The 144,179-nt window shown below is 40.8% G+C and overlaps 1 protein-coding gene across 3 annotated transcripts; it reads left to right on the plus strand.

The window, feature by feature from the left end:
* Window positions 1-1,151: 1,151 nt before the first annotated feature.
* Window positions 1,152-121,473, plus strand: ZNF608 (zinc finger protein 608). Of its 3 annotated transcripts, XM_068246872.1 has the most exons (10): window positions 1,152-1,795; window positions 2,261-3,363; window positions 39,974-40,235; window positions 106,316-106,403; window positions 107,922-110,361; window positions 112,448-112,850; window positions 114,379-114,554; window positions 117,610-117,763; window positions 118,764-118,845; window positions 120,426-121,473. In XM_068246872.1, the coding sequence occupies exons 2-10, from the start codon at window positions 2,503-2,505 to the stop codon at window positions 120,430-120,432; spliced, it is 4,473 nt and encodes a 1,490-aa protein (XP_068102973.1). In that variant the 5' UTR covers window positions 1,152-1,795; window positions 2,261-2,502; the 3' UTR covers window positions 120,433-121,473. The 3 variants fall into 3 exon arrangements, with proteins under 3 accessions (XP_068102973.1, XP_068102990.1, XP_068102982.1); XM_068246889.1 differs by lacking the exon at window positions 118,764-118,845; XM_068246881.1 differs by lacking the exon at window positions 120,426-121,473 and having other exon boundaries at window positions 118,764-118,849.
* Window positions 121,474-144,179: the final 22,706 nt, after the last annotated feature.

The following is a 144,179-nucleotide window of genomic DNA, read 5'->3' on the forward strand; positions in this document are numbered from 1 at the left end:
ACTGCCTAAAGCCAGATTCTTACATTTTTCTTTTTATTATCATCAACCCCCCCCCCCCCCCCCCTCCCCCCAATCACTGCTCTCATTGCCAAAACTCTTAAACACCCCAGTGCTGTTAGTATAATCCATGCCTAGAAATTAGCAGCAATTAACATTTCAAAAGGTGATTTTTTTTGTTTCTCCCCTTCCCCTTATAGTACATTTAGCAAGACCTCGAATCTCCTGTTTATCTTTCTCTTTTCTTTCCTAAAGAAAGCTCTATTAACACCTTTGAGATGGAGTAAATGTTTGGCTTTGAGATATGCTATGTATATATTACCCTGAGACACACACCTCCTATATGAATTCATAGCACGTTCCTTCATATTTTCTCCTCTCTCTCTCTCTCTGAGACACAGATGTACAGCTGCAGAGAGGACTGCTTCACATTCATGAGTAATAGTTTTATAGCAGTGGAGTGAGAGAGCGAGCTGGAGCTGCATAACCTAAAGAGGCTTGTGTAAGGGGGGGGGGGAGGTTGAGATGAGCATTTTGCTGATATTCCCTGTCACCCATTTTTGTGTTTTCACATCACGACAAGCAATTGAGCTCTTGATCCTGCTGCAGCTTATACAGAGCAGGGCTTGCTTGTTGCAGGCTGTCCCATCCCCCCACCGCCCTCTCTCATCTTCCTTCTCTAACCAACCACGCTAGGGCTTCCAATCCATCAGCAATTCATTACAGCTTTTTAACCGAGAATGTCAGCTAATTAAAAATACTAAGCGTGCACACAGATCATTTCACTGGCGCAGATAAAGGGGGAAATTGAAAATACAGGGAAATCTAGCCATAGTGACTAAAGCAGAATACATTCCCCACACTGTGTCATACATTTTACTCCTTCCAGTGTGATCGCTGTAGTTTGCAGAGAAGCAGTTAAGTCCAAGCATGACTTGCTGAAGCAGCACAAACAAATTACAGTGTGCAGGGGATAAGGTTCATCTCCCTCTGAAGACTGAGCATCACACTTAAAAATGTTTTGATAATAGGTTTATCAGATCTCAGATCCATCACTGTTCCTGGCAGCACACTAACACCCCCCCCCCCCCCCCCCCACGCTTTTTTCATGTGTTGTTGAAGAAAGCAGATTTGTCAGGAAAACTGGTGGTTGGGGGGAGGGTGTGGGAAATGCCACTTCCTGAGTAAGCAGAGAGCTGAATCCAGACCGGAGTTTCAGTCCCTCTTTTTTTCTCTCTCTCTCATTTTCTTCAAACCCCCCCTCTCTCTGTCTCCCTTTCACTAATTTATCCCTATGTTAGCACATTCTGTCTTGTTACAAGCGGACGCCTGTAGGTTTGTTCATAGGGATCATTACTTAAGTGATCAGGATGGCTGTGAAATCTCTGTTTAAAGGAAAGACGTGATTGAAGTGATGGCAAGGAAATAAAAAACACAACTTTTTTTCCTTCTTCTTCCCTGTGCATTTTTGGCATATCATTTTTTTCCCCCTTTTCCATGGTTGATGTTTTGAAACCATCCCTGGTTGTGTTTTTTGTCTTCAGATGTAAAACTGAAAGGAGACAAGACTGACGAGAGAGGAGTATAGTATAAAAACAAAAATCAGATGTTTTCCTTTAGAAGGGATCTCGTGAATTTACATGCTTGCCCTCTGGTTGGGATGTGTGACTCGCTTCTCCTCTGGATCGTCACTGGTATTTAAGTAAAATGAGAGCTGCTGGGACTGATGGTGTCCTTTGTCGGATTCTATCCTGGTGGCCTTATTAAGGGGGAAAAATGACAAAACGGGAGTAAAAAGGTAAGTAATTTGTCTCTATTTGCTACAATCACTCTGACGTTGGCATGCTTGTTTGTCCCTGTAAAAAAATCCCTTTAACTCATCTTTGTCAAAAGCTGCCTTGTTTGCGGTCACTGAGGCCACCTTGGTGCAGATCTGTTAAATTGTATGTCTTAATCAGTTTCCTGTGCAGTCAGTAATACTATATTTAACACACTTAGCGATTCTCTGCTTCTCTTTCCTCTACAATCTTATCCCCTTCCCCTCCTTTTCTTTAGGCATTTAAGCAGTTTTGCTCGAAGGCTCTCTTAGGTCGTGTTATCATTTTTGTTTTTTTTATATGTTTCTATTACGTCACTGCGAGAGCCATGTTTTGTACTTTGTGAACGTACATCTAATGTCTTGTAAAACACAACACAAGTCGCTGTCTTCATTATATCTCACTTATGTGAATGTGTAACCCAGATTCTCTCCCCTCCCCCACAGGAGGCATAAGCCAACTGCAGAAAGTCACATTTGGACAGTTATTGGAGTACGCAGGACAAAAGACTTAACTATTCCTTGGAATGAATTGGAATATCGTGTTTTTATTATTTTTTTTACTCTTTATTTATTGAACACTAAGAAAACTGCCACAGAACTCCATGGAAATCAAGATATGTTCACTGTTCTTTGAAAGCAAGTACTTCATAGGAATGTAATATTTCCCCCCCAATCTCATCTTCAGGATGTCAGTTAGCACTTCTACTATAGGTAAAGGTGTGGATCCAAATGCAGTTGATGCCTATGACAGTGGTGATGACTGGGAAATCGGTGTGGGAAATTTGATTATTGATCTGGATGCTGATTTGGAGAAGGACAGACAGAAATTTGAAATGAGCAACTCAACTGGCAGTGGCTGTTCGTCCAAGGACAGTGGGCATTGCCTGGCATCTAGTGGACCTGTTAATTCTACCTCTACTTTAGTTGACAGTCTGAAATTTGTTTCTGTCCAGCAGCCCTCTGGCCCCCAAGGGAACGGCCACAAAGAGACAAGCAAATCAAAAGTGAGAAGGAGTAAAACTTCCAAGGATGTTAAGTCATTGCCTTCTGCTTCTTTGTATGGGATTCCTGAAATTAGTAGTGGTACTGGTAAACGACAGCAGGAGGCAGGGCACCTTGGGGAGGTGGCATCTCCAGTTGGCATGAGTGTGGCACTGGGCCACAACACCAATGGCGTTGGCCTTGCAGCTACTACTACTTGTGGAAAAACTGTCAAAGAGGAAAGGACTGGAGGAAAAAGCCAAAGCACTAGGGGCTCAAAAAGGGACAAGGATTCTGGAAAATCTAGAAAGGACAATGTCAGTAAATTGTATGACCTTGGGCATCCGAACAGTGGAGTGACTAGCCAGGCGGTTGTGCACTTATATGGATTTGGAAGTGGCAAGGCCCCTGGGAATGGTAGCCCTTTCCACTGTAGCAGCAGCCTTCAGGGGGAATTGACTAAGAATTCACTTGATTCAGGAATTATGGGTACCTCTGTGCTTGCTAAAAAAGAAGAGGATGAAGAAGAAAGTCACAGGCGGAGCAAAAAGCTAAAAACAGAAAAGGTAAGAAGCCTAAGTCCTTTTTTTTGTTGATCTCAGGTTGCAATACAAAATATTTCCATACTTATTGTCATCTCAATTTGATATGCTTGAACTATGTTTAACTTTTGCCTCATTGACTCCCATGCTGGCAGAGGTGAGGCATGCATGGGCAAGGCATATGCTGAGGTTGGATAATTGTTGGCATGCCATTAATAAGCTGGTGTCAATTATTGCTGTTATGAGCAAAACTGTAATTGTTTTTGTTTTTAAACACTGAGCAGATTGTGCCATTTCATTATTCCCACCAATCAGTTCTTGTTTGTACTTTTCCCCTTTAAATGTATTTAGGGTCAGCAGTTAATTTCTTCTGCATTGTTTCCTGTGTTTATCTTGTGTTAATGTAGCTACTAGGCTGCCCATCCCCCTCCCATAATCCGAATTGCCTGTAGCAGTCAGCTCTATTTGCACAACAGGCTTGAGTATAAACAACCAGTGAGAGATGACATGGTTACAATAATCTGCTCTGTTTGCCATAGGGTGGGGGAGGTGTCTCATGTATCCTCTTGCATTGGCAGAGCTGTACAAGATAGTATTGCACTGTGAAAAAAATGCCTTTTTTTTCTTCTCCTAAGGATGTAACTAGAGAGCTATTTCAAGAAATGCAAGACAGCACTGTTTCAGGCACTCCTGTGATTTCAACCAGTCTGTCTTGAACTGTGTGAATGCTAAGCAGCTTGAAAGCACATGAGCAAATCAAATGTTAGGACTGGTTATAGAGAATGGCTATTCTTGCTGCTCATTGAGGCAGGTTATTTACTAGCAGTTATCCAGAGGGCGTAAGGTTTCTCTGGGGAACTAGTGCTTTTGTTGATTGATAATTAAGGGTCAAATGCATTCTACAGGCTGTGAACCCTGTGTCTTTTTCCCCCTTCCTTCATGAATTGAAGTACTGTGGTGATTATGTATTCTGTGTTCATCTTTTAATTCACCTTTTAACTCTTGAGTAGCAAATAAAAAACGCTTCACATAACATTTCTCATGGTATTTACTGTACACTGTAATACCATTTTAATATATATGTTTTGTTTTGGTTTTTTTATGAGGGTGGATTTTTTTTCTATTTTTATTTATTTTTTGGGTTAATTAGAACCTTTCACCTCCTGTAAGTGCTGTAGAAACAACTCACAATAATTGTCATATCCCCCCACTTGATGTACTAACCAAAATAGTACATGGCTGAATGCTTTCCACAATTAATGTTTCTGGGAAGATTCAGAAAAATAATCACATTTTACTGCAGCAGGCTCCACTCTGAATACATTTTTAGCCCTTTTCTGTTTATACGTTAGCTCTTTTACTGTAGGTATTCTGCCTGTCAATATTCTTTAATGTGCAGTTTCTTAATCAGCCTTAACAGTCCAGATAAATTGCCCTAATCCAGTGATTATAATAGCACTGGTTAAGGAGTCAGGTCTTTTCGATTGGATTTAGTGGCTTCCTGGAATGTGGGAGGTACTGCCCTTTTATATCCCCTTTAGCCTTTTAATCTTCCAGCCAAATGTTCACAATCAACAATTTTGTTTAGCTGGCAATCTGTACATTTCAGTATCTGAAAGGCTGCTGTCATGGCAACAAAGATTAGCATGCTGTGGTTATTCGGCTCCTCTTAATAATTCCTTTCGCAACACTCCTTCAAAGATAAAATGTGTGTGAGAATTATATTTTACCTATTGTGGTGTTTTATGGTTGCAGCAGTTATTAACTCACAAGAGAATTCAATTACAAATCAGCTGTTGTGTCTGTTTGTGGCTTTGTAAGAGTGAAGTTGTTCTTTACATCATGTATAAGTGTTTTTTTTTTCTTTTTGTGTGTGTGTTTTTTTCCTTCCCTGCCTCAAGCAAATATTTCCTTTTGAACCAGTCAGATTCTTGTGATAACTTATCTTGGCTGTTTGACTCTTCAGAATCATTAGGAACTGAGTAACCAAGGATAATGGGAAATCCTAGCTAGGCTTTAGAAAATAAAATCTTTTTTTGTGTTTTGCATATATTAAACCTTGTTTCTTTTGCCATGAAGAATCTATGGCATCTGTAAATATATTTTAAATTTAATTATTTCTAAAGGGTTGCTTTATTCATGGTGACTCAGAATCAGTGAATATTTATCTAAAACATTTTGTTGGTATTTTATCTGACTACTTTTTTATTTTTTTAAAAACACTGGAACTCTTTGTAAGAATTCCATTATGGGTTTCCAACTGAAAGTCGATTAAAATGGTAATATATATCTTTTTGGGTGTTTCTTGCTTACCATATTCCTGCTTGCCTCTGTAATCAAATATTAATTTATTCGTTATGTAGGACAATTCTGTGAGGTAAGGGAGTACATTTTGAACTCCAGTTTGCCTCTCACATAAGCATGATTCAGAGGAATGATTAAAGAAACATTTAGTTGCCTTGAGCTAGAAGATAAAGGAGAGAATTTATCAAAAATGTCATCTAAATAATGTTATGCAGAATAGATGACATTTTTTTTCCTCTTAGACGTTTAAAATCTAACGCCCTTATAGGCATTAGATGAAAGTCACACTATCTAGCTATTTTCAGTTTGATCACGTACTGGTCTAGTGTCTTTAGTATCAGAGGGAGAAAGAATGGATTGGGCATGTTTAAAAACAATGCCCAGTTCCTGTTGGTCTTCCTTCAGGTCAAGGCTGTCCAATTCCAGTCCAGGAGGACCATATCCATGCAAGAATTTAGGATGGAAAGAGAAATGGAGAATGTGTACTACTTAAATGAACCACACCTTTCTGGATTCAGTCCTATCAGTTAATTTTGAGCTGTGCCAAAAATGTGTGAGGACTTCAGCCCTGGAGGACTGGATTTGGATTGCACTGCTTTACTTCATCAGTGTCCACTATTCACTTACTACATCACCTCATTCTAACCCAACTGAACTCCAAGCTGAGCTGTTTAGTAGCTTTAACCACCCAATCGGACTAAGGAGTCTTGGTTTGGCTTTTATAACTATAAGGCCAATGCACACTAAGAATAGTGTTTAAAGTAAAGGTGTATACACATGCACAATTTACTGATGCTTGCAGGCATTGGGACGTGATTGACAGTTTGGGGTTGAGTCTTGTGCAGATGCGTTGCTAGCCTGTAAGCTAGCTATGTTCTCTTGTATTGGGGGGGGGGGGGTGTTTGGAGGGATAGCATGCAATTCACAACAAAGTGGGAGGGGTAAGGTGGGAGAATAATGGACTTGTTTGACACTCAGACTAAATGATCTGGCAGTCAAGATCTCTTGTCAATAAATTGGGGCTACCACACATATGGTAGCCCTAACCATCTAGAATGTGTATAACACTTTAGTTGGGTTAGGATTATAATAGGGGTTACAATCAGTTAGGCTTAAGAAAGGATGAAGATGATTGATAATCCATATTTGAGAAATTTAGTGAAAAAGGTCTGCACACATGTTGAGTGCACACATGTTGAGTGTGTATTGCACTTACAGATTGTGCATGGATTGTTAGGGTGATGCTGCATGTATCGATCACTGTACTGGCAAGTGGCAAGTGACTCCGCTATAGCTATGCTGCATGCACTTTTTGATGGAAGGGAGTGGAACAATGACAGGGCAGCCTATGAGCAAGTAACTTTCAGCTATAATTTGCTTGTCCCTCTCTTGATAGGTGTTGTTTGGAGATCAAGCAGTCTGAAAAGTGTATAAAGGATATGATATGATATCTGATGATGCTAAACCAAAAGGGACTCAAAAAGGTATTGCAATTTTAGAAACTTTCTTGTATGAGTGAAGCGAACATTCTGGCCACTGAGAAGTAGGCCACTGGAATTGCAATGCCAAAAACAAACTCATCACAGCCAAGTGTACATATTAATGTACTAGTCTAGAGTAGTTGGAATCTATCTGCATGTAAATGTCTATGGGGGGATGACAGGTAAAGTAAAGCTACATACTCATTTAGCAATGTTCTTCCAAGCACTGTTGCCCAAGGGATCACATACCCATCCCTGCCAGGCAACAGAGTAGCCACAACACTGTACATAATGGCCCATACTCACGGGCAACTTTTTGGCCTGTCGCCAGCACACGTGAGCATGTGTGCGACAAGCCGGCGACAGCTCGTCGCCAGGTCCCTTCGCATACACACGGCGGAGGGACCTGGCAACTGATGCGGCGGAAGCTGTCGCTGTTGCTCCTCCCCCCGCCGGAAGCCCAATGTATCACTTATCTTGTTGCTGTCGCTAGTCCGCGTACTCACGCGGACTAGCGACAGTTGCGGCGGAGTTGCGGCGGCGACTGTCGCCAGGCAATTGAGCGGTTCAATTGCCCGGCAACATCAGCGACGAGCGACAGTTCAGGGTGCGCGCCCGTGCAACGCCGCATACTCACGGGCGACCTGTTGCTGCAACACGCGCGCGCCGCATGTTGCGGCGACATTTGTGGCCCGTGGGTATGGGCCATAAAAGAGTCATAAGCATCTGGCTGGTGACCTTTCTCTGTTGCTATGTGGGTGGGGTAGTGGGAAGATGAGCATGGGCCACAAAGTGGTTTCAAGGGGGTGGGGAAGCAGCAAAAACAATGATGCCATGCAATGCTCGTACACTGGACATCGCTAACGTTCCAAATAGGGATGATCAATGAGACTCAAATAATTTTTCCTTACATTCAAAGCTCATTTAAATTATATGCCGCTTGAAAAGAGACCAAGTGGCATAGCTTCCGGTCTGTTTTTATTAGTCCAAGTTAAAGCTACATATCATTGACATGAATTTTGGATGCAAGGAGAAATTGTTTGCATCTCATTGATAGATCCAACATGACAGACCTTTAGCGATCCTTTTGTGGTGACTGTACACACCTATCCTTATCCATTGTTTAGCGGGAGCTTTCTGCGCAGGCACAGTACAAAGTTTTCCTGTACTGTGCCTGCGCAATAAGCTCCCGCTGACGCGCGCGGCCATGGCCACGCAGCCGCACTTCTATTCGTCTAGTTAGATGAATAATTACACCGGTGCCAGCAGCGGGTAATGGCGCATCAGAAGAGGACGGCGCGGGACATTCCGGCGGCAGGGGGCTGATAGAAGCCCCAAGTCAGTGGCAGTTTTTGTTTTTAAAAAGGTAAACGGAACCCCTTTAAGGTGGCCATACACTGGCTCGATTTGCGCCCGTTTCGACAGCAGATTCGATCACTGGGATCGAATCTGCTGCCAATCGTTCACGCTACACGCCGAATTTCGATCCATTCCGTCCGATCCCGTTGATCGCGCCGTGCGGAAAATAACCGTCGATCGCCCGCGGGTAAAGAGCGCATCGCTAGCGGCGTTCGAGTGAGCGACGACCGACGCAATAGAGCCGCATACATTACCTGCTCCGCTGGCGCGACTCCCGGGTCTCCGCTCTTCTCCGTATCGGCTCTGGTCTGGTCTCCTCCGGCATGCTTCCCTTCTTCCTGTCCCGGCAGGAAGTTTAAACAGTAGAGGGCGCTCTACTGTTTAAACTTCCCCCAGACAGGAAGAAGGGAAGCATGCCGGAGACCAGAGCAGACCAGAGCAGAGACGGAGAAGAAGAAGAAGAGCGGTGACCGGGGGCAGTCGCACCAGCGGAGCAGGTAATGTATGCGGGGTGGGGGAGCGGCGGCAGCACCACCACCACAACAGATTGTGATCGGTTTCAGTCTGAAATCGGTTCACAATCTGTTTGCAGTAAAGGTAGCCATACGATCCCTCTCTGATCAGATTCGATCAGATAGGGATCTGTCTGTTGGTCGAATCTGATGGCAAATCGACCAGTGTATGGCTACCTTTAAGCTTTGTTCATTTATGATGTGCATAATAAAGTTACTTATAGTAGTAGACTTCAGTGTGTTGCAGTCAGATTGGGAAAAAAAATGCTACTGGTTTCACTCTTTGACTGGTTGCATAACACGTTATCTTTTAACACTGTTAAAGCACACACGATCATCATATTTACTACAATTAATCAGTAACTGTTTCCAAGCTGCTTCAATTTATTTTTAAATAATGTGTAATATTCCAGGCAGTATTAATTGGCTAAGGGTAGGAGTATAATGTCTTTGTAAGCATGAGAAAGAATTTCTTTGTCTCAGGTCTGAAATCTGCATAGTGTGTGTTCCTTGATTTATAATGTCCAAGGAATTAACAATGAAGCTTAACTTTGGACCCTGTGATTTTGTATATCCGATTGATCAAAGCAGCGATTGATCAAAGCAGCGTTTCTCAAGAGCTAGGTTACAAAGTTCAGTAGGTAACCTTATATCTTGAGCAGTCATTGTGAATTTACTGGCTTCCAACATTTTATCACTTAAGATAAAGAGCGGACTTGACTGCCAATCCTTTTTTTTTTGTGTCAAAGTCTGATATTTTATTGGGTTATTTATTTATCCAAGCAAACTACTCATTTTGCATTTGCAGAGAGAGTTTAGTTTTATCTTGTTTGATGAATTGATAGTTTTTATTATAGTGTGTATTTTGTTTCTTTGTAAGTAAGGTGTAGTTTAGTCAGACTAAAGTGATGGGTCAGAAAGGTCACTGGCCATAATTGAAGGACAAAGTCTGCTGAGTCTTCACAGCAGCTAGTTCATAAATTTGCACAAGTGATTTAGCTTTTGCCAAATATGGGCTTTTAAAGTGTTGTTTCCACATACATATTAGGAGGAAATCAGGCATCCAAGCACCCCGTGCTGCCTCACCCCCCACTGGCCTTTACGTCACTGTCAATGGCACAATCATTCATCCAACCACACAAGCCCGCTGCCTGGGTGTCACCCTGGACTCCTCCCTCTCCTTCACCTCCCACATTCAAACCGTAGCTAGGGCCTGCTATTTCCACCTACGCAACATCTCCAAGATCCGGCCTTTCCTGACCCCAGACACTGCCAAACTCCTTGTCCATGCCCTCATCATCTCCCGCCTGGACTACTGCAACTCCCTCCTGTCAGGCCTCCCTCAAAACCGCATAGCCCCCCTACAATCCATCATGAACGCAGCAGCCAGACTCATCTACTCCTCCCACCGCTCTGTCTCCACGACTCCCCTACGCAAATCCCTTCATTGGCTTCCAATTCACTTCAGAATTAGCTTCAAGGTCCTATGTTTGGCCTACAAATCCATACACAAGTCCTGCCCAAGCTACATCTCTGACCTGGTCAGCAAATATACACCTGGCCGCCCACTTCGCTCCTCCAACAACCTCCTCTTAACCACCCCACGCATCTCACACTCCCATGCACGACTGCAGGACTTCACTAGAGCTGCCCCCATCCTGTGGAACTCTCTCCCACTGCCCATCAGGCTCGCTCCCACCTTCAACACCTTCAAAAAAGCACTCAAAACTCACTTCTTCAAGGAGGCCTACATCAACTCAACACTGCCCTAATCCTTTCTGCCAATAACTTCTTGCTGCACCCCCTCCTTTTGTGTCACCAACCCCTCCCTCTAGATTGTAAGCCTTTGGCAGGGCCCTCTTCCCTTGTGTATCATACTTGACTGTGTGCACTTTACCCAGAATTTGGAACTGGTAATTTTTACCACTACCACTCCAGTTTATGATCTGGCATTGTACTACTGTCTGCATTGTGTTGTGTATCTTTTTGCTATTACCTGTATTGTATCTATGGTCTGTTACCTGTATTGTGCTGTCACCCCTGTTATCATTGTCTGTAACCTTATTTATTGTACAGCGCTGCGTAATATGTTGGCGCTATATAAATCTAATAAATAATAATAATAATAATAAGCAAGATTTGATCATGCCTTGAGCCATCTGCCAACCAAATCACATATAAACACAGACCCTTGACTGAAAGGAGCATTTGAGTGTGGTAGAGAACTTAAATAAATTAACTTTGAACATTTGCTCAGTTAAAACATTTTTCTCTCAAAGTGCTACATAGAAAGAGTTGTGTAAGCAAATGTAAAGTAAATGTATACAATATGAGGGAGATCGGACTAAAGGTGAGAAGGGAGCACTGGAGCAGTTCTTACTGCACAGTTTTATCTGAGAAAAAGTGATTCTGATTCCAAATATAAAGATCAGATGATTCCATAGACATTAAATAACTGCTTGATCTACCTAACAACCAGTTAAACTACGTCACGAGTCCTTCTGGACCTTGATTACATGTCAAGATTTTAGTGGGGGCTAAAAATAAATCCATATATATATATATATATATATATATATATATATATAAATACTTTATGCTCCCCACTTTCCATAGGGTGAGGGGGGGGTGGCCTCCTTCCCTCTTATGCTGGGAATACACGATGCGTTTTTGCGTTCGTTTTTGCCGTCGTTTTCGCTTTCGATCGATTCTACTCTCGATTCACTGCTCGATTCCCCTCTCGATTCCTTATCTTTTCTTATCAATTACATTCACTTGAATGAGGAGAATCGAAACGAAAGTAGAATCGACCAGATCCAACAGGTTGGAATTTATCTATCGAACCCATCTATCTAAAGTAAAAACTTAACGTGTATTCCCAGCATTATGCTTGGTGCACCCACACATTGAGATTTTTTGGCAGATTTTCTGCCAGATTGATTATTTCCAACATGTCCAATCTGATTTCCGATCGATTTTCTCCTATGGAAAAGAGATCGGAAATCTGATCAGACATGTTGGAAATAATCAATCTGGAAGTTAATCTGCCAAAAAATCTCATCTTGTATACCAGGCATAAGGTTACTGTCTAAATGATTGAAGTTAGCACCACGTTGCCCCTATTAGCTGTGGCTGATCCAATTGGAAATAGGAGAGGCAAATAAATCCTAGTTCCACACATGGGTGAGCTTGGGAGTTTAAAATGTCACACTAAAGTATGGAAGATGTGGACAGGAAAAATTCAGGAGAGCAATAGTCCATTTTAGGGAGGGGGAAGATAGGCTTTAACAAAGAGTAGTGGGCGTCTTGAGTCTATCCCTCTACTTTCCCAATTAAAGTGTGTGTGTGTGTATAGATTTTTGCTATTGTTGTTGTGGTCTGATATACAGTCACCAACTTAAGCCTTATTTGATTTGGCTTTAGTGTTTTGTTTTTGTAACTGCTCAGAATTTACTATTTATTGTTATCATCTAATTATTAAATGCAACTGTTGCGCAGAGTCGGTCAGAATATTGTTTAATTGAACTTGTGTTGCAGTTCTAGAATGATTGCAGGAGATAGGTGATATCCTTAATCTGATTCTCTACCACAACATATAACTTAACTGTAATTAAAGTTATGAAATCCTTGAATTAACCTGGAAATAGATTTACAAGATTTAGCATAATCTTTCCTAACCAATCTCAATGTAGCCCTACAGATGTGGACAGGAATGCTTAAAAGCACAGAACTATAATCTAGTCTAACCACCAGTGATTATACCTGATGATATTTTATTATTGAATGCCCTGGTCCTATAAATTGAAGAACCAAAATATTTGTGTCGCTAGTGGGAAGCTTCGGGATGCTCAGATCCTTCTGGACTGCACCGATGCTGACCCTCTTCACATTAAAGCAGTGCTAGATAAATCCCAGCAACCAAGTAGACAAAGCTTCTTAAAAGTTACAGCCAGTGCCAGACTTTTGAATTTTCTCTAATCGTTGTCAGTTGAGCAGGCTCTTAAAAATATTCTTCTGGTTCCTAGATTGAATAGACTGACTGGATTGTTAAATGAGCTTGTGGGGCATCTGTATCTACGCTAAATTCTGACCAAGATGGCCTGACCTGATTCCTCAGCTAAGAACAGTCTAGGATTAGTATTAGCATTAAGGCACCATGTCACTTAATTCCGTGGATTGTTGACGACACCGCTGAAAACGTTGAGGAACATCTCTGACAGTACAAAAGGAGTAAGAGGCACCTAAATGATGATAAAACTGTTAAAAACATATAAAATAACAGATAAAATTAAGATAAAAAACAGAACTCTGGTACATCTATTGGCCTGAGGAAGTGGACTCCAGCCCACAAAACGCAGTGTCATCTATAGAGCTAAGCCACATTTTTTTCCTTATTTCATTTGTTTTTAACACAGTTTTAGCACCTTTTACCCCCTTTGTGCTTTATACCCTCCTTTGAAGGGAACCTAGTTCTCAGTTTACTAGCTTTTGGATAGATCTAGTAAAAAATAACCTCTTCAGAGAGTGACTGCACCAGCATATTCTGGGATCACTCGAGTGGAGAGTTTTTTTGTCGGTTGCACTTGCTGCAACCTATTTTTGTGAGTATCATTCAATTTTCACAGTTTCCCCTGGAGTAAGGTATTGCACAATTTAGGCTAGCTTCTGTGTTTTTTTCTAAGGTCGTCATGTTACCCAAATCTCTAATGCCTAGAATACATGAGTCGATCCGGCGGCCGATTAGCCACCGGATCGACTCCCGCCGCGTCCCTGTTCATCCGCACGGATCGATCCCCGCTTGTCCCCGCCGGCACTTCCTTATCAGCGCTCTATTCCCTGCCATTGTCCACCGACGGGGATCGAGTGGGCAAGAGTCGAGCGGCTTGATTGGGCCAGCTGAATATTATCAGCTGGCCGATACGCGGTACAGAAACGTACCGTGTATTCCCCAGCATAACAGTAGTCCACAGCAGTTATCCATAAATTATAATTTCAGGTTAAAAGGAGTTAATACCTTGGTCACCCCCAGAGTCCACCTCAAATCCTTTGGAGACAGAGCCTTCTGTCATACTGCCCCTACACTTTTAAAACTCCCTGCCACACCCAATCAGGACAGCTCCATCCCTGGAAGCATTTATGTCCGAACTGAAAATCCACCTCTTGGCATTTTTGAACACCTGACTATTTCCTCTGTAACACAGCCCAGCCTGCAATCTTGTATTGATCTGAGACATAACTATGCACTTTGAGTCCTATGAGAGAAATGCACTTTACAAATGTTATTGTTTTTAAATATTGTACTAAATGTCTGTTGTAGGTCATCTCTAGAATTAGATTCTATACGCAGCAGTGTTTTCCTCTACACTGAGCAATGTGGTTCTCTTAATTTCCACACGATCCTGTGTTCAATAACTTCACTTGTGTGTGTTTGTATAATTTAAAAGATAAGGGATTACGGTGCATGGATTAATAATTTAATAAACGGAGATATTTCTCAATCCCTTTTTTTCCTGGTGTGTTGGAGGAGGGGCACATCAGCTTTTGCATACATTCTGCTTCTGGCCAGTATCCCAGCATGGTTCAATTGCCAACACAATCTGTGCTCTCCCCAGTTTGCCCATCCCCCACTGAGCAGTATGTAAGACCACACTGCGACTGAGCGATTTGACATGAATGGCTAGTGCATTCATTCTCCCAATGTACTGATATAGTGGAATAAATCCACATTATCTGGAATTGTGCTACAATTGTTATTAAATGTCTTGGCCATATGTATATCCTAACTGCATACAGAGATGGTAAATGTTATTCTACTACAAAAGGCCCATCTGCTTTTCATTTTCACCGCCCTATACTAAGCCACACAAGGCTTTTATTATGTCCTGTGCTATTCTGCTCTTGTCCATGCTTTTACAATTACAAACCGTGCACCACATCAATGGGTGAATTTCCTTGATTTGGCTAATTACCAGTTTAATTGATTTCTGAATAGCATAAACTGCCCATGATCTTTCTCAACAAAATAACAGCGAATATGAGCTATGCATCCTGTCAAATGTTCATTGGGGAAAATGAATGTTTAACCACTTCACAACGGAGGGGTTTTACCCCTGAAACACCAGCGCGATTTTTACCTTGCAGTGCTGCTTCCATTCATTTTTTTCTGTCTTATGATTGGTTATTGGGGACTGGGATCAATGGACTGCAGAGCGGGTGTGTGTGTGTGCGCGCGCACGGGACGCGCGATCGCGTGCTGCACGTTTGTTTACTTTAGGTTGTTATGAATTAAGACTGCTTCTGTTTGAAGCAGACTTCATTCTGTTCGCAATCGGCGAGTCTAATTGGATTTAGGAACGCTTGTTCCTAACGTCCAATTAGTCACCTGCTGTGCTGGCTGGCTGGAGTGTGCGGGCGAGTTCCCCGCCCACTCCCAGCCAGTAAACAAACAAGTGCGCCTTTCTCCGTCCCTGGGGGTGAAGCGGTGCGCAGAGGGACGGAGAAATTTAGCACTGGGGGGTGAAGTGGTTAAGTTTGTGGTCTGGTAAGTGGCAAATCACCTAATAAAAATGTTATGTGTCTCCACACTTTTTTTCCATGTCGGGGAAAGGTTTTCAGGCAAACTTAAATTTTAGTCATTCATCCATTACAACCGTGACCTGCCAGCACACATGCCTTGAAAAGGAAAACATCATCTGGCCTTTGTTTGAGGCCTTTTATTGAGGCTAATGACTGGTCTTGTGCCACCCTCAGATAAATGACATTATCTTTGAGTGGTCTGACAGGCAACAGACATGTTAATGGTGAAGCTGCAGGGAGGGTTTGTCATAGCTATAACAAAAGGGAAAACAGATCTTTTGACATAGCTTTTAGTAGGGAAGCAGTTGCTGTTTAACAAATGGAAGCAGTTTGTGTACAGGGCTTGATCAGGGTGCAGTCATAGTTATAACCAGCCATGTTTGCTACAACAATGTGTAAAATGGTTTACAGCCATAATGATACTGTATATTTCAGAAGGTTTTCAGTATTGCCTTAGTGTTCCTATACCTTTTGGTAGTTGTTGTTTATGTGCTTTTCCTTCAATGTATTATAGAGAACATTGAACACTCAATAGTTCTAAAACAGTCTTGACTAGTGACTCATCCAGGGTAAAGTCATATAAACGGCTGGATAGTGTAATGGTCAATGGCTCTGCCTCTGACACAGGTAACCTGGGTTCGAATCTCGGCTCTGCCTGTTCAGTAAGCCAGCACTTAACGCTAGCTGCTTAGCTAATGTACCACTGACTTTTTCCTTATAATAATGTTGTTTTACTTTGCAGTGTTATCATTAATTTTCTTGTGTCTTGGGCTTTTTTTTTGTCTTGGGCATTTTTGCTATATACTCTTTGAAAAGCCAACAATGATGTGCAGAAATATGGGTTAAAAGTTGGCAGGGGTCAGCTCATTCATGGGTCAAGAGGCAAGTTATGTTTTCCCTAGCCACCTATGTAGATGGTTTGAGTTATAGCTAACTCTCCTGGTATTGGCAGCAGGACTGTCATCTCCTTTAGAGTTTTTAACGTCATGAGGGCTTCAAGGCTCACTGTCATTTGACCACAGTGAAGATTTTGGTAAGGAAGGATTTAAAGTTTACAGTGGTGGTGTGAGAACTGCTGTTAGCACTAGGAGGTGCAAGAACTGCTGTTAGCACTGGGAGAGGCAGCTGCTACTTATCATTTGTACACATGTACAAAGACTGTCACCTGGCAGGGAGGAAACTGATCACTGGGTGACAGTTCTTAGCTGTGACTTTACAGGCCTGCAGCTAGTCTGAGTTCAGTTGCTATGGAGAGAGGAGGAGGACCAACACTGCAGATCATGATGGAGCACAGAGCGGGCAGTGGTAAGTAGTAGAACAATGTCCTCAGCCTGCACTAGGCTGAGATGATCCATCAGGAAGATCATATACAGACATACCATGGTGGATCAGGGCCACTGTAGTTTCTTGGCAGAGGCAGTCCCGACTGGCCATCTTGGCAGAGAACCATCTAGCATGAGTACAAGGCTTTAGACACACTTCTGTCTTATGAAAAGGGGAGGAGGGAAAACAAGTAAGAGGTGCCCTGCTGCCAAGACTACAATAGATGAATGATAGGTGTTAATTGTTGTTAATCATTCAAAATGACGAATCACTAACAATGTCATGCATGCTGTTAAAGGACACCTGTATTCACACTACATTTTTGAAAAAGGATGTTTTAGGTAACCTAAAATCTAATGTGTGTTCATGGTTTTAGAAAACCACCCAACTGAAGTGCTGATGGACATGAATGGTGAAATGTCTGAGAATTTCTCCCAAGTTCATACACCTAAAGGTCCAATCCGCCGGATCGCTCAGAAACAGCCGTATCAGTCTGCAGACATACTGTACACACGCCGGACTGTCGTTGGAACGCCCACCCAGCGGGAGGTGACGACGGACCCATCGTTGCCTCCAGTCCGGCGTGTGTACGGACCTTAAGGATTATCATTAGAACCAGATCTGTCAGGATAAACCTGTTTATAGAAGAACTTTTATCAGGGATTGAACTTCATTGCAATCATTAGCTGATACCCCTTTTCCAATTAGAAATCTTTAACTTTTCTCAAATAGATCATTCGGGGGATCTGTGTGGCTGATATTGTGGTGAAACCTCTCCTACAATGTGATGTCATGTCTATGGTCCTGACAGTTTGCTGTCTGTGGTTCTGAACCTCATTACATCGTGGGCAATAACAGCTTTTCCAACTACCAAGCAACGTGTATCTCCCTTTGTGCCTAGAACACAACTAAAGATGCCACCACCATCGATACATTTCAGAATTTAAATCGGGGAGAGGAACCATTTTACAACTTGCAAACACTGACTAAATAATTTAAATTAATTAAATTAATGTTGTAAAAAGAATAAGTAATGTTATTCTTTATGATATTTTCACTACAGTTCCTCTTTAAGGATGGCTTTAGATGTGCAATTCTCACAGGTTTTCTTTAGAGGATTTTGTTTTACAACTTTTCTTCAGAAAGCAATAATCTTATTTTATTAGTCTATTAGGTAAAGTAATGTGAAATGCTTAGGTTAAACTGAAGCACAAGGCCCCATGAAAGAAAAAAAATGTAAAGGGCTGCTGTGATCTTCTTATTTAGATTGTGGGAAAATCCGTGGAAATATGTTCCATGCATTCATGTGACCTGTAGACTTGGTATTTCATATCACTTATTTTCCTACAGAATAAACGGAGTGTACTTGTGAAATTCAAGCAGCCTTGACAATTGTTTTTGGCTGTTCAGTGAAGTGTTTGGTTTTGTCATTAATGTGAAGGTTGAGAAAGCAAGTACATTCCACTGCTGGGTAGTAGATCTGTCTTGTTATGCAGAGATTTTTTTTTTTTTACCACCAGCAGTGTTATTTACATTGCTCTATTTTGAACTACTTGGGAAAGAGAAATGCTGATAGCACCTTAGTTCTCACTTACCAGCCATTGTAACTGAAATAGTGCATTTTGCATTTGAATACAGGATCATTGTTCCATTCAGGTACTAATACTCACACACACATATAATGTGAACTCAGCAGCATAGTGAGAGGGTGAGAACCTTGGTGTTTACTAAAACTGGACCCTACATAGAAATCCACTAGACTGAAACAAATCCCTGCTGAAAAAAAGAAATAATGTTCTAGTCTAGCTATTAAAGTAGAATAAACTGTAAGATATATCTCCCAACATGTTTCAAACACAATTTGAATGTGTAACAACAGAAAAGTAGAGTAAGGAGCATGTGTTGTGTAGATAAATTCTCAGGGGCTATGTTGAGGCCCATACCCACCACGTGATTTTCCAGACAACCGGCGATTTTTTTGAGAGACGAGCGATCGTTTCCACAATCTCGCCACATGGGTACACATTTGAGATTTTTATATTGCTGCTTCATTTTAATTTTCTTTTTGTATGTCATTTTGGTCATTGCAAAAATCCATTGTTCGTATGCAGAAATTCACATAAGTAGTAAATTTAAGGCCTAACAGAACAGTTTTGGCTATTAAGTTTGTCACATGACCCGCCAAATTCAACAGCTGTAAATAACCAAAACAGTGATGCCTGGAAAAAGCCATTATTTGCCGCATCCTCCATTACGCCTTGATTTTCATAACAGCCAACAGGTAAAGCAACAATGTGTTTAAAGAGACACTGAAGCGAAAAAAAAAAAATATGATATGATTTGTATGTGTAGTACAGCTAAGAAATAAAACATTAGGAGCAGAGACATAAGTCTAATATTGTTTCCAGTACAGGAAGAGTTAAGAAACTCCAGTTGTGTAAAAGAGCCATTGAGCTCCATGACTTTCAAAGTCGCAGAGAGCTCTGTCTTCTGAAGCTTATTATCTCAAGTGTCTGTCAATGTATTTTCTTTTTCTCTGCAAAGAAGGGTTCAAAAGTTCACTAGCCTGCTCTGTAAAATCATTTAGAATGCTGAGTAGTGTGTAAACTGCAAATATTAGCGAATGATGCAATGTTATTAAAAAAAACCGATATAACTGAAAATAAAAATATGAGAATATTTTCTTTGCTACTAATGTTCTAGTAATTATCTGTTCTACAGAACCAATTCATTATATAATATATTTTTTTTCACTTCAGTGTCTCTTTAATGGACTGTATGCTGTCTTCCCCCATATTAAAGTAATTTCCACTTTGGGAGCTATATTCATTGTATAATTTTGAACAGCTACAGCCTGAACTTGTGTATGTTAAATGCAGTATCAGAAATAAAGAGGTTACATATTAGGAGCTTTATAGGACTCTTTAGCATTGGTGGTTCTGTTTACTATCCCCTTGTCAAACCCACGCAGTTGTCATATCTGTCGAGGGTCCTAGATAATGCACTGGTTAATTGCATTACATTTGACAAAAGAGACCATGGTTCAAATACTGACTGGGTCCCAAAACTGGTGAGGGGTCTTTAGGCAAGGCTCCCTAATGTCCCAAATACCAGGGTGCTCAGAGTATGCCCTAAGTGGGTGCAGTTTTTCCTTTCCTACCCATGTGCCCACTTTACACGTGTTAGCATTTCATTTTGTGATTGCGCACAATTTATAAAATGCAAAAAATAAGGCACACAAAACAGTAGCTGTAATAGTAATATGCCAGTGTAATGGAAGAGTAGTTTCTTTTACTGAACACATTGAAAAAGGCTTTAACCAATGTCATACAATACATGAATGCTGCACACTTTAACCTTTCATAATGCTCTACAGGTCTCTGTCTCAGAAAAATACCCTTTCAACCATAAAATAGCTCTCGTTCAAAGAAAATAATTTCAGAGTCCCTTGAAAGCGCTTTCCCTTAAAGTCTGAACTCACAATGTAATTGTTATATTTATACTCTCAAAAGAGGACAGGCTAGGCTCATATTAAAATATCACATTTTGCCCTTGGAAAATGGAGATTCTTGTAAATATTATGACTTGATCCAGGTCTTTTACTATTACAGCCATAGAAGTGAATTGTAGGAAGGAATTCATGCTGTACAGGAACTATGAACTCTTACCCGCGATCACTTTTTAAGAGTGAATTATAAACATGTTAAAGGAGTGTTTTTATTTTGCAGCCTGAAAGTTTCATTTTACAAAATAACCTGCCAGACCAAATTATTTTTGGATTTCCCTTTACCTCTGTTTGGCTGGCTAATTTTGGATAGGTCACGTTAAACAGCAGTAATGATGTTTGAATTGGAAGGGTTTGGTCTTTCTATTCTCATTCTTTATACAAAGATGTTTGTTTGTGTGTGGTTCACCGCACTACATGGATAATGCTATCAAATCTGAGCTTTATTATAGACTTATAGTTTCAATGTAGCAGCGCTTTTCTTGTTGGGTGTTCTGCCTGGGATTATTTCTTTGCCAGTGCAATCTGTGATGTCAAATTAAATAAGCACTTAAGGTGGCCATACACTGGCCCGATTCGCGGCCGTTTCGACAGCAGATTCGATCCTGGGATCGAATCTGCTGCCAATCGTTCGCGGTAAACGCACCCGCCGATCCGATTTCCTCCCAAAATCGGATCGGTCCGTCGATCGCACCGTGCGGGAAATTACCCTCGATCGCCTGTGGGTAGGGAGCGCGTCGCTAGCGGCGGCCAATCCGATCAGGTATACATTACCTGACGCTGGCTCCCGAGCATCTTCTCCGCTTCTTCTCCGCATCTTCTCCGCGCTGCACCCGCTCCATCCCGGCGCTTCCTGTGTCACTGCAGTGACCAGGAAGTTCAAATAGAGGGCGGAGTGACACAGGAAGCGCCGGGATGGAGCGGGTGCAGCGCGGAGAAGATGCGGAGAAGATGCCTGGGAGCCAGCGTCAGATAATGTATGCGGGGGGGGGGGATGGGACAGGCGGCAGCAGCGGCTCCACAGATTGTGATCGGTTTCAGGCTGAAATCGATTCACAATCTGTTTGCAGTAAAGGCAGCCATATGATCCCTCTCTGATCAGATTCGATCAGATAGGGATCTGTCAGCTGGTCAATCTAATGGCAAATCGACCAGTGTATGGCTACCTTTACAGAAGTTTCTTTATTTTAATGGCTAAAAGTGGAGACCATAATAAAAGATTTTCATAGGGTAATAATCACTAATTAAATATGAGGTTACTGAGGTTATGATTTAGTCTCAAAAAGAAGAAAGCTAAACAGACCATGTATAACAATGTTAATTTTTTAACATGTGTTTTTAACATGCATTACAAAACTATAACAATTACACACACATTGTGTAAAAATTGTGTCCTTTCTTTAATCCTCCAGAGATTTGTAGCTAAAAGTTGTAGTTTCCATATTGAGTGCTCCAGGTTCCAGGGCCCAACAAACCCTGGCTACTTCCTACTGTCCATTGCGGTGCCAGGGTTAAGTTCAAAGTAGACTCCCTACAGCTAAATACCTACCACCCAATGGAGATCCATCTTCGAGCCAGCAAGTATGCATGACATCACATGGCAGCACACGACGGGAAGTCAAGCAAACGCTATAATTTGCACAGAGTCATCGGGGATTAACGATCCAATCTGCAGTGATGGTCGTCATTGCCCTAAATGACACACATGATTGCGTGATTGTACCCATGTCGTGGATAGTAGAAAAGCTTGCTCAGTGCTCAAATTATTGGTGGTCATCGGAAAGGTCATCTTGAAAATCGTGTAATGGGTACGGGCCTTACAATTGGAAAAGAGTTAAGACTGTACTACACACTTTGAATGTTCAGTAACTATCAAGATTATGAGGATTGTGTAGGAGCGACCCAAGCCTTTTTTTTTTTTTTTCTTTTCTTTTTGGGGCCAAAGACAACAGTTCACTTCTAAGGAACTGTTTTACTACTTGCATATAAGAGCAATATAATTGTATTAGAAAAATGAATCAATTCCATTAGATGCTAGCTTTGTACTACATTGATAATGTTTACAAACTAACAGCATGTATCAAACATGCACTTGAGTACACATGTTGCTGACATACAGTACACACAGACTCAAAGAATCCAATTTACAAACCCAAATGAGATCTACCAATGCAGGTTCCCAATGCAACCACTAATTACATTGTACCCGTCTCCACATTGTGCATCCACCTACACACAGTTCTCTCACTGTTCTCACACTTCTCTCTACACTACATCCCTCTACGCACAGTGTGACCACAAGCAAACACTGTACCTACCCTCAATGCACACATCCACAGGCTCTGAACTCATCCACACAACGTGGCAACCGCCACATTGCACAATGCACACATACAATTCACCTTTACACTCTTAAGGGGCCCATACACTCAGCCGATTTTCTGGCCGACCAATCGATCCCGATCGATCGATTGCAAATCGGTTGGCCAATCGACCGATCGATGGCCGATTTCGATTGATTTCGATGGATTTCCATCGAACTGGCAGGGTGGAAAATTTAGGTCGATCTGATGAGATTGCTTATCATTTTGCATTGGCCTTAATGGAAATCTGATGGCAAAAAAATGCCATCAGATCGAATTTCAATAGCTTTAAAACTGAAATCTATTGGAATTCTATCCTGGTAAAAAAATGTTCTAAAAACGCATCAGATAGATCATCAGATGCATTTCTTATCTATCTGCTGCCAATCTGACGAGTGTATGGGCACCTTAAAGGCAATCAATTGATCAATCGATCGATTTGGATCGATTGGTCGGCCCCAAAATCGGCTGAGTGTATGGGCCCCTTAACTCCCTCTGTTATATTTATATTTCACCTGCACCGCTCTCATTGTACTACTGCTACATGCTACTTGCAGATGACAGCTCTGTTCTCAATTGTGCAAGACCACTTGCAGCATAAGGGAAGGGACAGTGTAGTGTCCACTCTGATGGTCTGCCATGGATCACAGAAGATGCATTAACCCCATAAGCTATATGGGGGAATGCATCTACCTGCCCATAATTATCATGGACTGCACAGAAGTGCAGTCCTCTTACTGCAGCGTATCCCACACAGCCATTGCAGAGTGACAAGTGTGAATGGTTCCTAGTTATAAAATACTGTCCATTTATCAATGAGCTGAGAATGGGCAAAAAATTGTCGTTCTCATCTCAAGTAGGAACACAGCCGAAATATCCTGGAGAAGGAGGTAGTAGGGGGTGGGGCTGCTGCTGATCTCCGTCTGCTCTCCTCATCCACCACCTCAGCTCAGGGCTCAAAACTGCACCAGGGAGTATGGGAAAACGCCACCTGGCTGAGCGGCCTCTGTAAGGGCCTTTTTCCACTAGCCTGCGATTTGCGATTTGCTTCTGATCGCAAATCGCAAGGTACATTAAACTAATGGAAACTGCAGCAGCAATTTCCATTAGTGCGATCCGATTGCGATGCGATTTTGGTCAAAGCGCAATCGTTGTCCTGCCGCGTTTTGTATGCGATTAAACTGGACTATAATGAGTATAGTAGCTCAATCGCAATCGCATGGTGGAAATTGAAACGCGATTGCGATCGGAATCACGATCGCAATCGCGATCGCATTTCATAGTGGAAAAGAGCCTTAAAAGTGTGAGGCAGCTACCTGGAGCTGAGGTTCAGCAGAAGGGCAGCTACTGGTAACTTCTTGCCTTGGTGGTTGGAAACCTGCTCTGCCTTTCACTTGGCCCAGTCAAACTCGCACCACTCAATTTTCATTGTATTTAAGCAATCTGATCATAGCTCAAATGGAAAACCACCACCACAACTATCTTTGTACGTTTTCATGCAATACAAGGCTACACATGCATTGATCGCTAGCCTTTTCCTAATCAACATTTAATTGATTTTTTTTTCAGTCAAAATCTATGGAGAAAGTTTTTTTTGTTTCTAATTCATTTTTTTTTTCATTTCACTGTTTTCATCACATTGAATGTGTAACTGGTTTTTTTTTCCTTGCTCGGGCAGTGTTATCGTCTCAATTTTGTCCGAAGTTAAAAGTCATTGTTTCCTGGTCGCATGCTGCTAGTGCTCAGATGTGACTGACAGACCTGCATGCATTACAGTAAAGCATATTCATTTTCATCCAGTACCCGTTTATTGCCTTGAGCACTGTAAATCTGTCAGCTCTTCACAATACTTTCACCTCTTTCTTCATTTGCTCTAGCTCCTAGTTTGACAACATTCCCCCGAGGCAGAATCCTAATCTGCTTCCAATTAGTTGCAAAATGTGACTGAAGTTTCCACATTTCTAACTGCTGTTATTTTTTCTGGTGTACATCTAGGATGAAAATTCTTAGGAATATTTATATTATTGAGTTTGGAGACTACAGTTTTATTTTCCATGAAAGCCAACATCTGCTTTCAAGTGACTTCCATGGCCTCCAATCCTGCTGTTGCATCCGTTTGCAGATGTCGATAAGAATTAAAAAATGCTCTTGAGCCAACAAAACCTTCCTTCCTATCACTAACTTGATTACATTGTTTCATATGTGCGTAATCCAAGTGCAAACCATGCGGCATGTATGAGGAGTCTTAGCAGAGATATTACAGAGAACAATTTGATTTATTGTTCAGATAGTCTGTCAGAGCAGCATATTATGAGTATATATGCTCAAGGAACATAATCCTTCAAGGGCATGCTTCACATATCTGACCTTTTGCAGGGATGACCAAACAGGTAACTGCTGGTAGCCAATATAAGTTATATCTAAGTGTTAAACTGACATATTTTAAAGCATACTAAATTGAAACTGTTATTATCTCTTAATTAGTATCTTGCTAATGCTGTATATGCATAATTGTGCTTCACTCATTTTACGAACTTGGAAAATTTTCAGCTAATCCCCCCTTTGTCTTCAATGTCCACAGAAAGAATAACATTATACTGGCTATATGATGCAATTAGTAACAATAATATTTGTATTATTATGTGCATTGTGGTTTTATAGTGTTCTACAGGTACCTGACACATCTTAAAAGGCCATGTGGATGCTTAATTACTTTCACCCAGAAAAATAATTGGCTATGGTTTTGGGAGACAATTTTAGGAACAGTTGCTGTATAGACTCACTGATTCAATGCTTTCCACAAGTCTAGTCTGGAGAAGAAAGAGAAAGGGAGAACTATGAGTGGAGAATAAAAGGGACAGGCTGGACAATAGCTTACATTTACATTGGATGTTTAGTACATATAGTGATCGGAGCTGCACATAGGTGATTAGCTTTCAAGATTTGCATTTATGGCCAGGACACTTTCATCTTAGAATTTGTATGTTCTTGCTGTGTGTGTGTATGCATTCTCCCTCATCCTAAAAACCTACTGGTAGGCTAATTGGATTCCCTACTGGATTCCCTCAAAATGACTCTAGTGTGTAATGAAGATATTGGAATTTTCTCTGAGGGTCAGCTCTTTAAAACTCACTTATTATTGGTAGTGTTGTCTAGAAAACATAGCCTCCCTAATTTAATAATGTCTTGTGTTACTATGTCACTAGTTATATGATGAATATTCAAAAAAAAACTATTGAATTGATCCATTAATTATAGATATGTTAGTTATTATTTCTTTAGAATTGTATGTGATGTATGTTTCAAACTCTGGTCTCAAAGGTAGTGCTCTTAACATATACAGTATCCAGCTTCTGATATAAAGAACTATTAAGGTAGCCATACACTGGTCGATTTGCCATTAGATCGACCAGCTGACAGATCCCTATCTGATCGAATCTGATCAGAGAGGGATCGTATGGCTGCCTTTACTGCAAACAGATTGTGAATCGATTTCAGCCTGAAACCGATCACAATCTGTGGAGCCGCCGCTGCCGCATGTCCCATCCCCCCCCCCGCATACATTACCTGACGCTGGCTCCCGGGCATCTTCTCCACGCTGCACCCGCTCCATCCCGGCGCTTCCTGTGTCACTCCGTGACCAGGAAGTTCAAATAGAGCGCCCTCTATTTGAACTTCCTGGTCACTGCAGTGACAGGAAGCGCCGGGATGGAGCGGGTGCATCGCGGAGAAGATGCGGAGAAGACACCCGGGAGCCAGCGTCAGGTAATGTATACCTGATCGGATCGGCCGCCGCTAGCGACGCGCACCCTACCCGCGGACGATCGAGGGTAATTTCCCGCACGGCGCGATCGACGGACCGATCCGATTTCGGGAGGAAATCGGATCGGCGGGTGCGTTTACCGCGAACGATTGGCAGCAGATTCGATCCCAGGATCGAATCTGCTGTCGAAACGGCCGCGAATTGGGCCAGTATATGGCCACCTTAAGATTCAGTTCACACTATTTTCACTGTCATGCATTTGGATTGACCAGGGATAAACTGAAAACAGATGGATCAACTACGGCAATGTTCTTCTGTGGGCCACTGGGCCAGTTTATTCTGACCTCCTCCATTTGAATATGTTGTGGGCTGCACACATTTTCCTGGACTCAGACTGCATTGGCATGTATTTGAAAACTGTTGTGGTTGCAGAACCGGCAACAGACCTCGTCAACGATGACACGCATCTGTCAAAATAGACCCAATTTCATTTAACATTATTAATTTCCATGAACTGAGTGAATTTAATCATTCTTGGCAAGTTTGGCTATTGGCAATCTAATCAAACTGAGAGGATCTAGTTAACTGTTATGCTGGGAATTCATGGTTCGTTTTTTAGGTGATTAGATGGTTAGATAATTTTTGACATGTCTAATCTCCCTTTCCATTCTCTTGCCACTCGATTTCTGAGAGGTGAATGGAAAAATATAAGAAAAACAAGCAGAAGATAAGAGAATCGACTGCAGAATTGAGTGGCAAAAACGATCAAGAGGAGAAATGCACAGCAGCAACGAACCATGTATTTCCAGCATAAAGGCCCATACCCACCACACGATGTTCCTGATAATTTTTACGGAAATTTTTTGAGTGACAAGCGACCATTTCCATGATCTGGTGACTTGGGTACAAGCATGTGATCACTCGCACTACGTTCAGCGATGCGTACTGATAATGACCATCATGGTAGATAAGATCTTTAAGATCCTTGATGACTCCGCACACAGTACGGCAATTGCTTGACTTTCCATTCACATCCATTGTGTGCCGTCGTGTGACGACGCATGTACCCCCGGCTGGAAGATAGATCGTGGAACGCTCATCGACAGGGGTAAGTCCCAGGATCCATATTCCTCCATCGGATGGTGAATATTTATTATTATTATTATTATTATTATTATTTTTTAGTATTTATATAGCACAGACATATTACACAGCGCTGTACAATGTGTATGTATGTATGTATATATATATATATATATATATATATATATATATATATATCTTGTCACTAACTGTCCCTCAAAGGAGCTCACAATCTAATCCCTACCATTGCCATATGTCTATATTATGTAGTGTAAGTACTGTAGTCTAGGGCCAATTTTAGGGGGAGCCAATTAACTTATCTGTATGTTTTGGAATGTGGGAGGAAACCGGAGTGCCCGGAGGAAACCCACGCAGACACGGACAGAACATACAAACTCTTTGCAGATAGTGCCCTGGCTGGGATTCGAACCAGGGACCCAGCGCTGCAAGGCGAGAGAGCTAACCACTACACCACCGTGCTGCCCATATTTATCTTAACAGATTTCCACTTCACTCTGTGATTATATTACGCTAGCTATTGCCTTTTGTACACCTTTTAACATTATGATTGATGAAGCAAAAAACAAACTGTTTTGTAATTCTTTTGTAAAACCCTATAAATATCATGCCTTTCCAAGAAAACCTCTTCTTTTCTTGGTATGGGTGTGTTTGCAAGGGTGCATATGTTTATGCACTAACATATACCGGTAGTTCAGACCTGCATATAGAAATTCAATAATTGTGCATAACTTCTAAAGCTGGTAATAGCAAGTCAGGGAAAAGATCAATATCACCTTGAATTTCAAGCTTTGAGTAATACAAGGTTAGTGGTGGAGGCATTTGATTGAAATTTGATCAGCTTTTGTTTCAATCTGGATTAACATATCTAGTAGTACCATATGGTAAACTAGGTAGGTGATCAATATCAGAGATGTCCATCACTTACCTGATCTACCAGAACCGCAGTGTATGCATCTTAAAAACCTCTATTAAAGTTTGAGTATTCCTGCTAAGTAACATTTTTTAACATTTCCAGTGTTAATGTCCCCAAGGGAATGTTTAAAGGCACAAGTAAATGAGTTTCAAAAAGGATAAATATAACACAGAGCCTGCTAAACCTAAAATCTTTACTGCAGATTCTGTCTGACATCAAATAGGACAGACTGTGAAAACACTAATCCACTACCATTGTCACTGTAGTGTGTAGATCTATTGTACTTTGTACAATAAGCTATAATGTAAAGGCCCGTACAGGTGCTCAACCAACTCATCTGATTGACATCCAACAGACCAAAATCAGACGACAATCAGGCGTATGTCCTCATGGCAAAAGACTAGATGATTGACTGATAACAGGTGGTTTTCCCAATCCATCCAGTGGATCAACTCACACGACTGTTGGGCTGATATTGTGCAGTTGGCCATGTTTGAATGTGGCCATGTCGTGCAGCAAATAAATGCTTTGGTCATTTAGTTGGGTGGTGCACCGAAAATTCAAGTCATGTCAACAATTTGTTGAGTCGGTCATGTCATGGTGTTGGTCGTGCACTTTTTTGAATGAATCTACAAGCCTTAACCACTGACGGTTCATGTATCATAATTTGAGAGGGACTTAAATAGTAATCATCAGGTTAAAGTTCATTAGATAATGACCTTTTTATTGTTATAGGACGCAGCTAAACGCAGCTTTTTATTGTTATAGGACGCAGCTAAATGCTTCAGTGTCTACTGTTACCATGTAACATGGGATTATTGTGTTTTTAACTGTTTTTGTATGAAAAAGTGGTGTGCTCAATTACAGCATCTAAAGCTTTCATACAAACACAAGAAAAAACTCCATTGAGTAGGCCACTTGGCAGTGTTTCAGCCAAAAATCTATTGCATGTACAGGTGTCCTCCAATCTCTAAGCAACACAAAGAAATGAGTAACGGATGAGCATATTGATCTTGTGCTTACCACACCCATTACTGCATCTACTTACATCTAGGTACACACTATACAATTTTCTGTTAGATTTACTGTTATGCTAGGTACATGCCATGCTATTTTCTGTTAAGCCTAATACACACCATACAATTTCCCGTCAGATAGATGGATGGAATAGTACATTTCCAACAGGTCCAATCTGATTTCTGAACGTTTTTCTGATCAATTTACATAGAAGTGATCAGAAAAACTATCAGAAATCCAATTGGATCTGTCGGAAATTATCTATCGACCCATCTATCTGTTGGGAAATTGCATGGTGTTTACCAGGCATAAAGGATCTTGAATGCCCATCTGATACCTCATGGTGGGCTTTATGCTAGGTACACACAATACAATTTTCTGGCAGATTCTGTTAGATCGTTTTTTTCCAAAATGTCTGATCTGAATTTTGATCTATTTTCCAATCAATTTTCCGATCGATTTCGGTTCACGTCCATGGAAATCGATCGGAATTCAGATTGGACATGTTGGATAAAAACGATCTGGCAGGTAAATCTGCCAGAAAATTGTATTGTGTGTATCTAGCACAACATAACAACATAGCCAAACACTTTGTATAATTTAAAAAGGGGATAAAAACAAAGGTGGCAACACCAATATCTTTCTCAGGTCAGGTTTCCATTAAGGCAGAGACATATTTACATGACAAAGAGGGGAAAAAATTACACAAATAGATCAAAGACTAAAGTGAAATATGGCATCTGGCAGATCTTATGAAATGAGAGAGATCTTTTTAATAACTATCTTTTTGAAAAGTAGTATCTATTTTAGAATGTATGCTACTTTAATACAGCAAGACAAAGGTAAGGTTTGTTTGATTGTCATTTTTGAGAGGTCAGACAGGTGCATCATAATGAATGTGTTCACATGTGTCCTGTGTGAGCTTTGCATAATGAAATGGATTTGACATTCAAAATGATTTTTGCTTATTGGCTGCCATCCTCCCACTTGTAAGGTGTAAAACTTCCCTCTTCCTTTTGATCAGTAATAAAATGTAACAAAGGGATGCTTTACAGTTCAAGCAGATTATGTCTATTTTGCTGTTTGCAGTAATTGACAGAGTGACTCCAAGCACTTGAGCAGAGCAAGTACATTTTTTACATTATTAATTCTGCAGGCAGAAGGCACAGCGCTTCTGAGAAGCATTAAATGCTTTTGTTGACGACTTACAGTTTTATAAACTCTAAATGAGCTTATTGCCTTTTAACTGTCATGAGTACTAAATAATAGAAAAAAAAACTATGAGCCTTTGGGTTGGAGAGCTGCCAACCACCTCCAAGAAGGGAGAAAAGAAAAGAACTGAATAGTTTAATTGTAGAGCAAATCATTTGTTTACAGATTAAGACCTGGTTGGTAGCCGCCAACAGCTACACACAATGGTGCTGAGAGTAAAAGCACCAAGGTACAGGAAATGAATGTCTGGCTTTAGGTTTTTGCCACTGTGGTGGTGTTTCACAAGAGAGCCAGACTAATAAATTGTGAAGAATCTACTTCTAGCTTTGGGTGTCTCTTAAAATAACAAAAGCATTGGGGGTTGGGAAATGTGTTGATTTGTTTTTACTGTCTGACTAGAAGCAGATAAGCCTGGCTACACCCAGCAACTGCACTTCACTTATTGGCAGGGTGGCTTGCTTCTTTTGTTTAACTGTCTGAGTTAAAACAAAGAAGACTCAAGAAAAAGGAATGTTTTGTGAATGTGAGCTAACACAATAGTGTTTCAGTGTACTTAAAACTTGTTTATCTACAAAGGCAAGGCCAGAAAATCGGCTGAGTGTATGGGCTGCTTAACTGTGCAAAGTTACTGTAAGCCATGGTGGACTGGTGTTGATTCTGCTATTGACACTGCAGTGTAAGTACTTTATGCAGACGCATCCTGCTGCTACAACCAAACAGTGCATCTGTTTCTATGGAGGAGGGACAATGGTGCTGTCTCCAATGGATCAGTTTCTAACAGGCAAGGTAATGGGGGAACAAGCCAGGTCTTTAGGGGACCTCAGGGAACATCTGTGCACAGGGTGGATTCTTGGTTGAGATGGCCCTGAGTGAACTCCCATTTCTCAGCACTGTTCCCCCTTTATCTCTCCACGGAGACCCACTGCTTAGCAGATAACTGGATAACCTGTCTGAATGGTAAAAAGCCACATGAATTGATTTAGAATTATCTTAAACTAAGTAAGGTCCGTACACACGCCGGACTGGAGGCAACGACCGGTCCGTCGCTGCCTCCCGCTGGGTCAGCGTGCCAACGACAGTCCAGCATGTGTACGCACTGTCGGCGGACTGATACGGCTGTTTCTGAGCGATCCGCCTGGACAGTGCGTACACACGCCGGACTGTCGTTGGCACGCCCACCCAGCGGGAGGCAACGACGGACCCGTCGTTGCCTCCAGTCCGGTGTGTGTGCGGACCTGTACCCATGTGAAGACTGAATCAATGGAAACTTCTGATGAATTAAGTGTTCATGATCTTTACACAAAAGATCTTTACCAATGGGATGTGGACAACAGCAATAGACTGCAAGTAGATAGCCAACAATAGGCATGTTAAATAAAGAAGGATGCAGGGGGAAGTTACATAGACTTTAGCGAAAAGTTGTTTAAAGATCTGTACTCATGGGGACATTGAATGATTTGACCTATACTGTATATGACCTTTGCAAAAATGAAACTTTACTCTAGAAGATCTGCAATCCTAGTTCACAATTTTATCACATCATAGCTGGGCTATTGCAAGGACCCCTACACAAGCCTTCAAAATAAGGTTGTTGTGCACAGCTGCACTTAGTATAGAACACCACTGCCAGACTGGTAACAAACCATCTCCTCCATTACCACACAACTGTGATTTCAGTTGCCACTGCAATGGACAATCCTCTTCAAGTCTGGCCTGCAATCATTCAAATCTTTGCTTAGGTTTAGGCCCTTGATATAAAAAAGAGAACTTGTTGCGCCTGCACCATACTTCACACAATACCACATGAATAGGATCTAATTATTTGTTCATCCCCATAGTCCTTCTCAAAACCTTTGTAACTAGAGCATTCTGCTTTACTTTTAGTATTTTGGAACTCCATACCACACTCAGTCAGAATAGCTCTATCCCTTGAGGTGTTTAAATCCAGATTGAAAGCCCACCTGTTTAGTCTGGCAATTACAGGCATATATAGCCTTTTTCATTTTGTCCTAATCCACTCACCCCCTACTTACTGAACTAAGACACACAATGAAGTTTCCATCCCATGGGAGAAAAGTGGTGTTGTAATGCATGTGAATGGGATCCAAACTGCTCTTCAGCTTGATGGAAGCCACTTCACATGCAGCAGACTGCTGCTCTGCATAGATGCTTCTGCTGCCTACATCTCTGCATCCTGCTTCCAGTAATTGGGCTTTGTACACATGTACAAGACCTGTTGTCCAGCAGGGATTAGGACTTGCGCTCTGGGGTAAGGTTCAGGGTGAGGCTGCAAAGTTGTGTCGCTAGCTTGTACACTACATATAGATGGTATCCTGGCTGGGGACTGAAACTGGAACTCTAGCAAAGTAAGGCCAGAGTGCTAATAACTAAATTTAAAATGTTTTTGTGAAATTAACATAAATGACTTTGCTTTAAATGGTGCTTCAATAAGAGAGGCTTTTCAGAAAATATTGTAGTTTCCTTTTCTTCTCATGTAGAGGTTTGGTCATGCAGGCATCACTTTGGGATTGAGCATTTTACAGACATGACATGCACTGTCTCTATGAAGATGGAGCCATGGGGGGAGGAAGCACAGTGCACAATGGAGTGGCTTGTGGCAGGCAGTATAAAGATGGGAGCAATGTACTTGCAAAAGATGATCTTTTGGCAACGTATCGTGTATATGAGACTTTCATTTCTGTCCAGTTTTCAAAGGTTCATGATGGTTATTGCAATATTATTATTTTGTAGGCAGCTGAAGTTTTAAGTTTTTATGTAGTATTCTGTAGACTCTGGTATGTCTGTAAAGCCAAAGACAGCATGCAGTCAGCAAGGTTTTATATAGATGACGTTTTAACTTTTGTGCTCTACTTAATGCATGATCTAAGTATAATTAAGATCAAGTTTCTTACATTAGCATGACAGCACAAGGATTAGTGCGCTTTCGTGTCAAATGCATCAGTTTCCATATGTAAAGGCCCTACAGGCATTGAATGAAGTGACAGCTGTCTGTTCCTATAAGAACAATATTCCTATATATACATAATAGCATACGATATTCATAAGCAGTCAAGTTAGGCAAGTTATGATGTAGTACTCATAACAGATATATTAAGATTGTTTTCCTTTTTGTAGAAAAATGTGCATATTGTTCCCTAAACTCTTGCAAGTAGTATTCTGCAGAGCTGAAGCATACATTATGAAGGTGCTCAAGAAGAAAAGGCCTAAAGAACAACTAAAATTCTAAATGCCACATATATTTCTAGTAATTACTAGCAAATGTCAATACAAAGGCCTTTTTTCATCTTTTCATCTTTTTTTATTTTGAAGAAAAAATGACATTTACAGAGAATAGTTTTCACTGTGGGCATTACTATGGAGGACTGTGTATAGCACATCTAGCATACAGAAACAATCTTCACTGGCTGTAATAATGTGACTGGAATCTCTTCAGAATAATAGAAAGCAGAAAAATAGCCTCAATTATGTGTAAACAACTCATCAACTGCAGCTCAGTATGTTTCTCTCTCTCTCTCTCTCCCCCCCTCCCTCCCTCCCTCTCTCCCCCTCCCTCCCTCCCCCTCCCTCTCTTGAAGTCTAAAGTAAACAGTTTACAGCCAGGAACAGCTCATTATGAAGGGGAGGGGAGCATCCAAGAATGTAAATAAGTACAGGTCCTTCTCTTCAGATCCTTTCTCTGTGTCTAAAAAAATCCCTCAGCTGTTCTCATGTTAACTGTGAAAAAGCAGTGTGTGTGTGGGCAGTACAGAAACAAACCGTAAACCATTCCTCTGTGAATAGTGACAGAGGAGTGGAACCTTTCTACAAGGTACTGTTCCAGTCTGCTATACAGACGCATTGCTCTGGTATGTCAGAGTAACTCATTTTTTTCCTATGAGGCAGAGAGGATGGACAAAGGTGAAGTGCACAATGGAGGGGCTCTAGTACTCATGCTAGATGGTTGCCAGTTAATGCAGCTGGTCGAGGCTGCCCAAAAATATTGCATATGTGCACCAGCCCCCAACCATCCCCGATGTGTCAGGAGGAGGTGTGATCATCTCATCTGAGCTCCAGCTAAATCTGTTGATCATCTCCAGGCCCCAACTACTGCATCATATATTGCAACAGTGTTCCCCTGCTCCTTCCCATAGCAACATCCACTAGTGACATGTCTGTATGGAACTGGTCCAAACTGTTGCCCTAGGGGATCGAATCCTGATACGTGTGTGTGTGTGTGTGTGTGTGTGTGTGTGTGTGTGTGTGTGTGTGTATGTGTGTGTGTTCACACACATTAAAGCTTTTACAGTGTTGTAGCATTTTGAAGGCTGAAAATGCTGGGCTTTACATGCAGGATGGTCCTTGTTTTAGATATTGCTCCTCTGCTTTCAGAGCTAGAGCAGCAAAGCATTAGAATGTTCTATGCATTAGTGACTGAATTGCTGTATCAAGTCCTTACTGGTCAAGACTTCCTCATAATAATATTTGATGCAAGCTTGTAAAACAAAGGTGTGAATGCTAATATCTTAGATCTCAAGAGATTTTGGCAACAGCCTGTAATTGATGCATTCATGTAGCCATTTTCCAACTACTCATAATTAGACAGCGGTGTTATCCTGCAGCTAAATCAGCGCTGCTTATAAATCATACTTGATAAACTGTACTATCATGCCTTCCACAGTGTATCATTTTCTTCTTTTAATACTTGAAGAAGAAATATATAAAGGGAAAAATAAATGCCAGAGGCTGTTCATAATGCTGTCACCTTGGATCAGCTCCATTTTTATCCTCTTCTGGAAAGCAATATGATTTACTATACATTTTCTCCTTGCAACTTGTAAAATAAAATAATTAGCATATCCCTTGACAAATATGTGGCTTAGAAACAGTTTGTTCCACATGGCTTTTGAAACCATAATTCCTTCATTGGCTTGTAATGTTTCTGACATTTAATTACCAGATCTTTCTTGTTTCTTGAAGTGTGTGTTTTATATTGCACCTTTTTTATTTCAATTTTTTCTTTTATTCTGAGTTGTACTTGGCCTACAAAATTACGTACCAAACCTGTATTTTTTTTCTTTTTTTTTCATTCTATAATGTACATGGTTTATTGTAAATCCCAACTCTAGTAAACATTTTATTTTTATTTTGATTAGTGTGAACATAGGTTAATGGCAGTAGTATGACGTTTGACCGATCATTTATACCAGAGTGGGAGGCAGCTGTCTATTAGATGAAATACACAGCATTTCTCCACACTGCAGTAACCTCACGGTGTGTCAATTGCTGACACCATTCAGCATCATTACACAGCGACTGATTGGTTCTTGTTCCCTGGCAGATTGGTGTCTAAATAGCGCACTTCATCTATCTGTAGGAAGCTCATCTTTTTGGATTTATAGCACTTTGTGTGCATGCATGAAACAGGGGCACAAGGAAAAATGGGCGCTGGGTGAAGCCAATATAAGTCTAAATGATAAATACCATTGTGAATTAGGTGAAATATTTACAGTGGTAATGACGATAGTAAAACTTTGGTAAATATTACCAATATTTAACTACAACTAAATCTAACCCTACTCTTACACAGAAACCTTCCCCCTCCAATGCCTACCATAGAATCCCCCTTGTTAATGCCTAACCCTGGAACCGCCCTTCCTAATGCCTAACCCTAAAATCCCCCCTTCCTGATGCCTAACCCTAAAAAGAAAAAAAATGTTTAATGCAAAAGACAAAAACATTTCAATATCTATAACTTTCTTATTAAATTTGAAAACAATAATCTTCAAATAATAAGTTAAATAAAAAAGACCAAAATTTTAAATAACTAACTATACCTTTCCAATTTTCAAAACGATAAACTTCAAAGAGCATTCCCCTATCCATCTTCCTGCCCTCTGGAACACGTAATGTCACACAATGGCACATGACGGTCAAGAATGATTGGTTAAGCGATCATGGTACTTTGCCTGTGAGTTTTTGGATTGGATCTTAAAGATCCAATCCATCATGACAGTTGTAATCACTGCATATTGCAAAACGTTATTCGTGTAATTACATGCATGTACCCACATCAAGGAATTGAGGAAACCGTCGCTCAAAAAATCGCCGGTCGTTGGAAAAACCTTGCAAAAAATTGCTTCATGGATACGAGCCTTTAGTGGGGACACAGACTACAGTTAAAAACAAAAATATCTTTAAATTCATCCTACACTATCCAAAATGACATTACTTTTCTCCCAGTGGTGAGCTTTAAGGTGTTGTCTTTCCTAAGAAGAGGGAAAGGGGAAGGCAAAGCAGGAGGCATCATGCAGTGGGACACATAGTAGCAAGGACTGAAGAGCTGAAACTTAGCTGATGGCTAAAGATGGTGTCTTCAACATGAAGGGTTATTTGTACACACAGTACATGGTCACATTGGCCAATGGCCAACTATCCAGGGACATATTTTTTTCTGTCTTGTTTAGGCATTCAGTGGCAAAGCTTCATTTTCTTTGTGCATGAGTTCCTTGATCAATTGATGTGAAGTAGATTACTTGTATAGTATATGGAAATTCATTATTTACAAGCTTCATTTGGCACAGAAATCTGGATGCTTGTTTGAACATAAAAAGGTAATATCTGGCCACCTTGAAGATAATATATTTAGAACCAGAAGTGTTGCTTTAAGACAGTAAAATGTGTCATTTTTTATCTAACGCTTACCTGCATATGATATATGAACACTCATCAAAGTGTTGAAGAAATTCTATATACTGCAGCAGATTTGTTTTATTTGCCCAGGGGAAAACCAATTTGAATTCAGTCCATGAACACCAATATCCAACTAGGCAAGAGTGTATAAGCTATGTTGTTCTATAAGTGTGCACTGAGCTCTTATACTGTATGTGTTTTCTGCTGACAACTGTGTGATAAATGTTTCTTCTGCTGCCATGCGTGTATCAACACCTGGCAGCCAACAATGGCAGGCTATAGAGAGATTTCATTTCTTACTTTTGCTAGGTTTGTCACTTAGCTACAGACAACAGCTGTGTGATGCGTATATCTAAATCTGCCTTTTTAGTTATACAGTATCTACCTATAGAGACCTATAACAACACCCATTTTAAATATGCTGATATGCTATTTCAAACAATATTTGCTGTATGTATTTCTTAAGCTGCAAAACATTGCAACACATTAGCAAAATATCTATAATATATAATGCTTTGTCATCATATGCATATGATGTGTATTGTACCATAACACAAGGACATTTTTATATATTTTATATATTTTATATCCATCATGACCCCATTCTACTACATTGAATTGGGCAGCACTGCACTTTGCATAATGCTTGCACAGCACAATACCACATTCCACAGTAGTATGATTGGGGAATAGAGGCTCCCAAGTAGATATAAAACTAGGTTAAAACCAATCAAACAGAAAATGAAGAGGTGGCTTACCTCAAAAGATGACACTATTTGTAATGTAAAAAAAAAAAAAAGTTTTTATTTTTGACAGTGGTGACACATTTTGTGGGCTCAACCCATTTCCTCGGGCCAAATTTTTGTGCCAGCACAATATTGCAGCCAAGCTTAGAGCACCTCTACACAGAAATGCAGTGCTTTGGGATGAGCATGATGAAAAAGGCCATGTAGGTTTTACACAATATGTGGCTCGCTATAATGGAAGCTTGGTGTGCACAAGCCTTTCATGTAATTTTATGTCTCTTATTTCTTGTATTTTATGTTTTCTTCATTATAATATTGTTAGAAATGCATCTGCAATTTAAAGGGAACCTGAAAAGATAAAAAGCGCCCGCGGGGACGAGCGGGAATCGATCCGGGCGCCCGCGGGGACGAGCGTGGACGCGCTGGGATCGAGCCAGCGGCTCGATTACACGGGCAAAAACATACAGTGTATGCCCAGCATAAAGGAAATGAGTAAGAGGAAAGGGATATGCTAATTAACAATATAGCATGGACATAAAGAATTGATTTGCATATTCCCTCTCTGTCCTAAGGTGAGGTATTACATTGCTGGTGTGTGGTTTTGCTTATGTGAAAATGAACTTGCAAATAAGTTTTGGTTAAATTAATATTACTATTTAGTATTTATATAGTGCTGAAATCCTCTGCAGAGCTTTACAAAGTATATAAGCACCTTTTACATTTAGCTGACATTCTAAATAAATAAAGGTCATATTTAAGGTCGTATTTTTTTTCCATATCGTATGTATGAGGTGACAGAGATTAACTTAAAATAGATGTCAGTGTAACTTTTTCAAAGGTCTAATTTACCAGTTATCATTTCAAGCATGTCAATCGTGTTCCAGTATGTGTATTCTACTTGTGTTGTGTTTGTAATTACTGTTTTGAAGAGTGAATGACTTCTACAGGATTAAGTGACTTGTTTTCAGAAATCCGCATGGGGTTGATAAGAATATGTTTGTTTTGCTGAAGCTGAGGGAAATATTTGACCAGTCTATCATGTTGCGTATATCCTTTTCTATTGCTGTCCATTGTTTTTGTCTGTAGGCTTATTAATGGGAAGAGAGTTTACAAGAATAGCTGAAATTCTATGTTAGCAATTTCCTTATTAGGGAGTATTTCCTGTCCATCTGCAGGGTTCTCTACTGTATATCTCGACTTCCACATAGCTGAAATTCTGTTCATTCAATCATGTCTTAAGTTTCATTTACAAGACAGTTATTTTTTATTATTATTTTTTGTTGTGTGAGTGCCACTCAAAGAAACATGAAAGGTGCAAATAAAGAAATTGAAGAAAATTGAAGCAAAAGCTTTGCAGTTTTGTTCAGTGCAAACAAAATACTTCTTATACTTACCAGCTGAAACCTGATTGGTTTGCTTCGGGCAACTGCACTTATGTTATTTGCCCTTGCATTGTTACATGTGTGTGTATGCATAAACAGATGATACTGCATGATATATGTGCACCAGTGGCTTTCATGTTTAGGAATGAGAAATAGGACAACTGAAATTTAGTTGCTAGGTGCAAAATGTTCATGATTTTATTATTTTTTTGTTTAGTATTCACTCAAGACTTTCCAGTTTTTCTAGAACACAAAAATGTATTATTTGCAGATGAACAGAGTCAAATGTCATGGCTATAAGTATGCATCATGATATTTTATAATATAGTGCCTTCACAATAACAGGGTCATTCTTAACTGTAAAACAATATTTTATTTTATCAGGTTGATCCCCTGTTTACAGTGCCTGCCCCACCACCACCACCACCACCCGTTTCCAGCAGCATCTCACCTCAGATTCTGCCATCTTACTTTTCACCATCTTCAACCATCGCTGCACCAGTGGAGCAGCTCTTAGTACGGACTCGATCAGTTGGCATAAACACTTGTGATGTAGGAGTAGTAACGGAACCAGAATGTCTTGGACCTTGTGAGCCTGGAACCAGTGTCAACTTGGAAGGGATTGTTTGGCATGAAACGGAAGAAGGTATGTGTCCAGCTTTGTCATCAATTATGTCATCTGCTCAATAATTTGTTATTGTAATTTAAAAACATGTTTATTTAAGGATTATAGTTCATCTCTAGAGTTTTCAGGTTCTCGAGGATGTGTTTTTTGGTCTTTGATTTTGTTCTTTAAGTTCCTTAGATGTGGGTTTTCTTTTAGAAATGACTGCACTAATTTATGTAAAGATGTCTTGTTGTGTGTAGTTTAGGCATAATTTAAATTTTTACTGAATGAGAAAAGCTTTTAAATATTGATTTTTATATCCCATTACTTCTCAATTCCCTGGATGGGCAGGTATTGCCTTACTGTAAGTTTGGTTAGGAATATATTGATGTTTGTATGGATATTTTTAAGATTCTGTCAGTGAAATTAGAGGAGGCTTTTTCAGTTGTTAGAACAGTAAGTTTTTTTTGCTGTGCAATACAACACACTTAATGCACTGTATACATGTTGATGATATAGTAGGGAGTCTTGTTTTGGTTTTAACCTATTATATAAGGATTTTTTTTGTTTGTTTGATTTTTTTCTGCATGCTGATTTTATGAATTAAAGCTTTGTATGCAACATGCACATCTATAATAGATCGATTTGCATAGAAGTGATCAGAAAAATGATCGGAAATCCAATCGGATCTGTCGGAAAATTTTCTATCGACCCATCTATCTGATGAGAAATTGCATAAGCCCTGTGAACAGTGTAGATGGAAATAGGTGAAAAATGAACAGTGGACTGTGAAGGATGGCAAATATAGCAATAAATGACAGTTCTCAGGCATTTCGACTGATCCACCCAGTGGATTTCTTTGGCCAATAATCATCAATGCATAAATCTTTAGTTCCTTAATGATGCACCTGCAGAGTGTGACTGCATGAAAATAAGGCAGTATGCAGCATAATGGAATGCAGGTTGTACAGGTGTAGATCTCTGAAATGCCACTTGTAGCAGTAGGTGCTAAGTGGGGGCAAATTAATTTAGCAGGCACACATTTCTATGAAAAGAGCGAGTTGACAATAAATAGACAGCAAGGAAATGTGGGAATTCTGTCTGCAAATAGTAAACAGTTTTTATTGATGTTAGACATAAACCATGCAGCTCTGGGTCCCTGGTTCAGATTCCAGCCAGGGCATTATCTGCATGGAGCTTTTCTGTTCTCCCCGTATCTGCATGGGTTGCCTCCAGGCACACCTGTTTCCTCCCACATCCAGAAAACCTATAGTACATAAGAATGTTTATTGGCTTTCCCTTAAATTGGCTCTAGACTACAATGGAAATATGATTATGGAAGGGATTCAATTCTGAGCTCCTTTGGGGACAGTGAAAAGACTGAATACTCTGTAAAGTACTGCGGAAGAGACCATTGCTATTAAATACCAGTGGTGGTCAGCAAGATTTCAGATAGCCGAACTACCCAGATACTCTGAACTTTTTCCACTATCCGAACTTTGAATACCAATTCGGATATTTTTTTTAAATCCGAATTGACTATCTGAGCAAACTCGGATTTCCCATCTGAAATCCGAGCGGATAGTTAGTTCAGATATCTGAATCACCTTCAATGGCAAAAGAGAGAGAGAGAAAGAGACACCTCCGAAAGGGACTTTGGCCATTTGAAGAGGCTTTTGAAGGCATTTTCAGGTCAATTCCGGTTTTCTATCCAGATATCCGAATCCGGCCAGAGAGTGAGGTCGGATCCGGATTGGAAAATTTTAAATTGGGAAATCCGACCCGGATCGGATATCTGGGTATCCGGATCCGAATTACATCCAGATAGAGAAAAGTGGTATCCGAGCAGCACTGTTAAATACTAAAGATCAATGACAGTAGCAGTTTAAATCAATCTACATTCACCACATCATTTCCATGATACTTCTGTCATCAAGTATGCTACTGCCTGCTGCACCCACATCAACATCTGATGTGTGCTATAGCTTACTTAATTTGTTGGTCCCAATTATTGGTCATCGTTGGACTTTGTTCACTTCCACCTATTTCCAGCTATCTTGTGTAAAAGGCTTTAATGTCTGAGTGCAGACATACACAACTGTAAAGGCAAACACTTGAGCGTTAATTCCGCCCAACTATCATCCAAACTTGGTCTGTTGGACAGTAGTTAGGCATGTGTACGCGTGGCAAATGATTAGACGAGCGACTAATAACAGGTGGTTTGCCCGATCCAACTGGTGTATCAAATTACACGTCTGGCTGATATTGTGCAGTTAACCACATATGTACAAGTAATTTGATCGAATTGTACTTGTTTTGAATGTGGCCATATCGTGCAATTCGTTGTTCTGCTTGCCTGCACAGTATGTAAATGAGTTGGTCATTTAGTTGGTTTGGCTGTGTGGAAATACAGGTTATGTCAATGAGTTGCCGTGTGGTTGTTCATGTTGTCAGGTTGGTTGTGTGCTTTGTTGGACATGTGTACAAGCCTTAAAACACTCAGATTGTTAAGTATTCTAAGTTGCTTTTCCTATTTTATACAATGCCTTATGTCTCAGAGCACTGTGCAATGTAAGATACAGATAATACAGAGGTGATAAAAAAGAAAAATAAATGTGATCATAACTAATTTAGTTATTTAACAGAGCATATAGCAGTGAAAGAAATAGTAATATAGAGCTGTGCCATTGGACCTTACAATTTCAAGGCGTCACAAACTATTCATGAATTATAGAATCTGGAGAATAGCTGCAAACAAACACTGTAGAGCTCTGCACTTTTGACTTTGCCGGGTTATTTTTCACAATATACAGTGGATATGCAGTGGCATAAATGTTTATAAATAATAGTAGAAAAAAACCCTGGTAGATTTAACCTTTCATCTTATTTGCCAATGCTGAGATAAGCAGTTGTTTACTATGGTGAACTAAAAGGTTAGCTATTGGGGGAGTTGTTCCACTTGAATAAACTAAACTTCTGACCTTCACCGAATTAAATAGAGCTTCATGTGTGCTGGACCATTTCTATTTACAGATGTGCCAGAAGCAAATACTCTTCTACTTTGTAGTCTGCAGTGCAATAATGTTGAAACATCTGAGACAGCAAAAGAATTTCCCATGTTGCTGCAATTATAGCACTTCACTTCGTAATGGGATAAAGCCAGACTTATTATTGGTACGCCTAATAGTTTTGGGGCAGAAATGCTTAACCTAGTGGTTAGGATGTATTTTCCAAGACATTTAGGGTGGCTCTAGCAAATTAAAACTGCTATTGTTCCTTCACCTCAATACCACATGCTTTAGATTCTGTAAATTGTACTTCTGATCACTGCATTTTTTTTTAACAACCCTCTCACTCTGAATTTTTGCCAAGAATATAATATTTATACTTCTTTAATTAAATATACAACATGCCCTCTAGAGCATTTTAGGTGAAATCTTATAATATTATACTTTTGTGCAAGAATAGATGTCTACTATATTCTCCTTCATTTATTGTGTAGTTCCAGGCAATGCACATAATTAAGTCTATATGCTTTTAGGTGTTTTCTTTTTCATTACACTTTGTCCATGTATTCATTTTTCATCCTAGGGTGAATATGATGACAGGTTATTTCCTTTTTTTTATCGAGAAACAGGTTATTTATTTTTATTTATTGTGAGAACTTAATTGTCAAATGATTTATGTCAAATTGTAGATCAATATTGTTTTCGCTATTAGAGCAGGAATGGATAGCCCTAGTCATATTCCTGTGTGAATCAGGTCAAATGTGTAATGTAAACATGCTGAGATGGTATTTGTGGTAATGTCGGCTCAGATACTATTATTTTTGGTTTGTGAAACCCTAACGCGTTAATAGGGGTTTGATTAAAATAATAAAATTCAAATTACAAATGCCAAATAAAATCCCTTTAATGGCATTTCAGGGGTGGGGGGGTGGAGGGGGGTCTGGGGGCAGTTGTACAGTATGTGTCTGGTGTTAGTCATGGAGAAAATCTGAAATCATAACAACAAAGGTTGATTAGGTCATACCTTTAATGACTAAAGGTGGCCATACATCAGGTGACGTGGTGGCTGATCGACCATTCGATAATTATAATCAGATGGGATGGAAGTTGGTGCCGCCAAGAGCATGCCCGATTTGCTGCATCTATTGATCGGAAATGCTTCAAGATGTCAGGCTGACATGCTCAATTGGGTGTGTGGCAGTTATGGCACGCTATATCGAGATGAGTGACAAAGGTCTGTCCCCCCAGTGTAAAATGTGCCTCCCCCCCTCAGTGCCCTGTGAGGTTAAAAGGATCCATCCATTCTGAGATATTAATTAACATTAAACCAATGCTCTTTGGTTTTATATAAGGGTACTACAGCCACAGAGAGCAATGATTGCAAACTTTTTGACACCACCCCCTTCTCTTAATGGTGTAGTGGAAATACTGAACCTAGAATTCCCTCTCCCCCCATGAAAAGTTGGTAGTAATAGTATGGGTGGGGGGTGATTGGGGTGCTTGTGCCATTTGATAAAGCATTCTCAAGATAACCATGGTAATCCGTAACAGGTGCCAGATAGCTACATGTAAATAAAACCCCAGGCACTGTACAGATGTACTTTAATAAAACAAAGACATATACCAGAAAACAAGAAGGTTATTTACAGAGCTTAATATCGTAAGTAAAGAAATACATGCTGCGCCACACTCTGTAATCTCCTGCAGTCTTCACTAAGTGTTAAGTAAAGTCGTCCCTCCTCCATACCTATCCACACTAATAAAACACCAAACTGGATTGGAGCCTCAACAAACTATTTTCCCATTCTTCCACTAATCTAGGCAAGTGAGGATTGCTGAAGATTAGCAGATGAGGTAGCTTTCACAGGGCATCATTTTTACAATCAAAGAATGCAAGTAAACATTCACACACTCGCTATCATTAAAGGGCCCATACACTCAGCCGATTTTCTGGCCGACCGATCGATCAAAATCGATCGATTGATCGATCAATTGCAAATCGGTTGGCCAATCGACTGCCGATTTCGATTGATTTCGATGGATTTCCATCGAACTGGCAGGGTGGAAAATCTAGGTCGATGTGATGAGATTGCTTATCATTTTGCATTGGCCCTAATTGAAATCTGATGGCAAAAAATGCCATCAGATCGAATTTCAATAGATTTCAAACTGAAATCTATTGGAATTCTATCCTGGTAAAAAATGTTCTAAAAACACATCAGATACAGTAGATCATCAGATGCATTTCTTATCTATCTGCTGCTAATCTGAGGAGTGTATGGGCACCTTTAGCATTTAATGCTAACAACAGTTGCAATTGAATCAGGCCCCAGAGAGTTGAGCAAATTGTACCAAATCATTGTACATGGAGATAAGCATGCTAGCTAGCTATTTATTTATTTAGCACTGGAATATCACACAGCACTTTACCCGCTGTTTCTCAAAGTGGCTTGACATTTAATGGCCTTTCCACATTAACATACCGGGATCTTTTTAAAGATTCTGGTAGGATGTCTTTAAATATTCAAAACATGCTTTTCTTTGCAGATTAGTTTGTTGAGAATGCATTAAAGAGACTCAGTTAATAATTATCCTTTATTGATAAAGCTCTGTTATATTATTATACTGAGACCATGTAATTGCAGAGGGAATTAAAAACTAAATAAAAGAAACAATGTAACTATTTCGTTCAAATTATGAACGCCAAACAAAATAAACACTTTAGAAGTGTATGATCCCATCAAAACTAATTTTCAGAGTACGACAAACACTGTACACAATACAATTGGTTTATTCGATAAGATGCCCGACAAAGAGCAATAAGTGAAGTTCAAATGAACTGACTGAGGTCATCGTAGCTGCACTTTTTTTGCTCCTCCAAAGTAAGCACAGCTCTTTTACAAATTGCTTTATTTCGTCTTTAAAGGTAAAAACATACAAGCTGCATAGTGGCAGCAGTTTTATGCTCTACTCCACACAATTTATGGAGTGAATCATCCCCAGTAGGTACAGAATACCCAGATAGCTCATGGTGACCTAGAACCACTAGGAAGGTATAAGGGGTTAAAAGAGATCAAAAAGCCCTCCTAGTAAAAATCAACAATAAGTATAATCTGTCCTCTTAAGACAGAAGGTATTTGCAAAAATTTGACTTTAAAGAGCATGCAACGAAACTTGTCAGATGTGACAGTAATCTCAGAAGCATCTGATCTGCTCAGGGGTGTATCTGGGTAATATAGAGCCTATGGCAAGCACTGAAATTGCCCCCCCCCCCCTGAGCCCCCATCCTCTCTAAAAAAAATAGCATCCTTTCTCGTGTACATGGGTTATGGTTGCCTGTGTTGTTTGGCCCTGGATATTGCTGAAGTTACTTTTTTGTCAAATATCTATTATTCACTCTCTGTACTCTATTCTACACTAAGACAAATGCTCCCTACATACATAAATTAAGTAGCCACGTTCCCCAGATAACAGGGTTAATCTGATCTGAGGTGCGAGAAATGGGGAGGCACAGGGCAGGCATGGGGGCACAGCACAGGAGCAGGAATGGTGCCCCTGGTGCTGTGGTGCTCATGGCACAAGCCATGCTCGCACCCCTCTAGATACGCCTCTGGATCTGCTGCATGCTTATTTATGGTCTATGGCTAAAAGTATTAGAGGCAGAGGATCAGCAGGACAGCAAGGCAATTAGTATTGCTTAAAAGGAAATTAATATGGAAGCCTCCATATCCCTCTGACTTCAGTTGTACTTTAATCTACTGAGCGCGCCCAAGCTGGGCTGCAGCTCTCTCAAGCTGCTCCACATCTTGTCTCAGAAATTTGACTATTTAAATACATTTGGGCATGGACAGGACCAAAAATACAGAGGAATCCTATGCATCACCTCTCTGGCAACAACTACAGCTCATCAGAAATTATGGATCACTTTGGATGGCTGAGATTTAAACTGGATTAAAATTGGACTTGGACTGAAAATGCCTAGCCTGCTAGGAGCTGACCTCAAACTTTGAAATTCTTCAACTTTCTTCAACCCTCAGCTCCTGATCCTTCTGTAAGTAACGGAAATGGCAAAGCACACCTTGTGAGCTTTCTATGTTATGACTATCCTATTTCTACATTTATTCCAAACTTTTTAAATTGAAACAAGGAACTGTCTTAATTTGTTTTAATCTGGAGCATCTCCTTTTTTTCTGAGAAGTACAGCTTGCAAAAGACCCCTTCCCTTTGATCTCAGCAGGGTGTCTATCAGCTGTCCAAATGCCACCATTAAAATACTCAGCTGAGATGCTTATCTATATTGCAACCTCTGTTCCCAAGAAACTCTTAAGGCAGCCATACACTGGTCGATGTGCCATCAGATCGACCAGCTGACAGATCCCTATCTGATCGAATCTGATCAGAGAGGGATCGTATGGCTGCCTTTCCTGCAAACAGATTGTGAATCGATTTCAGCCTGAAACCGATCACAATCTGTTGTGGTGGTGCTGCCGCCGCTCCCCCCGCCGGTATACATTACCTGAGGCTGGCTCCCGGGCGTGATGTCCCCGTCATGTGGCACCTCCGGCTCCGGCATCCGCATAGAACTTAAGCTATCACACCAGTGACAGCGGAAGTTCAAATAGAGCGCCCTCTAGTTGTACTTCCGCTGTCACTGGCATGACAGCGGAAGTTATACGAGGATGCCGGAGGTGCCATGACGGGAGCAGTGACGGACGGGATGCCCGGGAGCCAGCCTCAGGTAATGTATACCTGATCGGATCGGCCGCCGCTAGCGACGCGCTCCCTACCCGCGGGCGATCGAGGGTAATTTCCCGCACGGCGCGATCGACGGACCGATCCGATTTCGGGAGGAAATCGGATCGGCGGGTGCGTGTTGCGCGAACGATTGGCAGCAGATTCGATCCCAGTGATCGAATCTGCTGTCGAAACTGCCGCAAATCGGGCCAGTGTATGGCCACCTTTACAAATAGATTCTGCTTTGATTACCCCTCTAAAATCCTTTGGGATTCTCAAGAAAACAAGGCGCGGGAAGAGGGGAGGAGGTGCAGGCACCCATAAATCAAAGCCAAAGCAATCATCACATATCTATAAATCAGCTGTATCAGTAAAGGACCCAGATAACAGAGACAGCTGCCACACTCCTGATTACAACCCCCAGCCAGGAGCTAGGAACACAGACCTCAAAGTTAAGGGAAACAACATTAAAGCAGTACTCTGCAATGCCAGGTCCATAAACAACAAAACAGCAGTTATTCATGATCTAATAGAGGCTTCAGATCTAGCTTTAATTACAGAGACCTGGTTGGATCAGAACTCAGGACCCACTCTCGCAGCTGTGGTACCAGACAATTACTCAGTTTTACACTGTGAAAGGCAAAACCGCAAGGGCGGAGGATTAGCTCTGTGCTTCAAATCCAGTTTGAATATTAAACCCCTTGCTGTAGCCCCCACCCACTCTTTTGAATGTCTAGCAGCCCAGCTCTCAGCTGGAAAAAAATAAACATACTGCTTGTCTACCGACCCCCTGACGCTGGCTCAGCTTTTCTCAAGGAAATAGCAGAACTTGTATCTTGCATAACACTGAAACACCCTAGGTGGATAATTCTTGGAGACTTTAACGCACGGGTCGATACACACTCTTCCCAATTTGGAACTAAGCTACTTCTCTCCATGAATGAACTGGGCTTCTCTCAAGCCGTCAACCTCCCTACCCACAAAAAAGGACACACTTTGGACCTCATTTTCCATTCAGAACTCCTAATATCCAATGTGGAAATTGATCCAGTAGTTTGGTCAGACCACCACACTGTCCACTTCTCCTTTACAGCACCGGCTACAAAACACCAAGTGAAAGAACTAATAAAATATCGTTCCTTGAAAGGTTTGACACCCCAACACCTTCAGAACAGCCTCAATCTAGGTGGACTGACAGATCACAACTTAGGCCTTGAATCCATGGTCCTTAAATATAACCACGATGTCTCAGCTGCTTTTGACGCCATAGCTCCCTTAAAGATTAAACGTTCCGCACCATTACATCACGCTCGCTGGTTTGACAACTCTATAAAGGAACTAAAGAAACAGGGACGCAGACTGGAACGAAGGTGGCGCAAACATCAGTCTCCTGATGACAAACTTTCCCTAATTGCTCACCTGAAAAAATATCAAACGATGATTAACAAAAAGAAGTCCTTATTCCTGTCTCACGAAATTGCAAATGCAGCCAACAGACCTGCCCAACTCTTCCGCACGGTTGACAGTCTCTGCAATCCATCTTGCAGGAAATCCAGCATCAGACCTTCACAGGAACTGTGCGAGAAATTTGCCCACTTCTTCTCAGACAAAGTCTCCTCCATACGATCTGCCATTCAATTCACAGCCCCAGAAACTCATGCAGAGCCATATAACAGGTGCAAAAATAGCCTACCACCATGGTCTGATTTTAAGGTAATCACTGAAGAAGACATCTTGGATATCCTCTCAAACCTTCGCCAGACTACCTGCGATCTGGACCCTGGCCCCACTAAGTTCATGTTGAAATGCCCTGAACTATTTACACCGGCATTCCACAAAATAGTCAACGGCTCCTTACAAGAAGGGTGGTTTCCCTCTACTCTGAAAGAAGCAATCGTCAGGCCTCTACTCAAGAAACCATCCTTAGACCCAGATGCTCTAAACAGCTACAGACCTGTCTCTAACCTTCCCTTTCTGGGAAAAGTTATTGAAAAGGCTGTCTACCTCCAACTTGAAGCCAGGCTCTCCAGAAACAACATCCTTGACCCTCTTCAATCTGGTTTCAGGAAATATCACAGCTGTGAAACAGCCCTCACCCAGATTTGCAATGATCTGCTCATTGCAAGAGACAAGGGTCAATGTTCCATCCTGATTTTGCTCGACCTCTCAGCGGCTTTTGACACAGTCGATCATGAAATCTTACTCAACAGGCTACAAGAGTACTGTGGCATAGATGGCATTGTTCTCCGGTGGTTCAACTCCTTCCTGGCTGGCAGAACACAAAGGGTAGCCTTAGGGCCCTTCCTCTCCAACCCTGTACCACTAAAATACGGTGTACCTCAGGGCGCAATATTATCCCCTTTACTGTTCACCATATACATGCTGCCACTTGGAGAAATCATACAAAAACATGGCCTGACATATCATTGCTATGCTGATGACACCCAGCTATATTTGTCATTCAAACCCGATGTCACAGACCCTACTCCACAAATAAACGCATGCTTAGCTGAACTTCAGGAGTGGATGAATAATAATTGGCTAAAACTTAATGCTGACAAAACTGAGGCTCTTGTTATCGAGGGCAAGGGCTCAACAGCAAAGCAGCCCCAGTCTCAACCAACACCGCTAAGGATAGGGAGCTCAGACCTGAACAACTCAGACTGTGTGCGCAGCCTGGGAGTACTGATTGATGGGAAATTAAGCTTCAGGAATCAAATCTCAGCTGTTGTGAAACATTCCTTCTTTCACCTAAGGAATATTGCAAGGATTAAACACCTAATTCCTTCAGAGGATCTTCCAACCCTAGTTCATGCCTTCGTCACATCAAGGTCAAGGTTACTGCAACGTCCTCTACACAGGCCTGCATAAGAAAGACTTACGCCGCCTGCAATTAGTACAGAATGCCGCCGCAAGGCTGTTAACGAGCCAACCCCGCCATTGCCACATAACACCAACCCTGAGCTCACTCCACTGGCTACCGATAAAATGGAGAATTCTGTTTAAGATTGGCTTACTGACATTCAAATCCTTGCACAATCTTGGCCCTGGATACCTGAAGGACCTGTTGCAACTACATCACCCCCCCCACAATCTTAGATCAAAAGGACGTAACACCTTGGTCACACCCAGAGTCCACCTCAAAACCTTTGGAGACAGAGCCTTTTGTCATGCTGCCCCTACACTTTGGAACTCCCTGCCACACCCAATCAGGACAGCCCCATCCCTGGAAGCATTTAAGTCTAAACTGAAAACCTACCTTTTCAGTCTGGCATTCATGAACATCTGACTATCTCCTCTGTAACACAACCCAGCCTGAAACCCTGTATTAATCTGAGACACAGCTATGCGCTTTGAGTCCTATGGGAGAAAAGCGCTTTACAAATGTTATTGTATTGTATTGTATTGTATTGTAAGTGAGCAACTGTGGCTTACCATGGTGCATTACTCCTATATATGTTAGGGTGAGAATGAGTGAGGTAAAGAAGTCCATGTAGATGTAGTCTTGAGGAAATTATCTTTTTGGAATAGATTAAACCAAAACTGAGAGGACATTCAATAACCTAAATTTTAAGGCATATCGCCTCTTGCCTTAAAAGTACAACATTTCTCTGATTATATCAGCCCACAGATTGATCTACACCTAACTATTCATAGGCAGGCTGAGATGAAAACAATGACAGCTGTACTGGATGCTTGGTGTTTTAAAAATCTCTTGTGTGGGAAATAGTATCACTGTTTTGTAATGCACTTCCTCTAATGGCTAGCCTTCCATTTGACACAGAGATCAATGACAGCATTTTCAAGTCCTGTCTGTACTGTGTTTACCATTCGCTTAGAAAGTTTCAATCACTTTCCGGCCCACCACAATCTACTTAAATGCTTTCAGCTTTTTGCTGCAAAGAATGATTACAGGGATCTAAGCAGAAGTGGTTGTTAGATGACAAATAAGTTGTTGCTGTGTCAAACTGTAGCTAGTTGTTTCAGACATCTCTGTAATTCAAGTGACTTGCTATTGCTCTTCGGGGCATTTAAAAAAAAATGAGGCACTGCTGCTCTGAAGAGAAAAGTAAAGGTCTGAAATTTAAATTCTTTCGCTCATATACAAAATTGTCTGAGGATGTTTGGGGTTTTCTTTCCTTTTTGATCTGCCCGGTTTTAAGCATTCATTGGCACAAGAAAAAAAAAATGTGTAAAATTGGTTGCAGATGCACTGAAGAGTTTCCATAGTATTTGTGCTGTAACATTTGGGGTGCACATGGCACTGTGACAATACATTTAGTTGGATTTTCTGAGAATGGTACTCTTTACTTCTTTTTTTTTTCTTCTTTGTTACTATTCTGAAATGGATTTTATTTTGGTCTTGTTAATGTTAATGTTTTTTTTTTAGCTCATTGATTTTCTATCCGATCTAAATTTAAGCCCAGTTCAGATGGAGAGTAGTCCTGTTATTAGCAAATGTGTCTGCTTTATTTCTTCTTTCTGCAAGCCTTTGAGGGTTGAATCGGTTATATGAGCTCTGATCAGCATAGATGTTAACTGCTGTTGTGCCTATTCTACTTCATCTGTGCAAAACCAATTGCACTGTTTGAAGTTATGTAAATGAGTTGTTTACTGCTAATTAAAACGTGTCTGTATTTGGGCCAAGGGGATCCTAAACCATATGATTGCTCTAAGCTGTGCTTCAATTGCCTGGTTACAGTTACTGGGAACACAACATTGTGTTCAGCTTCAGGGGCTGTGTTCTAAAGTCTTGTATTTTAAGGGTTCTCTGACCTCCATTAAATCCTGTACTTGCTTTTTTCAGACATGAGCTTGAAAAAACTCCAGAGGTGCTTCCAATTGAATTAGACCTGTTGTGCAACTTGTAACATAGTGCTGTAATTCTCATGTTCCTGAAAAGTGGGAGAAAAGTGTATGTCTAAAGTTGTGCCTGCCTATATTTCAAGAGGCAGTGCCTACACAGTGGCTGGATGGTGTAATGGTTAAGGGCTCTGCATCTGACACAGGAGACCAGGGTTCGAATCTTGGCTCTGCCTGTTCAGTAAGCCAGCACCTATTCAGTAGGAGATCTCCCTAACACTGCTACTGCCTATAGAGCGCGCCCTAGTGGCTGCTGCTTTGGCGCTTTGAGTCTGCCAGGAGAAAAGCGCAATATAAATGTTATTTGTCTTGTCTTGTCACAGTGGGCACCGTATGCCTTAGTATGCCTTAGCATGGTGTCTGCATGTTCATCAGTTTGCTTGTTTTTTTGCCTGTTTTTTTTCCCTTACCATATTTTTCTATGCTGGATCAGACTTTTTTCATGTGTTCAAGCCTGTAGTAATAGTAGTAGTAGTAGGAGTGTGTGTGTGTGTTTATCAAACTCAAATTACTGTATGCGTGTGCCCTTACACCTTGCCTCACACAGCTTCTTTCCACTGTGGCCTTTTTGGAGCTATCCACAGTAATGGATATCTAGTCTAGATTTACCTGTAAGTGTGTCTTGTTTCCCACCTGTATATAATTAAAGCAGAGCTATAGTAAACCTTTCCTTTCTGCTCCAACAGATAAGCTATACTGTAAGAACTTTTGAGGAAAAACAATTTTTGATTGAAAAGTTACTGAAAAGGTTAATATACTGTGTTTCACTTTTATTTAGATGTTCATCAGTTACATTGTTGCTTCCCATATGTAGTTTGATCACTAATTGTGCTTGATAAAGTTGCTGAGCGAACATAAGAGAAGGTTGTATTTTCACTCTACAGGATTCACTGATTGTTAAAAGCTTCATAATCAGAGAAAAGAGAATTTTCCTCACTGAAAAGGTTTTTCAGTGAGCTTGATAAAATAACATTCATGCAATGACAGATCTCAGAACTGCTGTACTCTGAGCCGGGGGACTTGTTATTTTTACACAGGAGATATTACAAAGAGTAACAAGCAAGTAGGATAACCACTTTACTGACTTGTAGAGGTGGACATCTGTGCCTATGACAGAATTTAACTTAAGACAATTTAGCACAATTAGCTTTGGTAATTACAATCTAAGGTGTTCATTTGGTGGAATTATTTTAATAACTATCTACATAGGGACACTAAAAAAAATAGATGAAAATGGAATATTAATTGGTTTAAATCCCAAATGTTGTTCTAATGCAATACCCAATGCATAAGAACATTTCTACATTTCTCACTCTCTTAAGCATTACAATTCATCTTTAATGTGAGGCTATAGGACCAATGGTGGAATAGTATAGACTATGCTTGTTACAGGCTTGGGGCGGGGGCAAGATTGATAGAGGAAAAGACTGGGGTACCAAAGTTTTGTAGGAAGCACCAGTAGGTGAGGAAAGGCCCCTTTTGAGTTATAATAGAATTTTTAAGTAACATCTCAGGTCGGAATGGGGAACTCATTCAAGTATGCAGTATATAGTAGATATTTTGAGGGCCTACAGGATATCTAATGCCTGGCACACCCCATGCAATTTCCTGTCAGATAAGACAGGTCAAAACGATTATTTCCGAAATGTTCAATCTGATTTTTGATCTTTTTTTTAATCGATTTTGTATAGAAGTGATCAGAAAATCGATCAGAAAAACTGGGAATTCAGATTGGACCTATTGGAAAAAAAAATATTCGACCCATCTATCTGATGGGAAATTGCATGTGTACCAAGCATTATTGGGATGAGTAACAAGGTCTGCCCTGCTGACATAAAATCTATTATATTGTTGATTTGAATTTTTTTTCTTTACAGTTTTTGCTTTGTTATAAAGTATCTAACTTGGGTATCAGAGCAGTAAATTATCCACTTGGAATATAGTTTTTTTGGTTTTAACAGTTTTTCAAATAAAATTAAAATTCTCTAAAGGTTAATTCATCTTGTATGGAGACCCTTTTTTGTAAATCTGTCCATTTGTTCTTTATTGCTATGCTTCTGTTGTAACTAATGGTTGAGATTTAATGCTTATGAAATCTCAACTGAAGACCATTAAGCGTGCATTGAGTACTTACACTGTGAGTACATTATTTTGAAACATTTAAAATCAATAGCAGCTAGGAAGCTTTGACTCCTATTTTTCCTTTATCCTAACTGCAAAAATTGATTTGATATGTTTTATGTCTGCTGATATATACATATTGCTCGGTAGCGATTAGTGATTAAATATATTGGAAAACTAAGACCTCTTCTGTAAGTAAATTACAAGTCTGTCCTGCACTGTGCAAGTGAGTAATGTTTTTACTTGATATACTTTTTCTAGAACTGGTTCAAATTCTTGGTTTTATTCATTAAAGCAATGGTGAAAAGTGCAAAATGAATAAATGGCAGCAATCAGTCAGAGGTAATCTTGTAATGTAATTCTGAAAGTGGCTCTTCAATGTTTTTCTGCATTGTTTATTTTTTTTAAATATTCCTTTTTGAAGTATTATGCACTGTAGAAGGCCCTTTTACCCTTGTGTACATCATTTATCAGTGAAGTACACACTGCTGTCTGAGCATTGATTGACAGCTAATACAGAGTACTGGGTAAGCGATGTTTAAAGGGAATGCATCTTTTTTTCAGCTTACACATTTTTCCTTCTTATTGTAGCTACCATTAAAATGACTTTATTAGAAAGATGAAGTACTTATAATAACATTTTATTGTTTTGAACGCATTGCCACAGGAAGTAGTTATGGCAAATTCTATACCTGCATTTAAAGGGGGCTTAGATGCTTTCCTTGCGTTGAAAGATATCCATGGCTACAATTACTAGGTAATACCCAGTGATGTTGATCCAGGGATTTTATCTGATTGCCATCTAGACTCGGGAAGGATTTTTTTCCCTTTTGGGGCTGATTGGACCATGCCTTGTAAGGGTTTTTTGCCATCCTCTGGATCAACAGGGATATGTGAGGGAGCAGACTGGTGTTGTACTTTGTTTTCTGGTTGAACTCAATGGACGTCTGTCTTTTTTCAACCCAAATAACTATGTAACTTTGTAACCTGCTGTTTTGACAGGTAATTTTTTGAACAGAAGATAATGTTATTTTATTGCTGCAGTAATATCTTACATTACAAAAAATAAAGTAAACCCATGGTTTTAACTTGCGAACCTATGCCCAACTCAATGTAGTACAGTGACTGTACTCAGTTAGGTCTATCTATATTATGTGTGTTAGTATAGTGGACTATCTCCCAGGTACAAGCTTTGTGCAAATCTGAACATAAACAAAGTCACTCGACCTGAATGTAATGTCAACATTTAAACATCTCCTCCCACTATGGGCATCGCCCATCGCCCCCCTAACCCCGTTCCCCACCCTTTTCCCCTTGTTAGGCAACCCATTTGCATTAATCAATGGCAGATGAGTTGTCAGTGTTCTCATAATGTGGGTGGAGATGAGTGGAAGTGGCTGTCACATCCAGGTCAAACTCTGGAGACCTTGCTGATGGTTGATTTTGTTTTGAGTATGACACTGTGGTCACTCCACTATTTTACCATCTTGAATGGAAACCTAGATGGCACTGACTGACTTGTGTGTGACATGCAGCTTGGCTTAAACCTTGTTCATCCACTGGACAGAATTCTGCTGAGAATCTAGCAGTCGAACCTTTGGGTATGAAGACATATATTTACCTAAAAAGGAGGAAGCCCCTGCCAGCTGGATGCTGCTCCATTGTGCACTACACCATCACCTGTTCCCAACCCCATAGAGACAATACATGTTGCTTGGGTATGCTTGAGCACAATGTTTGCATTGTTCTCACTTGAGCTCGGGTGGTACTAATAATGGTTGTGTACTCACATTCAGTTTAGTAGGTTTAAAATCACAGCCCCCTGCAATCAACTAATGTTTGACTCAATAACCCCAACATGAAGATAAGACTCTGGGGAATTCTGGTATACATTTAACAAATTTACCAGTATTAGAGCAGTAACTGCAGAAGGAAATGGAAATGACGTTTTTTAATTGCACTCAATTCCATTAAAATATGGTTAAGTGTTCATCTAATACTTATATCTGTTTACCTAAAGTGGAGGTACCCTTTAAGGAGACTTCTAGACCACTTTAGAGGTCCATATTAAAACCAAACATTACTGATTTTACTAAGTAAATAATATCACTGATGTCAAAGTAAAATGAATGGACTTGATCAGCAAAGATATTCTTGTATAGTGGAACTTTGAACTCTTATAAATAACCTGCCCCATTTGACAGAAGTTGATTGCAAACACGTTAAATCTGATTCCAGCTAAGTGCACATTTTAGTGTAACAATATAAGCTCCTACATAAATTGTTTGAAACAGGGGTTGGACAAATAAATATGCAATACAGGACCTTGTCTGTTGTATCTAAGAGCCAGATGGAAAATATTAGGAGCCAGCTCCATGGACAACCATTATAGAAAACCTGAAACATTACAATCCAGCTATCACTTTTAAGCAGTCCTGGTTCCTTGGATTTGTCCATCTGTGGTTTAAAAGCTGTGTTAAAGACTACCCAGCAAGCTCATGGTGAACCATGCATTTCAGCAGTTCTGGAGGTGTGGTTACTTTACAGGGACAACAACAAATGGATGATTTGCATATTTCAGCAGGGATGTACTGGGAGACATATCAAGCTCACTTAAACCTGAATGCTCTCAAATACTTTCTGTTTTAAGAAGGCAAACTTTTTGTTTTGCTCAAAAGCTTGGCAGTGTGTAAATCCGTCATTGAAAAGGCAGAACTGCACTGTGCTATTTATTGATCATAAAATAGGCTGCTCTTTGTTGAAGTAGTGAGTATTTAACTTTACAGTTCTAAGGTATTGATGCAGTCTTTCTTTAAACTCTGCTTTTTTTGCCAGTTTTATGTTCTCTTTTACATCGTTATAATAGTGTTTTTGTTGCTTTTAAATATGTCAGTTTAAAATACCACTGAGCATTTAAAAAGAAAGAATTTCTTTTCCAAAGCAAAAATTGTGTTGCAACACATTTCTCAGTTCAGTTTTTAATGCTCCTTTTAGAGCTTATATGAATGACTTGAGTGGGGGGTTTTTTCTAGCTGAAAGCAAAATAATAGAAAGCAGAATGACTGCAGTTATCCAACCAATGGTTTGAGCTGTTCCTTGGCTTAGATTGATTTATAGCATGTCTGATAATTTGTGCGTTTGAAAACTGTTCAGCAGGCAGCCATTTTTCACTTTGCGGCTTTTGTGTGCTGAACAAGCTGTCAGCATGCCACACACTTCTCACATCCACAAACTGACAGTCTTTTCTCTCAGCACAACCTGTTACTGTTATTGTAGTTGGAGGAAGGGGAACTTTAGGGGAAAAAAAAAAAGTCAATGCTGTTTTCATGTCAATTTTGCAACCAGCTGGGACAGTGTTACGCTATCAGGGGTCAGAAGGGTAAAATAACAAAACTGCATTGCTTTCAAACTAAGTTCTTACAGTGAAATTTAAGAGTTGGTATGACAAGCTCTAATGGACTGAAAAACATTAGCAGGAGAAGTTTAACAATTAGTGATTTGCATTCTAGCCCTATATATAGTAACACTTAAAAGTGTCTTTATTATTTTCTCACGTCTTAATTTTTGGTGCCTTTTAGTATGCAATTTCATACTAATTTATAAATTAACAATATTTTTTTGTATTTTTTTTAATTGTGACTTATTATTGATTTTTATGGAACTGACATCTACCAGGGTGTCATACAAATATTAAAAAAAAAAGAGTATAAAGGTGACAACAGTAGAATGGTTACAGGTAAGGGGTTAATGGGTTATTTCGACTTACTGTGCAAACTTCTGCTGGCTCTTCGTGTTATAAATTACTTAGTACTGTACTTTGGTTTACTACTCCCTTGAACTCAGTTTCATGGAGACACAAACTTCCATCCTTTGATAGATGATGGTCAGTTAGGTGTAATGCAGAACTGTAACTGAGGGGGGAGTTAAGTGGTCAGCCCCAAATACTTGCAATTTCTGCAGTACAAGAGTCCACCCTATCCAGAGTTGGCTTGATGGTCTTCCTTTTTGTGGGTGGGTGCTTCATAGTGGCCATACTTGTTATATGAGTCTGATAGATCAGTCTGCAGGCTGTGTGTTTCATCAAAGGCAGACAGGGTAAGGGGTGGCCCCAAGGATTTTAGGTTATGCCCCTTCTTTAATGATATGGGCAAAATGGAATCCATAGATCTGTACGTTGTAAGTTTGTTGTATACTTGTGGAGGCTAACGACTGTAAATGGCCAGATCGGACCACTTTAATGTGTTGTCAGTATACTGGCTAAGGTTGTAGGAGTGATATAAATCAGTGAGTTGAGATGTACAGTTGACTACATGGATAGAAAGGAATGGCAGGGCTCCACTGAATTTCCATAAATTAGTTTTACATCCGAGAAGCAGAGCTGTGTGAGGAAGGAAGTTGCTCCTAATACTTGTGGTAATGTTTACCCTAACATAAACATAACATAAAAAAATATGCTTAAGCAAACATTCTGTACCTAGTTCTAACATCCTTGTAGGTAGAGAGTTTGTCCTGTGTTGTGTTGTTTCTATTTAGTAATTTATGACATCATTTTTTTCTTTTAGTAAGCTGAATTACCCTTCCTGGCTGCAAACCTGCTAGAGAAGAGCATCATTATTTTACACATGCAGTTGCATAGTATGAATGTGTCATCTACTTTTCATGAAGTGCTCCTTAGTGAGATCATCACGCTCTTTCATTTATATCCATGCAGGAGGCAGCACCATTTTAGAACTGCGGAGCACTTATGTACATCTGTGACCATAATGTGCTTCTTAAATACATTTCTATTAAAAATGTTGGAAGCTATAGTCCTTTTTCTGCGATGTGACATGAAAATGTAAGTCTGTTATCTGCAGGAATTCCAGACTGTGCCATAAAGCACAGAGCTCCTGACGCACCAGTCAATGCTGTGTACTGGCTTGCTTGTGCCTATGAATGTAATTCTTTAAAAATAATAAGACATTAAATCTTAATCCGTAATCTTAACAAAAATACATTTCTGTGATGTGGATTACATAGCAGTTAAAGTGTAGCTGTAGCGGAAAAAAGTGCTCCAAATGGGTGCTCACCTCTAACACTGGGCCATTTCAGTGCGGTGTCCTCCTGAAAACCATTGACAAGCCCGTGTCGATAGTTCGACATTATCAGGATGCAAAGCTCCATAAGACCAAGATCCCCCCTATTCCCCTCAATGCCCTCTATTGTCCTTAACACACAAAGCTGAGCACACTCATGAGCTACGTACACACGCTGGGGTAAACTTAACCGATAAGGATTTCCTTGGATGAGAATCTAGAGCGAATCCAGTACATTACAGCGGCCACTCGGCATGTCCTAAAAATCCGACATGCCAGATCTTCTGTGATCTCTAACGCTCGAGTGACCCCCCCAAGTGCTTTGTTCTCCCCACTCACCAAGCCAAGGGAAGCCACTCCATTCTGCGTCACTCGTTGTCCCTTAGCCCCCTCCATAGCAACAGACACATCGCTGGCCTGCTGGCTAGTTATGTGTCTGTATAGCATCAGGACCGAACTGTCGCCCAAGGGATCAAGTCCAGATTCCTTGATGATGGTATTCCACAGTGTGTACATAACTTAACTTTTAGTCTTGGCTGATTTTGTGGCTTGATTCTTCCACCCCCAGATATAGGTTATGAGTTCTGATAAATTTCAAGTAGCAATCATCTGAGGTGAACGTTTTTATGCAAAAACTGCCTCTTGAACATTTAATGCTGTTTTTTTTCTTTGCTTATTGAAATTTTAAGTTTGAATAACTTATAAAATATTGCTAACCCGAGATCCACACTTAATGCCAGCATAATAGAGATTTAAGGAGCTACTGACATTACTTTGTAACATGGACGGCTTGCCAAAGTTATACTAGACTTGAATTTACTTATTATTTTCATGTTTATAAATTAACAGTCTGCGCTCATTTACAATATATATATAGACCACAGGACTGGAGAGTGGGGTTGGGCTTGCTAACAGAATGATGAAAATATAATACTTGTTGCCTGATCTGTAAGACTTTCTTGGCTTTCTGCCATAGGAATTGTCAAAGCATTTTTTTTGTTCTGTTGCTGAGGAGCTTTGGTGCTTTTAAGAACCCTAGTAAGTGCTGAAATGCTGTTCTCTATGGATCACAAGCTATGCAGTCATAATAAACAGAACACCAAGACTTTTATGAGTCCCAGTGAGTATTTGTTTCTAAAGTAGATATTAGCATGTATATTCCAATGACTTACAAGCCAACCAGATGGGATAACAGATCAGAAATAGTTTTGCTGGCTGCCTGCCATGCTTTAGTGTGTTTTCATTTGTACGGATAAGTAACCATTCTCCTTTTTCCCTGTTTGCAAGAGCTTTCCTGTAAGGTTGTGCAGGAAAGCTAATCCTTGGTTTCCTGTAAAATGTGTGCTTGTTAAATAGATGTTACTGCAATATGCCATGCTGACCCTGAAATGTGGAAGTATATGACATCAACATGCTTAATGGCCTGCAGAGATCTGGAGTTTATTCCATTTAATTCTAGCAAATGGAAGACATCAAGTCAAAACAAGATCAAGTTAAAATATGCTTTACAGCATAATCTAAATAGGGAGGTTGTTTATTGGCTGCCTAAGGACGTGATAAAGTGCAGATATAATATTTACCAGTATATATACATTTCTGAATTTATTATTCTTAGATTTTGATTTTTTTTCCTTTTTATTATTTTTTTCATGCAAGGTTTCAAAGAAAAAAATAAGTATTTTTTAATAGTCCGCTCATGATGAAGACAGACACACAAAACCAATGCCTAGAGAATACTAGGGATGGAGTCATGGCACCGAAGTCCTGTTACGCAAAGGTTAGCCATGGCTCAATGTAAACCTTGTGGTTCTCAGACAAAGTGAATTGAGCTCAGACCTGTGAGACAGTATTTTTGTTTAGAACAGCTGTCATGTCAAAGCACTCTGCCATTCTGTAGATAAAGTGCCTGCTGATAGGTAGAGACAAAGCTTACTCCACAGTTGTACTTGAGTGGGAAAGCACTCCTTTCTGCTTTGATCAGTTGAATGTAGACAGGGAGTGCAGGGATGCCCACTTGCATTTACTGTGATCAACATGACCATCTACCTCTACTTCCCATGTTTGACATGGAAACTGGAAGTATTATGGAGAAAATAAAACACTATGCTAAATGTGAATTTGCCTTATGAAAACAGATAGTGTTTGCAATTATGCAGCATGCATAATTCCTGAATATGCAAATCAGCTCTTTTTGTCTTTGAAAGCTTGAACCAGAACCAGAAGATTTTCCAAGCCATGCTAATCCAACTTGCATACAATGTTTTTTTTTATTTATCAGTGCAAGGTATGGATTAATATGGCTCTATGAGGTGGGACTTGGACTGAGTAGCACAGAGTAAAGACAAAAAAGACAAAGACAAACACTTATATCGCGCTTTTCTCCTGGCGGACTCAAAGCGCCAGAGCTGCAGCCACTAGAACGCGCTCTATAGGCAGTAGAAGTGTTAGGGAGACTTGCTCAAGGTATCCTGCTGAATAGGTGCTGGCTTACTAAACAGGCAGAGCCCAGATTCGAACCCAGGTCTCAGGCAGAGGCCTTAACCATTACACTATCCAGCCACGCTGGATAGTGTACCCAGGCAGCTATGGTATCCCTAAGCCACTAAGTTGGATGTAACTTTTCTACTCATGTTTTAATACTTTTTCAATGTATTTATTATTTATTTATTTATTGTATTTATAAAGCGCCAACATATTATGCAGCGCTGGACAGTAGTTTAGGTTACAGACAATATTTAGGGGTGACATACAGTAAAATGACAATACAGGAATACAAGAAAACTAGTAAAACTAGATCACACAGCACAGTATGAGTACAAGGTAATGCTTAGTTAGTCACTAGATGGGCGCATGAAGATTAGGCAAGTTAGGTTCACTCAAATGCATAGCATGGGTTCACAGTAATGGAGGTGCATGATCAGGTAGGACTCAAAAGGAGGAGGACCCTGCTCAAAGGCTTACAATCTAGAGGGAGAGGTAAGGACACGAAAGGTAGTTTTTCAATTGCTAAGTGCTGAGAAGCTATTAATAAGCGGCAACATATTCCATGGCATTGTACAAAGTAAGAAACAAACATGGGGTATATAATAAAACAGACAATGATATACACTAATTTACAAAATACAGAATTGGTAATTGCAGTAGCAAACGTAGCATGGAAAAATATGTAACAAATTCAAAAGGGTGAGAGATAATATGAAAAATTATCTCCAAAGAGAAAAAAGTGAAATAATCAATTGGGCAAGGGCCTAGAGGTTAAGTTTAAAGACTATAAAGGTCTATTATTATACTGCAATACTGGGGCAAATACCACCCTGATACTGCTATATAGGGGGTGAGGTAAAGGTCACCCAATACTGGTTTATTAAAGGAGGGAGGGGCACCTTTATTTTGCCCAGGGCCCCACTTCACCTAAAACCATAAAATGTTTAGCTGGTCGGTTTGATCTTCATTTTTTTAACCACCATTAGGCCAGAAACCCAGCAGGAACGATTTTCTAAGTGCTTTGAGATGTGAAAACTCTTGCTAGTGTAATGCTATGGGTGTGATCCCACTTGAGCAATGTGATTTTATAAAAATCCCCCATAGCATTGCATTAGCAAGAGCTTTTTCAAATCACTAGTGCTTAAACCGCATCTACACGAGTAGATGCGGCCGCGATGCTCCTTATCAATCGAGCCGCTGATGCGGCTCGATTGATAAGATCCGATAGGATGGATCTCCGCACCGCCGATTCCCTGCTCGCTCCCCACGAGGGGACAATGGCAGGGATTCGAGTGGAAGATAAGCGGCGCCGGCAGGGACGAGCGGGCACGAGCGGGGAATCGAATGCGGCGCACGCGCGGTGAGCGGGGACGCGGCGGGCACGCGGAAGAGGCGATCCGGCGGCTAATCGAGCCGCCAGATCGCTACAACCTCTCCCCATGTAGATGGGGCTTTAGAAATCAATCCTAGTGCATTTCTGGCCTTAAATAAGAAAAGAGAGAGAGGGAGAGAGAGATCATCTTCCAACTTGTGAATATCTCACAGTCTATCTCTCTATATAAAGCAGATGGAATGATTCTGTATGCTTGGTTGGGAAATCATCACACACAGAGGCATAAAACCAGCAGTCAACATGTTTTCTAATAATACTGCAGGGTTTTTTGGCAGTTGCTGAAAATATACGGTATATGCAGCTTGCTACTAATGAGCTGAAATGTGGAGCTGAAAAGTGGCCATGGCTAGATTTATATGATGGAATTGTCATGCCTATGCTTGAATCAAGCTATTGCACCTATTTTTTTCCACAGTTTAAAAATAACCAAGAAGGGGTTTTTTTCAGTTGGTAGATGTGATTCACAAGCAATTAAACCAGGGTAATATACTTAATCTTGAGTTAATCTAGAACAGCGTTTTTTGCTTTCAGTCCATATTTCCCTAGTTATGGAATCAGCCACCCGACAAAAGCAGGTTGATGCCTTTTGTAACCTTCAGAGCATGTGTATTCATGTATTCCCTCTCCATTCACAGATCTCTCCAGCTGGGAAAATATAGCGTGTACAATTCTCTGTGTCTTCAACAGACATTTCTCATAAATTGCAACAGAAACACTGTTATCAGCAGCTTAATAGCAGCTCTACAGATCAAGCCTCAGCATGACACAGAAACTATGGTAACCACATTTTCCCGGCAGATAAAGAAGGAGGAAGTTTTAAGTAGAAAAGTAGCTGAAGTGAAATTGTAAATAGATTCCAAATTACTTTAGGGCTGATAAGAGTTTGATGGATTAATAGTATTATTCTGTAAAGCCTCTGGTATGCATCTGAGCTATTAAGTTAAGCTATTATTGCTATTCATCTTTATTCGTCAGAGTATATAGGTGGTTATATTCAATAGACTGTGTGCTGTATATTGGAAACAATTGATGCAACCTGAATGCCGTCCCATATCTGGAAGGTGCCTTTAAAAAGGAACCATAAAAACATACTGTAAAATGCAATTCATTATTCAGGATACCCACTTTTTTATGTTAAATAACCTGATTTCAGCAGCAGAAACACTTTCTATGTATAGCTGTATTTTGGCGTGTAGCCCTGCCCTACATCTGAGGCTTAGCCTAGGCTGTTTATTATGCAAAATCCGGTCTTCATCAAGAATTCCTGGCTTTAGAACTCTCACTAAACCAACATTCCACAGTGATCACCTGCCAGTGCCTGCCTTCAGGAAGGAACCACCGTATTTAAAATAGCTCTTTTATTGAAAAGTCCTTAAAATGACATCAAGTCAAATAGAAAGATGGCTTCAGTGACAGCCCCACTGTTTCAAGCCTCCTGGCTGTTTTTCAAACTGTTAAAGCAAGTGCCTTATTTTCCCTGCAGTTTCTCTTAGTTTCTAATAGCTATAGGAGCTGCCATGCCCCCCTTCCCCTCTAGCTGCATTTATTTACTCAGGGGCAAGTGTGAAGATAGCTCTTTGAAGGACACATCTGTGACTTCTCTAAACTCTTTGAAGCACAGTGTCCTATCTCCCCACCCCCTGCTGATGAAAGCTTTTGTTTGCTCATGTGTGCAGTAAAATGATACATCAGCTTTTCTCTGCCTGGAATATCTGACGGACAGGCGTCAGAAGTAGGAAAATAAAACCCTCTGCTATACTTTTAAATGTAAAAAGAAGAGGTAAAATTGAAGTTTTTTTTTAAATAATGAGCCCCATTATTAGCATGCCTTTTTAATATGCTATTGAGATGCCCTGGGTGCTAAAAATGGTGCTTGATTCACTTTAAGCCATAAGTCACAAATTTGTGCTCCCCCATACTTATTGTTGATATCACTAAAGTGAACATCTGTGGTGACCCTCGAAACACAGCTACTGAATATGCAAATTATCTCTTTATGCCCCTGAGGCAAGACTTATGGCCCATACTCACGAGGGACTTTTGTCGCCTCAACACGCGGCGCGCGCATGTTGCGGCGACAGGTCGCCCGTGAGTATGGGCCGCGCGCACCCCGAACTGTCGCCCGGAACGGGCGCGCAACCCGAACTGTCGCCCGTCGCTGATGTCGCCAGGCGATTGAAATGTTCAATCGCCTGGCGACAGTCGCCGCCGCAACTCCACCGCAGCTGTCGCTAGTCCGCGTGAGTACACGGACTAGCGACAGCAACCTCCATTGGGATACGCATAGCTTCCGGCGGGGGGAGGAGGAACGTCGGCGACAGCTTCCGTCGCGGCCGCTGGTCCCTCTTCCGCGTGTGTACGCGGAGGGAAGTGGCGACGAGCTGTCGCCGGCCTGTCGCCCACACGCTCACCTGTGCTGGCGACAGGCTACTTTTGCTGCCCGTGAGTATGGGCCATTACATCCAGAACCGCTGGTGTATAGCAAGAAAGTAAATCAGGGTGAAGAAAGATTTTGCATGGGGCAGAAAAACTGACTAAATAATTTATAAAGTAATATTTTATGTTATTCATTATGTTATATTCAGTAAAGTTCTTCTTTAGAGATATTTAATTTACCCTATATAAACGCTCCCAGAAATATTTTCACTTGGCTGTATTTAATTTTAAATGCCCTGCCAGGTTCAAGAGAATATAAAAATAGACATTTCCATGAATTTGATTAGGTATTTGACATGAAAGCAGGCACAAAGAGAATCTCTTTGTGACAAGGAGCCCACTGATGTTCTCCAAAGGTGGAGAACAGAGAAGGACCTCAGTGATCCATAAACGTGGCCTGGAATTAATAATCCTTGTCTAGTCTGCAAACATTTACAGCCCTTATCTAAATCCATTGCAAGGAACATCCGCTAATGATTATCTTATGCTGTGAACACACGATGCAATTTCCTGCCCACTCGGCCGGAATCGGGCAATTATTTCCAACATGTCCAATCTGTTTCCGATCGAGAAAGGGATTAATTTTGCAAAGTTGTCACCAGAAAATCGATCCCTTTAATGATTGGAGCAGTTTGGACATCTACACACGGTACAACTTCCTGTCCGATCACCCGTCAATCGGACGGGAAATTACATTGTGTGTTGCCAGCAAAACTCTTGTGAAACAATATTTCTACGGTTAATTGCGTTTCACCCAAGGGCTGAAAACCTTTTCCACCTAATACCAGAAGGATGATGCCCCACTGTGAGAACTAAGAACAGCAGTCTGTCTTGCAGAATGGTGCTGAGGAGAATGGCAAGGATGTTACAGAGAACCCTGTACACACGTTTATATTTCAGCACAGAAAATATTATTTTGGCTGATGAAAATCTAAAAATGTTAGTGAAAAATGTATCCAGACCACTTTTTTTGTGTATTTGTTATAGGGCACCTGGTAAAATGGGTACTATATACTATTGCCGAGTACCTTAAGTACAGTTATGAAAACCCGGTGCTAAGCTAATTCCCTGCTTATTATTGCTATTCCACTGATTAGCCAGAGTTTGCCTATACATTTACACACTGTTCACCGCTATGGCTCCTAACTGCATAGCAACCTATAGCGACACCCAAATTACCAGGCTCACTTCAGATTCATCTTAACTGCTTCATATTTTTCTATGCCTGGTTTTAATGCAGAGTAATTCCCCTGGTATTATAATTCTGATTGAGAGTTGATTATCTTTTGTGTTTGGTTACAAAAAATGTGAATGTATTCCATGACACATTTTGGTCACCGCATGTAATATATCCTTGGCTTGCCATGACATAAAGGATAGATTTGCATATTCCACTTACTGCCCTGACATGATACATCATATTGGAACTCAGTCATATGAAGACTGAATTTGTAAATACTTTTTCAAGTAGGTAAAATTGAACTTGGCATATTTGGTCATCACAAGACAGGATCTGACAACTATTTGCAGCTTAAAGAGGAACTCCAGTGAAAATAATTTAATATAAAAAGGTGCTTAATTTTTACAATAATTATGTATACATGATTTAGTCAGAGTTTGCTCATTGTAAAATCTTTTCTCTCCCAGATTCACATTCTGACATGTATTACATGGTGACATTGTTACTGTGGGCAGATTATGTAGCTGTTCTGGCTTTAACAGACAGCTATAAACAGCCATTTCCTGTGTGTGTCATTGTTACATTGTGGCAGTTTGCCCAGAGTACCGTACGGTACCAGAGCCTCTTGTGGGAGGGGTTTCAGCACAAAATCAGTCATACAGCGCCCCCTGATGGTCTGTTTGTGAAAATCATTATATTTTTCATGTAAAAGTGGGTATCAGCTACTGATTGGGATAAAGTTCAATTCTTGGTCGGAGTTTCTCTTTAAGTGGGTATTTGTCAGTTACAAAATCTGTTGTTTGTACCAGAATCATTACACAGTTGTCATTAAACAAGTTCTAAAACTTCTATTATTTTTCTCTTAATTGAATCCTCTATGGGAAGCTTGTCAAGAAGACGAGACATTTAAAATGCCTGCTTGCTGAAGTGTTTTTCTATGTGAGATTTGGAAATGGGAACTTGTGTTGATGTATGAATATTCTTCGCGTAAGGGACGTTTTGTAGCTCAAGATTTAATGAATTCAGGAAAATGCAGATATTTTTCAGTTAAGGCTTTGTGGTTGTAATCTGTACCTTCAGCCATCCCTGGTGAAGAGAACAGCAAACTGTCCTGGTAAACTGCCACTTCACATCCATGTGTGAAGCATTGAGATTACATCTACAAACCGACAAAATTATAGCTTGTAATGAAATATATCTCAGACATGAGTGCCTGTGTGTGTTTCCTGCTGTATTATGCCAGCTTTCACATTCGTGGCTCGAAAATATATTTTAATGTAACTCTGAAAAGGAAGCTAGTCTGTTTCTTTCTTCTTCTTTTTTTCCCTTATGCAGTGTTAGCATTGTAAAAAAAATAGCTGAATTTTCATTTATGAAGGTTACATTTTATTACTTGTGAAATCTGGTTTTTACAACATTTTTAATGTTGCAGATCTTCTAACAAAAAAAAAATTGGAACCCTGATTTACAGCAGAATTCTTGGGGTGATTTCTTTTGTTTGGCTAGAGTGGTATGTGGTTGGCACCCATTTTGGATTTTTACTGCAATGATGTGTCCCCATCTATGAGAATTTTTGTCAATTCCTGTCCACACAGGATAATCTTTGTTGAGACTAAGAAATAAAAAAAAAATAGTTTCCAGTGGAGAAGAGTTAAGCCTCACACACAACTGACCTTATGTCAGCCGCCTCGGAAGATAATCAGGGTTGTGTATGGCATCCTGCACTCCCTGACCCCCAACCTGCGAGAGATCTACCGGATGGATCTGCTCAACTCCAGTGATGCTGATCCCCCACTGGTCCTATTGTTTGTGCATATCCGCAGATGAATTAATACTCACTATAGCCCCCCCAAAATCCCTGGGCAAAAATTCATGACTTTCTTGGTCGTGGATTTTGCCTTCCTAAGGAGGCAGAGCTTTGGGCTGTTGCTCTGCCTCCATTCGCATCCATCAGCGCTGATCGCTGCCTCTCCCCGCCCCTCTCAGTAAAAGAAGACTGAGAGGGGCGGGGAGAGGCGGCGATCAGCGCTGATGGACGTTAGTAGAGGCAGAGCAACAGCTCAAAACTCTGCCTCTACTAGGAAGCACCACACAAATCTTCCCCGGGGGATTTCGGGGGGTTATAGTGAGCATTCAGCCGTGGGTATGCAGCGTTTTAGGTGGCACATTAATACCATAGAGTAGTGTTGGGCGAACATCTAGATGTTCGGGTTCGGGCCGAACAGGCCGAACATGGCCGCGATGTTCGGGTGTTCGACCCGAACTCCGAACATAATGGAAGTCAATGGGGACCCGAACTTTTGTGGTTTGTAAAGCCTCCTTACATGCTACATACCCCAAATTTACAGGGTATGTGCACCTTGGGAGTGGGTACAAGAGGAAAAAAAAATTTAGCAAAAAGAGCTTATAGTTTTTGAGAAAATCGATTTTAAAGTTTCAAAGGGAAAACTGTCTTTTAAATGCGGGAAATGTCTGTTTTCTTTGCACAGGTAACATGCTTTTTGTCGGCATGCAGTCATAAATGTAATACATATAAGAGGTTCCAGGAAAAGGGACCGGTAATGCTAACCCAGCAGCAGCACACGTGATGGAACAGGAGGAGGGTGGCGCAGGAGGAGAAGGCCACGCTTTGAGACACAACAACCCAGGCCTTGCATGAGGACAAGAAGCGTGCGGATAGCATGCTTTGTACCACCATGCAGTCATAAATGTAATAAAGATAAGTGGTTCAATAAACAGGGACCACGCGGCAACGCTAACCCAGCAGCAGCACACGTGATGGAACAGGAGGAGGCGCAGGAGGAGAAGGCCACGCTTTGTGAGACACAACAACCCAGGCCTTGCATGAGGACAAAAAGCGTGCGGATAGCATGCTTTGTACCGCCATGTAGTCATAAATGTAATAAAGATAAGAGGTTCAATAAACAGGGACCACGCGGCAACGCTAACCCAGCAGCAGCAGCAGCAGCAGCACACGTGATGGAACAGGAGGAGGCGCAGGAGGAGAAGGCCACGCTTTGTGAGACACAACAACCCAGGCCTTGCATGAGGACAAAAAGCGTGCGGATAGCATGCTTTGTACCGCCATGTAGTCATAAATGTAATAAAGATAAGAGGTTCCATAAACAGGGACCGGCAACGGTAACCCAGCAGCAGCAGCAGCAGCAGCAGCAGCACACGTGATGGAACAGGAGGAGGCGCAGGAGGAGAAGGCCACGCTTTGTGAGACACAACAACCGAGGCCTTGCATGAGGACAAAAAGCGTGCGGATAGCATGCTTTGTACCGCCATGTAGTCATAAATGTAATAAAGATAAGAGGTTCCATAAACAGGGACCGGCAACGGTAACCCAGCAGCAGCAGCAGCAGCAGCAGCACACGTGATGGAACAGGAGGAGGCGCAGGAGGAGAAGGCCACGCTTTGTGAGACACAACAACCCAGGCCTTGCATGAGGACAAAAAGCGTGCGGATAGCATGCTTTGTACCGCCATGTAGTCATAAATGTAATAAAGATAAGAGGTTCCATAAACAGGGACCGGCAACGGTAACCCAGCAGCAGCAGCAGCAGCAGCAGCACACGTGATGGAACAGGAGGAGGCGCAGGAGGAGAAGGCCACGCTTTGTGAGACACAACAACCCAGGCCTTGCATGAGGACAAAAAGCGTGCGGATATAGCAGCAATGCTTTTTGCCGCCATGCAGTCATAAATGTAATACAGATGAGAGGTTCAATAAACAGGGACCGGAAACGCTAAACCATCCCAGATGTTCATCGGTCATGTTACTTGGTTGGGGTCCAGGAGTGTTGCGTAGTCGTTTCCAATCCAGGATTGATTCATTTTAATTTGAGTCAGACGGTCTGCATTTTCTGTGGAGAGGCGGATACGCCGATCTGTGATGATGCCTCCGGCAGCACTGAAACAGCGTTCCGACATAACGCTGGCTGCCGGGCAAGCCAGCACCTCCATTGCGTACATTGCCAGTTCGTGCCAGGTGTCTAGCTTCATGCCCGGTTTCAGGTCCAGCGGTGCCAGCCACAAATCCGTCTGTTCCTTTATTCCCCTCCAAATTTCCTCCCCTGTGTGCTGCTTATCCCCAAGGCAGATCAGCTTCAGCAACGCTTGCTGACGCATGCCAACAGCTGTGCTGCACTGCTTCCACGATCCTACTGCTGCTGGTGCTGGGTTAGCGTTTCCAGATGAGGTACAGCTTTGAGATGCGTTGGAGGAGAAGGAGTCAGAGAGGTAGGTGCTGCTGTTGTTATCCAGTGGGAGGGACGGCGGTGCAGCTGTTTGCGGCGTGGGCAACACCCGCGCCGTAGCAGGTGAGGAATCGCTGCCAGGCTCCACAAGGTTCACCCAGTGCGCGGTAAGGGAGATGTATCGACCCTGGCCGAACGCACTCGTCCAGGTGTCAGTGGTGAGGTGAACCTTGCAGGCAACGGCATTCTTCAAGCTTCGGGTTATTTAGCTGACCACGTGCTCATGCAACTCAGGCACTGCAGAGCGCGCAAAGTGGTAGCGGCTGGGAACCACGTAACGTGGGATGGCCACTGACATCATGCCCTTGAAGCTGTTTGTCTCCACCACTCGATATGGCAGCATTTCGCAGGCCAGAAGCTTGGCTATGCTGGCTGGCTGTTACTGCCACGGCCCGGGGGTCATTTGCTGGCAATTTCCTCTTGTGCTCAAACATCTCAGAGACAGACAACTCAACCGTAGCGCTGCACACCGAAGGGCTGTTGGTTGTTGTGTTTGATGAACACTGGGAGACCTCAAGAGCACTAGTCCGGAAAGTGACAGTGTCAGCATCGTCTGATGTTTGTGAATGTTGTGAACCACGCAATGGCTGGGCTACTGCTGCTGCTGAGGCGGGTCTGGTGGTGAGTCTGGTGAACCCAAGGGAGGCAGTGTTGCTGGTGGTACCCTGTCCTGCCGCGTTTGCCCACAGAGTGGGATGTTTGGATAGAATGTGGCGGCTCATGCTGGTGGTGGAGAGGTTGTTAATACTTTTCCCCCTGCTCAGGCGGGTCTTGCACACCTTGCAAATCGCCATGGTAACATCCTCAGTGCAGTCTTCAAAGAAAGCCCAGACTTTAACTGGCTGAGGACTCGGACCTCGTGCGTGATGTGCTGGTGCTGCTTAACCCACTGCTGGACGCTTGAGAGGTCATCCAAGTAATTATCTGGTCCTGTTCTTTTGGATCTGTGAGGGTTGTTGTCCTGGACAACATGGGCAGTATTGAGTGGGTTTTCTTGGGTGCTCCCCTGTGGCCTGTACGTGAACCGTCAGGGGAAACACCTCTTCCCTTGCCCCTCCCTCTTTCACCGGATTTCTTCCTCATTTCACTTATCCTTAAAGTACACGCTGACTGGCAGCAGTACAGTGGCAGTACAGAAATGCTATACAGTGGTGGGTGAGCGGTGTACCACTATTGTCAGCAGTGACACAGAGCACAATGCTATACAGTGGCGGGTGAGCGGTGTACTACTGTTCCCAGCAGACACAGAGTGGAAGTAAACACAATGCTATATAGTGTGGCTGAGCCGTGTACACAGAGTGGCATTAAACACAATGCTATATAGTCTGCTATATAGTCACCCCGAACAGGGTGATGTTCTGCAGAACCCGAACAGTGGCAAACACTGTTCGCCCAACACTACTGGGAGGGAACGCAGATTTTAGTACCTAAACACACGATACAACATGTTTTCCGGGGTCGGACTCTGAGGCACATACAGATGGTCCCGATCATCATCCTCATCATACAACTCTTCTCCTGAGTCTGACCCACCCACCACCTCTGCCACCCCAACATCCCCAGACACAGACCCCTCATCGTCCTCAACATTAACTTGGGATGCTGGCCTGAGCCAGACCTCCTCCTCCACATCAGGCCCCATCATCTCCTCAATGGCAGCCCTCATTAATCGCTCTGGCGACGGACTGATGGACACAACGTTCTCCTCCGGGGAGGGCTGCTGCTGACCACTGGCTGCTGGGGTGGATGTTATAGCTTGTGTGGGGCGTTGGCTGTTGCTGTTGTTGGGAGTGCTGCTCACAGCGGAGGTCTCTGGGGAACTCATGTTGAGCTCAAATAGTGGTTGACGGTGAGTGGAGTATTACTGATCCCAGCAATATACACACTGACTGGCAGAGTACGCAATGCTATATAGTGTGGCTGAGCGGTGTACACAGAGTGGCAGTAAACACAATGCTATATAGTCTGGCTGAGCGAGCGGTGTACTACTGTTCCCAGCAGAATCAGAGTGGCAGTAAACAATGGTATATAGTCTGGCTGAGCGGTGTACACAGAGTGTCAGTAAACAATGGTATATAGTCTGGCTGAGCGAGCGGTGTACTACTGTTCCCAGCAGAATCAGAGTGGCAGTAAACAATGGTATATAGTCTGGCTGAGCGGTGTACACAGAGTGTCAGTAAACAATGGTATATAGTCTGGCTGAGCGAGCGGTGTACTACTGTTCCCAGCAGAATCAGAGTGGCAGTAAACAATGGTATATAGTCTGGCTGAGCGGTGTACCCAGAGTGTCAGTAAACAATGGTATATAGTCTGGCTGAGCGGTGTACACACAATGCTATATAGTCTGCTATATAGTGTCAGTAAACAATGGTATATAGTCTGGCTGAGCGAGCGGTGTACTACTGTTCCCAGCAGAATCAGAGTGGCAGTAAACAATGGTATATAGTCTGGCTGAGCGGTGTACACAGAGTGTCAGTAAACAATGGTATATAGTCTGGCTGAGCGGTGTACACACAATGCTATATAGTCTGCTATATAGTGTCAGTAAACAATGGTATATAGTCTGGCTGAGCGAGCGGTGTACTACTGTTCCCAGCAGAATCAGAGTGGCAGTAAACAATGGTATATAGTCTGGCTGAGCGGTGTACACAGAGTGTCAGTAAACAATGGTATATAGTCTGGCTGAGCGGTGTACACACAATGCTATATAGTCTGCTATATAGTGTCAGTAAACAATGCTATATAGTCTGGCTGAGCGAGCGGTGTACTACTGTTCCCAGCAGAATCAGAGTGGCAGTAAACAATGGTATATAGTCTGGCTGAGCGGTGTACACAGAGTGTCAGTAAACAATGGTATATAGTCTGGCTGAGCGGTGTACACACAATGCTATATAGTCTGCTATATAGTGTCAGTAAACAATGGTATATAGTCTGGCTGAGCGAGCGGTGTACTACTGTTCCCAGCAGAATCAGAGTGGCAGTAAACAATGGTATATAGTCTGGCTGAGCGGTGTACACAGAGTGTCAGTAAACAATGGTATATAGTCTGGCTGAGCGGTGTACACACAATGCTATATAGTCTGCTATATAGTGTCAGTAAACAATGGTATATAGTCTGGCTGAGCGAGCGGTGTACTACTGTTCCCAGCAGAATCAGAGTGGCAGTAAACAATGGTATATAGTCTGGCTGAGCGGTGTACACAGAGTGTCAGTAAACAATGGTATATAGTCTGGCTGAGCGGTGTACACATAATGCTATATAGTCTGCTATATAGTGTCAGTAAACAATGGTATATAGTCTGGCTGAGCGAGCGGTGTACTACTGTTCCCAGCAGAATCAGAGTGGCAGTAAACAATGGTATATAGTCTGGCTGAGCGGTGTACACAGAGTGTCAGTAAACAATGGTATATAGTCTGGCTGAGCGAGCGGTGTACTACTGTTCCCAGCAGAATCAGAGTGGCAGTAAACAATGGTATATAGTCTGGCTGAGCGGTGTACACAGAGTGTCAGTAAACAATGGTATATAGTCTGGCTGAGCGAGCGGTGTACTACTGTTCCCAGCAGAATCAGAGTGGCAGTAAACAATGGTATATAGTCTGGCTGAGCGGTGTACACAGAGTGTCAGTAAACAATGGTATATAGTCTGGCTGAGCGGTGTACACACAATGCTATATAGTCTGCTATATAGTGTCAGTAAACAATGCTATATAGTGTGGCTGAACGAGCGGTGTACTACTGTTCCCAGCAGACACAGAACAGTACACAGAATGCTATATAGTGTGGCTGAACGAGCGGTGTACTACTGTTCCCAGCAGACACAGAACAGTACACAGAATGCTATATAGTGTGGCTGAACGAGCGGTGTACCACTGTTCCCAGCAGACACAGAACAGTACACAGAATGCTATATAGTGTGGCTGAACGAGCGGTGTACTACTGTTCCCAGCAGACACAGAACAGTACACAGAATGCTATATAGTGTGGCTGAACGAGCGGTGTACTACTGTTCCCAGCAGACACAGAACAGTACACAGAATGCTATATAGTGTGGCTGAACGAGCGGTGTACTACTGTTCCCAGCAGACACAGAACAGTACACAGAATGCTATATAGTGTGGCTGAACGAGCGGTGTACTACTGTTCCCAGCAGACACAGAACAGTACACAGAATGCTATATAGTGTGGCTGAACGAGCGGTGTACTACTGTTCCCAGCAGACACAGAACAGTACACAGAATGCTATATAGTGTGGCTGAACGAGCGGTGTACTACTGTTCCCAGCAGACACAGAACAGTACACAGAATGCTATATAGTGTGGCTGAACGAGCGGTGTACTACTGTTCCCAGCAGTGACACACAATGACTGGGGGGGACCCTGGCTAGCGTGGCTGGAGCGCGAACTACCCTGCCTGCCTACCCAAAGCTAAACCCACAGACAAATGGCGGAGATATGACGTGGTTCGGGTATTTATTTACCCGAACCACGTGACAGTTCGGCCAATCAGAGCGCGTTCGGGTCCGAACCACGTGACCCGTTCGGCCAATCACAGCGCTAGCCGAACGTTCGGGGAACGTTCGGCCATGCGCTCTTAGTTCGGCCATATGGCCGAACGGTTTGGCCGAGCACCGTCAGGTGTTCGGCCGAACTCGAACATCACCCGAACAGGGTGATGTTCTGCAGAACCCGAACAGTGGCGAACACTGTTCGCCCAACACTACCATAGAGCAATGTGAAATAAAAAGTGGGTTTTTTTGAGACTTCAGAGTCTATTTAAGAATCCAAAATTAGCTTATGCTGCTTTTTATCACTTCTTTCTCCAAGACTACCAGTTTTTTTATAATGAAAACTACCTAAATTGACAAAACTCCATGACATCATCGATCAGCATTCACAGTATACAGAATTACCTACCTGTATTCTCCATTTTGTAAACTTATTAACTGAAAGTATGATGAATTGCCCTGCAAACCTGACATTTATGTATCATTATATTATTAGGAAATACACAATTAAATTACCTATGCTGATTCTCTGGAAACCAAAAACCATACTACATAATATGGTGCACATAGGAAAAGTGCAAATCATATTTGTGTTCTTTAATACCACCATCTAACTATATAGCATGGGGTGGAATGCAATTACATGAAAGTGTAGCATTCAGTGCATTTGCCCACCATATTGTGTAAGGCCTCTTTTCCTGGCTGCCAGTCACAGCTCCCATTCAGCTGCAGTTACATGCAGCCAAATGGCAGCTTTTGGTAACACTATGAGCATCACCCATGGGCTCAGGAGTGTCACCCATGGGCTCAGGTGCAACTCCATGGGGGGAAAGAGAGGGGGGCCCCTGGCCACTGCCCATGCCAAGTGTTAGCAAGCACTAAATTGATGAATAGGAGTAGCTAACAAGTGGTGAATTTACAGCCTTCAGCTGCCCATGGAAAAGAGGCCCCACAATATGGGAAGCTAATGTCATTGTGATTTGTCAGCCTTCTGAAAAGTGTATTGGAACATGCACAGTGTAATGTAGGCCTTACGTTTGCTTGGATTGATTCATCATTTTTGAATGAGCCAAATTTGTTAGAAATAGCGATGAAGACTTTAAAATCAGAATACAAATTATGAAGGATGGTGGGTGGATCAATCATTTGATTTGTTAAAAAAACATGTGCTATATATATCTTTTATGAAGCATCAAAATGTAGAAGCTCAAAATGATATTCCTTGATAAATATACTATGCATGCGTATGCTTTAATGAATGATTCTTGAAAGCATGTGTATATATAGACCATGTTTTGAAACCCTGTGTTGTTCTGAAACAGCCACTGTGTAATGTTCAAACACAGCAGATCATGAGAACACAAGTAGTAAAATAACATTAGACAAGGTCAGGAAAAATACACAACCAGGAACACTATTTCTAGAAGGATTAAACAGAGGTTGTTAAACAAGTAACTCACGTTATCATTGCACTTGTCAATCATCCTAAATAAATCTCATGCATGATTGTTGTGTTGTTTTCTCCTTAATATGTTTGCTGAAGTGTTGGTTATACTAGGCGCTGGCAACAACAGGTGCGTTGCTAAAAAACAGTTTCGAAACTGATGTCATAATAATAGTAAGCATTTTAAAGAGCTTTTTTTGCCTTTATATTTGCTTTTTTGTTTCTTGGTGCATTGTAAAGAATCTCACTAATAATTTTAAATAATGTTTAGAAAATAGAAATGGCTTGCACGGCTGTTTACCTAAAGACCTTCTTCATACTGTGAACATTTCCTTACGAAATTTGTCTTGTCCAGAGCCATACACAAGAGAAAGTGAAGTATTTTTTTAGACTTTCCTCTCTAATAGCTGCCTGGGTTTCCCACGCAGAGTCTTTTAGTAATGTTAATGTTGTAGACCCTATCTTATGATAACACCCAGTAGAGCAGAACATCTGTTTGCAAGTGGATTTTTCCAGGAGTGCCCTTCTAACCCAGTCTCTGCAACAGAAGTTTGATTTAAAAATGTATGGATACATAAATAGTGCCCAGCAAGTGGTCCACCTTAGCATGTCACTCACAGCTCCATATGCCTGAGATATATCTTCAATATGTTTTTCAGTGGAAAAATGTTAACTCTGTATATCCTGTTCATTTTTTGATTCATATATCAGCTTTATATTTGAATGTTTGTATTGGTATTATGCCAACTTGCCTAAACAAGTAATGTGTGCATTTCTGTGCACATGCATACTCTAAAAAATGGTTGTGATTTTAATTTATTTCACCCTCAACAGTGCTGCGTAATATGTGTAATGTAACAACAGAGAGAGAGAGAGCAAAGCCAGCACTGCAATTGGGGTTGTTTATTGTGCAAATAAAAGACACTTACAGTCAGGTTGCAGCCAGATGCTAAGGCAAGTTAAGTGGGCGCCAGGTCTGTGTCCCCGTGCGGATGTCCGTTCCGCGCTAACAGCGCTTGTTCACCGCAATGGGGAGAGTTGGGGGCCGGCCGCAGTAGCGTGAGTTACATACCCACGTCACGGCGGCACTTCCGCCTACGTCTGCTGGCCACGCCCCCAGGTTTCTATGTCAACCCGGGACGCCCACTCATCTTGCAAGGAGGACGGGGAGCATCCATGTGACTTAGCAACAGTGGGTCCGCCACTGTAATGTGTAATATGTTGGCGCTTTTATAAATCCAATGAATAAAATAAATAAATAACAAGTATATCGGTGCTCTATAAATTACTAATAATAATAATTGCACAAACTTTAAGTTTACCCAGCTGAAGGGCTTGTCAGTAATACGATCAGGCCCATGATCTTCAAGCTTGAGAGCAGCCATACTTTGTCTGCACAAGTACAGGCATGCTGGGGAATTCAGCCATAGCCTTGCTACTGTGCAGGCGTGGACAAGCTCATATGGCTGCAGCACAGCCACACTGATGTTAGAAGAGGAGAGTGGTCCCGATCAGCTGGATGGTTCTGCAAACATCAACCAATGGGAGGACAGCGAGGGAAGCCTCATTATGATCCAGAGGCTTCTCTCTTCTTAGGTAAGTATGTGTTTCCTAGCTCAAGTCTCGGGTTCTCTTCAAACAACATGAACATTTTCCCATTGGCCCATTAAATGTGGCCACACTCAGTTGACCTGGCTTACTAAGGGCCCATACTCAATTCTCACTAGGGCGATTAGTGCAATTATAACTATATGGCAGTGATCTCACTGCTGTGATTGCCGTCGATTGGGAGCATTCCGCGATTAACAGCAATCGCGAAATGTGTTGCATGCAGCATTTTGCCTTGTGCTGATCTTTATTATCTGGAATCGCAAGACTGTCCAGTGATTTTACTGTGCTAATCACGGTAAAATCGCCCGGGAAAAATGGTAGCACTAAGTGGTACCGTCTTGCAGTTTTCTAGTGTGAATGGACCCTGAGGGTCACTCACGTGTTAGTAAACGTTTGTTTTGTTCATCTATGTAAAATTGCACCATAGAAAACATAACAGATGGTACTTGGTGTTTGCAGTACTGTATGAATTCCTACTAAGACAATTTGTTTTCAATAAATCCACAGGTGTCTTGCTCTATTAAATATGTTTTGCTTTGAGAGCATTCATGTGACTGCATTGACACAGAAGCCAGTTTACCAGTGGTTCAACCCTACCCATGGTTTGGGTTGACTCAAATAAGGGTAGCAAAAATGTTGCCACATATTGGGTCTAGTCTGCTGGTTTAAATATATTTACAGCTAGCGATCACTGTGGAGGGGTAAATTGGTTGTAAATTGTGTGTCAAAGACCACTTTTCTTGTTACTTGATAATTTATCTAAGAGCTATATCTATTTAAGTAAATACATCTATACATTGCAGTTAACTATTCACCTTCACTGGAGCATCCTTAACACCCTGAATCCGCTAGGTAATACAAATGAGCATACTGTCAGTCCATCCATTTAATATCTGTTTGGTTTGGAAAGCAACAGCTTTCTTATGTTTTAAGCCCTTTTCCATTTATTTTACAAAGAACCCATTTAGATGGGATGAATGCTGGCATGCATGCAGCTGCACTAATCCTCAGTTGATTGAATAAGAAAGGATATTGTTCTTAAATTCACATCTTATTTTATTCATTTAGAAGGGAAAGCAGAGCAATGAGACAAGATTTACGGTGGGAAGATTATTGAAAAGGCTCTAGATTGTGGGATACTATATGAAATTGTATAGGCACTGCTTATTGGTGTATAATCTTTATCTGCTTTTGTTGCCATGGTGTGTTCAGATTCTGAAGGACACACTCAGGTTTAAGGTCTTAGTGGATCCACTTTTTAGTGAGATCACGTGCTGACTGTTAGCTGAAAGAAGAAGCTTTTGGTTTCCAGAAACATTAAAGAAGACTTTATCTCTCTTGGCACTTTCCAGTAGAAAAGCCCTTTGAGATGCAGCCAATTTCTGTACTAGAAAGAGCTCCGTTAATGCTATATCTTTAGAAGCAGAAGATGAAATAAAGTGGCTAGAAGCACGTCTTTGTACAGTATATTTAAAGAATGATTAATAATATCTTAAATCCATAAAGCATTATCATGCACATCTACTTTTCATCACATATCTAAAGGATTATTATCCCTTGTAGTTTAATTTTATCTACAGATATGATTTGGTTTGGTGAAGCTATATTTGTCTAAATAGGAGTTATTGTGGCATCTGCTTATTCATATGTCACGCCCCCATCTGAGCAAGATTTATTTTCCCATGATGCCATGTTTGTTGGCCAATGATCTCAAAGTTAAAGTGGAATATAACCCAGCATTTCATCTTTGCTCTAAAACATTATTTACAGCATTTTATATGCAACCAGCATTTTTTTTTTACTAGACCAGCATTCGAAGGATTACACACAGAGCTTTAAAGTTCAGTGCAGTGAAATGCAGACGCATCCGAACTTTAGATAATGTTATCTTGTGTTTACTTAAATGTATCAAGTGAGGAATGTGACACATTCTTTGACTGCAGAGAAGCTGCTGGAGACAGAGAGACACTGAAAACATGTCTGCCTGCAAAACAGCAATGAATAAAACTAGTTATTAATAAAATGCAAAGTCAGCTCACACAGCAAAAAATTGTACGTTTGGGAACCTATAACTTCGAAATGAATAATAATACTTATGCACAAATGCAAACATGATAACCGTATGGCATATAAAAAGAGGTAAACACCTGCTGCTGCTGCTGCATTGCCCTGATCCTGCTACCTGTGCAGCTCCCACCACCAGGCCAGGGTGCCAGAGGCTACTGATACCACCTATATCTAACTCAAAACACAATTGCTGCGTAATTTTTTGGAGGTGTCTTGGCTGAAAACTGCCATGTCCCAGTTGTGTGGTTGGACTTTGGACACAATGTGGGCTGCACGACCGCTGTCTGGAACCTAGGCCTAATGTTAATTTACAGCCATTTTGGGGGGGGGGGGGGATTTTAAGTCCCCAAATCATCAATTAGTGTTCCCCTTTAAAAAATAATGATGCTACATGCCTCATTTACCCTAAAAACATTTTCAAGCAATTTAAAGGGCACTTCCGGTTTTTCTATCTGGATATCCGAATCCACCCGGAGAGCTCGGATAATGCGTTCGGATATCCGCATGAATGCGGATATCTGAACGATCAGATTTGGATATTTGATCCGGATATCTGGGTATCCGGATCCAGATCAATTCGGATTTTAAAAAGGGGTATCCGAGCACCCCTGCTTGTCATGGCCCTCTCTATATGTTGATTGGAAGGGGTGGTGCATGGCAGATTTACCATTCCTTCTCTCCTTCAGTGGACTCATGAAGGAAAACTCAGCACAGCAACAGCAGTCATATGATCATGCTGCAAGTACTAAACTTGATATATTTATGTAAACAATGCTAATTCCTTACCCTTTCAGCCGATGCTCTAACTTCAATGCGTTAAGCCACAGACTCAGAATAAGCGTGCAGATTAAGTATTGTGATATTTTGACCGAAGCTTGACCACACTAGCCACATGTTTGGGTCAGTTGTAGGATTCACTAGGCACACTAATTGCATTAGCCTTTGCTAGTTCTGATAGATTACCAGGCTGAGCTATCTGCAACTTATTTCTTTCTTTTAGTAATGGTTGTGTTTCTGTATTATGGTGATATCATCATATTTACATCTCAGATTTAATATATATCACTATCATAAGGTTACGAAAATGTACAAATAGTTTCTCAGAAATCTGCTATATGTTGGATGCCTTGCATTTATTACACTTTATTTCCTCCCTTGACCTACATAACCCATTTCCATGAAAATCAATGCAACAGAGACTTTACATTTCTAGATTTGATACTCACCAAATGAAAGCTATAAGGTCTAGTCTTGCCAGTTAGCTATTATATTTTCCATTGACATTCTGTGCACATGCAGAAAAGTTCAATGCTTTTTCACAATGGAATACGTTGATTCCAATTCTATATTTCTCTCCTTATTGATTCTTTGGATCTTCCTCCTAAAAACTGGCAAATAGGCTGAATAGAAACCCTGCAGTTTGAGTTAGGCCTAATGGGGCAAAGCTGTGCAAACTGTCAAAGGTCTTGATTGATTGGCGTCTACATTGCAGTCTCAAGAACAAAGCAATAATGCTCTTGTTCTCTTTCCAAGAGGATTTCATGTGCCACTCAGGGTTACAGATTATCTGCTGGAAAAACCGATATTGTAGATAACAGTGCATTATGGGTAGTCATTTAGACTGCAATAAGTGCTCAGAGTGCATCTGTCAGAAAAGTATTGCTTGCACACATACTAGAGAAACCACAGGATGACATGGTTTGCACTCTGGTGCCAGAAATTTTACTGCACTGATTTTACTAGGCCTTGTTGCAGCTAATCAGTTTTCCCTGTCACTTTCCTCTCTATTAACCATGTGCCTTGGGATTCATAAAACCCCTTTTCTCAGAAACATCCCAAAATTTGTATTGTGTACTTTATAAACCCTTCTAAGTGTCTCTCCATGTTAGTTTTCCACACATACTGCAGATATTTTTTTCCATTTTTGTTTTATTTATCAGATGGTTTAATACTATAAAGAAAATGGAAAATATTAGATGGTTCCCTTTTAACTGCTGTGCTACCTAGCTGTTTTTTTTTTGTTTGTTTTTTTGTCTTTAGTTAGTTGAAACCCCTTGAACCAACATGTAGTGACAGGAGTCAGAGAACCTGATATGTATATATGTTACATGCTTCTGGGCCTGTGTCTACGACGTGAGCAGCATGACACAAAGGAAGCAGTACTGTCAATAAAGAATCAGTAGTGAGTCATGCTGTATTCCTATCTGTTCAGGTTTCCTTAAAGTGTCAGCTGCCATATCTGACATTTGGTGTCTGTAAAGTTAGAAACCTAAACCGCAAAACATGGCATTTTTCTGTTTACAGAATGTGTTCGTCATACCAGCAGGGGGGGAACATTCCAAAATGAAATACCCATTTTTAGCTGTCGATCTATAAAACACTTTATAGAGATTTTTAACAGAGTATAGTCCTAAAATATTGCTTGACAAAATAAGAAATATAAGGAATACCCATTTATATTTTTGTTTTATTACAGTATAGAGCTTTGTGTGTGTATGTATGAAGAGTTATGATTTTAGTACCTGCTGTTATCATGAATTTGTTTTCCATCTCTACGTATTTTTAGGGTGTATGCCCTCTTTTATAATGAATCTGAGAGGATAGAAAACATGGATATTTCCATTTCAAGATGTGTCTGCTATATTTCAGCTATTAGGCCAAAACAGAAATATCTGGTGGTAGATTTTGTGGATGCCATATTATTTTGGGTGTTGAAAGTATTGTGTCTATGGACATAGATAAATACTAAAAGTTACAAGGGACAATAGGGTCAGAGGAAGGTAGGTGACCTTAATGTGCATCTTTCAGAGACCCTTTTAGGTAAAGGATAGTAGAAGCAGTAGAGTGTTGTACCGTGTTAGCCATCAGTAAAAGCAAGAAGTTTTGAATCAGAATGATACCATTTATTAGCTAACTTAGAGATGAAAAACAGTGAGCTTTTGGCTTATAAAAAGCCTTTGTCGGACTGGTTCCTGACCAAAACTGAAAAACACAGCTTTTTAATCTTTTAATCTTTCTATCTTTTCATTCATTTTTGTGCCATATGCTGTGAAAGATGGTGTTCACTGTCACTATTCATTTTATTTGCTTTCATGTGCTGGTTTCAAATGCCACAATTCTCTCTAGCTTAGAATTAATGGTGCATGTAACCTGCCCAGTTACAATTTGAACTCGGAATGTACGATGTCTCCCCGTCACCAAAGTTTACTTTATGTTATGTTGAGGGAACTGTTGATCTTATCAATTTAGCCAGGATGCCTGGGAAAGCCTCCTTACAGTTAAGGCATCTAATTACATTTATGTCTGCTAAAGAATGTTTCTCCTCTGTATGTTAGTGTATATATGCTGTGTTTTTCAGTTTTTGTCAGGAACCAGTCCGATTTAGGCTTTTTATAAGCCGAAAGCTCACTGTTTTTTCATCTCTAAGTTAGCCAATAAATGGTATCATCCTGATTCAAAACTTCAGGTAAAGGTTAGGAAAGACTAGCTAGAACAGCCTCATATTTAGCAATTGCAGTTCCAGTGTAGTTATCATAACTAGTTTAGGCTATTTCATGGGGAAGGTCGAAACAGCCCTTTTACAAAACATTTCTATTGCTGAAAAACTGCTATCTGTTATCCTGTTTAATGAAACTGAATGAATGTTTACACCTAGATGGTCAAGGTTAGGTCAGTGGTTGTTCAGTGTTCAACAGTATTGTGTTTACTACATATTTTAAAACTATTGATGCAATACCTGACAGGCCAGGGACTTGGCTCATCTGCGTGTCTCTCTAGACAGAAATCAAATGGTTTGGTACAGTGTAAGCAAAGTACAAATCCTATAACCAAGCATGGACTAAACAAAGCAAAAGCTGAGAGGTGGCAAAGAGACAGTGTCATTTTCTCTGATAAGATTTCTCTGACTACTAGCTTCCAGGTGCCCTTATGCCTCACTTTCATACTCACCGACATATTTGTGAATATTTGTGAACAAACCGATATGACTATGACATTTAAAATGTGAAGTCATCATTAATGGCCTCCTTACATACATTAAATAGTCAATTTTTCCCCCTGATTTGTATTTTGCCTTCTACTATCACCCTTTAATGTAATTAGCCTCTCCCCCAAGCTATCTACCATCAGTGCTCTCCTGGTTCCAAGATTACAAGTGCTGCTGGGAGCACTTCTCCCAGAATTGAAAATGCACAAAAAATGCAGAAAAATAGCCTGCATTGGAATTTTGCATTTTTTTTTTAGGTTGTGTTTGCATTTTTAAGGCTGGGTTTGCATTTTGCATTTTCAGATGGTGGTGGTAAGCTGAATTTGATACAGGAACCCACTCATCATAAATGTTTGAAAGTGAGTGAGGTCTAGCTAGGTAGTACTATTGTACTTTGTATTTATAATGCTGCTGGTGCAACATAGTCAGCTTTTAGTTTGGATCCACTTTAAGCTCTGATCATTCACTCTAAAGCCCCATCTAGACTATGGGATTAGCCGCCGGATCGCCTCTTCCGCGTGCCCTCCGCATCCCCGCTCACCGCGCGTGCGCCGCATTCGATTCCCTGCTCGTCCCCGCCGGCGCCGCTTATCTTCCGCTCGATTCCCTGCCATTGTCCCCTCGCGGGGAGCGAGCAGGGAATCGGCGGTGTGGAGATCCGCCCTGTCGGATCTTATCAATCGAGCCACATCAGCGGCTCGATTGATAAGGAGCATCGCGGCCGCATCTACTCGTGTAGATGCGGCTTTATACAGAACACAATTATGACTCCAGTTGTAATCTGTTGTCCAATTAGGCAGAATCTTGGCCTAAATGCAGAATTCCCTATCCTGATGACTGTGCAGTTTCCTTCTTTCATCCACCCCTGTAGAATGTTAAAGGGGAATTTTATTGTGTGCAATATATAAGTTCCCCCAAGTTATATCAAGTCTGTGCCATTTGAACACGGTTTCCTCTTGCTTTGAAAGATTGCTGAAAACAGCTTTTCTGTTTTTAAAAACTTTGTATCATGGACTGAGCTATAAATGACCTGATTTATTTACATCCCCTGCAGTGTTAACAATGATAATCAGGCAGAGGGCAGCTTCTGTTGTGCTTAAAAAACAACAGAGCTCTTGTGTCTATAAATAATCTGTTCCTCTGTCTTTTTCAAGACTCATTCAAATGGGCAAACCAGACAGCTGACTAGAGAGGCTGTAAAATTGTAGGTGGCTGACAACCTGTGAAGGGCAAAACATTTTGAAAAAGGCGTATATCACACATATTATTCCTATCCAGTGCCCAGTTCAGTCGCTTCAAAATTCGCAAAAGCTAAGAATGTTTAAAAAAAATAGTCATTGAACACAGCTTTCAATGGAAAGCCATTGTTAACGTTATGTGAAATTTGATTTACGCAAGACTCTCTTGGAACACAACCCTGATGTAATTTAAGAAACCCCTATACTTCCTAAATCACTTACCTAGAACAAATACGAAGCCCAGCCTTGTGAGTTTTCTTTGGCTCCTGATCTGCATATTTGCTTCAGGTACATGACAGAAAGATCAGCATTACAGTCAAGCAACATTTTTAGAGCAAGGTCAGTTATGGCAGCCTGCTACAGCAGACTCTCCATATTTCTTTCATGATAGATTTATGTTCTTTACTGCATACATTTGCTGTATGCGTTTACATAGTGTTTTGTTGCAGCCATCTTTCCTTCACACATCTTAAGATTTTTTTGTTTCTTTTCTGATATTCTCCAGCCTTAGTATAGGTGTGCTTTTTATATTCATATGTCTTTTGAAAAAAAAATAAATCCTGTGAAAACCACTTCACAGTGTTGTGTTAATTAAGGCAGTGTCAAGTCAAACATTGTAAAATTGTTCCTGTGTTGTTAACTGTAAAACCCTGAGCTTGTTTTATATTTTGAAACTAAAAAGTGAACAGTCTTTTACTCTCTAGATGCGGCTGCACAGTCTATTTTAGGTAATACAGTCTTCTTGGATAGGTCTGCCTGCAAAGTTGACAGAATTGTTTTTTCTCCTGTTTAATTTGGAAGGTCATTAGTCACACTTCATTAGGGTTGTTTACAGAATAGAACTCCTCTCTGAGCAAGTTGCTGAAAAAGTGTTTTTGTTTTTCTGTTAAAGGGAACCTGTCAAGACATCTGTTAGCAGTCACAGCTGAGACACTAATTCAGCTCTGGCCTACAGTTGCTTACTTCACGGAAAACCCGCACTATTTCTGTGGCGAGCAGAGCACTGTGTGATGCTACAAAGATGTCCTGTGTCCTAAAATTAGCATTGCTTCTGGGAGTTTTAACAGTGGCAGTTTCAATTTACTAGCGTTAGATGGGAGTTTTGCCTGCAAGAGATAGTGGCAATCTTGAGGCTGGTCTCTTTAAAGATGACTGGAATGTAGACTAGGACTTGTTGTTACAGACAACACTGCTTGTAGAATGCCTTTGTCAAGACTAATTGAGTGGAAAGACCAGTTCCAGAGAGCACAAAGTAAAAACTGTGAATTTGATTCGCCGAATGGTAAATTGATAGCATCGGATAAAATTGCACCTCTGTATAAAGACGTACACAGTCGCCCCCCCCCTCCCCCCTCCAGGATGAAAAGAATGAGGCACTATTTTCCCCACCATTTTACTCCTGCTTTATTATATCTAGTACTGCTTTGTTAGTCTTAAAACCTGCCACAAATCAGTTTCTGCAGGAGAAACCAGCTGCTTGCTGGGAGGAATTCAAGTACACAAAACTATAAAGGACATTCTCACGCAATTCCTAAGCTGCCAAGATTTCTCAGTAATGTGTTACATGCAGCATTACCTTAAGTATGAGATTGAAGCAACATTACTTAATGTGTTAATACAAGGCTGAAGCCTTGCACCGAGGGAGGGAATTTGTTGCTTAAGGGGCTATGAATTACAACATATCAAAACATAAAAGAGCTAAATAATGCACATGATCTTTGCTGGCTGATGTGCCTTTGGGTCCTGAGTTAGACATTAATGAGCAAGCTGTAAATCAGAGTGAGAAACAGTTCATACAAAAAGAAAAACAATGATCTTGACCAACATGTAGTTTATAACAAAAAAAAAAGAAGTTTATCCTGAAAGCTACCTCACAGCTTGTAATACCCATAAAGAACAAACTTTCCCCTAAAACAATTGAAAAACATAGCTTACTCAAAACATACACTATCCTGACTTGTCATATCATCACTGGGCATAATACATTTGACGAAGCTCGTCTCTGTTTTGGATGTAATGCTGGGAATACACCATACAATTTTCTGTTAGATTTACCTGCCAGATAGATAAAGTTCAACATGTTGGAAATGTATCTATCTCACCATCTATCTGCTGAGCAATTAGGCATTGTTCTACTCAGCAGGAGATAAACAGAAGACAATGCACCAGAGATAATGACCATTCTCTACAGAAAATAATCTAATTATGCATTCTAATGCTGGGCATAGATGGCTCGTTTGTGCGCCGGAATCGAGCCGCTGGCTCGATGCCGGCGCATCCCCGCTCATCCGTGCGGGCGCATGGATCAATCCCCGCTCGTCCCCGCGGACAATTCCTTATCTGCGCTTCATTTCTTCCATTGTCCGCCCGTGGGGATCGAGCGCGGTATCGATCCGGCGCAGTGATCAGACACATCGGATATTACCAATCGAGCCATCAGCGGCTCGATTGATAATACAAAGCGAGCTGTGTATGCCCAGCATAACAGAAAATCTAACAGAAAAATTTAACAGAAGAATCTAACAGAAAATTGTATGGTGTATTCCCAGCATTAAGGCAATCCAGGCCTCTCCTGGGGCACACCCTGTGGACACACCCTTGGAGTAACGTGTATTTAAGATGGTGGCTGAATAGTGCACTGGTTAAGGCCTCTAAAGCCCCCTCTATACTATGCAACTCCACGTGCAATCGATCAAATTCGATTGGATCAAATTTGATTGGATCGATTAAATCCGACATGTCCGATCGGGATTCAATCGGTAGTGTGGTTGATTTTGCATAGTTATCAATGCAAAATCGACCACACTACCGACCGAATCCCGATCAGACATGTCTGATTTAATTGATCCAATCGAATTTGATCCAATCAAATTTGATCGATCGCACATGGAATTGCATGGTGTAGAGGGGTCTTTACACAAAGAGACCTGGGTTAAAATGTCTCTTCCTGTTTAGTAAGCCAGCACCTATTCAGCAAGGAGTCCTTGGGCTAGATGCCCTAGCACTGCTTCTGCCTACAGCACTAGTGGCTGCCACTCAAGCGTTTTAACTGCGCCATGAGAAAAGTGTAATATAAATGTTATTTGTCTTGTCTTGTCTTAAGATCCTTCATAACATTTCTAGCATAGCTCCCACTCTATGTAGTGTTCCACACTGTGAAGATTAGATTTAACCAATTCATGGTAAATATATAGGCATTTGTGGTCCACAAATTTGTAACCTCTACCTTCAGTATAGGTGAATTAACACATTAACAATGCTTACACGATGAATATACCTTGATAAAAGCCTCAAGTATGAAGCAAGTTGCCTGGCTGGATCCAGGACTCCATCACTTGGGTGACATTTCAGGGTCAAGACTGTACAGATGCATTGCTAGCCTACAGGCATTCTGTGTTGCTGTGCAGGAGGGCTGATGGGGCGGTGTGTGAGTGATGAAGTGAGTGTGGAAATCTATACTGTCAGACAAGTCAGTCCACCAATCTGAATGCTGGTAAAGGTGTTGGGGGGTCATTAGGAGCCGCTATACACAAATTCGCTATTGCTTACCTCAGCCACGTTTCATCTAGCAGGTACACATGGCTAAAGGGTGGTGAGCAGGTGAAACCATGTCTAGTCAGTTGCCACTGGTCTCCCCCTTAGTGACTGACCACTGTGATTGCTCTCTCTCTCTCTCTCTCTCTCTCTCTCTCACTGTGATTACAATTTTCCTCTATTTCCTGTGTAGGTTAAAAGGTAGGGAGGTATGGAAAATGAAAGCCCCCCCTACTACTTCTGAAATAATCATTAAAATAAAATGGACTAAATCTATGGAACAATTGACAGCTTCTTTGAAAAATACATAACATAAATCCCAAAAGACCTGGGATCCTTGGTCTCAATATATCTTAGATTATATGCCTCCTTGATCCTCCCAACCTTTTTATCTTAAAGGGAAGGTTCAGGGAAACCTTTAAAAAAATAAAAATCCATATCCACTTACCTGGGGCTTCCTCCAGCCCGTGGCAGGCAGGAGGTGCCCTCGCCGCCGCTCCAGAGGCTTCCGGTCGTATTCGGTGGCCGACTCGACCTGGCCAGGCCGTCTGCCAGGTCGGGCTCTTCTGCGCTCCAAGGACGGGCTCTTCTGCGTCCCACGCGGGCGCGCTGACGTCATCGGACGTCCTCCAGGCTTTACTGCGCAGGCGCAGAACTACTGCGCCTGCGCAGTACAGCCCGGAGGACGTCCGATGAGGTCAGCGCGCCAGCGTGGGACGCAGAAGAGCCCGTCCTTGGAGCGCAGAAGAGCCCGACCTGGCAGCCGGCCTGGCCAGGTCGGGTCGGCCACCGAAGACGACCGGAAGCCTCTGGAGCGGCGGCGAGGGCACCTTCTGCCTGCCACGGGCTGGAGGAAGCCCCAGGTAAGTGGATATGGATTTTTATTTTTTTAAAGGTTTCCCTGAACCTTCCCTTTAACCGACCTGAGCATGAAGTATCTCAGATATTCTGGAACTGTTGAGACACCTAGATACTTTTACAGTAAATGTCTGGGCTTCTTTACAACTGTTCTACGCTTCTTGCCCTTTCTACCCTTTAGATAATTCATTTTCTCTATTATCCATGCTAGGATTCTGAGCATTGTGACCCCCTCATCGCGATTTTCTAATTTGATTTCCTTCATTCCCTTTTCTACACTTTTCCTTATTAATGAGACCTACTAATATAGACCTCATCTTAGGTCTTTAAAATACTTTCACTCTTTTTCTTACTATATAACTAACGTCTTATTATGATGAAAACATATGTCAACATTTCTTTTACCTATCACTAATGGGATACAGGGTCCGAATTTAATAGACTTTTGGATCTATCTGAATGGACTTATAACCTTTTCTCCACATAGGAAAATTGCCTGAGTCTAAACTCTAATGCTGGGCATACACGGTAAATTTGTATCCTTATCAATCGAGCCGCTGATGGCTCGATTGATAATATCCGACAGGTCCAATGACCCGCCGGATAGATTCCCCGCTCGATCCACGCGGGCGGACAATAGTGGGGAATCGAGTGGCTGATAAGGCATGCCCGTGGGGATGAGCTGGAATTGATCCGCGTGCACACGTGGACGAGCGGTGACACGCCGGCATCGAGCCACTGGCTCGATACTGGCGCATAAACTTACCGTCTATGTCCAGCATTAGAATGAAGATCTTGTCATCAAAATACCCCCTTTCCTTCTTTTAGACCAAAAACTGTTTGACCCACGTATCTTATGATCCCTAACTACTGTTATATGCTTCAGGTTACTGTTTGTAACCGACTTCATTTTTGATATTGAATAAAAAACAGTGTTACAAAAAACAAAAACAAAAGCAGGAATGGAGATGTGATCATAAGATCACAGGTAGCTTGCCTGAGACATACAAATCAATCACGTTCCCCATTAATCTTTCTGGAGAAAAATTTCCTTGGGGTATATTGTTCATATCTACTGCTTAGTATCTGATTTGGGTCCTGGAAAGTCACTCTATTGTTTCTTCACATATTACCATATTTCAAAAAGATTGTCTCATACTAAAGTATAACATGGACATTTGCTTAATAATCGCCTTGCTTTTCTCATGCTATTGCAGTAATAAAAATAATTTGTTCCTAAAATATTACTTTCCATTCATATTTATATAGTAGTACTCTTGGTAAGGGGTGTGCAAAGATGTATTTTTTTCTTTCTTGCCAGTACAGGATTTCCTTTGCTGTGGCTTCAACTAAAATAGCTAATGGAGAGAGATCATGTTTAGTAAAAGTGATTGCAGCTCTTTAAAGGCTTGCTTATTAGTAGGCTTCATGATTTAGTGAGGTCTCAGCTGGCTGCCAGCAGAGGTTTAGGAATTTGTTCTCTGGGGCCTGGTAGCACAAGATGAAAAAGACCCAGAGCTGGCAAAAAAGCAAATAAATGCTTTGACTTTAACTAAAACATCATAATTTATGAGACTGCTTTCACACTCTCCAGCACAGCATGAATAGATAACAGCTTTTGCTTTAGCGCAGAATATTTTCTGCTTTTCAACCTGCCCTTTTATACTGAGCTCCAAATATCTCTCTTGAACATGCAATGTTTCACTGCTACAATAAAATAAGTGGCCAGATTCTAGCTGAGTGGTTCTGTTTGTTTCCTAGTGCTACCAGCAGGTACATCATTTATCTTGAGATGTTTTAAGTTGCCCATTCATGGAGGTTGGGGAGATTGTAATTATACCTCTTTTTTTTATTGTTGGCCATTCTTTGAAAAGCATCATTAAATAAATGTAGTGATTTGGGGATTTTTGTGCAAGAAATAACACAGTGTATAAGTCGGTAAAACACTTACTATATCACACTGAGATGACAAACACGGTGGACAAATTGACTGAATGCACTGGAAATATTGTTCAAAAACCTGGGCAGTTAGCTTATTTGGGAAGATAAGCGGAGCCTGTGATATATACTCTGCTGGGTGTAATAAACTAGAATGAAAGTACCTTTCCCCCCTTCACCTCCAAATAAAAGGTGCAGGGAGAAGCTGAAAGACGGCTCTCCCTGTACTAGGGGAATATAACAAATATATTCCCTTACTAAATACCTGATTTACTACTTTTGTGGAGTAATTCATAGGCCGGCTATTGCCGACATCTGAATTATAATGTTTTTAGAGGAAATACCTCTGAGCCGTTATAGCCATAATTAAATTTATGCTCTATGGCGTTGCCCAGATGAGATGCTGCACAGTGCGGGGCAGATGCTGAAGCAACATGACTCAGTTAGGGGAGGCCCAGGAAAACTAGGGTCTTATTACCCAGGAAAACTAGGGTCTTATTACCTTATAAAATTATAAAATTATAAAATATACTACCTCCTAGAGTTAAAAATACTTAAGTCAAAAGACTTAAGTATTTTTAACTCTAGGAGGTAGTATATTTTACACTTTTTTTTTAAAGAACACTTAATGTTGGTTTATTGGAATACTGTAACAATCCCCCACCCCTCTTTAGTGTGTCCTTCTTGATCTTGCAACCCCAGCTATGTCACCCTTCTCACGGACTAAGTCAGACTCGATTTGCTGGATCTCTGTAAAATCGCATGATTATGCATCTTGTACCCTGTTTGCATGTATAACCTTGTGCTATGTTGTACAACTATTTGCTAGCCCTGTCACCCCCTTGTTTACATTGTATGTATCCCTTTTTATTGTCCAGCACTGCATAATATGTTGGCACTTTATGAATACAATAAATAATAATAATAATAATACAGTAATAGCACCACTACTAAGAAAGTGTAAAAAAATAAGCTGGTTTTATATTAATTTTCAAAACTGATAAGGACAGCTAGTGTACTTTTCAATCAACAGACATGAGTAGAAAATATAAACTTTCAGATAGGGCCGGTTTCCAGTAGCCGGCGTGTATCTTGCAGGATGCACACTGGCTCAATGATGCGATCATGCATCCAGATCTGCAGCATGACATCCAAGATCGCACCACGGTGTGATTCGGATGGCAAACTATGGAAAGCATAGGCAGCAGTTCCCTGCCCAACTCACCTTCAGGGAAATGCTTACAATATGGAATGGCAGCAGATTCGGGCCACATTTGGCCCTAGTTGAAATGGGCCCTTACTTTGGCTTTGCTTTTGCATCAACCCATGGAGCCCAGGTCAGTGTTCCATGCACTTGTTATGTGTGTGGGTAGAGCAATTAAGTGTATGACAATGGCTGCCTGAACTTTGACATTTTGCCAGTCAAATGTAGAAGTGTGGCTGGAATCATGACCATTCATTCAGATCATTGTTTTTGTACTTGAACATTGGAAGGGTCATAAAGTCTCACTAAAGCCACTTACACACTTTCAATAGCTGTTCCCCAGAATAATCATTAATGATACATTTTGGGAACTGTCCAGGATGAATTGTTGTACATACACTTTGCCCTGTTCACCTATGGTGAGGTGAGGATGACCACTATTTTAAATGTAATTCTCCAACTTTATAATTGTTTATTTTGACCAATCGGACTTGAACTTAAAGATTTTAATGAAGACCCTGGTGAAGTAAACATAAGATGGAAGGAGGACATGAGAGAAAGAGAATTAAAAGGTTTAGTTGGGTTGACTAAGAGGAACCTTTTGGACTTGTTTTCACTAGAAGCCGGTTTTCCGTTTGTGATGTGGCATTCCGGTTAAAATATATGTACGTCCCCAAGATAAGTGCACACTGTGGGGGACAGTGCTGTGTTCTCAGATGAAGAAACACACGTTGTCCTGAAAAATACAGGCACAGTGGAAATGGGGCCTAAAAACTGGGTGTATTGCAAGGAAAGTAGAAAATGTATTTGGAATTTTCCAAGTAAAGACATCTTATGGATAGAGTGGGAATCACACTAATATTCAATAGTTATGGGTAGAATTCCTGATTTAGTTTACTTTAAATTGCTACCTGAGAAGTCCATGTGTTTAATACTACCATGTTTCTATGATGGGAAAATAGGTATTCTATCTTGATAATTTGTTTAAATTCTTAACCCATTTTAGAATCAGTAAGGATTGGTGCATTTGCAATTGATGACCAGACTGCAGATGATATCTGGAGTGTTAGTATATGTGTGTTATGTCTCTTTTTACTTTCTGATTCATGCATTAACCACAAATCTGACATTTTCTACCCTCCAAAAAGTTTAACATTTTGGGGTAGGTTAAGAAAACTGTCGTTGACAGAGTCTAGTCAAAACTGTTGTAGAAAATGTTGTTGGTAATGCTTTGTATGATTTTGCACCCCATGTCAATAGCCTATTCAATTTTTCTTCTGCATGCCAATCATAGTAATTGTTATGTCTTTCTGAACAGATCAGTAGCTTGCAGTTGTACCATTAATCCAAATGTGGATGTATGAAAGTATGTAAGCTATGTTATATTATACGTACTATTATGCTCTGAGTTTTGATAAGGATGGTTGTAGATTTGAAACGATTACTGAGTGCTGATTTGTAGTCATTTAGATGTGATAAATCAGTTGTATGAAGATTATAGATATATCATCCTATATCATCTTTCTTTTTTATATATCTAGTTTTGGTAATTAACCATTTTTCTAATCAAGCGGTTTGTTGTTATATACGTAGTAGTTGAAAACATGATTTCCTTTTGTGTGTGTTTTCCTGTATTCCTTGTATTTTTTTTAGATAAGAAGGGTAGGCACGTATGAAAAATATCTGGCAGTTAAGATCCTGTAATTATGCAAAGTGCAGGAAGCTTGTCTGACAGATAAGCTGATGGCTCTGCATGTCTTAACGGGCTTTGAGGGTCCAGAGCTAGGGAGGAAACTGTGTGTGTGTGTGTGTTTCTTTTTCCTGCAGCAAAGAGCTTCAACCCATGTGCTCTCAAGCACTGCAGCACAGAGACCAGCTCTTTGCTAGAGAAGCTATTGCTTTGTTCTGTCTAGGATTACTTCATTACGTCATGGTAGAAGCATTGGGCATCAGACAAAATGAGCATGCATTGACATTAAACTGCAATACGTGTCTTTGTAATGCATACCTATCTGTCATTGATTTGTGTGTGTGTGTATATATATATAATATAATTCAAAAGATAATTGGAGTAAAATTCTGTAACTGCTTGATTGCTGGAAGATTGATTCAGGTGTCTTTGCAGTGGAAAAAAGAACTAGTAAAGATTGTTCCACTCTTCTTTCTTCTCATCCATACTTTGAGCAATGCAATAACATTTTTTTGTGTGTATCTGGATAAAAGCCAGAGCGCAGCATTTCATCTATATCTTCTGCTAAGCATATGTTTAATTCATTTAGACAGATTGCCTTCTTTCTGGTAGTTCCTGTAAGGTATTGAGAAAGATCTCTTCAGCCACCGAACCACATTACCTATTGACACAATGTAATTCATTACTTGTGAGGAGAAAGAGGGGGTTACTGTTACTATGGAAGCAGGAAAAAGGAAAAGCAGCAAGAGATGCTTTTAGCTGACCAGTCAACTGGGTATTGACCAACTGTCTTTTCATGAGGAAGAAATAGATGGTAGTGAATAAGCTTGAGTCTAGTTTTCCAAGAAGCTGAATGATTTTCCCAAATCAATACAGCTCATCAGGCTTCAGAACAAAGGCTACGGGGGATGCGACAGTGATTGAGGTGGTGATAGGTTCTTTTGTGTTTAAGCGCAGGCAGACCCAGGGGAAAGCTAAGTCTGTGTTATGCTTTTCATTGCCTTCTCTGTGTGTTTCTATCAGAGGAGGTCTTCAAAGATCTTGCTTTTTCTTCCCTCCCTCTCTAAAGGCTGCATAAAGGCTGGGAATATTTCCCTTGCCCTTGTATAAATTCATGCAGTTCAGTTTCCTTACTCTGCTGCTTCTGACCTTTTGCTGTTGCCCTGTGCAGAGCTTGAAATATTAAACAGCAATCACCTGGACAATAGCTGTTCCAGAAGAGCTCAGCGCCTGACTTTCACGGATGTTATAATTTAGAGTTATTTACAAATAAAGTGGGGGAATTACATCTTGCAGCTTGTTTTACTGCGTAAAGAAATGCAATTAATAAATGTCGAATAAAGTCTTTGCTCTCCAACCGCCTACAGAGAAAGTCTATCTAAACCAGCAATTTTTAGCCCTTTCAGTGATTTTAATCTCTGCTTAGTACTTTAACACCAGAGCAATATGTCTCAAAGGTTTATGATTGTAGTAACAGCAGCTCACTAGGACATAAAGTGTTTCATTAAGCGTCTCTTTGTCAGCTCTGCCCTATCTTCTGAGATCCATTGCTGTACATTATTTGTTCAGATAAGGCCCAATGTTCAGGGTGACTAATCGCGGCGCTGCATTCCAGATGGTTTGATTACAGGATGTGGTTAAATGACTCCCCAAACACTCGGCTCAGTAGCAGAGCCCTTCAAAAATAAATACAATTCTGTGATACCAGGTGTTTGTTCACCTGATGCATTATGCATTTTTGTAGTGTGTCTTGATGTTGTTGAAATTACCCAAAGAGAGTCATCCACTTATTCATGATGTTCCATTGGATTCAGTCGTAAATAAGATTCATATCAAACATGTATTTTAAAATATTTTTTTGTAAACTGAAAAATTGTGGGGGGTTTTTTCATTGCATCCTACAAATATTTCTGGTTGCCTAAATAGCTTACTGGGCTATTTACACCCCAAAAAAAGTGATTGACATCAGTTTATAAACAATCTTATGCATACCTTCCATGGTTCTAGGTCACCATGAGCTGTCTGGGTATACCTTAGTACTGGTCAAAGGCCTATCCCATCGAGTCATATCAATCCCTGCCATGCACTGATAAGGACTAGAAAGTCCAAAACAGGCTGAATGTATGTTGGATTGGCATAGCTCTCTAAAACTTATCAGCTGCTATACACCACCAGTTATGGATGTGCAGCCTTCCTCTCTAATTCCAGGTACACATCATGCAATTTCCTGTCAGATAAATGCGTCAAATCAATTATTTCTGACTTGTCCGATCTAATTTTCAATCGTTTTTCTCATTGATTATCCCATCACATCTATACAAAATTGATCAGAAAAATAATTGATTTGACGCATCTATCTGATTGGAAATTTCATGGTGTGTACCAGGCATCTGAACATAAAGGGAGGATTTGCAGGAATGCTCTAGTTATTGCTGTCTAACATAAAGAGTTGACTTAACCCTCCTGGCGGTTTGTTAAAATCGCGGCTGTGGCACGACTGATAGTGGCGGATCGGCGGGGAGCGGCGGAGATCGGATTGCACACACAGCTAGCTAAGTGCTAGCTGCGTGTAGCAAAAAAAAATTATGCAAATCGGCAAAGCTCGGGCTTACCGCCAGGAAGGTTAAGAGAGATTCTTGTCCCAAAAATTAGAAAGGTCATGGAAATGTCATTTAATGGCTATGAGTACCTTTACCATTTACAGTTCTGAACTCTTTCTTGTTTCAGATTAATACAGTGTGAAGTGGTGTTTTTACTGATTGGTTCCAAAAGTTATGTCAAAGGAAGTAAAATCTCCATTAAGGTGCCCATATATCAGACGATGTATGGGCAGATCGACCAAGAGACAGATCTCTTTCTGATCAAATCTGATCGGAAATAGATCTGTTGCCTGCCTATACACCATAGGCTGATTCCCAAACAGCTTCATGCTGAAATCCCGCCCCAAGTGGTTGCTGGAGTAACACAGGTGCGTGTGTGACGTCACACACATGCCCACGTGTTCACTAAAAAATACGTGGGGCACGTGTATGGATGGAGGATAGCATCCAGAGCCAGCAGCGGATGCTGACAGGTAATGAATAGGGCAGTGGGGAGGCACATTGAACATTAGGGGAGATCAGCGTGTGGGGTTTCATCATGTTTGTCACTCATCCCGATAATGCTCGTCATTACCGCCATGCACCTGACTGATCACGACTGCCCGGCATCTTGCAGCATGTCCGATTAACCTGCATGAAATTAGTCACATCGTTAATTGGGCATGCACTTGGCGGCACCAATTTTCATCCCATTCAATAATAATTATCAAATCAGATGGTTGATCGGTGCAAAGTTACTAGATGTATGGGTACCTTTAGACTGATAGGCCTGATGCTTAATGGCCCATACACATGGGCTACAACTGGCACGCGCGTGTTGCGGTGACAGGTCGCCCGTGTGTATGAAGCATGCGCCCCAAACCGTCACTACTTATGGCCCGTACTCACGGGCTGCAGAAGTGGCCTGTCGCCAGCACACGTGAGCGTGCTAGTGACAGGCCGGCGACAGCTTCTCTCCAGGTCCCTCCGCGTACACACGCGGAAGAGGGACCAGCGGCGAGACGGAAGCTGTCGCCGACGTTCCTCCTCCCCCCGCCGGAAGCTTCATTCACCTCTATGGAGGTTGCTGTCGCTAGTCCGCGTACTCACGTGGACTAGCGACAGTTGCGGCGGAGGTGCGGCGGCGACTGTTGCCATGCGATTGAAACTTTCAATCGCATGGCGACAAGAGCGGCGGGCGACAGTTCGGGGTGCGCGCGCGTGCGACGGCCCATACTCACGGGCGACCTGTCACCGCAACACGCGCGCGCCGCGTGTTGAGGCGACAAAAGTCCCTCGTGAGTATGGGCCATTAGAGCTGTCACCAGGCGATTGACTTGGTCAATCGCCGGCATCAGCTGTCGTCGCAACTTTGCTGCAACTGTCGCTAGTCTGCTGTGTGTATGCGGACTAGCGACAGCAACACTCACACAGTGAGCGGAGCTTCAGGCGGGGGGGAGGGACCTTCGGCGACAGCTTCCGCCGCAGCTCTGTCCCTCTGTGCGCAGTGTGTACGGCTGTTGCACAGAGGGACCTGGCGACGAGCTGTCGCTGCTTTTTTTTTGTGTTGCTTCCCTTGTTTTGTGCCTCGTGAGTACGAGGCTTAACAGAGAGGGATTTTTTTTCACTCCGCTTGATTACCCTTTTGAATCAGACTGGAAGAGAAAGCAAGAAAAGTAAAACTTTCTATTTTTATAGCATCAGGCAAATAGTGTCTTAAGATCCATGTTTTTTGTAATGCATCATTGATTTTTACCTTTAATTCAAGTCTATATAGATTTCTTATTATTGTTATAATGGATTTATATAGCACCATCCACATCTGTGGTCCTTTACAAATGAATAATGTATATAGTGCAAACACTGTAATACAAGCGAAAGGGTAATGCGGATAATGTATAGGAATAGAGCACTCACTTTTAAAAGTACATGCACATGAGACAGCAAACTATACACAGCCATACAAAAGTACAATACTCTCTTGAGATATCCCTGAAAGAGCTTGTAGAGAGAGAGAGAGAGAGAGAGAGAGAGAGCGAGAGAGAGTGTGTATATACATAAATTATACATATACAGGCGCTCCCATACTTACAAACTGGTTCTGTTTGTAAGTTGAATTTGTGGCTAAATTATTTACTTTCAGATGACTCTGGATTTGGACATATAAAATAAACATGTTGTTGTTGTTGTTGTTTTCAATGTTCTTTTAATTTGTTTTTAGCTACTAACAGTTTATACAACACTGTAGCATGTAACAACAAAATAAGTCATAAAAAACAGTACTGTATATTTTGTACATCAAGAAAATGTATGTATGAATCAATGTAGCTGGAGTTGTTTCTAAGTAGGGGACTGTTTGTATTTACATGTGCCTTGCAAATGCATTATTATTCTTAAACTATAGTGGAATATTGTTTTTATTTTGTTCTCCATTATGGGTTTTTTCTCCTTATAGCATTTGGTAGTACTTGCTAGAGTATGTTTTGTACTGATCTCTGTCAGTGTGATTTATTGTTTCACAAAGTGCCTTTGAGGGGAAAAAGGTTAATTTGATGTATTTGCAAAGAGGTTGGCTGTTGATCAAAACATTACCCTTCCTCCACACTTCTTTAGTATTTATTTAGAAGCTGAGATTCTGAATGCTTATTCTGTGATGGAGATGATTAGGAATTAAACAACATCACATACTGCTGAGAAAAAGGAAGGGTGTCTGGTTTAATTTGTAGGCTGACTTTATTTCCCATGCCTTTATTACCAACAAGGGATTAGTAGCTCATACTAATACAGTGTGTCTGAAAATACATTGTGTTTAGTCTTCTAGTTCTGTTTTCAAATGAGGTCATGTTCTGTTGTCTATAACATTGACTATTGTTGAAAACATAATATTTAACTTTTCAATTTTAAAGAAACTTTGTCGATAGTTAAAATGGCACTATGGCAAAAAATTGTGAAATTTCAAATATAGGCAAACATATACAAATAACAAGTATGTTTTTTCTAGAGTAAAATGAACCATACATTACTTTTCTTCTATGTTGCTGTCACTTAAAATAGGTAGTAGAAATCTGACAGAAGTGACAGGTTTTGGACTAGTCCATCTCTTCATAGGGGATTCTCAGGAATTTATTTTCAAAAGCACTTAGTGAATGGCAGTTGCCCTGTTCAACTGGCAAAAAACTGTGTGGCGAACAGGAAAGCTGGCCAGCAGCATTTTTTAAATCCTTTTTTAGAGAATATCTTTAAAAAGAATAAAAGCCTTGCTGAGAATCCCCTATAAAGAGATGGACTAGTCCAAAACCTGTCACTTCTGTCAGATTTCTACTACCTACTTTAAGTGACAGCAACATAGGAGAATTTTACTCTGGAAAAAAGTACTTCTTATTTGTCTATGTTTGCACATATTTTAAATTTTTCGCCATACTGCCCATTTAAGTTATACATCCAAAGCATTAAACTCCTAGCTTTGTGAATATTGGTGCCTTGGTGTAAGGAGATTTTCCTGCCTTCCTTTTTTACACTCAGTTGGTTTGTCTGTGCAGGAGGTTGATGTACCAAGACAGACATATAGAAAATGGAAAGGGGGGGGGGTATGAGAGCAATCAGTTTCAGTTATGGGATAGAATCTTTTTGGGGTGTCAGGCATGATCACCTGGAAGATAACATAGGAGTATACCTATAGCTTCCATATCCCATGTTGAACCATTTTGATGACATGGTTAGTGATTATAAATGATGTTAAAAGGATAGTTAGAACTTTTATTTTTCATGTAGAATATTTGATTTAAACTGGTTTTTTTTAGGGGGGGGGGGGGGGGGTTAGAGTGCAACATTAGTAGGGTGTGTCAGCCAAACTCTAGTATTGGAGTCTAGCTGTGTTAAAAGCTACTTGTCATCTTTATTGCTTAGTGCTGTATGGCTATATTTGCAATTGCAGTATATTGCATCAGACATTGAGCTACATTGCTGATTGTTCACATGGTATAATCTAAATTACTTTTAAATGTCCATCACTTTCTGATCTTGGCAAAGTTGATTATACAGTATTTGTAATTGCAGCATCAATGGAGCATTTGGAGTTGCACATCAGCAACATCCTGAGAGAGGGAGCAGGTTGCCCAACACAATAAAAATTCTAGTGTGGAGGGATTATTTTATATCTCAGCTTGTAACAAAGCTATCATTATCTGCCACTAGAGATGGTCAGTGAGATACAAATAATGCATACTGGCACTAGATGTAATGCAAATTATATTCAGCTGGATACTGTATTAAGTTTGCATGCATGTTAGGATTATTTGCATCTCACTAGCCTTTTTACCTGCCACATCTGTGTTCAGCATGTGAAACAAGACAAGAATGTTAACAATCTGGGCACCACATGAATGTTTATCTGACAACAGCTTAGTTGAGGACCTACTTGGCACAGAGATCAGAGCAGCTGACTTACTTTATTTCCTTTCCCTCTGCTGTAGCTACCACTTCCTTCTCTACCTTCCACTCTCTCCATTCCACAAGTGACTTCTACTGTGTGTGCTCAGAGAGCGTTAAAACCTTTGCGCAGAGTACCATACTCACTTCCCCTTTCCTTTCATCTTAAAGTAAACCTGAGATCAGTAATTAGAAAAATTTTATTCATACCCGGGGCTCCCTCCAGCCCCATGATCACTGCTGCATCCTTCGTTGTCCTCCCGGGTGGCTCTGCTAACTGGCTCGGTCATGCCAGTTGGCTCTTTCTGCACATGCACTGATGTCCACAAATGCACAGAAGAGCCTGACTGATGAGACTGAGCCAGTTACCGGGACTAACTGTGGCTGAACGGAGCCACCCATGTGGACGGCGAGGGAAGCAGCGGTGCTCATGGGGCTGGAAGAAGCCCTGGGTAAGTATAAAATCTTTCTCATTTCTTATCTCAAGTACACTTTAAGCTTAGTACACACGATACAATTTTCCATCAGACTGATGGGTAATCTGTTAAGTATGTAGTGTGTAGACATTCAAACTGTTCCCAATCGATAATGCGATCAATATTCTGTTGATAACTACCCGAGATCAATCATGTTATTGATATGGACCTGATCGGACCGGTTGGAAATTATCGGGTGGATCCATCAAACGAATGGAAAATTGTATTGCGTGTACTAGGCTTTATACAGCAGTAACACTGACAGGTTCACTTCAAGGTCTTGCTTACAAAAAATCCTTCCATTACTAGAGAAGATGAAATTTATAATGTGTGTTTTTGACTTATGCTCAATTATGTGCAGATGCCTTTTTGTGCTGTGCACTGTTCACAATTAAATATTTCAGAATTGTATTGTCTACTCAAAAATTCAGTTTCTGTTATTGGATCGTAGCTCCGTAATAAACACTTTAGTTTACCATAAATCCATTATGTTAAAACCTGTGATCTTTTTTTTTGTTGCTTTTGGGTCTGTATCCTGAGAGCTAATTCCACCCAGTCATAATGAATTGTTTTCAACAAATGCTCACCACCATCCTTTCACTGGCTTATTTTGAGAATGTTGGAAGGCCTCAGGGGAAAGGAAATAACAAAAGCCTTTTTACTAAGGATCTAGTTTAAGTATTTGTGCAAGCTTTTCTGTTTTTTATTAGCCTTTGAGCTGTGAGCTTGTTGTGTCTTTTATGTTTTCTTTCAAACAGTCTTCATTATACATATGTGCTTGATCAATGACTTTGTAACATACCAGTCAAGTCAAGTTTACAGTATCTGTAGTGCAAAGTATATTACATTTTTTTCCTGTGCATTTAAGGTAGTGCAGTAGGAAGCAGCTGGAAATGACTTTGCCTACACACATACTTGAATGAAGAACAAATGTTCCATATCATTATTCCAGCTTTTCGACTGGGGGAGGGGTGTTAAATATGTTCCTTTAATTATCCTTGAAGTTAAAGGGTTTACAATACAACTTGGTTTATGGCTGCAGAATAGGGCAGTGTGGCCATCCATTAAAGCAAAAAAGTTAGGAAGTGATTTTATTTCATTTGCACAGTAGAGTAAAAAAAAGGTTTTAGGAATATTGTAGATTTTCTAGTGGGTATTACAACGACAATGAAACATTTGTAAAGCGCTTTTCACCCACAGGACCCATCGCACATAAGCTTGTCTCAGATCAGTATATAGTTATGTGTACATGGAAAAAAGTTATGACATCATAAATACCAGACTAAACAGTTGGATTTTCAGTTTTGATTTAAACATGTCCAGGCTGGGAGTTGTCTTGCTTAAGGTTGGCAAGGCATTCCACAGGCTAGGGGCAGTATGACAGAAAGCTCTGGCTCCATAGGTTTTTAGCTGAACTGTGGGGGTGGTCACATTATTGGATCCTTATTAACACCACTAAAACCTACCATGGTTTTGTAGTTCATTGTTATCATTGTATAATATTGATACATCATTCCAGGCACTTAAAACATCTGTTAATCCACCATCCCCACCTTTTTCCTGCCAATAGCTATGTTAAAAAGGCAAATACCTAGCAATTCAAATAGAATTGGTAGTCCATTACTGCTATATTCAATCACCCCTGAGCCTCAAGCTTCCAGGTGAGGCCTGGCAACCTGAAAGTCTGAGGGCTAGTTCACATTGGGCGATTTTTCAGCACTTTGCTGATCGCCGGGGTTCAGCAAAGCGCTGCTACTAATGTATCCCTATGGATACATTCACACAGCAGTGTTTGCGATTGCGATCAATAGCAAACACGCTGCATGCAGCGTTTTGGCTGTGATTGTGCAGTGATTCTCATTCCATTGAATGGGAATCACAATCGCAAATCGCGCTGAATCGCAAGATTTTGTCCGCAAATCACGGTCGCGGAGCCGAATGCGATCACAGGCAAAGCGCTGAGTGTGAACTGGCACTGAGACTTGTCCTTTTCCCTATTTCCATCCAGTGGAGATGTGGGCAATGGGAATGGTTGTCCCTCCTTATCATCAAAAATTAGCCTTGAAAGGAAGAGCAGACAACCAACTCTATGAACAGTGGAATGTGCATGCTATGGTTCTATCAGAGGTTGAATATATACCATTTTAAGTAGGGAATCTATAGTTAGTTTTCTTACATAAAATGTGCTATACTAAAAAAAAAAATACATTTCATGGAAAACTCTTCATGATTTAAGTTACACTAGGGTTTATTTAGAAAGGCTGGGTGGCGGAGAAAACGAGCAAAAATGGAATAGTAGCATAGAGCCACCAATTATTTTTCAGCTCTGTTACGTTGCAAGGTTTTGTGATTAGTTGCTTTAGACATCTGTTACACTTTGGTTGTTGCTTTACAACCCATCTTGCGTGGTCAGCCTCACACATATTTAGGAGAAGCTATGCAGAGCTTCAATACTAAAAGACTGTTATGTTAATAATATAAAATAAAGTAGCAATAGAAGTAGCAATGTAAGCTCTAAACTGTTTGGTTTAATATGTCATAAGTAGATTATATGTTTTAAACCTGTTTGTTTAGAACTTTAAATAATGTATGTTTACTCAAACTATGGTGTGATGTCACTGATTCTATCTCACTCTGTAGTATGGTTTGGTTTCTTCATGAGCTAAACTAATATTTGGCAAAACAACAGACTTCCCCTTTCTAAAGGTAGCAGATTAGTCCAGCTTTTTTCTCTCTTCCTGTTTAATCTGGTAGTTACAGTTTCTGTTTGACTTTTTTTGTGAAATCGGTTTGTATAACAACAGCATTAAAATGAAACATTTTACTGCAGGACATGTTAACAAGTATTTCCTGCTTGTCAGTTCTATCTTGCATGTGCATACCCATACACAGAGACCACTAAAACCAAAAAAAGGAAACAAACTGGCCAAAGCTATTATAACTACATGCAACTAATTCACTAAACTGTTGAAATATACAAACTGTGATCCTTTTTTTTCTCTTTGCAGGTGTACTGGTTGTGAATGTTACATGGAGGAATAAGACATATGTTGGTACTTTATTAGACTGCACAAAGCATGACTGGGCTCCCCCTAGGTAAGATACTAAGCTAAAACTATATCTGCCTTTTATTCCACTATTTCTGACCAGCATACAGCCCTATATCATCCTATTGTCTAGTTTTTTTATGAAGATTCATGACCTTTGAAAGCTTCCTGCTACTTTCCTACCTTTAGTCCATGTAGAAGGAGGTGGTATGTAGCGGGAAGGGCAAGGACCTGCATAATTGCAATTGACTTTCATCTAAAAGTTTGTTTGCCCGGAATACTCCATGCTAGTTCTTTTGTAGCCCCACTGGCAATTAAGAAGTAAGGCAATGTCTCCCTCCCTCCCTTCCCTCCTCCTACTACCCCCCCCCCCCCCATGTATTTTTTTCCTGTTAGGTGGAAGGTTTTCTCTATCTAGTCATTTTTTTGTTTTTGTTTTTGAGGTAGGGTCTTCCTTTAGGGCTAATTGTATTGACAGTAATAGTTTTGCTTGTTGTGGTACAGTGAGGTTGCTAGTGCCCCCCCCCCCCCCCAGTTGTTGAATTGTGGCACCCTAAGTCCACAGTAGTAAGCCTGGGATAGATGGGAGCTTTAGCTAATAAGTGCCTTGTCTGGGTATAGCCAAGATTTAGTGAACCACATGCAGAAGGGCAATACATGTGTTTGATGGCATACTTGCCCATTTAATTCAAATTGCATAATGTTTAGAAGGCATCAAAGGGTAAATCTGAGCAAGTGTTGTTGTATTATTCTGAACAGATGTAAATGAAAATCTTTCATATACTGGGAGATGGTGAAGGTTTGTCTACCTCAATAAGTATTATTAGGCTTCTGGACTTTTGTTAGTATTCTATCCACCCTCCATTGCTATGCACCCCCTTAAATAACAAAATGACTTAATAATGGGATGTGTGAGTGTAATTTATTATTTTTCATATTATGTGTTCCCAATGTATGTACTAGTTGTTTAATAAACTACTGTAATGGCATTAAATGTGCATCCACCCTGTGCTTCCTGAAAACTATCTTGGGCAGTAAGTAGCCTGTTGTATATAAAACTGTCACTATGGCATGTGAATTTTAATGGATGTTTTAAAGGTTTTATCTTAAGGGATAACTGAGTGTATGGCATGTTTTGTTTCATTTTCATGATACCATTCAAATAGATGTTCAATTCAGCCTAAATTATGTCTCAACACACAGAAAGCAGGGCAAATTAGTGAAGCTCCCCTCGCTTATGTTATAAGAAGAAATCCATGGAAACACATAGAGAATGTACACATTTTACACAGACTGTTCTCCTATTGGGGATCAAACTCCCAAGTCTGAGGGCAAGAGTAAAAAAAACCGGTGCTGTCTTTTTACAAACACAACAGGTTACTTTGGCAGTATTTCATATTTACCTGATTAAAGTAATAGAAAGAAACATAATGATGTTTAAAATGACTACTGTGATTTTTCTAGACTGTTGATAGTAGATATCATTCCTTGAACTTAAAATATGCCTTTGGAGAGGAAAAGAAAGTGAAAGGCATATGAGTAAAACCAATTTTTATTTTCTGCACAGGTTTTGTGATTCACCTACAAGTGACCTTGAAATGCGTGGTGGTCGTGGAAGAGGAAAGCGGGCAAGGTCAACAGCATCAGGCCCAGCAGCAGCAGCAGCACCGGGAGGTGATGCAAGTTTTACAGAATCAAGAGGACTCCACAACAAAAATAGAGGAGGAGCACATGGAAAGGGGAGACGTGGAAGTATTAATACAAGTGGACGTCGGACACCCCCAAATTGTGCAATGGAGGATGTTAAAGCAAGTCCTTCACCTGCTGGCAAAAGAAAAAATAAACCTCAAATGGAACTAGATCTAAATTCCAGTTCTGAGGACAACAAATCAGGGAAAAGGGTTCGAACTAACTCTCGTAGCATGCCAACAACTCCACAAGGCAAACATGACTCTTCTTTTTTGGATCAAGGGTGCTCATCTCCAGTTCTAATAGACTGTCCACATCCAAACTGCAACAAAAAGTACAAGCACATAAACGGACTGCGATATCACCAGGCACACGCACATTTGGACCCTGAAAATAAACTGGAGTTTGAGCAGGATAGTGAAGACAAAGTTTCAGACTGTGAGGAAGCACTAAGTAATGTGGCACTTGAATGCAGTGAGTCAAGCACAAGTTTGGAACAATCAAAGACACCCATGTCTCCTGGTTCACAAAGTGCCCCTGGCACACCAAAGGGCAAACGTGATTTGGCAAACAATTGTCCAAACCAAATCAACAATTCAAAAACTGGCAAGAATTCTGGAAAAAAGAAAATTTTAAATGTTGAACTTAATAACCTGCCTGTGATATCTAACATGTCAGTTACACTGGAAAACTGTGCAGTATTAGATAGCAATCTTACAGTTGAAATGCCAAAACTTGAAGCAGAAGGACTATTTGACAAGAAAAATGAAAAAGGTAAAAAATCCAGCAACTGTAAGGTTGATAAAAACATTTCAAAACTCAAAACAGCTCGGCCAATAGCTCCGGCTCCAGCTCCAGCTCCTACACCTCCTCAATTAATAGCTATTCCTAGTGCATCCTTTACAAACACTACAACGGGAACAATACCAGGATTACCCTCGTTAACAACTACTGTTGGCCAGACAACACCAAAGAGCCCCCCATTAAAACCTATTCAACCAAAGCCTACAATTATGGGAGAGCCAAGCACCATAAATCCTTCTCTCACATCACTCAAGGACAAAAAGAAAAAGGAAAAGAGGAAACTAAGAGAGAAGGAAAGTAAAGATGCTGGAAGCCCTAAGGCAGACTCTAAAATTTGTAAAGTAGAGGATTTAAAAGGATCTGGAAAGGATTTATCTCCACCGTTTTTGAAAGAACTTAAAACTGAATCTCCTTCTAATGGACTCCCAGATGTACAAGAAAGCCGAATGGCTAGCATCAAGGCAGAGGCAGATAAGGTTTATACATTTACAGACAATGCACCAAGCCCCTCTATAGGAAGTGCCTCTAGGGTTGAATGCAGCACTGTGATAAATGGACAGCCCACTATGACTCCACTGCATGTTATGACACAAAATGGTAGTGACAATTCTGCTACCAAAACAAACAGTCCAGCCTATTCTGATATTTCAGATGCTGCTGATGATGGAGGTTCTGATAGTAGGTCAGAGGGCATGAGGTCAAAAACTAGTTCTCCCTCAGATATAATATGTAGTACAGATAATGCTGTTAAGAGTCACTCTACGCCTCTTACTCAGTCATCTCAGATGAACGAATCTCATTCTCCATATTACCACGGCTATGATCCTTATTATTCCCCAACTTATGTGCACTCCGGACAGGTTAACACTTCTGTGCCTGGAAATGTTAATCCTTCACAGGGTAGTAAAAGCAAAAAGGAAGCAGAAGAAGAAATTGAAAAAATAGAAAAACCTGAAATTATAGATTGTAAAAAGAATGACATGACCACCAGTAATGTGCCACCTCAACATCAATCTGTTATCACACAGAGACATCCTGCACTAGCCCAGTCACTTTACTATGGACAGTATGCTTATGGACTCTATATGGACCAAAAGTCTTTAATTGCATCAAATCCTGCTTACAGACAGCAGTATGAAAAATATTATGAAGATCAGAGAATGGCAGAGCAAACAATGGCACAAACTGGAAGAGAGTGTGAACGAAAATCGGATAGTACAGTTAAGGAACCTGGAAAAGATGATGGCAAATTAAAAAATATACCATCAGCTACCATTTCGAAAGCACCTTCTGCTTCAGAGCCAAATAAGGTGAGCTCTAAACTGGGTGTTGCCAATAAAACAGAAGAGCCTATGAAACCCCAAATGTTGCCCAATCATCAGCAAGTTTCCTGTGATAGCTTCAAGGCAAAGCAAATGGAAAACCACCAACTTATAAAAGAAGCAGTGGAAATGAAATCTGTAATGGACTCAATGAAGCAAACTGGAGTAGATCCCACTGCACGGTTTAAACAGGTAAGGACATAATTATTAGTAAATATATTGATTTATTGAACTTGCCTTGACATTATTCCATTCAAGGATACACAGTCTATTGTAAACTTACTAAAATATACAGACCCTTTTTGTATGTATTTATAAACTTATTTTATGATAATGTTCACAATTTGCAAATACTTAAAGTGATCACGATATTATTTTAGTAAAAATGTCCCCCTATTTGCTATGAATATTATCATGGCTCCTAAATTTTGGTTTTGATGGCTTTTTTATTAAAGTTTTAAGGTTAAAAATTATGTAACACTTAGTTGAAATCATTCACATTTACCTGGACCCACACAGGGTCTAAGAGACGAGCCTTGGGATCATATTCAGTTCAACTTTTTCTTGTAAGTTTTTTCTCCTTGGAAATTATTAGTCATCTACTGTTTAAATTACCTTTCCAGCACTCTACAATTGCATTGTGTGTACAGCCTGAAGACCCAATGACAGGCAAACATAACTGCCCACACACTGACTATGTTTTACATCTAGCAATGATGGGAAGATTCGACCAAGAGATAAATCTCTCACTAATCGAATCTGATTAGCTAGAGATATCTGGGCTGCCCATACACCACAATCTGATTCCCGATCAATTTCATGCTGAAATTGATCCAAAATCGGCCTTGTGACCCCACACCCACCGCCTTGCCCGGCCCGATGCTATCCCCTAATGTGCAATGTACCCCCCAGGTGCCCAATGCACTATACGTTACCTGTCCGTGGCCGCTGCTTGTCTTCCACTGCCTGCGGGTGCTGTCCTTCGTCCATACACGCCTATGTGACGTTACGCCTGCATTACTCCAGCGTATATGGATGAAGGACAGCACTCGGAGCCAGCAGAGGACAAGAGTCAGCCACAGACAGGTAATGTTTATTGCACTGGGCACCAGGGAGGTACATTGCACGTTAGGGGGGCAGTGTTGGGTATTTAGTCTCATTCGTCACTTGTCCCAATATCGCTCGCCGTTACTGGTGCTCACCCGATCAAACAAGTTGGCCCTACATCTTGCAGCGTGTCCAGCCGATTAATGCAACCAATTTTATCCCGAAATTGGTTGCATTATTGATCGGGCATGCACTTGGTGAGAGTTTCATCTGATTCGGATTACAATTATCGAATCGGATGGTCGATAGGCCACCAAGTCGCCTGATGTATGGCCACCTTTAGAGAGTGAGTTTAGATATACAGTAGATCCACTTAAAACCAATTAATTGTACACTACCAAGCATTTATGTTAGTGCTCTGGTAATCCTTTTTTAAATTTCCAGCAAGGCAACAATGCTTTTCTCTGATTTAAACTAGTATAAACTTATAAGAAAAAAATCGGATGTTTTCCAGTGATTATAAGTTCAAATATAAAGTGATTTTTTTTTCCTATTGCCTTCATTTTGGGAATACATACCTTTCCATGTTTTCCCAGGTAGAAAAATATGCTTTGAAGCAGAGAGAAGTTATTGAGAGGGTCAACAGAGTGTGTTTTCTTCACTTTAGTTTCACTGTTTAGGGAGTTAAAAGACTGTGGGTTTTATAATGCAGATGCTTCTCAGATTGCTGACACTGGTCTTTTTAGCTGTAACAGAAGTGAGCAATATAGTCTTTGAACACTGTAATTGCTCTGTGTTTGTTCATTCATATTCACTTTAGAGTTTGTTTCTGTAAACTTCACTACATTAATAGCTCTGCATAACCAGAGAAGAGCTTGTTTGTTTTTGTTTTTTGTTTGTTTTGTTGTTTTTTGTTGTTGTTTTTTAGAATTACAATGGAATTTATTTTTGTACTATTTCTGTGTATTGACAGACAGCTTGTATTAATGCCATTCTGTGAGCTTGGGGGGGGGGGGGGGGCTTGTTTTTGGTCACAAGTAAGGTCATCTGTGAAAAAAAAATCACAACTGATAGGCAATAAAGGGTACAAAAACAAGTTTTTCATTGTGTTATGCCAGACTGTACTTCCCCTTTAAAGAATGATGAATTTCACGTAAGCCTTGTACAGAGAAGCCTGTGTTTTGTAATGTTTATTGTGTAGATTAACTGAGGCCTATTTTCTTTCATTAAGGAGGCAGATTCAAGATGGCACCATTACATTTACCAGTCAAAGTACCTAGAACAGCAAAAATCTGAAGAAATAGATCGAGAGAAGAAAATAAAAGAGGACAGTTTGCAGAAAACTCCCACTAAAGAGAATGTATTACCAGTTTCTTTACCAGTTACAAAAGAGGAGCCCAAAGATGTCAAACGCCTAGACTCCCAGCCGGGAGAAGAAAAGAATAAAAATGATGACAGAAAGACTCCTGTAAACTGGAAGGATTCGAGGAATGCAAGAGTGGCAGTTTCCTCACCCATGAGCCAACATCAGTCGTATATACAATATCTGCATGCATATCCATATACACAGATGTATGACCCCAATCACCCAGCATATCGAGCAGTGTCTCCAGTTCTGATGCATAGTTATCCAGGTAAGGGGAAATTTAAATGCATAATTTTCACTAAATCATTACAGATTTAAAATTTATAGGGATAAAGAGGATTTATTTTTCCACAGTATGTGGTAGAAAAAGTACAGTATGCACTGTGTTAGCCATCAGTAAAGGCAAGAAGTTTTAAATTTGGGATAAAACCATTTGAGGAAAAATAACAATTTCATCTCTTTGTACTAGTATTTACAGAATAATATTTATTTTTCTGAATGGGATGGTGGCAGAAGTTGTTGGCTTTCTCACCTTCCAGCTCTGAATATACATTTGCCTTCTTAAAACAGAAGGTCATGGCAACCAAGAACCACTAGGAAGGAATAAGGTTGTAAATTAAACTAAAAAGACCTCTTACTAAAAATCACCTTCTAGCTTCTGTTACAAAATATTTGAATCTCAGTCAGAAAATTATTTACATTAAATATTTATGGTCTTCCATGTGTACTGTGGGTTTCCTCTGGGCACTTAAGTTCCTCCTACATCTTAAAGATATACTTTTATGTTTATAGGTGTCTGCAGAAAATGAGCCTTTAGGTGGCCATACACTGGTCGATTTTCCATCAGATCGACCAAAAGATAGATCGCTCTGTGATCGAATCTAATCAGAGAGGGATCGTATGGCTGACTTTACTACAAACAGATTGTGAATCGATTTCAGCATGAAACCGATCACAATCTGTGGAGCTGCCGCTGCTGCTACCCCCCGCCAGCTATACATTACCTGATCTGGCCGGCACAAGTTCCCTGGTCTCCGCTGTCTCTTCTCCGCTCTGGGCTCCTGGCTGCAGCTTCACTGTACTTCCTGCTGGGGGAAGATAAAACAGTAGAGGGCGCTCTACTTTTTAAACTTCCTGCCTGGACAGGAAGTACAGTGAAGCCTGCCGGAATCGGAGCTCAGCGCGGAGAAGAGGACAGCGGAGGGCATTTGAATGCCGCTATTGACGCACTTCCGACCCGCCGGCGATCAAGCAAAATCTTCTGCACGGACAGAATGATGGGAATCGACGGGGGTGATTGATTTTGGATGGAAATCGATCGTTCTGTCAGCGTTCGCGCAATGATTTCACAGCAGATTCGATCACAGTGATCGAATCTGCTGTATATCGGTGGGAAAATCGTTAGGTGTATGGGCCCCTTAAGACTAAAGTATTTATTAGACTGTGAGCTCCTCTGAGGATGTAGTTAGTGACATCAGAGCTTTTAATGTACCCATTGAAACTGTTAAATGTGTCAGTGCTATACAAATGTCTAATAATAATGATAATTTCAGAGTAGCTTTTTTTTGTCATATTATGGACAGGAAATCACTTTATTATACTCAGTGAGTGGACCTCCTCCTTTTTAGATAAAGCATACAGCTGAGAAGGTAAAACATATTTGGAGATAGTTTCATTTATGTAGGAAAGAATACTTGTTCCATTAGCGGTAGATATTTCCTGAATGTATAAACATTGCTGTTATGCGCAAAAGCTTCATATTCCACTTTTTGAAGCTTTGTTTACTTTCTTCCCAGGAGCTTATCTATCTCCAGGCTTTCCCCACTACTCTGTTTATGGGAAGGTGACCGGAAGAGAAGAACCAGAGAAAGCCAGCACCAGCCCTAGTATGAACTCAAAACCATCCTCTGAATCTAAAGCACTGGACTTGTTGCAACAGCATGCCAATCAGTACCGCACCAAGTCTCCTTCTGTGAGTATTCATTTAATCTCACTTGCCTCTAACACATCATAGTTGAATTTGATAGTATTATGTTAAAACCGACCCAAATCAAAATATTTAACATGAAATCCTGATTTTTTTTTTTAATTTTACGTATAACCATTCATTTACTAATTGTAAGCAAAAGCCTCTCCCCAGAACATCCTGCCAAGGCAGGATTGTGTTGTATGCAGGGACAACTACTACACAGGCTCCCATAATCACAAATGGAAGCAAAATTGCAGAAAAATTGCATTTTGCATTTTGTTTTTTTCATGCGTATGCGTTTTTCATGCATTTTTAAAGATGCTGGTAGCCTGAATTTGATGCAGCAAGCCACTTATCAAACATTTGAATCAATGGTGGAAGAATAACTAGGTAGAGGGGAATAACTAGGTACATTTTCTACTTCTAATGCTGTGGGTGCAATATAGTCAAAGTTTTTTTCCTGATTTGGTACCACTTTAATATAGATCAAATTATGATTAATATGAACATACTAACTTATGTTATGTTGTTATTTTATCATGTCATTTCCACTTGCCGTAGGCTGAAAGCAGCATGAGAGGCAGCAACTGATGGGGTTCCTTAAATCATATTAAGGTCCCTTGTACAGTTATTCCTATTATTATTATGCAATTTGTATCACATTTCAGGTCTTATTCCTAAACGTACCGTACTTATTGCCCTATTGCAATTATTAAAAAAAAAACTAAAAAAATCCTTATCTATTGTTTATATGGAATAATTTTAGTGTTATTAAATCCAGTATTGCACTGAACACATTTATACAAGGAAGTTAAAGCGGAATATAACCCTGCATTTCAACTTTGCTCTAAAACATTATTTACAGCATATTATATGCAAAAAGCATTTTTTTTTTACTAGACCAGCATTGGAAGGGTTAAACACAGAGGTTTAAAGTTCAGTGGAGATATATGCAGAAGTTCAGATTGTTACATTCTATTTAGTTATATGTATCTATTGAGAAATGTTACACACTCTTTGGCTGTCCTCCAACTCCTTCTCAGTCAGAGAGATGAGTCACATTCAACACTTAGATACATTTATGTAAACAAAATGTATCTATGTCAGCTTCGGATGCGTCTGCAGAAATCTCCAGGAACTTTAAAGCACTGTGTAACCCTTCCAATGCTGGTCTAGTAAAAAAAAAAATGCTGGTTGCATATAATATACTGTAAATAATGTTTTAGAGCAAAGTTGAAATGCAGGGTTATATTCTGCTTTAATCAAGCCACCCACAATTACAGTTATGAAAATATATATGTAGGACGAACCTCCAAATGTTGCTAGTAAAAGTTGCTGCTGAAAATTGTCTCATGCATGAATTATTCAGTAGATCATTCCTAAACAATAAGCTAAACGTGTGCCAAAGGAGGGTGTAAGCATAGCATAAACACTGTGGCCTTCCTGATGTTGTGCTTTCATCTTCTCTTGCTTGTTTGGTCACCACTCCTGATAGGTGGAGCTGGTCAACTGCAGCCTCTATTAGGCAGGGCTGGACTGAAGGAGCAGGTGATAATGACACCTGGCAGCTGCAGGCTCTCTAGCCTGCAAAGCTTTAAAGTCAAACAGACCCTGTCAGTGACTGAGAAAGTATTAGAGACTGGAGGTCAGCAGCACAACATTGACACAAGTACATATCTTTTTAGGGATTAAAGATGACCGTCTCTAAATTCCACTCACTAGAGGTTTCCTTTAAACCACTTTCATCTTGTATTTGCTAACCCAGTTCAAATGGAGATTAGAAACCTTTGAGACACCATTTGAGGTATCTGAATACCTAAATGCTGAGTGGGGCATAACGGAGCTGTAAACTTAAATATGTCCACAGACTGCTTAGCCATTGTCCCCCTACCCCACCACCTTCCATATCCCCCTTTTCCCCTTGCTTATTTGGTTTGGCAATGCCTGTATAAATCTTGGTCATGCCAATAACACTATCTTTGATTAGATCAGATTTGATTTGATCAGTCCCCTACTTATAAATGACTCAAGTTACAACATTTCAGAAATACAAACATAGTTGTATTCATATACAACACTGTTTTATTACATATGTTTGTTGTTAAATGTTACAGTATTGTATAAACCAGTATAAGTAGTTCAAAGCACTTTAAAATCACATTCAAAACAACCAAAAAATCATGGTTAAAACAAGTTGTCCGAAAGTAAATCATTGTTTAACACAGCACTCAACTTACAGACAAAGGCCTCAATTCACTAAGCTTTTCTCCTGTCTTTAATAACGTTTCTAGAGTTGTTACCATGGTGATAAGGCATGTAGTATTCAGGAAACATTTTACCTCAGGCAAACCTAAAGTTAACTCTTCTGTCTTTAAGTTAACTCTTCAATCCTTAAAATAACTCCAGAGTTAAAGACAGGGGGCCATATGCAATTCACTTTTTCACCTGAGTTTTCTCCTAGGTGACATTTTTAAACTTGTCAATAAAATGCCTTTTAAGCCACCAGAAAGAAAGAAAATGCTCAAAATAATTTTAATATTACCTTTTCACCTACTTTTTGGTACTTTTTTAATTAAAAAGTGCTGGAAAACTATTTTAAATTGAAGATGAAAAATTATCTCCTAGGAGAAAACTCAGGTGAAAAAGTGAATTGCATATGACCCAGGCTGTTTATTAACTGCATGTGAAAATAACTACAGAGGAGGTAAAATAACTACAGAGGAGGAAACTTAACTACAGAGGAGGTAACTTAACTACAGAGGAGGTAACTTAAGGAGTGAAGAGATAAGATAACTCTCTCTTATGTGGAGGTAAGTTTTCTCTTGCCTTATTATCTCCAGCAAGATCTTAGTGAATTGAGGCCAATGTCAACTTACAAACAATGTTCTGGAATGGAAACTCTTCGTAAGTAGGGGACCACCTGTATAGTGAAGTGTTCTGCACTGGCGCCGAATAAAAGTTTTGTGTTGCTGCCAGCTAGGCTTCTAAAGTTTTGCACTTTATACAAGACTTATTTTGGAAAATGAATCTTATAATCTCCATTGTGTCTGTTGCACAGCTGGCAGAAAAAAACTCAACTGAGCGTGAACGTGAAACAGAAAGAGAGCGAGAACGGCATTCCCCTTTTAGCCAACGGCATCTTCATACGCATCATCACACACATGTTGGGATGGGATATCCTCTGATACCTGGACAGTATGACCCATTTCAAGGTTAATATCTACTTTTTCTTAGACGTTTCATTGACATGAATTCAGTTCAGTGCTTGGCTAACTTGGCTCGTATTTTTATATTTGTACCACTTTAGTACAGTGTTTATAAAGTATCTGGAACTATAATGACCCTTGTTGCATTCCAAAAGATTGTTTGTGTTCACAACAGAAAGACAGAGCACATACAATGTCTAATTATGTGTATGCATGTCAGCAACAGTGCACAAAAACCGAATAAATTGCCAGTTTAATGACTCGGGGATATCCAGCAGCATCTGTATTACATTATCATGACCGGGTGGTATTTGTTTTAAGATGCAATTTAGCTATGCTTTTCTTTGTTCACAAAGAATCCCACCAATGCTGTGCACATGCTACCCATGAAAGCAAATTAGCAAGTATGCACCAGTGACTGATGAAGTACAGGATGAGCCTGCATGTTCTACAAAGAACACTGTGGCACAATAGACAATCTGGAGAAGTCACACAAAACCAACAGAGTGAAAAAAGGCCATGTTGCAAATAGGTAGCTAAAAATGGCTTTTTAGTGCAATTTGAGTGCCCATTGATAATTTTTACTTTACCATATTCGTAATCGTAAAAAAATACTATCTTTTTGGAAAGATCTCAACCAGCTGATGCGTTGCTGTAACGTTTATGCTGCTTACACTTTACTACCAATTGTCTTATCCATGTGATTGAAAAGTTATTTTAATTTATTTTAAAATTACCGAAAGTGTATTGAGTAAGCCCATTCTGAAGGTTAAACAAAGAAAAAAAGCTATACAAATTCAGTAGTAATCATTTGCTTAAAACATGTATGGTAGGCAGAGAAGTGATTATGCAAATTATTTTTTACACAGTCCACCAGCCTAGTCAAGCTCTGTTTTATATTTCTGAAGGGGTGGCTTTTTTATATGTTTAGAAGTAAGGCAACAGAGATTGTGATGCATGTGCACTGCATTCAAGTGAATGTACTCACACAGGGCTTTTCCCCTAGGGTTGACCTCTGCTACCCTTGTTGCCACTCAGCAGGTGGCTGCTCAGGCATCTGCATCCGGTATGTTTCCTACACAAAGAAGGTAAACAGAGAGTATATTAGTCAATGGAATTGTATCTATTAATATCTATACATTTATTTAGAAGTTTGATCAGAATTTTTTACAATTATTATTATTTTTTTTAATTACCATACCTCTTGGATCTCTACAAATGATAACAAATGGAAGTTAAAACAGTACAATTGCATGAGCTTGTCGGTAGTCTTCTAAAATGAAAGGCAGTGAAACCTAGCATTTAAACACTGAGAGGAAGCAAACAGCACATATGGCTTTCTTGTCTTCCAGTTTTATTGACTTTGATGTATTTTCCTTCTAGAGGAATAGACGTGTAAACAGTTTTCAGATTCTCCGAGCTGTGCTGAACATAGCTTATGATCCCTGTCAAGGACATTTTTTTCCACTACTTCTTATGATAAACAGAGAATAGTTGATACTAGTGTGAAATATTATGCTGCTTCTTACCTTGGGTATATATTTCTAAATAATACCTTTTAAAGCATAACAAAGAGTGTCAAGGTACTTAGTGAACAATGGCATTACATATTGTACAGAAAAGTAAAGATACAATTAGCTGATTCAGAAGACTTCTGAGCTTGTTGGCTGAGAATTATAGATGCAATAGGGAAGCCTTATTATAACGTACTACAATTGAAATTAATGTACCTACAGTTAAATGCAGACCCTTTGCCAACTTAGAACTTTGCACCCTTATTCACTTATATTAAGCAGGTTCAGCTGTCCCCCTTCTTGGTCTTATAACAATGTATCCAGACTGGATAAAATAAAGTGTGCCTGTGTATTTCTCCTTTTTTCCGAACTATACATTTATATCTCATTTTGTTTTTTAAACAATCTGCAATGTTTCAGTGTCTGTAATATTTGCAGTTGTACTGCTCAAACCTGAAACTAGTTAGCCACCTCTACCAATCATTATTCTAATTAATCTATATTACAGTCCATGCTCCAATGGGAGTAGCTAGCTGCTAATGTACATGAGCTATTTGAAAGAAAAAAAAAATGACATTTAATGAAATTAAAGATGTTAGAAGGCAAATGACAGTCAGTTTGTTTACAAAATACTATGTTACTTGTTTGCATATTATTTCATACAGTTGCTATCACAGATTATTTTAATACTTTTTTTTAATAACGTATTTATTATAAAAACTGGAGATTTAATTATTTAGTTTGAATTTTATTTGTTTTGGGTTTTCTTGTATCAGATTGAATGTCAGCATTCCATCTGTTAGATTACATAGCCACAGAGCTTTGTTTTTTAGATCTATAAGAGCCATTGCATTACTCACACTGTACCTATGATGGTAACAATAGCAAACATGAATCATCTCCGCTTTAAATGATAACTAAACAACATCGATGAGGGTGTTCAAAACCTACATTCTATCTTTTTCTGTGTTTATCCACTGTATGAAAAATGTGTGTAGTTGAAAATGATAAGATCAGGTTACATTAAAAATGTCCTTTAGTTTGTTTCTGTGCAGTATATTGAAGAACCTTTTTCATATTCTTGTACTATGAAAAATATATTTACCCTTTGAAAATAAAAAATTGTGATCATGTTTTTTTTTCTTTTTTTTTAGGGAATGAATACATTGAAAATGTACATTAAATCATGTGACGGGATCACATGGGAGAGTGATTAATTACAGACATCAGTTCCATGGTGTTTATATAAGAATGCCTAAGTGGAAGGCAAAAAAAATTCATTTCATTTTTTTCCTTTTGTTGATTTTTTGTAAAATTCAGATTTTTTTTATAACAGAGTAACATGTTCCTGTAATTAGATGTATGTGTGCAAGTAGTACAGCATCTATATATATATAAATATATGTACACAGCGCTGTTTGTATATTAACATGCACATAGATATATATAAATAAATATATATATATATATTCTTTACTCTTTTGTATAACTGGGCTCGCACACTTGTAGGGTCTGCTGCTAACCTGCACACCACCCGATTTAAAAAAAAAAAGAAAATTGAAACATAAAAATGTAATGTCATGTTGAATAGTGTTTACTACAAATGGCTGTTAATTATTTTTCTTCCCTATAATGTAAATAATGTTATGTATCCATGTGCCTGAAATTTGCAGAAACTAATCATACTGGCCATAGGCTGTAAGGCAGGCTGTAAAATTATGACACTTTGGTACAATGTAGATGTCTATATGGTGGCTCCCGTTAAGATGCTTCAGTGTAAAATGTTACTGTAATAATAACTGTTTAATTGTAATTGTGCATTGTGAAAATATGGAGGGCATGGGGTTGCCAGTACCACAGTATAAAAAACTGAAACTGTTGTACATACTGTATAAACCTGAAATGAGTAAATAATGAACATCTGTGAATAATAAAATGTCTGTTTTAATCTTGAATGACAAATAACCTGAAAACCTGCATACCACAAGACATCTGTGATTGTTCTATTACTTGAATAGTCCTGCGGTCTTTTTTTATTGTTTACAATTATCCAGTTTTAGAAGAGAGAATATAATGCCATTGCCTGGTTACTTGTCTTATGCTGTAATCTAGTTTATTTTATGTAAAATGTATATTGAATGCTTTCTTTTTATACCTGCCTTAAATAATTTGGCAATCAGAATAAAAGAAGTTGTTTTTGTACCCTGTTGTCCACTGTGGTTTTGTATATTTTGGATTTTAACTTGACCCACAAAGAAAAGACGGTTGTCAGTAGACGTACTGATTTTTTAAAAATAGTTGTAAAATGTTTCTACTATTAAAATATGAAATGCTTAAAGTGTACCCATGGTAGCCCAAAGATTTTCCATGTCTGCCTTCTTCCCTACACATATAAAAGAAGCCTATTTAAACACCCAGGTCCAAATAACCTTTTAGGGTGTGCTAAAGTCTCCATTACAGCACAAAAGCTTAGTACCCCATCCAATTTTGATTGGCCAATGATTGACCAATTTTACCACTTCCATCTAATATTTGGGTAAGCAGATTTTGAATGATATGCACTGATTGTGTTGGTAGGCTCTCATGCTACATAGATGTGGTAAAATTGACCAGTGTTTGGCCAATCAAAATTAGTTGAGTGTATGCATCCAAAAGCCTGGTAAACACATCCAATTTTGTTTGGCCAATCCCTGGCCAGGCTTACCACCTCCATGTAGCATGAGAGATTACGTGCACGATCTGTTCATAGTATTCAAAATAAGTTGGCCCTCATAGTGCATGGAAGTGGTAAAATTGGCTTTTCATTGGCCAATCAAAAATTGAATGCGTTAACACACCCTTAATTCTGGTACACATGCCCAATTTTCATTGGCCAATCAGTGTGTACCAGGCTTTAGACTGCATCCAATCTGTGTGTATTGGACATTATAGTGCATGTCTACTGCAATGCACACTTTGCACGCTATAATGCATGTGTATTGCAATGCACACTGCGCACCTTATTACACATATTACTTCAAAGCCCTTGCCAATATCTGTACAGTGTGAACATATTCAGATGCATTATCCAGAAATGTATTCCATCCAGACAGATAGAATAATGTTACTATTTATAGTGCAGAGATATGAGCATTCGCATACCACTGTATGGGCAGTGAATTCACATAATTAATAATTGTGCAACATGCATAGTGTGAATTCACACTTAAGCAAAGCTCATCAAATCACCATTTTGGGAGTGTAATTAGTGTTCTCCCATTCTTTAGAAATGTCTTTCCTCCTCCTTTTCAGTGATGAGTGATGAGTCATTTAGCATTATTCATACAGGATTACACAAACACAATCTGATTGAACAATTCAGGACATCTTCACAGAGGAATCTATACTAATATTCAATTTCTGTGTTGTGCTTTAAGGGGAAATGTCACTTGCTATGAATATCAATGACTGCAAATAGAAAGGGGTTGGCAGGCACACTGATAAATTGACTGCTGTAAGGGTACAACAAGGCTGTGTGCATAACAAGTCCCAAATGTCCAATGTGCAAAGCAGAGGTATAGTTTTGTATGAATCAGCAGTAGAGTGAAAAAGCTTGGTACTATTGAAACGTTTATTACCAATAAAGTACAATTGCATTGTACAGATCAAACATAGATGCAAGTTATATAACAATAACATTTCTATAGCGCTTTTCTCCCATAGGACTAAAAGCGCTGAGGCTCTCTCAGATTCAGTAATTGGTAGTAGGATGAAGTATTAACACAACAAAAATTATATTTCTGCAAATGCCAAACTGAACAGGTGGGTTCTCAGTCTGGATTTAAACACATCCAGAGATGGAGCTGTCATGATTAGAGATGGCCCAAATGGTTCGCCGGCGAATGGTTCCCGGTGAACTTCTGGTGGTTCGCGTTCGCCATGTAAGGCGAACTTTTCCGGAAGTTCAGTTTGCCCCCATAGTGCACCATTAGGGTCAATTTTGACCCTCTACATCACAGTCAGCAGGCACATTGTAGCCAATCAGGCTACATTCCCTCGTGGAGCCACTCCCCCCTTATAAAAGGCAGGCACCGCCGGCCATTACACTCACTCGTGCGCCTGCACTAATTAGAGAAGGGACAGCTGCTATAGACTCTCATAGGGAAAGATTAGTTAGGCTCTTGTAGGCTTGTTATCTTGCTCCTTGCTGATTTCTTATTGCTATAATAGCACCCCACAACAGCTCTTTTGAGAGCTAATCTTGTTCTTGTGATCTATTTTTTTTTCTGTGTGTCCCACTGATACTGTGTGTGTGCCACTGCCAGCCAGGTCCAGCACATTCAGTGACTACCTGTCTGTGTGACAGGTGCACATTGTAATACCCAGTACTGCATATACCTACCCGTTGTGTTCAGTGCACCACACCTCATCATATACTGCATATAACCTCCCTTTTTAATGTTATTATCCAACATCTCTACATTATGATTGGGTCTGGTGTAGAGGTAAATCAATAGCTACCCTCCCTTTTTAATGTTTTAATTATTATTTTTTGCTTGGCTCCACCCCTTAGTAATGATATGGTCTTTTTAGCCTATAGTACAGATTTAATGCAAATTGTATGCAGCTTGGAACATTGGCAAATCCAAATTTGCAGGAAATGCATTTAATCGGTTAATTTCCAAGCCACATACAATTTACATATAGGTCATAAATACTTGTATCTTGTTCACCATCTCTATCCTTGAGGCTGATCTAATGGTTTATAAATGTTTAAAATCCTTCACATTTCTATGGGAAGCTTGGTGACTCCAGTGAGAGGGATGTGGAGTTTACCATTTTATTTACTTTTAAACATAGCATGAGCAGTGGAGACATATAAGTTGCATTGCATCAAATCTGAGGGTTTCTTGCTGCAGGCTGACACATATGGGGCTACACATGCTGCCATTCAGCTGCATTATATTGCCTGTGGCTGGCAGATGGGAGGCTGAAGTACTTGACAAGCATCTAAAGACTCAAGACACCACCTTTGACATAGGAGACCAGGGTCCCTATGCAATTCACTTTTTCTCCTGACTTATCTCCTAGGAGACAATTTTTCATCTTCTCTGTAAAATAACTTTTCACCATTTTGCAACTGAAAAAGTACCAAAAAGTTAGTGGTAAAGTACAATCAAAATTATTCGGAGTATTTTCTTGCTTGTTCGTGGCTTAAACGGCATTTTATTGACTAGTTGTGAAGATATCATCTAGGAGAAAACTCAGGAGGAAAAGTCAATTGCATATGGGCCCAAGGCTTGAATCCTGACTGGAGGCAGTACCTATTCAATAAGGAGTCCTTGGCCCAAACTTCCTAATTCTCTAGGTTTGTTTGCTGAACACACCCTTAATGGCTGCAGCCCTCAAGCCTCAAGTTTGAGTCTGACAGAAGAAATGTGCTATACAAGTGTTAACATTTCATTTCAGCCTCCCATGGGAAAGAGACCTTACTAAAGATCAGTAGAACAGATTATTATTATTATTATTATTATTTATTGTATTTATAAAGCGCCAACATATTACGCAGCGCTGAACATTAATTTAGGTTACAGACAATATTTAGGGGTGACATACAGCAATATGACAATACAGGAATACAAGAAAACCAGATTACACACCATAGTATGAGTACCAGGTAATGCTTAGTCAGTCACTGGATGGAGCATGGAGATTAGGCAAGTTAGGTTCACTCAGATGCATAGCATGGGTGCACAGTAATGGAGGTGCAAGATCAGGTAGGACACAAAAGGAGGAGGACCCTGCCCAAAGGCTTACAATCTAGAGGGAGAGGTAAGGACACGAATGGTAGGGGACCAGAGTTCAGCTGTAGGTTTAGAGCACTTGTGAGGGGTGGTAGGCCAGAGTGAAAAGGTGAGTTTTGAGGGCTTTCTTGAAGATGTTGAAGGAGGGGGCTGCCCTAATGGGTGGAGGTAGGGAGTTCCATAGTGTTGGAGCAGCTCTTGAGAAGTCCTGGAGGCGTGCATGGGACTGGGTGATTCGGGGGGCGGTTAGGCGAAGTTCATTGGAAGAGCGGAGTGAGTGGCTAGGTGTGTACCTCTGAGTAAGATCGGAAATGTAGGTTGGACAGGTTTTGTGGACAGATTTGTAGGTCAGACACAGTATCTTGAATCTGATTCTGGACTGGATAGGAAGCCAGTGGAGGGATTCTAGGAGGGGATCCGCCGTGGTGGAGCGATGGGAGCAGTGGATAATTCTGGCTGCCGCATTCATGATGGACTGCAGTGGGGCTGTTCGGGTCATAGGGAGACCAGACAGCAGGGCATTGCAGTAGTCAAGGCGGGAAATTATGAGGGCATGGATGAGGAGTTTGGTGGTGGCAGAGGTCAGGAAAGGGCGAATCTTACAGATGTTACAAAGGTGGAAATTGCAGGACTTTGTGAGGTTTTGGATGTGGGAAGTGAAGGAGAGTGCGGAGTCCAGGGTGACACCCAGACAGCGGGCTTGAGAGGTAGGGCGAATGGTAGTGTGGTTAACAGTGACATGCACATCTGGGAGGTTCGTGGATGGCCGGGGTGTGAAGATCATAAATTCCGTTTTGTCTAGATTTAGTTTCAGGAACCTAGCGGACATCCAGGAGGAGATGGCTGATAGGCAGGAGGAGACCTTGTCCATGGTAGTGGTGGATATGTCAGGGGTGTGGAGGTAGATCTGGGTGTCATCTGCATACAGATGATAGTTAAAACCCATGGAGGAGATAACCTTGCCAATGGAGGATGTGTATAGGGTGAACAGTAGGGGGCCAAGGACCGAACCTTGGGGGACTCCCACCGAGAGGTGGTTGGGGGTGGAAGAGGACTCATTGAAGGCGGTCATGAAGGAGCGGTTGGAGAGGTAGGATGAAAGCCAGGACAGGGCGAGATCATGAATGCCCAAGGACTGGAGGGACTGGAGGAGTAGGGGATGATCTACTGTGTCAAACGCTGCTGACAGGTCAAGGAGGAGGAGAATGGAGTATTTACCTTCAGCTTTAGCTAAGGCAAGGTCATTGACCACTTTGGTGAGAGCAGTTTCGGTTGAGTGGGCAGGCCGAAATCCAGATTGGAGTGGGTCTAGCAGTGAGTTGGCATTGAGGTACTGGGTCAGGCGTTTGTGAACCAGGCGCTCAAGAAGTTTTGAGGCAAAGGGGAGGAGGGAGATAGGACGGTAGTTGGAGGGTAGCGAAGGGTCGAGGGAGGGTTTCTTGAGCAGGGGTAGTACAGTGGCCTGCTTGAAGTCTGAGGGGAAGGTGCCTGTGGATAGGGAGAGGTTGAACAGGGTAGTGAGGACTGGGGCCAATTCCGTGAAGTGAGGCTGGAGTAAATCGGAAGGGATGGGGTCAAGGGGTGAAGTAGTGGTATGGGAAGTCTGCAGTAGGTGGGTGACTTCCTTGGTCGTAGTAGGAGGGAAGGATGTGAGGGGAGGATAGGGGGGAGGAGGAGCTGGGTGGGAGGGGGTTGGAGGTGAAGATTGGAGATTGGATATTTCCTGGCGGATGGAGACAATTTTGTTGGTGAAATGGGTGGCTAAATCTGTGGCAGAGAGGGAGGCAATTTGTCTTTTTTTTCCTCTTCACATCAACTTTATTGTGATGTATTTGCATAACATGTGTATACCTTTCCATATTAGCATGGTCTACAAATTGCACAGTGGTAATGAGGCAAGTAGATACAATACATCTTGAAAAAAGACAAATGCAGAAGCCAAGAAGTACTTGACGGGAAGCACAGTGGTGTAGTTGTTAGAACGCTCACCTTGCAGCGTTGGGCCCTCAGTTAGAATCCCAGCCTGGGGGCTATATGCACGGAGACAGTAAGTTCTCCCAGTGTCTGTGTGGGTTTCCTCTGGCACTCTGGTTTAATCTGTCACTCTGGTTTCCTCCCTCCTCCCAAAAACATACAGATAAGTTAAATGGCTCCCCCTAAAATTGGCCCTAGACTACGATACATACACGAGACTATGGTAGGGATTAGATCATGAGTCCCTCTGAGGGACAGTTAAGCGACAGGATCATATACTCTGTACAACACTGTGGAAGATGTCAGCGCTATAAAAATACTAAATATTAATAAAATAATTAAACTTATAATAACATGGAAAGAAGTAAATATCAGAAAATTGAACTGCAAAAAAACAAAAAACAAATTTGTATCCATACCTCACCTTGCAAATGCTCAAAGCAGCAAAAACCTTTTACTATAATAAAACATGTATTGCAAAATGATTATTAAGGTAAGCACACCCTATAGGTGTGAGAGGTTAGATATTCGTAAGAGGAGAGTGATTCCATGGGAACCAGATGCTTTCAAATCTACTATGTCTGTACCCACTCTGTACAGTTTGGAACTATAAGTCGCATGCAATTGGCCTTTTTTCAAAAAGAAAAAAATATAGCAGCCTTCCTAATTCCTCTCATTTCAAGGTCACTTTAAAGTTTGTGTATACAGGAGTACTAGGTGCAAATATAGGATATCCATTAAGATGAGTGAGAGTTCATTAATATTGTTATTTGACTCAGTTAAGTTTTTGTGGTAATTTACTAATATTGAAATTAAGTTGATTTTACACAACCTAATAATGAAGGTGCTTTGTTTCAGAGCACTGCTGCTTTCTAATGCATTACTTCCTCTGAGTGAAAGTGCAACTGGCAAAATTGAGAATCTCACTCTGCTTGCAGCCAGAGACTGTTCATGCATGATAAAATAATTCAAGTGGCATAGGCTGTCCTGTGGATAAAGGACAGGTCAGAGCAGCAGTAGGCTCCTCATGGCCCACAAGCAGCGGGAGTGCATGTAGTGCATTTCTGCTAAACGTGTGCATTAACAGTAGGTGTTAAGCATATTTTTCATTGACTGTATCCATAGTAACATGAACATAGCATGGCGCTGCTGTTCCGTTCCTGTTGCGTTCCTGCTTTTACAGGGAATGCAATACAATGGCCACTGTGAACATGGCCTTAAAGGACAACTGCAAAGAGAGGGATACGGAGGCTGCCATATTTCCTTTTAAACAATGCCATTTGCCTGGCTATCCTGCTGATCCTCTAGCTCGAATACATTTTTAGCGATAGACCCTGAAAAAGCATGAACCATATCAAGTATTTCTGACATTAGTGTTAGATTTGACAAGGTTATCTACATCCTCCAACCAGAAGGGCTGACAGGCAACTGGCATTGTTCAAAAGGAAATCAATATGACAGCCTTCATACCCCTTTTGTTCCAGTTGTCCTTTAAAGTTACAAATCTTGTCTTGTCAGTTAAACCAGTAGGTGGAAGGCCTCTCGCACATCACATGCAATTCTGATTTTTTTATAGAATCCGATTTTTTATTCCAGTAAAAAAAAAAGTACTGCAAGCTGCTACGTTTTTTAATTGGACTCAAAAATCGGATCATATACAAAAATTGGAATTGCATGTGGAGTGCAAGAGGCCAAATTCAGGACAAACAGGAACATTTTAATTTATGATATTATTCGCTTGAAATGCTACTTTTAAATATCTATTTCAGAACTAAATAAAATTTAAAAAAATCAAATCAATGTACATATCTCTAAAGCAGCTGCTGGTATATTTTCATTGTGCTTGGCTTGCAAGGTACTGCAATATATTTCTGCTAAGCTGATCCCACAATTGGTAGTATTTTAAACTGTAATTTAAAATATTCATGTTGAAAACCAGAGCATTCATTTTCATAATCTGTGAGTGTCAGGGTGGCATTGAACGTTAAGCAACAAAAAAGATTAAATGAATAATAGATAAAGGCCATGTGCCACACCTCTGCTAGCTCCCAGCTGATATAAAGGCTTCAAATCCTTTTATCACCTAGCTGTTTCTTATTTAGGATCTGAAAGTCTACAATTCAGGCATTGATTTTGTTTAATGTTCTTGCATCCATATCCATAAGAGCTATAAAAAAGCACCTTTACAATCAAATTCTTATGTATTTTGATGTATTCTTAACTGCAAGTTTCACATTTTGGTTTTCTGAAACCTTTCCCCTTTGTGGCCGGATGAAAGTCATTCAGTGTATGACCATTCAATTATATTTCCTTGTAACTTACCGGTAACTGCATTTTTAAAACTCGAAATAGTGATAAACAAATACAGTAAAGCTTCCTGGAGTGATAATTCATGCAAAGCTGTTTTTTGTTGTTTTTCTCTTTTTTGAATGTACCACCAGAAAGTTGTCCAAATGATATTAATATACAATGTGCTGTACTGAGCGAACACTGATGTTCTAGCGCAGGAGACTTGGGCGCAGCCGGTGCCACCATAGGCCATAATAGGAATTACGGCTATAGCGGCGCACAGGGAGTAACTTTGGCGCCGTCAGAAGATGGAGCTGAAGTTACTTTTAAAACACTATAATTCGGCCTCCAGCAATTACTGGAAGCCAAATTATTTCATTCCCCCACTATCCATGGCGGCCTGGAGGGGGAATAGCATTTAACGTGGCCGGGAACTTGTGCAGCAGCAGGATCAGCCATATACCGGCTGTATCCTGCGCCAAAGTCTCCCGCGCCGATTCCTATCGTACTCGCACTGAGGACATTGAGGATAGCTGCCTTATGATTGTCAGTTTCCCTCTCTAAGGAAAAGAAGGTGTTGCATTTTGCACTTATTTTGGCAATATTCTCCTGGTGGGTGATTTTCAAACATTGAAATTTTTTTTTGAAATGTTCACCAATGATAAATCCCTATAGATGTGATGTTAGCTGACAAACTATTATTAGAGAAGGTTGAAAAGCACAGATTGACAAAATCACTTGGTCATATCAATCTACCATATACTTGCAGACAAATGACAACTATAATAAATAGGTATGACCCTCATGGAGGCTTAATTCATAATGAATTACATTGAGCTGTTAAAAAGATCAAAACAGATGCTTTAGCTTATCATATTTCCTCTTAAAGGTCAATTTAAAATGGATCCAGTATACAATATAATATGTAATTGTTATTATTATTTAATATTTATATAGCGCTGTCATCTTCCACAGCGCTGTACGGAGTATATTGTCTTGTCACTTAACTATTCTTCATGCCTAGTACACACAATGAGATTTTCAGGCAGATTTCTTGCCAGATCTATTATTACCAACATGTCCGATCTGATTTCCAATCGATTTTCCATTCACTTCTATAGAAAATTGATTGGGAATTAGATCAGACATGTTGGAAATAATCGGTCTGGCAGGAAATCTGCCTGAAAATCTCATTGTGTGTACTAGGCATCAGAGGGGCTCACAACCTCTTATTGAGACAAAGTTATTAAGGTCACTAGGCAGGTTTTGGTTTAAAAAATTGATCATTCACCTTGGTGTGACTTGCTCCACTTATCCAAAACTAAACATTACGGCAGATCTTGTCCCACACATGCTAAATGCTGCCAAAAGCCTACTTCCCATTCAGTGGAAGTCTCAGGGGACACCCACTATTAAGGAATGGTATGAGAAAATAAATGGAATACATTATGTGAAGGAAACAATGTTGCTTAGTAAAGATAAATTCGATAAGTATTATGCCACATGGGCTGTCTGGCTCCGGGCCAGATTTGTACTTTTTACCGCCCTAGCCTAGGCCAACTTTCACCAGCCGCCCGAAGACCAACAGCACCCAACAGTATGACCTATCTCCGCCCCCTGCCCTGCATCTCTTTAAAGTGCAATGGAACTACTTTTTTTAAAGCTCTGTAAAAAAAAGATCTCCATATGCATTTAGATATACGAATATGTATCTGCCTTATCCCCGAGTGCAATTACAGCAGAGAGCAGAAGGAAGCGCGCAAGGCATGCTCCTGGTCTTCCCTCCTAGCGTGATGTATCAGCCACATAAATGCACCTGATCTGTGCAGCTTTTCATTGGCCTTAATGGACAACTGTAGTAAGAGGTATGTGGAGGCTGCATTATTTATTTCCTTTTAAGAAATACTAGTTGCCTGGCTGTCCTACACATTCTCTGCCTCTAATACTTTAGCCATAGCCCCTGAACAAGCATGCAGCAGATCAGGTGTTTCTGACATTATTGTTAGATCTGACAAGATTAGCTGCAGGATTGTTTCTGGTCTGATTCAGACACTACTGCTGCCAAAGAGATCAGCAAGGCTGCCAGGCAACTGGTATTATTTAAAAGCAAATAAATATGGCAACTTCCATATCCCTCTCAATTCAGTCAGTGTGACGTCAGCATGTTCTGGCCAGATCCGGTCCATTTATGTGGCTGCGTCACTAGGAAGGAGGAGGTGGGGAGGAGAAGTAGTGTGCTCGGCACTCTGCTGCAATCAGACTGAGGAATAAGCCAGGTAGGTGAGATTCATATACCACTTTAAATGTAAGCTACGTACCCACGACACAATTTTTTTAAACAATTTTTCCAGCAACTGACCTTTTTTTTTGCAACGAATGATCATTTCCGTGATCTTGCGTCGTGTGCGCATGATTACATGATAATAATTGTCACTGTGGACCAGATCTTTAAGAAACCTGACATCTCCCGGGCAAAGTTCTGCGATCATTTGAACTCTTGTTCAAGCCCATTGCGTGACGTCGCATGTTGCTGTGGGTAGGAACATGGATCGGGTAACACATTTGCCGGGCCGCATTGCTAAGCGTTCTCCAATCCATCTAGCAGTAAGTACAGGGCTTGAGAACACCTTGTCTGCATGTAATGCTGGGTACACACGTTGAGATTTCCCGCTCGATTCGCGGGATCGAACGGATCGATTCGATTATTTCAAACATGCTCGATTGGATTTCAATCATTCCTGCCGTCGATTTTGCACGTTAAGTATGCAAAATCGATCAAAATCCAATTGAGCACGTTTGAAATAATCAAATCGATCCATTCGATCCCGCAAATCGAGCGGGAAAATCTCAACGTGTGTACCCAGCATTACAGTGACACAGACAGACATGATGCTGTAGCAGTCAGACGATTTCTAACTATATATCTTTAACTTACAATCAACTCTAAAGGTGCAGGGAGGGTGCAGACACAAAGCTGGAGCCAGGGATGTGCACAGCTGACAAATAGTGAAAGGGGGTCTCGTTCTCCACGGTGCCTGCGCGCTGAGACTCTTATATATCCATCAGCCCCAGCGGGACCGCAAGACCTCCCCATCCTAGTCTCCTAGCCAGCGCCTGTGCTGTGACATCAGTCTGATTGACAGCTGGGGCGCCCTGTTACAAGATGCGCTCTCCCTCGCTCTCACCACCGCAAGTTGGAAGCTCGGAGCTGCCTGGGGCTTGACAGCAGGAGAGTCTGCGATGGTACTTGGTGGATGCTGGCTGCTAGTTGCAGGCAGGCTCGCTCGAGTCAATGGCAGCAGCCAGCAGCTTTACTATCGCTATCGGCGCATTCCTCCTCAGTCCTCAAGGGTTCCAGAATCCCGTCTCCTCGTTACCAGGCAACCACAGCCGCCTCCACCTGTCTTGCCTCTGCTCACTCACATCGCACACAGAGCAGCAAGCGGGGCGGGCGGCTGCGAACAGTTGCGGGCGTGGGCGGCTAAGGTGACAGCCTATAGAGGAGGGTGACAGGTACAGTCAATTAACCTGTCACTCGCGGCCACCCCACAGACGGTTACAAATTGAATCGCCCTAGTCCTGTGCCTTGGGGGGCCTTCCCACAAATCCGACCCTGGTCTGGCTAGATTACCAGGATTCCGACGAATATAAACTAAGGATGTTTTAAAATGTATAACAACTTAGTACTGTTGACCCAGCCTATTCCATATAGAACGTCACACCTGAGTTGATTGTTGAGTACTGTTGTTTTTATTATATAACTTTGTTGTTCTATTAATATTGTCTACAGTTTATAGTCTGTCACTTCTATCAGACAATATTCACTTTAAGATTCTAATTATGCATATGTATTTATCACTAATTACTTGTGAGCTAACAATGGCCTTTAGGCTGCCTTAGTATAGCCACAACAAGTGTAATCACATATGTGGCTTTTGCTGTAACCAGAAGTGTGAACAGGACGTTTGATATATATGCTATGCATAAAAATTTTAAATATAGTATGTTTAATGCTGTGTTAACTTACTGTCCGTCTGTTCAGTACTGTTGCTATTTCACCATCGTCTGACGTTGGATGGTATTGTAAAGATTGTTTATATGCTTATATTGTTCTAAAATAAAATTATGTAAAAAAAAAGAAAGAAAGAGGGGCTCACAATCTAATCCCTCCCATAGTCATATGTCTATGTATGTATCTATTGTGTGGTGTATGTATGGTAGGGACAATTTAGGGAGAAGCCAATTAACTTATCTATATGTTTTGAGGATGTGGGGGGAAACCTAAGTCCCTGGTGGAAAACCATGCAGAGACCATACAAACATACAAACTCCTTGCAGATGTTGTTGACCTGGCTAGGATTCGAACTGGGGACCCCCCTCTGCAAGGCAAGAGCGTTAACCACTATGTTACCGTGCTGCCCACAATATGTAATGTGCAGAAGGCATATTATCGTAAATTCCACAAATGAGTAAGAGCCTGAACTATTACAACTAATCATAGCTTATAAAGCAAATAACAAAACCAGCCCTTTAGATGAGTTATACAATAAATTAAAATGCCTTAGGAATGACTTGCAAAATGTATTACTGTACAAGTATGAAAAGAAAAATCTTAGTAAGCTGTAACTGAATTACTATTCCCAGGGAAACAAGGCAAAAGCATTATTAGCTACACAGGTAACAGATACATGTACTGTAAGTATAAAATATCATACTTGGAAAACAACAAAGAAGAAAACTCTATAACCCACAGGAAACCAAATATAATCCAGTACATTTTACTCAACTGCTTACAATTTTAAAGACCAGACACCATTCAATCTTCAGCATTATAAATCCAAAAATACTTAAATACATTGAAACTCCCTCAAGTTTTACAATGGACCCTTAGAAAAAAGATACAAAATATAAACTATCCACTACTTGAGAAACCTCAAGGGGTTTTAAATCAGTAATTAAAATCACACCTGCTCCTAGCACCAAATGGTCTAACAAATGAATACTACAAAAATCTCTGAGATGGTCTGTTCCCATGCCTAGCAAAAATGCTCAAGTAGGCAAAAAAACAAAGGCCATTTTCAGAGGAAGTGATAGAATCTTTAATAGTCACCATATCTGAACCAAGAAAAGAACCCCCACGCAACCAGTAACTATCACTAATTGCATTCACAACTGAAACACTCTAGTCCTTATTGATTTCAATTTTTTGCTCCTACGTCTTCTCCTAGCAGATAATTTTTCAGTTTTATTCTCTTCTGTTTAAAATAATTTTCAATACTCTGCATTTGAAAAATTACTAAAAAGTAAGTGAAAAGGCACAGTCAAAGTTATTCTGAGTATTTGCTTTCCTGTTGGTGTCTTAAAAGGAATTCTATGAATTATATGTAAATTATCAACTAAAAGAAAACTCTGGAGAATAAGTGAAACAAATAAGGGCCCCTGTCTATTTCTACCACTGGATGCAGAAAAGGTGTTTGACTAATGACCATATGCATTGCACATTCCTAATGGCAAATATAAAAACTACTATCATGGTCCTCTATTCAACCCATCTGCCACGGTTTATTCTTTAATAATAATTTCTAAGCAATTATTTATAACAAATGACACTAGACAGGGTTACCCATTAGGTCAATTCATATTTGCTATGGTCATGATAATTTACATCTGTCAAAACTCAAAACATACAGATATAAAGATAGGGGTCACAGACTGTTTTGATTGTTATTTTAGGCAGAAGGTCTAATCATTGGACTAACACCCTAATAACTAATATGAAGATAGACAAATAGACTAAAGCAGGGGTTCAGGCAGATTTCCCATAGACCTGGGCATGCGGCTATGTTAAATACTGAGAAATAACTCTCAGCACCTAGTGATCAAAAATGTAAGAATAATTTTACATCATTTTTAAGACATGTAGAGATTTACTTTAAACACGTATTGAATTCAATATTACTTTGATAGGCATAAAACATGAGTGAAATCATTGCTGGCAAGGTTTTCATAAAACTTCTGGTCAGGTCCCGAAAATCTTGCAAATTAGTTTTAAAAATTGGCAGTATGAGTTGTGAGACTAACTAAAAATTAGGGTCAACTTGGAGCATGTTCAGTTGTGTCATGTGAATTTCAGGGTTAATAGAAGCGACATCAATTGGCAACTTTCTGGTATCTTCACCAAACACATTGCAGAATAAAAATAGATTTTTTTCATCACATTTTATGAATAGCAAAGTTTACATGGTAAACATGACTCCCAAATTTGCAAGAATCTTGTTAAGTGAGGTTGAAATCAATTCAATGTGAGACCGAACTCGTACATCTTGCTTGCTGATCCCCAATAAGCAGCAAAACAGCAGCCACTAAAACAGTGATCTGCCAATTATACTGTACCAGTAATCCCCCAAATCTTTAAAAATAACCTGCTTCATGCCTCTCCCCCCCCCCCATGTGCGACGGCCTGTCACAGAGCACCTTGCACGCCCCCTTCCATCTCCCTTCCTCGCTGCAAGGACAGTAGGCAGAAATTGTAATATGCACATGCCCATGCCACATTACAATTGCCTTTTAGTTATATCGATATTATCTCTACAATGACCATTACCACTTGGATCCCTTAAAGGACAATTTAAGTGAAAGGAATATGGAGGCTGTCCTATTTAATTTCTTTAAAAAAATGTAATTTGCCTTGCATCCTGCTGATCTTTCATGCATTAGTATTCTCTAAATCACTCACCTGAAACAAGCATGTAGCAAATTCGGTCAGATTTCAGTCAAACATCTGATCTGCATTCTTGTTCAGGGTCTATGGCTACAAGTATTAGAGACAGAGGATCAGCAGGACAGCCAGGAGATGTGTTATACTGTGTCTATCACCCACACCAATAAAAATCATCTTCATTTCATTCCGTTTTGACATTTTCACTCAGGGTGACTGACTAATGCTGGGCATACACGGCTCGATCTGGCGGCCGATTAGCCGCCAGATCGACTCCCGCAGTGTCCCCGCTCGTCCGCGCGTGCACCCGAATCGATTCCCGCTCGTTCCCACTCGATTCGCCGCTATTGTCTGCCTGTGGGGATCGGGCACGGAATCGATCCCCGTGGTGATCGGACACGGCGGATATTATCGATTGAGCCATCAGCGGCTCGATTGATAAGGGGGCATCGAGCCGTGTATGCCCAGCATTATACATATTGTGGCTTTTAGCATCCCACAGAATTGCACCACATATATTATACCTCTCTGACCAACACAGAGAAATTGTTCCATGAAATGAGGATGATATTCCATAAAATGTGGTAAAGAAGGGTAATGTCTGTAATTCAAGGTTTTGCTATTTTTTTTGGTTAAAATGCTATTAATGACCTTTTTCTTGAAGAACATGGGGAGGGGGACGAGGAGATCAGATCCTCATTTGCAGCAGTCCCCGCTGTTGGACCATGACCCTCCTCCCCGTATCCTCCAATCCTGATTGAGATGAGGAACGCTGATTCGGGCCTTATTCTAGTTTGATGGACCTTCTAGAGGTAGGTTGATACTGAAGCACTCTTCTGGTATCAAGCTAGAACGTAGGTAATGTTGATAAGATTTCTGCAGATATTTGTTTGATCTTTTTCTTGCAGAACATGTGGATGAAACCGTAAAGAAGCAAACACATAAAGTGAAGTTTCATAAACCTGGTGAGTATTAACCTACATTTAATATATAACCTGGGTGCTACAATGCAATGTAACCCTTGCACATAGCACATGCTCTCTGTTTCAACCTGGTTTGGTCCACTGCCATGAACAAGTGTTATATTTAGAGGTGATCATTCGGATTCTGCGGAATTGAAATTTCCCAATTTCCGATCGGAAATTAATTAATACAATTTAATGCAACTTGGTAATTTTAGCCGAATCCCAGAACTTGGAATCATTGGATAAACCAGAGAATTCAGAATTTTTCTGCAAAAATAACATTACTGCAGTGATTTTAGAATTAGATTCAGTTTTTCCATTTTCCGATGTCCGATTTTCCAATTTCCAGGGGTTTTTTTTGTTATTTTTTTGCATCCTCTGATGCAAAAAAAATTACAAAATACTCCTCAGAAATTGGAAAACAGAAAATTGGAAAAACGGTAAATTGAAATCAGAAAACGAGAAACAACAATTGGAAACAGAAATTGGAAAAACAGAAATCAGAAATTGACATTGGCGGAAATCTGAATTTCCGCAGAATCGGAAAGAGGCAATTCTGACCATTCCTACTTATGCGGTTGTGAGTCCAGATCCATGCACTTCAAAAGAGATACAGCGCTCACCACTCTTTCGCTACAATAAAAATGTGTGCAGCTGGCTGCCAGATATAGGTGAGAACCAAAGGAATCCACTTATAACAGATATTTGAATGCAGCAGCGCGTCCACTTAGCCCGCTCAGTGTTGTTGCCTGTTCAGACACCTATGAGAGAGAGAAACATATGCACATAGCGCGTGATCCTTAATGCACAAGTACACCCTGTGTAGTCAATAACACACTGTGCAAGGGATTTCTGTCACCACATGCAGGTTGGGGGTCACACTCCCCCCTTCGTTTCCCTGCTCACCAAAAATATACTTGAAACAGGCACATCAACAATCACCGTCGGCTTGCTCTACAAGATATAAAAAATCCGCCTCCACATAGCGTAAAAAACCTTCTTTAATATAAGTAAAATCCCTCATACATATATGCGTACCAGAGGTTAGAAGTAAAAAGGCATGTCTCATACATCAGCATACCGCTCTCCAGGCCTCCTCCCTGTGATGCCGGCTGCTTCCGTGTGTGAGTGTCCTCGCAAGCGTACGTGTTCAGAAACTCCGCCCTACGCGTTTCGTCACTCAGTGGGCGTGACTCATTAGGGGCTCTGAACATGCCGCACGCTACGAAGTTTAAATGTGCACAAAATGCCCGCCCATGCCACCTCCCACCCTGCTGAGAACCCGACTAGGGTGTACGTCATTGGCTCAGCCTGCGGAGAGGGCGGAAGCCTGTTGGGCGCATTAGAATACACTGTTATGAAAAAAACCTATCTCTCTATGCTCATTCTATCAGCAATACGGAATTCCCATAGCCCTATATATATCTACCCATACGGAAATGGAGTTTCCTCCCACCCCATACTGCCCACATTCCAGAAGTTTAAAAAGTTGCATTACGGAAAGTATTCCCCCCGCGTCTGAAACAGCAATACGGAAATCCCATAACCCCATATATATCTACCTATGCGGAAATGAAGTTTCCTCCCACCTAATACTGCCCACATTCCGGAAGTTTGAAAAGTTGCATTACGGAAAGTATTCCCCCCGCATCTAAAACAATGCGAGAATCGTTGCACAAATAGTGTTCCCCATACATGCGCAATTTTCCTCACATTTCCCATCATCTGCTAAACACCCGCTCAGCCACTGTAAATAGACTTCCTAACATGATAGGGATGAAGTAATTTTAGATAGCGAGTAGGTCGTGCAGAGGCCAAAAATTGGCTCTCCAAAGCAACTTAATTCTAAATCAATCTCCCCATGTGCACACAAATCATCCAATGTCACCCAGGTACTATCAATTATTGCACCAGATCCCGTTGTTCTTTCAACTATTGCACCAAATTCACTTAGGATATATAAAAAAATATAAAATATATGTAAGCAACATATATAAAAATCAATAAAATAATACTAACAAAAATTGTTTAAAAAACTTTTTAGGAATCTCTGTAGATCCCTCCTGTATGGAGTAACGGAACATCTTTTTTCAATGCACACACCTCTTGGCATAGAAGCATCCTTAAGTGGGGCCCACTCCTCTAATCATTGGAAATAAAGCAGTTGATATCAACCTCAATGTTAAGGTCATTCGGTGTGAGCGACCCCAGCTTGTGGATCCACCTTGTTTCTAACTTAGATAATTCTCTAAGTCGGTTGCATCCCCTCCAACTTGGGGCCAGCTTCTCCAATACACAGAATTTCAGGCCTTCAGGATTACATTGATGTTTATTCCGAAAGTGGGCAGAGACACTGTGATCTTCATGGCCCTTTCTAATTTTATATATATGCTCGCCTATTCGGGTTTTTAGGTCTCTCGTGGTCCTACCCACATATTGGGCCCCACAACTACACCACAATGCATATACTACATATGTTGAGGTGCATGTAACGAATGTCTTTATCTTAAATGTTTTATGATTATGGTAGGATGTAATGGACCTAGTAGTCTCTCTCCTATTCGTAAGGCAGCACCCTTGGCATCCCCCACATGGGTAAAATCCAGGCTGCTGCCAGTTACTGGCCCCACGACTCAAAGGCGGGTCCACACAGCTGGGCACAAGAGCATCCCATAAATTTGGTGCTCTTCGATATACAAAGTTGGGTTAACTAGGAAGTGCTCTGGACAAAGCCGGATCACTAACTAGAACCGGCCAAAACTTTTTAAAAATTTTCTCAACCGACCTGTATTGCAAACTATAATTGCTAATAAAGGTCATTTCATTTTGCGTACAATTCTCTCTATGTTTGTCTACCAATAGTTGTTTTCTATCCATATCTCTCACACCTTGTATTGTAGAGTCCAATTGGGCCTCCTGGTACCCCTTTTTCAAGAAACGGGTCTTAAGGACCCTATCTTGTTCATCATAATCAAGTAGACTTTTACAATTCCTGCGTAGTCTCACCATCTGACCTTTGGGGACCCCCCTCAGCCACTGTGGATGGTGGCAGCTTTCAGTGGGGATAAAACCATTCCTATCCGTCTGTTTGAAATAGCATTTGGTTTTTAGCTCACCTTCCTCCAAAGTAATGCTCAAATCCAAAAAGTGTATGCATTGCTTGTCACACTCCAAAGTTAGCTTGATATTTGGCCACATAGTGTTGAGGTTCTCAAAGAGTTCCTTAAGGGCCTCCTCAGATCCCCTCCAGAAGACTATGAGGTCGTCTATGTAACGACCCCATGTGATTATATTGGGGGCGCCCCTCTCTATGGCCAATTCCTCCCACCTCCCCATATAGAGGTTAGCCAGGGAAGGAGTGAAGGACGCCCCCATAGCGCATCCAAACCTTTGCAGATAGTACTCCCCCTTATACCAGAAATAATTTCTAGTCAGTGCAAACCTCAGGAGGTCCACCAAGAACTCTACCTGGTGTGCATTAAGGTTATCATCCTCTTCCATATAAAATTGTACTGCTTGAACCCCTTCCTCATGGGGGATGTTCGTATAGAGGGAGCTTACATCTGCCGTTCCCATCACCATTCCCTCTTCCACCGTAACCCCTTCGAGCACCCTCAATGTATGTCCTGTATCTTTAAGAACCCTTGGGAGTTTTGCCACCAAGGGTTGTAAAAAAGTATCAAGGTATTCCCCCAATCTGTGAGTCACTGACCCAATCCCACTGATAATTGGGCGTCCAGGTGGGTCAGTCAGACTTTTATGAATTTTGGGGGTCTGGTAGATTACTGGTACTCGGGGGGCCGATGGAACCAGATAAGCAAATTCTTTATCGCTCAGCAGGCCCTCATCCAGGCCTCCTCTCAAGAGTTCAATAAGATCCTGTTTATATTTAGCCGTGGGGTTCCCAGGTAACCTACTATATGTACTTGTATCAAAGACTATTTTGTCTAATTCCCCAAAATATTGTTCCTTGTTCAGGACCACCACCCCACCTCCCTTGTCAGCAGGGCGTATTACTAGGTCCTTGGTCTCCAGCAGTTCTTTAACTTCCTTCCTAAACCCCCCAGTCCTCTTTTCTGGTAATTTTTCAATTTCCCCACCCACCAGCCTCTTAAAAACCTCAATACTGTTCTGACTACTACCTATTTGGGGATTGAAGGTAGAGTTATTTCGGAGGTCTGTATGCTGGTACCTCATATTGACATGAGCCCTTTGAGTAGGTCCCTCTTTATCAAGAAAATAACGTCTTAAATTAATTTTTCTTATGAACTTTTGTAGGTCGATATACGTATCAAACTTGTTTAAATTTTTGGGCGGTGCGAATTTGAGCCCCTTATCAAGCATTCTCAATTCCCCTTTTGTGAGTTCCTTCCCACTGATATTAAAGATGCCTTCTCCCACTAATTCCTTAGCCTTTTGTTTTCTATATCCTGCTCGGCATCCCCCTCTGCCCTTCTTTTTCTTTGCTGACCTGGTGAGTACGGGAGTTGTTCTGCTTCCCCTCCTAGATGTTCCCCGTAATTGTGGTGCTGCTCTCTGGCTAAAAAATTCCCATGTGGCTGTTGGGGTGTGTCCCCCAAATACTGATATCTATTATATGTTGGTACTCCATATTCATATCTTTGCATTGGCCTACCCTGGGGTCCCCCCCCCCCTACCCCTCCACCCCCCTCTAGGCGGTGTATATCCACCATAGTAGTCTCCTTGTTGGATCTGGTTTCTCCTCCCTCCATATTGCCCCCCCTGGTCCAATTGTATCGGGTTCCTAGGCTGATATGGTGCATTTTGAGGTGTTTGGTATCGTTCCCGCTGTTGACGACCAGGGTTATTTAACAAACCTCTATTGACCACACTCCCCCTCCCCTGGGTCCCAGGGACATGGACTTGTGCCGGGGCATATGGCCTCACATTGGGGTGGTGACCTGCTGGCATGGTGGGTTGTGGGTTATTCACCTGATCCACCTTCTTTTGCCATTTATAAGCTGTTTTATTTTTGTAGGCCTCCACATCCCTTGCATACTGCTTATGTTTATCTAAAATGATATCCTTCTCTGTCTTCAACAGTGACTCCTGAATAAACTTAGATCTCCTTCCATATTCCTCCTCCTCCTTAAAAGGTTCCAGCCAAACTCTAGTCTGTTCAATTTCCCTACCCACTCTGTCCAATCTGAGTTGTTTTCTTTTTATACATAATTTGATTAGGCCTTGCCCACATCTTTCCATATATTCGTATAGTTCTACATCATTCTGTTCACATTCCTCCCCATCGTTAATGAAAACCTCCCACCTATAACGGCTAGGTACCATTCCTTTTTTAGCATATTTCTCTAAGGTAGCCACATCCCACCATGTTTGCAATTCTTTTCCCATTAAGTGATGTAAAGATTTAAAGTTCTGTTCCATACTGTGTGTGGTAGGATTAGGAAGTTCGTCAAACAGAGTGTCAATATCAACCTCTCGTTTTCTCCTATATTCAAATAGATCCATATCGGTGTGCGCAGTAATCAAAGTAGACAATTGTCAACGATAACAGTTCAAAAGAGATACAGCGCTCACCACCCTTTCGCTACAATAAAAATGTGTGCAGCTGGCTGCCAGATATAGGTGAGAACCAAAGGAATCCACTTATAACAACAGATATTTGAATGCAGCAGCGAGTCCACTTAGCCCGCTCAGTGTTGTTGCCTGTTCAGACACCTATGAGAGAGAGAAACATATGCACATAGCGCGTGATCCTTAATGCACAAGTACACCCTGTGTAGTCAATAACACACTGTGCAAGGGATTTCTGTCACCACATGCAGGTTGGGGGTCACACTCCCCCCTTCGTTTCCCTGCTCACCAAAAATATACTTGAAACAGGCACATCAACAATCACCGTCGGCTTGCTCTACAAGATATAAAAAATCCGCCTCCACATAGCGTAAAAAACCTTCTTTAATATAAGTAAAATCCCTCATACATATATGCGTACCAGAGGTTAGAAGTAAAAAGGCATGTCTCATACATCAGCATACCGCTCTCCAGGCCTCCTCCCTGTGATGCCGGCTGCTTCCGTGTGTGAGTGTCCTCGCAAGCGTACGTGTTCAGAAACTCCGCCCTACGCGTTTCGTCACTCAGTGGGCGTGACTCATTAGGGGCTCTGAACATGCCGCACGCTACGAAGTTTAAATGTGCACAAAATGCCCGCCCATGCCACCTCCCACCCTGCTGAGAACCCGACTAGGGTGTACGTCATTGGCTCAGCCTGCGGAGAGGGCGGAAGCCTGTTGGGCGCATTAGAATACACTGTTATGAAAAAAACCTATCTCTCTATGCTCATTCTATCAGCAATACGGAATTCCCATAGCCCTATATATATCTACCCATACGGAAATGGAGTTTCCTCCCACCCCATACTGCCCACATTCCAGAAGTTTAAAAAGTTGCATTACGGAAAGTATTCCCCCCGCGTCTGAAACAGCAATACGGAAATCCCATAACCCCATATATATCTACCTATGCGGAAATGAAGTTTCCTCCCACCTAATACTGCCCACATTCCGGAAGTTTGAAAAGTTGCATTACGGAAAGTATTCCCCCCGCATCTAAAACAATGCGAGAATCGTTGCACAAATAGTGTTCCCCATACATGCGCAATTTTCCTCACATTTCCCATCATCTGCAAACACCCGCTCAGCCACTGTAAATAGACTTCCTAACATGATAGGGATGAAGTAATTTTAGATAGCGAGTAGGTCGTGCAGAGGCCAAAAATTGGCTCTCCAAAGCAACTCAATTCTAAATCAATCTCCCCATGTGCACACATATCATCCAATGTCACCCAGGTACTATCAATTATTGCACCAGATCCCGTTGTTCTTTCAACTATTGCACCAAATTCACTTAGGATATATAAAAAAATATAAAATATATGTAAGCAACATATATAAAAATCAATAAAATAATACTAACAAAAATTGTTTAAAAAACTTTTTAGGAATCTCTGTAGATCCCTCCTGTATGGAGTAACGGAACATCTTTTTTCAATGCACACACCTCTTGGCATAGAAGCATCCTTAAGTGGGGCCCACTCCTCTAATCATTGGAAATAAAGCAGTTGATATCAACCTCAATGTTAAGGCCATTCGGTGTGAGCGACCCCAGCTTGTGGATCCACCTTGTTTCTAACTTAGATAA

The sequence above is a fragment of the Hyperolius riggenbachi genome, chromosome 1 (genome assembly GCF_040937935.1).
Source record: "Hyperolius riggenbachi isolate aHypRig1 chromosome 1, aHypRig1.pri, whole genome shotgun sequence".
NCBI lineage: Eukaryota > Metazoa > Chordata > Amphibia > Anura > Hyperoliidae > Hyperolius > Hyperolius riggenbachi.

Excerpts from the sequence above, each read along its gene's own strand:
- ZNF608 (XM_068246872.1), top strand. The coding sequence starts at position 2,503 with ATGTCAGTTAGCACTTCTACTATAGGTAAAGGTGTGGATCCAAATGCA. Across the intron at positions 110,362-112,447 it reads CCACTGCACGGTTTAAACAG|GAGGCAGATTCAAGATGGCA; the intron begins GTAAGGACATAA and ends TCTTTCATTAAG. Across the intron at positions 117,764-118,763 it reads ACAGTATGACCCATTTCAAG|GGTTGACCTCTGCTACCCTT; the intron begins GTTAATATCTAC and ends CTTTTCCCCTAG.